The sequence below is a fragment of the Haliotis cracherodii genome, unplaced genomic scaffold (assembly GCF_022045235.1).
Source record: "Haliotis cracherodii isolate W230 unplaced genomic scaffold, xgHalCrac1.p SCAF_26, whole genome shotgun sequence".
Lineage (NCBI taxonomy): Eukaryota > Metazoa > Mollusca > Gastropoda > Lepetellida > Haliotidae > Haliotis > Haliotis cracherodii.
This window is the reverse complement of record NW_027266282.1, coordinates 3,934,960-4,076,536: the sequence shown is the minus strand read 5'-3', so window position 1 is coordinate 4,076,536 and position 141,577 is coordinate 3,934,960. Positions and strand designations below refer to the sequence as shown.

General features: G+C 41.2%; 4 protein-coding genes and 1 pseudogene across 4 annotated transcripts in view; 3 read left to right on the top strand and 2 right to left on the bottom strand.

Moving 5' to 3' along the window:
- The first annotated feature begins 6,060 nt into the window (after positions 1-6,060).
- Positions 6,061-21,437, top strand: LOC139473079 (CD209 antigen-like). The gene is made up of 4 exons (XM_071255592.1): positions 6,061-6,369; positions 7,572-7,656; positions 13,328-13,501; positions 20,192-21,437. Exons 1-4 carry the CDS (start codon positions 6,061-6,063, stop codon positions 20,407-20,409), a joined length of 786 nt encoding a protein of 261 aa, XP_071111693.1. The 3' UTR covers positions 20,410-21,437.
- Positions 21,438-35,041: 13,604 nt separating this feature from the next.
- On the bottom strand, positions 35,042-63,030 carry LOC139472998 (uncharacterized). Its single transcript, XM_071255496.1, has 17 exons — positions 62,842-63,030; positions 59,206-59,513; positions 58,840-58,991; positions 56,779-57,016; positions 55,559-55,664; positions 54,801-54,897; positions 53,935-54,030; positions 43,829-43,879; positions 42,798-42,888; positions 42,604-42,663; positions 41,859-42,035; positions 41,100-41,244; positions 40,651-40,759; positions 37,858-37,930; positions 36,968-37,111; positions 36,114-36,259; positions 35,042-35,354 (listed from the first exon to the last, which is right to left on the bottom strand). The coding sequence occupies exons 1-17, from the start codon at positions 62,894-62,896 to the stop codon at positions 35,120-35,122; spliced, it is 2,283 nt and encodes a 760-aa protein (XP_071111597.1). The 5' UTR covers positions 62,897-63,030; the 3' UTR covers positions 35,042-35,119.
- LOC139472999 (kynurenine formamidase-like) lies at positions 61,510-88,371 on the top strand. The gene is made up of 12 exons (XM_071255497.1): positions 61,510-61,781; positions 70,971-71,037; positions 72,371-72,461; positions 74,077-74,184; positions 77,593-77,641; positions 78,402-78,487; positions 80,143-80,221; positions 81,254-81,357; positions 82,233-82,311; positions 83,536-83,671; positions 84,793-84,897; positions 87,847-88,371. Exons 2-12 carry the CDS (start codon positions 71,020-71,022, stop codon positions 87,874-87,876), a joined length of 885 nt encoding a protein of 294 aa, XP_071111598.1. The 5' UTR covers positions 61,510-61,781; positions 70,971-71,019; the 3' UTR covers positions 87,877-88,371.
- A 5,855-nt stretch (positions 88,372-94,226) lies between these two features.
- Positions 94,227-96,851, top strand: LOC139473053 (uncharacterized; annotated as a pseudogene).
- Positions 96,852-134,189: 37,338 nt separating this feature from the next.
- LOC139473058 (zinc finger protein GFI1 homolog pag-3-like) overlaps positions 134,190-141,577 on the bottom strand; it is a 17,528-nt gene continuing 10,140 nt past the window's right edge. The window contains exons 2-4 of the mRNA XM_071255568.1: positions 141,343-141,501; positions 137,752-138,219; positions 134,190-134,715 (exon numbers count right to left, since the gene is read on the bottom strand). Coding sequence (XP_071111669.1) covers positions 134,540-134,715; positions 137,752-138,219; positions 141,343-141,501 — 803 coding nt within the window. The 3' untranslated portion in view covers positions 134,190-134,539. The remainder of the gene's footprint in view (positions 134,716-137,751; positions 138,220-141,342; positions 141,502-141,577) is intronic.

The window sequence follows — 141,577 nt, the reverse complement described above, 5'->3', positions numbered from 1 at the left end:
CCTGTTGATTGCAGTAAATGTTTCAAAACCGATATTGTTGTTTCTTTTTATATGAAGACAAATTCCAATGACATCCATTTTAGCTATAATAACGGTAACGCTCTTTTTTAGGGCAATATCATTTGCAGAAGTCCTAGGTCTTTTCAACTCCCCTCCTTTGTCATGCAGTTAATGGAAGATCTCGCGCTTCTGCAAATGATGATGCCCTGAAAAATACCGTTGCCCTTACATCATCATCATCATCATCATTATTTAACTGTCTGGAAGGAAAACAAATAATTCCTACATATCCAAAGACATATATCTGGGTCGCGTTGCCCGAAATTGTAAAGATGGCAGTATTTAATTCTACTTTTATTAAAGCTCAAAATTATTTTCTTTAATTGGAATACATTGTTTCATCCATATCAATGTTTGCTTGTTTTTTTTGTTAAATTAAACACCGAACTCAGCAATATTCCAGCGATATGACGGCGGTCTGTAAATCATCGAGTCTTGACCAGACAATTCAATGATTGACATCATGTGCATCAATTTACCCAATTGTGATTCGATGACATGCATCAACCAAGTCAACACGCTGAAGATCTTGGTTAGAATAGGTCTTGGCCATGGTTACAATGCTTGCCGTAAAAGGCGACTTTAATGGTCGTAAGAGGCAACTAACGGGGTCGGGTGGCCAATTTGTTTACAAGAAACGTACCTCAAATATACAGATAAATTTGATTGAAGGCAGTATAGTTCATATCATTCCTTCTCTACTCCGGGCGATAAAGCTACTTCAGGCACGTCTGTTTTGGTGCGGCGGGGCGTTGTTCACAGTCCTGATCCCCTTAACACAAATCTGCAAGTTGTGTCAGGTTGTCTTACATTGCATATTGCCTTCAGACTGTGCTTCTTATACCTTCCCCAATCTTCAAGTCTACAGCGGATTGTTCTTCAAAACTATACGCCCAGCTCCCAAAGCCCTGTGTCATCATGGGTGATCTAAATGGGCATAATCCTTTATGGGGGAGTGCAATCATTAATCAAAAGGGTAAAGTAATCGAGGATTTTGTTTCCGGTTATGACCTATGCATCTTTAATGATGACTCAGACACTCACTTACACCCTTATTCATCATAACATGTCTGTGATGGATTCAGATTTGTTAAATGAATTCACATTGTCAGTCCATGATGACCTATGTTGAAATGATCATTTCCCTACCCTGCTTAAACCCATTAATCCCACTGGTGTTCCACCTTCATCTCTATGGAGTTTTGTGAAGGCTGATTGACTTTCATTTCAATCATTATGCTAAGACAAATTACTTTTCTGGCAGCCGCCAGATACTTCCACTGGTGAGATCATTTCCCCCTGTAAACCTCTATATTTTATCTCACCAGTGGAAGTATCTGGTGGCCACCAGATATAATATAGAGGCATACAGTGAAAATGATCTCACCAGTGGAAGTATCTGGCGGCCGCCAGATATGATATAGAGGCATACAGTGAAAATGATCTCACCAGTGGAAGTATCTGGCGGCCGCCAGATATAATATAGAGGCATACAGTGAAAATGATCTCACCAGTGGAAGTATCTGGCGGCCGCCAGATATAATATAGAGGCATACAGTGAAAATGATCTCACCAGTGGAAGTATCTGGTGGCCACCAGATATAATATAGAGGCATACAGTGAAAATGATCTCACCAGTGGAAGTATCTGGCGGCCGCCAGATATAATATAGAGGCATACAGTGAAAATGATCTCACCAGTGGAAGTATCTGGCGGCCACCAGATATAATATAGAGGCATACAGTGAAAAATGATCTCACCAGTGGAAGTTTCTGGTGGCCGCCAGATAAAAATATAGAGGCATACAGTGAAAAATGATCTCACCAGTGGCGGGTATGGGCCACCGTATGGAAACAAATGATCACATTATGAATAATTATGTAATGTGATTTCAGAAAAAAAAGGGCGTTTAGAATCGTTCATTAAAAATTCCACTGATACAACATGGAAACATTGTAATTTAAAAGAGCTTCATGATTTTGGATTGAGAGACCGCTTGCCTCATTTTATATCTCAGTTTTGAACAGACAGGTAACTTCAGGTCCGCGTGGGTTCTACCCTGTCTGATCTTAATCAGGATCAGGGTGTCCCACAAGGCAGTATTTTGTCTGACACATCATTTAGTATTAAGATTTACAGTTTTAACTGATTCAGTTGATGGATAACTTTTTGTGGATGATTTTGATATATCTTGTCGTGGTAAAAATATGCACACAACAGAAAGGCAGTTACAATTAAGTCTAAATAAAACTCACAAGTGGTCCCTTGAAAATGGGTTTGAATTTTCTAAATAAAAAACTAACTGTATACATTTCTGCAGAAAATATAAGCCACATGAGGACCCTGGACTATTTTTGAATGGCACCCCTTTCAAAATTGTGAAGGAGGACTTGCTAAAAACGTACTTCACGGTTTTTATACTGCAGTGTTTATCCCTTGTAAAGGAAAAATCAATACAGTCAAGCAGGACTTAACATTAACATTTCATCGCTCAATTTGTAAATGTATACTCTCCCTGGAGAAATATGTTATTGTTGATACAGAAGAATGGGCACTACAACAATAGAGGCGGCGTGGCTGTCTTAGTGGGGAAAACATTAACTAATGTGATAAAACACGTGAACACTTCATTTTGTGACTGTATATTTCTTGTGTTAGATTCAAGTTTCATTGATGTTCAGAAGGATATTCTTTTGTTTACATTCACCCTGATAATGGCTCTTTGGTGACAGATACCCGAGGACTCAGAGGTATTGATTATTTAGAGTACTGTTTACTAGAAATGCTAAGAGATTGCCCAGATGTTCATGTTATGATGGCAGGGGACTTTAACGCACGCACTGGTTTACTGCCTAACTGTATATTATGTGATGACGATATTGATTACATTCCATGTTTACCTGACATGAACTATGAAAGTGACGTCTTCTCAATTCTAAGGAAATCGAGAGACGCTTACGTTAATGACTTTGGAAAACAGCTTATCGCTTTCTGTTGCACATACGGTATTCACTTTCTAAATGGGCGTTTTACCAGCGATGCACAGGGATCAGTCACGTGTTTTGCAAACACTGGGGCCAGCGTTGTCGACTATTTTGTTGCTTCAACTGATTTATGTTATTCATTATCAGACTTTACTGTTCAGATACGTACTGAATCAGACCATTTCCCAGTTACCTGTAGTCTTAAGTGTAGACCTAATGTGATAAAACCTGCAGATCAAATAGAAAAAAGTGTTTCAATACCGAAATATATATGGCGCTCTCAGAACGTTGAACTTTTTTATGTATCTTTAAAAGACAGATTACTTGAGATGCCAGTTGGAGATATATCTCAGTGTTCTACATCCTCTCAAAAAGCTGAACATTTGACATCTATAATTCAAGAGTGTGCTGAGGACAGTGGTATGGCTGTAAGCAACAGTCGTAACACTAACATTAGCAGGTGTGCTTCTTCGCCGTGGTTTGATGCAGGCTGTGAAAATATGAAATGCTACAAATACAAACTGTTAGACATGTTTAGAATTAGTGGAGCGATAGATACTTCAAAGAACTTTCATGTAGTCCGCAATAGATTCAGAGAAATATGCGGCAAAAGAGGATGTATTTGATGAATCTGCTATTGTAAATATTCTTAACTCCTGTAATGATAAGAGAAATTCAAAATCATTTTGGTCCGAACTGAAATTTCACCTACGGAAGCCACCCGTAACAGCACCCAGTATTGGTGTTTCTCAGTGGATTGATTACTTTAAAACTGTTTTGAAAATTACTGATAATGTAACTGATGTGGATTTTGTTGCGTTCTGCAAAGCCGTTATTACAGAGCATCCAGTTAATAGCATGAATTTACATGTGTGTAACGATGAGGGTGTTGACAGTTTGCTAAATCAAGATATAACGGCTAAAGAGGTTTCAGAAGCCATAGATTACCAGAGATAATAAAGTATGGCAGTGATGTTTTAATTCCACATCTTCTAGTTCTTTGTAACAACATTCTATGCAGAGGTAGTTTTCCAGATCAGTGGTCTAAAGTATTATCTTCCCTCTCCATAAGAAAGGTAATGTTCATGTTGTTAACATTTATAGAGGCATTTCCTTGATGTATTAAGTTATTTGTTGTTAAGCTTTTTACCCAGGTTTTGAATAATGGATTAAAACATTTTGTTAAGTTATATGATAAGCTCCCGGAATGTCAGGCTGGCTTCGGAAAAGGATAGTCCACAGTGGATAACATGTTTATTCTTCAATCATTAGTGCAGAAATATTTGTCTAAATCAAAAGTAAGATTTTACTGTAGGTTCATAGACTTTCAGAAAGCTTTCGACTATATTGATAGGGATCTTCTTTGGTTTGTTCTGCATTCAGATGGAATTCATGGGAATTCATTCAGGACATTTATTCTAAAACTCTTGCTTGTGTTAAAATTTCAAAGAGTAGCTTCTCAGATTAGTTCAACAGTCTCAGTGGTGTACGACAAGGGTGCGTTTTAAGTCCTCTTTTGTTTTCGTTATTCATAAACCAGTTGGAAGAGGACATCCAGCAGTGTGGTGGTAGAGGGATATTTGTACATGATTAACTGGAATTGGTTCTTCTCTTATATGCGGATGACTTGTGTATTTTTGCAGATTCAGTTCTTGAACTACAGAAGAAGATTGATGTTTTACACAAATTGTGAAACAAATGGGGTCTAAAAGTTAACATGGATAAATCTGATATCTTAGTTATTATTAATATGGTTCCGAGATTTGGGGGTTCATAAATGGTTGTTTCTCGAACGTTTCCAAGCGAAGTTTTGTAAATCTGTTTTGGGTATCAGTTCCAAATCTACAAATGTTGCAGTGCTCGGAGAATGTGGTCGATATGGTATTTATATTGATTCTTACACAAGATGTTTAAGATACTGGTTTAAGCTTCTTAATATGTCTCAAGAGAGATTTCCGAAACGGTGTTACGATATGTTAGTTAGGTTTGATGCCGTCGGTAGGAATACATGGGTTTCCGCTATTAAGAATATGTTATATTCTCATGGCTTCGGATATGTGTGGGAATATCAAGGTGCTGGTGATCCTGAATATTTTATAAGTGAGTTTATACTGAGAGTTAAGGACTGTCATGCACAAACATGGTATTCTGAAGTGTCTGGATACTCGAAATTAGAACTGTATTCATTATTTAAGATATCGTTATCACTTGAACCGTATCTATTAAATGTATTATCAAAAGAAAAGCGATGTATGCTTACCCTTTTACGTATTGGAGAACTGGGAATTATGCATGACACAGGAAGGAGGGATGGCATCCATAAGACACTCCGTTTTTGTCCATTGTGTAAGTTAAGGGCAGTTCATTTCATTCTTGTTTGCCCTATTTATGAAGATATTCCCTCAAAATATGTCCCATATTTAGACTTCATTACTGGTGATAATCGTAAAGACACACTGCTTAGAATGTTGAACTCTTCTGATGTAAACTGTCTTGAAGAACTTAGCCAATTATGTTAAAGATGCTATCTGTCTTCGTTCTTCTTACCTGTAAATATTATTTCATGCGGCACTTGATGTGAAACGAAATTGCATATATCTGTACGTGGGCCTGAGGCTTTATTACCGAAAAAACTGATTGATTGATTGAATGGGCATTATCTGGCAACTCAAAGATGCTTATGAGGAGAAAATAAATCAATGAAAGGAAAGGCGTCATTACCTGCAGGAATCATTACAAAACCGTAGCAGAGAAGTCTAGCGCAGCACAGGGTGTAGCACGCGAGAGGATTCCAGCTCAACACAGGGTGTTGCACATCACATGAAGATGGCAAGTCTAGCACACCGTAGGGGAAATGATGTCAGAGAAGTCTAGCTCTCCACAGGAATATAACAGCACAGGAGCCTAGCACATTACAGAAGCCTATCGTACAACAGGACTGAAGCACACTAGATACGCCAGATAAGCACACCAGAATTAAGCACCTCCGAGGGCTCTAACACATCACCTGTCCATAATGTTTGACCTAACTGACTCTTCTCGCCTTTTAATCATGTATGCCATTGTTTCCCACACATTGGGGTTTTGTGATATTAGCTCACTGATCGTCGATGGAAAGACGTTGAGAAAGTCTGTTTTTGCGTCTTTTACCAAATCGGACATTTTCCGATGTGCCGGATTATGTGTGATGCACAGTGTTTGTAAGTCTTTCAATCTGAACACAAAGAGTCGGACCTGCTACCTAAGTTTCAAAGATTCAACCGATACCGGCAACATACAACCAAACGCCGATTACATACAGAGCGATATCAGCAAATGGCCTAAGGTATGTACGAAGCAAGTTGTCACACGATTGCATTAAGGAAAACGTTATACAGTAAACTACGGTTATAACGAACTAAAAGGGACTACTAATTTTAGTTCGTTATAACCGTAGTTCGTTATAAGCCTATATATAGCATAACTACAGCAAATAGTCGGGACCAAAAAGTAACTTCGCTATATCCGTCAGTTCGTTATAAGCGTGTTCGTTTTAAGTGTAGTCTATTGTATACAATTAAATTTACATATATTTATTCGACATGAATAATTCATTGTTCTTTCTCTGATTGGAGAAACCGGCTAAAGTCATGTTATTAAAGAGCAAATAATACTTTCATGTTGCAAACTGAATGAAAGTTTTTTTCTTGATATATGAATGGCAATTAATAGATACATTCACGTGTGTTCAGTTTTGCGGGTGTTATTGTTTAATTGAGACCCAGAAAATAGATTTGGAACTGACGGTATGTTGTGTGCAACATTAACATGTTGGAGTGTGTATGGTTGTTTCCATATGTAAAAGCAGTATCCCAAATTACCAAGCTTCCAAGAACCCATCATCTTCTATTGTTATAAATGAATAACGTCGCATAGTCATGCTGTTTAACGTGTTTCAATTGAAGTCTCTTACACACTGAACCTGCAAACACATTCAAAACGTACACAAGAGTCCATTGTCAATGGTTAGATTTTCTCAAAGGTTAGAAAAGACAACGGTCAGAGTGGAATACTTATGTTGAATATAAGCGAGTCATGAAGGCCGGGTTATGTAAAGATATTGATTATATATTCGAGTGCACTCGAGGAACTATGACGTCATCCACTTATCTTAATTCAGCAATGCACCCGTGAATATCTGGGTTAGAAGATGTCATCAGCAACCCATGCTTGCCGTGAAAGGCGACTAAGCTTATCGTAAGAGGCGACTAACGGGATCGGATGGTCAGGCTCGCTGACATGTCATCGTATCTCAAATGCCTAGGTCGGTCGATGCTCATGATGTCAATTACTGGATTGTCTGGTCCAGTCTCGATTATTTACAGACCGCCGTCATATAGCTGGAATATTGCTGAGTGCGTCGTTAAACAACAAACAAACAAACAAATAATGCATCACTAGTATAATAGGAAGACATACGTATTATTTCCGTGGAGAACTATTCGAATGTTCTGACATTTTCAGAGCACAATGTTTTATTTATTTCAGAGTGTAGGAGGACCTTGTTCTGACCACACGTGTCATCCCACAACTTTCTGTGCTGTGATTCGTTCTTCAACCAACACGGTCTGCAGTAAGTTTATGTACCCGGCAAATATACAACACAGAAGTTTCAGAGCACACGTTCTGTTTCCTATGACCATACATGTAGTTAATCAATAGACCAATGCCGAAATCGACCCGTGAAGATAATACGATAATACAATACCAGATGCCTAAACTTGCTTCAGACTGGCTATTCTATAACAGATCAAATAGCATCATCATCATCATCATCATCATCATCATCATCATCATCATAATAATGATAATTATGCAACATTCTTCATTTGAAACGTGGCAAGGTAGAAGAGGATCAGTCAGTTTACTTGGAGGAGGAGTTATTGACCATCTTGTGGAAGGTCAGGCCTATACGTACTTAAGGACGCAGATTTGGGACAAACTCCAGAATGCCCATATCAAGGGCAAACTTCGGGCAGAGTACCAATGTAGACTAAAGAAAATCTGGAGTTCAGACCTGAAGGCACGCAATAAAGTCAAAGCCACAAATACGTATGCTGTGCCCGTCCTTTCGTATTCATTTGGTGTTGTTGATTGGACTAAACAAGAAATTCAGGGTATTGACACCCTCACACGAAGAATCATGTCAGACAATAGATCCCACCAACCCTGCCCTTCCCTCAATCGCTTATATGTACCAATCATTATGGGAGGACGTGGTTTGATTAATGTGGAGGCTCCTTATGATAGAATTGTTTTGTGCACTTTTGCAAACATTTATTTGTGTGATGATCCTCTTGTGAAGCATGTCAAGACTGATGATGAAAACAAGGCATTCCACAGTTGTCTAAAACGAGCCTTGGATGTGGGACATAATCTCAATGTCGGTGTTGAGTTTGTTGATGGTTCTGTACTGCTGGACGGTACAGAAACGAGTGTCAACCAAGCGAAGTGCCATATCAAGTCGGCCCAGAATCAGTTTTTCAAGGAGAGGCTATCTGAACGACCACTGCATCCATTTTATGTGCAATGTGTTGACAAGATCAGCAATCCTGCAGAGTCTTTTGCTTGGATGAAGTCGTCTGGCCTGAAAAGTGAAACCGAAGGCTTTCTGTTTGCTGCTCAGGACCAGTCACTTCCCACTCGAAACCGTCAATGTGTCAAACACAGTATCTTAAACGACATGATGGTGTAGCTCGATCATTTTATTACCGTCTTCGCCATGCTTGTGGTTTTGACACAGAGGTCCACCGTGGTACGACCCGATATATATGTAGAGGGCGTCATGGAAAATGATAAATGCAAAATTCTTTGGAACAGGCTCGTTAACAGCCTCAGACGTATCAAGGCCAACAAACCTGATCTTGTCCTTTTTGATAAATCCAATGAAATCATTTATATCATTGAATTTTCTGTCACCTTTGACACTAATGTGATTGACAACATGGCAGATATGCGGACGCTTTCGAAATGTCACGCTTGCATCCCAAGTACCAAGTTGTCCGACTCCCCATTGTTCTCGGTGCCTTAGGTTTGGTACCTCCCAATCTGTTGACTGACATTGGGGGAGTATCCGGGTTTGCTACCAGGAATACAGCCCTTCTGACAATCTGGGTAATGCAGAAGGCTGCAGTGTTGTGGAGTCTTCACATTCTCCGAAAAGTTCTGGGTGGGCTTCCTGGGAGAAGTCCCATTCGCTGTCTCGGCTGCGTGTAGAGGGGACAAGGACCCTGAGCTGATGATGAGCCTAACCAGCCTGACTGTGCCATGATCACCCAAACCCTCTTTGCTGCATTTTTCTAATTTTAATCTGTGAATAATAATAATATAGTATAATAATAGTATGATACGATATTAATAGTATATTCCAAAAATATTCTCTAGTCAACCACTTCAGGCTTTTGATCGCGTATTTAATCCTCTATATTAAGATATTTACAATTTAAAAAATCATCTCTTGTTCCACGACTGTAAATCAAAACCGCCATTTCTGTTGCAAATATTAAAGTTAGATATAGCTCCCATCAACCTTTATGTCTTCACCTCCTTCAAGATTACCATTTGGCAGCTCCATTGTCAAAGCAGAAGCAAATGCCCTTTTAACAGCAATACAATAATGTAATCTAAACACAAATAAAACAGCTCATAACATTTTCAGATTCTCTTTCTTGCCTTCAGATTATTAAAAATATGTCATGTAAACATCCCGTTCTACTTGAAATTGTTGAATTTTTTAAGGATCCTGCTACTGGCCAATATGACATCGTCTTTCGTTGGTTACCCAGCCATGTTGGACTTATTGGTAACGATGCCGCTGCAAAAGCAGCACTCAACAAGTCTGTGACACCATTTCTGTTCCCATACACTGAATGTAAACCTGTGATCAGATCTTACATCCAATTAAACCAAATATTGGTTACACGTACCGGTGTTATCAGTCCAGATTTGAAGAGGTACTTTTGCGACGACGTAGTGTTGGCTATTGTAGATGTACACATGAGTATTTATTGAAAGCTGACTGGAGGGTCCTCCATTCTGCATCCCTTGTGATGAGAGAATCACCGTCAAGCATGACTGTGTTGATTTCTCCATCACAGGGGGTCACCTTTCAAGGTTTCACCCAATAAGTATACTTTAAATGATATTAGTTCTTATTTAATTATTGTTTTTAAAAGAAATAAAATTATATTATATAATTTGTTAATATGTATAAAATAAAGCATCTTTTACAATTGGTAGAACGAATTTATATCTTAGATTGTTATTGGCTGTAAACCTCGAAGGAGGACAAAGAAGTGTACAATTATTTTTCCCCTTAGAGGATATCGAAGTCCATGTCATTCAAAGACTATTTATGTATACTACTCCTTTTAATGTAGCATATTTGTCATGTTAATTGTGGCTAAAATTGCGTACACTCGCCAGCTACTGAAGGGATGATGTAGATCCTGCTGGGGTCCATGCAGGTAGCAAAGGTATTGTAAGTCCCCATGGTCCCCAGTATGGTGGCCTACCTTCAGCTGATGGGGATCTATAGCCTGTTTTATTATTGTATTGTTGTGTACAGTGATATCTTTTTATGGTAACATACCAGTTTAAATAAAACTTGTGACAGTCCAGTTATTTTACTGTCCTTCGACGACAGGTTTTTATGCAGCCTTGATATATTTATTACTAATGTATACTTTGGTCTCGTCACGATAGGGCTAAAATATTAAAACTCGCACACTCATAAACGTACGAACGACATATTTTACATAAGTAATTTTTCATGATCCCCTGTACGGTGATCTATCTATAGTTGTTTGTGGTAAATTGCCTGGCTGTAATTAATACTACCTAACCTATTGAATAGATATAGAATACTAACGAGCTCACGTGCAACATCAATTCTATGAAACTCGTGAATAGTTCTGGTATCTGACAAGATTAGTATGCGCTTTGGTATAACACATTACGACTGTATGTTTATGGGGTGATCTCTTCACGGGTGGGGGGCACGGGTGGCCCAGTCTTCTAAAGCGCCGCGATTCGCTGTGCAGAGTTGCGTCCCTTGGGCACGCCAGAAACCTATGATTGTGGGTTCGAATCCCGGTTCGCCCCGATTATTTTTCTAGGTTTGTCAGTACAATAACCGTGCTCATTGGTTTCACCAAAGTGGTAAACGTCTGGGACCTGCATCACTGACCGTTACAAAATATCCTTTCCGGGACTAATTTCAACGAACGTGACAGAATATCCTTTCCGGAATCTATTTAGCGAACGTGACAGAATATCCTTTCCGGGACCTACTCCAGCGAACGTGACAGAATAACCTTTCAAGGACCTATTCTAGTAAAAGTGACAGAATAACCTTTCAAGGCCCTATTCCAGTGAACGTGACAGAATATCCTTCCCCGGGCCTATTTCAGCGAACATGACAGGGTATCCTTTCCGGAAACTATTTGAGTGAACTTGACAGAATATCCTTTCCAGGACCTATTCTAGTGAAGGTAACAGAATATCCTTTCCAGGACCTATTCTAGTGAACGTAACAGAATATCCTTTCCAGGACCTATTCTAGTGAACGTGACAGAATATCCTTTCCATATTTGTTACCCTGCCTGGCGCTAGGCATTAAGGGGCTACGACAAGGACTTTGCTTTATCCTGTTTGAATTGGTTTCACTTCAGTTACCTGTTTGAATATGTTTGATTAAGTTTGATTTGTTTGACTGCATTGCACTTTATTTGACTGTTTGAATATGTTTGATTAAGTTTGATTTGTTTGACTGCGTTGCACTTTATTTGACTGTTTGAATATGTTTGATTTGTTTGACTGCGTTGCACTATATTTGACTGTTTGAATGTTTGATTTAGTTCAACTTCTTTGACTGCTATGCGTTTTATCTGAGTGTTTGAATGTTTGATTTAGTTTACTTTGACTGCCTTGCACTTTATTTGACTGTTTGAATATGTTTGATTTGTTTGACTGCGTTGCACTTTATTTGACTGTTGAATGTTTGATTTAGTTTACTTTGACTGTGTTGCACTTTGTTTCACAGTTTGAATATGTTTGATTTGTTTGACTGCGTTGCACTTTATTTGACTGTTTGACTGTTTGACTTGTTTGACTGCATTGCACTTTATCTGACTGTTGGAATGTTTGATTTAGTTAACTTTGACTGTGTTGCACTTTATTTTACTGTGTTTTATGTGACTTTGGGGATCTCTGGACAAGTAGCAACACTCAGTTGATTTATACAATGGTATAGTGTCGATATACATACACGTGTTTCACTTGAGCCGATAGTTTGAAGGAAGTATTATTATATACGTGTACTTATATAGTGTCGATATACAATGTACATACACGTGTTTCACTTAAGCCGATAGTTTGGGTGAAGTATTATTATATACGTGTACTTATAAAGAAATGAATGAAGAACACACCCAGAAATATCTTGCGCCACTTAAAACTATTGAACACGGTTCCTTCGCTGTAAGGACGCTTGGACTACCACGCAGTTGATGATTAATGTTGATTTTATCTTTCATATTGTTCAAACATATGTATTGTGAGATTTCTTTGTTGTATATGAAATGCAACATTAAGGTTTATAGATTTCAGCCTGTGCGTTTAGTGCATATACTGTCTGCTATACAGAATACCAAACTTTACGCTAAGGACGTATAGTGTTTTCTTGTTTTCATGAAAGGCAAAATAGAGGTTTACAGAATACAGTTCGTCCTTTCAAACACAATGTACATTAATGGTTTATCACGGGCTCTGAGAAAAGCTCGTGTCTAAAATAACTCACTCAGGGCCGATGACCCGTAATTCAATACGGCCCGAAGTATATTCTATATTCTACTATATTTGAGAATAATGTATTCTGTGTTGTCAGCCTTCGGTATCGAAATCAACTGATATCAGTGTTTTGTCTGTGTCCGCATCATAGCGGGGCAACATATTTTTTGTAATCACTTCTTCTCAATAGCATATCTCCATTCTGTTATGTTTGTTTGTCAGTCAGCCATCCATGGCGGCGGTATGTAAATCGAGTCTGGACCAGACAATAGGGTGATATTATGAACAGCAATCTTCGCAAGTAGGATGCAATGGTATGCATCAACCAAGTCAGCGAGTCTGACCACCCGATCCCGTTCGTCGCCGCTTACGACAAGCGTGTACGAGACTAATTCTAACCAGGATCTCAAATGGTAAAACACATACTTATCTTTAATCGTACCTTTATGTATCAGGGCCGGTGCAGTTCATGGACGTCGAGGAAGACACAAGCACATACTACGTATTCCCCAACAATCGCATGGCGTGGGAACCTGCCAAGACAGACTGTCTGGACCGAGGGGGGATTCTGTCCATAGTGGAAGGCGCGGCAGAGAACACCTTTCTTGAGAACACTGCCCTAGCTTGCGGTAAGATAGGTTACTGAACCACTTTCACAGTTACATGTAATTCATTGACAAATCGACAGTTACAAAATATTCCGTTCTGTACAAATGCTGTTTCATTTTTGACAAAACATGCACGTTTATTTATCGATGTTTCTGAATTCAAGGTGGGCACGGGTGGCCCAGTCGTCTAAGGCTCCGGGATTCGCTGTGCAGAGTTGCGTCCCTTGGGTACGCCAGAAACCTATGATTGTGGGTTCGAATCCCGTATCGCCTCGGTTATGTTTCTAGGTTTGTCAGCACCATACCCGTGCTCGTGGTAAACGCCTGAGACCTGCATCATTTCGGGCTTTCCTCCCAGATTAAGCTGACACGCCGTGATATGACTGGAATATTGTTAAAAGCGGCGTTAAACCCAACTCCCTCACTCACTATGTGTGAAAGTTGAATTGTGAGTGGAAAAAAATGTTAATAACCTAATCGGGATTTATAAATTGTCTTTTCTCATCACTTATGCATATGTGTGGACTTTCTGACTCGTATGAACTGCTAGTCATGATGTACCATTGGTGACCAGATGGTAGTATTTGTCATGTATGAACAGATTGAGATATGGCTGCATTGTAGAACAGTATTGAATATTATTTCCCAATTACCCATGTTCCCAACCCTGTGGAACGAGTTGTATGGGAAACACAACAGTAATCTTTAATGACGATCATAACACCACACAAAGTCAGACCGCGACCGGGGACCATCTTCCTTAGAGCAGGTTCTAACAGATTAAGCTGTATTCAGAAATTATATTTATCAATTCAAAAAGCTTTTGTTAAACGAAAGGTCTCCGACCCATGAACGATGATGAAGGTTTTTCACGTATATATTTTAAGATTTCCTATTCCTAAGCGGCATACCAAGATGTATGTGCAAGGTTAAGTGGGGCGGTCGGGTAGCCTAGTGGTTAAAGCGTTCGCTCGTCACGCCGAAGGACCGGGTTCGATTCCCGACATGGGTACAATGTGTGAAGCCAATTTCTGGTGTCCCCCGCGGTGATATTGCTGTAATATTGCTAAAAGCGGCGTCACTCACTCACTCACAAGGTTTAATTGGGTTTGTAAACAATGGCATGTCAACAGTGTCACAAAACAGTTTCTGTTAACATTAACCTTTAAACGAGCTTGTATAAACCCTTGTCTCGGCATTCTATATTGTATGCATAATATACTGAACAGCAAAAGAAACATCGCCATGGATAGATATATGAGAAACCTTATTTGTCCAAACACTGTAAACATACTTTGAGACATATTAAAAAGATGAAACTTGGCAAAACTGATCATCAAGGTTGAAATTAAAGTGTCAAATGTTCTTTAAGTAAAACACAACACTAGTCTCTGAGAAAATGGCATCACAAGTCAGTATCTCGTGTGTCCGCAATGTGCACTGATGACTGCCCTGCAACGTCGATACATGGAATGGATGAGGCGAATGATGAAAGACAGAGGCACTTGAGCCCACACTCTGAGGAACCCCTGACGCAGTTCAGCTGCAGTTGTCGGTCTTGGTCAGACGTCAATCAGCCGTCTTTGAATCTCGTCGCACAGGTGCTCAATGGGATTGAAATCGGGACTGAGACCAGGCCACTGCATGGTTCTCATGCCATTCTGCTGGAGAAAGTCTCTTGTTGCTCTCGCAGTGTGGACACGGGCGTTGTGGCGACGTGCCAAATGAGATCTGATGTTTGGTCTCAAGACTTGTTTTATGTACCGAGCTGCTGTGACATCATTCTCTCTCCCTTGACCGACGTTCTGGAAGACCACAGGGCCGACCCTCTGTGCAAGACCATTCCACCCCACACCATGATGCTTGGACCACCCCACGAGTCTCTCTCAACAACACAAGCATCCGAATAACGTTCTCCACGGTGTCGCCAGACTCTCTCTCTCTCTCTGCCATCTGCTGTTGAGATATAGTAACTGCTCTTGTCTGAGAAGAGGATTCTTCTCCATTGCTGGTGGCGCCAATGCTGGTGCTGTGTTGCCCACTGAAGACGGCCCCGGCGATGACTTGGTGTCAGAATGGGTCCTCGGTGTGGTCTGTGACAGTGGAGGTGTCTGCTCGTCAATCGTCGAGGCAGGGTGTCGGCACTCATGTGTCGCTGGTGTGTCCCCATGGTCTGTCGAACAGTTACTGCAGCAGTAACAAAGCGACCTTGAAGATGCTGTCACACAATCTGACAATCCTGACATCGGGTGGTGACTACGTGGTTAGTCGTCTGTTGTGTTGGTGGTCTGGTACCGTTGCTGGAGCCTATATATGACCTTTACGTGGAATTGAAATGCATTGGGTACTTGCCGGGCGGTTTGTCCAGCTTGCAATCGTCCAAGGGCTTGGTGTCGCTGATTTCTTGTCAATCTTGGCATGTGGTAGCAATTCAATAACGAAAAAATGGATGCTATCCGATCTGGGTGGATTTTTATAGGGCAAGAAATGGGGGAACGCATGTGCATTTCAAGTTGCACGGAACTTACGTGATTCGGGTTACCATGGCCGTTGCCGTGATGCGTTTGGGCGATCGGTTTAATTGTCATCTGCTTTGTTTTTGTATCATTAAATTTCATTTTTCCGAACAAGGTAATGTTAAATTTTAGAAACTTTGTAAAAATTACCTAGATATTTAAATGACAACTTTTCATGCAATGTTACTTGGGGTGACGTTTCTTTTGCGGTTCAGTATATTTATAAGGAAACGAAAATGGACCGATTCTTAAGTCTCAAGAGACAATTTTTGCCTATATTAATAAGATTTGAAAACCAAAAATGAAATCTTGTCAATACATTGTCAATCTATATATGTTAAATATTTCGTGGTGACGAATAGTATAGTATTTCCCGCCATTTCTCACGTCGATCATCTGAACCTCTTCTCCTAATGCCAATTGTCATATCTCTCCCACTTTTGGATGCGATCTCTCGGCCACTGCGTCTATCTGTTTAGCCCAGCTACATCTATGGGGAACAACATACCAGACACTTCACTGTAAAATATAACGTCGTCCAATATATGACGTCATCAAGTTGCGAGAGCATATTTGAATCTCCAAAGATGACATCATGATAGAACAATGGTTTATCATGAAATTAACAACGCTTCGTTCTTTGCGATTTTATCTCGTAGCTATCTAATACTTATATATACATGTGCCTCCGTCAAAAATATTGACAGGATATGTTGTAGAAATAACCTTTCGAATGTAATATTTTAGGCTATTAACCCATCGTGATGGCGTCACGCTATTGTCCTTGCAGTTGAATCTGAACCACGAATTCACTGGCCATTCTGAATATTCAAAAGAAGTACTTTCAAGACCTTGTGGGATACTACTTGATATGTTACTAAATACTGAAAGTTTATCATAACAAAGAAAACTAGCACAGTTTGTAAAAGAAACCCTCAAGATGTTTAATTAAATGTGTGAGTCGGTTGCGGTTAAACGTATAGTTGACGCACGTCTGTCTCATGCCTCGTGTCACCATAAATCTCCATTTGTACCTTCAATATGTCATAGCTATGACCTTTAAGCGAAATGAACGTTTGTTGTTGTTGTTGTTGAATGGGCTTTTGATATAATAACAATATAATAATATAGTTTATTACAGTGTCATGTGATACAAAGTAATACAACATTTAGCACATACTTAAAATACAAACACTAGGCCTCAGAGGGCCGAAATGACACCTTAAGATATTACCAATATTAAAATACAATTAGATATAAAAAGTAATCATGCACATTCTTAATATCTTCACATACACATATTCACTTTAATCCTGTTAAAGTGATGCAGCTGTACGTCATTATGCAACCTTGAAGGACGAGTTGATTCTACCATTTCTCGGGCACAGGTATCGTGTTCCTTGCATCAACGACACATTCTTCGGTTGGTCGATAAGCTGCGCTTTGTGCGTATACATTAGATTAATCTTGTCATTCTTTGCGGCAAGGGAAATCGGAAGAAGTGACGAGCTTAAAGTACCTACCAACTGATTCATTGTGTTGAAAGTGCTTATACAGGCTTCCCCTAGCGTCATGGGTTCGATATTTCGTATGGTTATCAACAACAAAACAATACATCAAGACGGAATTATCTCAATTCTAAGGACAGATTTACTATAGTTCCAAACATCCGTAGCAACAATTGACAAACCTGAGCTTGACGAATAATTGTACAAATTAAGGCATTCTTCATGATGAGATCCCATTGTGATAAGGAGCCGACATCATTTGACAGGACGGTTAAAACACTTTGTTAATATGACACTCAAAAAGATTGCTGCACCAAATGAACTAAGAAGCGACAGAAAAATGTTTTCTTCGAAGGATATATATTGTCTGGGAGTTGTGAGAGTGTTAGTTAGATTGTGAAGAAACTGTATATAAACGTTTAGATGGGGAGAGTATTATCTGGCTGTTGTGAGAATGTTAGTTAGATTGTGAAGAAGCTGTATATAAACGTTTAGATAGGGAGAATATTATCTGGCTGTTGTGAGAATGTTAGTTAGATTGTGAGGAAGCTGTATATAAACGTTTAGATGGGGAGAGTATTATCTGGCTGTTGTGAGAATGTTAGTTAGATTGTGAGGAAGCTGTATATAAACGTTTAGATGGGGAGTCTATTATCTGGCTGTTGTGAGAGTGTCAGGTAGATTGTGAAGAAGCTGTATATAAACGTTTAGATGGGGAGAATATTATCTGGCTGTTGTGAGAATGTTAGTTAGATTGTAAAGAAGCTGTATATAAACGTTTAAACGAGAAATATATTATCTGGCTGTACATACACGTTTAGATGTGGTGAATATTTTCTGGCTGTTGTGAAAGTGTTAGTTAGATTGTGTAGAAGCTGTATATAAACGTTTAGATGGGGGTGAATATTATCTGGCTGTTGTGAGAGTGTTAGTTAGATTGTGAAGAAGCTGTATATAAACGTTTAGATGGGGAGAATATTATCTGGCTGTTGTGAGAATGTTAGTTAGATTGTGAAGAAGCTGTATATAAACGTTTAGATGGGGAGAATATTATCTGGCTGTTGTGAGAATGTTAGTTAGATTGTGAGGAAGCTGTATATAAACGTTTAGATGGGGAGAGTATTATCTGGCTGTTGTGAGAATGTTAGTTAGATTGTGAGGAAGCTGCATATGAACGTTTAGATGGGGAGTCTATTATCTGGCTGTTGTGAGAGTGTCAGGTAGATTGTGAAGAAGCTGTATATAAACGTTTAGATGGGGAGAATATTATCTGGCTGTTGTGAGAATGTTAGTTAGATTGTAAAGAAGCTGTATATAAACGTTTAAACGAGAAATATATTATCTGGCTGTACATACACGTTTAGATGTGGTGAATATTTTCTGGCTGTTGTGAAAGTGTTAGTTAGATTGTGTAGAAGCTGTATATAAACGTTTAGATGGGGGTGAATATTATCTGGCTGTTGTGAGAGTGTTAGTTAGATTGTGAAGAAGCTGTATATAAACGTTTAGATGGGGAGAATATTATCTGGCTGTTGTGAGAATGTTAGTTAGATTGTAAAGAAGCTGTATATAAACGTTTAGATGGGGAGAGTATTATCTGGCTGTTGTGAGAATGTTAGTTAGATTGTGAGGAAGCTGTATATAAACGTTTAGATGGGGAGAGTATTATCTGGCTGTTGTGAGAATGTTAGTTAGATTGTGAGGAAGCTGCATATAAACGTTTAGATGGGGAGAATATTATCTGGCTGTTGTGAGAATGTTAGTTAGATTGTGAGGAAGCTGCATATGAACGTTTAGATATGGAGTATATGGGAGCTGTTTTTCGGGTTTGTATCAATTAAGAGTCTCATCTATACTTAATCAATAACACTTTCATTGATGTCACACCATCCGACTGATGGTATCTTGAAATCAATTTCTGGATATCAATACATTCGCTTGCCACATCTCCTAAAATTATTTGTTGATATTTATTCGATCCTTTATTCGATATTTATTCTTTAAGTACTCCTATATCCCAAAATTGTACCTACTTATCAAACTCCAAAATATGAATTTATGATATAGAATTGTTTACGTGTTGTCATTATATTGTTATCATTTAAATATACATATACGTATGTGCAAAAGTGCAAATCCTCACATTTGAGCAGAGGGCGGTCCCTGTGAAGATGGGCCCGTGAAGATCCGGGGTAGAATAGGTCTTCAGCAACCCATACTTGCAGTAAAAGGCGACTATGCCTGTCGTAAGAGGCGGCTAACGGGATTGGTTGGTCAGGCTCGCTGACTTGGTTGATGCATGTCATCGATCCCTATTGCTTGGATCGATGCTCATGATATTAATCACAGGATCGTCTGGTCCAGGCTCGATTATCTACAGACCGCCGTCATATAGCTGGGTGCGGCGTTAAACAACAAACCAACCAACTAAACCAACCCCGTGAAGATGGTGGTGACATTTAAATGACCCTGAGGCCTACCACATGCCTTTATCTACTTCTGCACAAACTATAGGCTCATCGCTTCAGAAACATCTTTTGATCGCACCCAACCTTCCGGTTGGTTCAAACTGACACATGCGTTAGTTTTGATTGACAGAATCGTTCACTGCAATGCTATTTTGTGTTTTATTGTGTAAGCGTATCGCCTTGTGGAAATATATATTGATCCATGTTGACACCCGTCAGGCTATACGACCAAATTGCTGTGGTTCGGGGCGACTGATGGAGCTGTCGAGGGCACATGGATGTGGATAGATGGAAAGCCGATGGTGTACACATCTTGGATGCTGGGACAACCCAACGACCCCGGAAACCAGGATTGTGCTGGATTCGTCATCGGATCCGGATGGAAGAGCAACCCCTGCGGCTATAGTTTCTTCTACATCTGTGAGATGAAGATGTAGAATGTTCATGCATCAAAGATGAGATGCAAATTTGATCTGGTTATGGGAAGAATGTACGTGTACAGCATTAAGCATAGGTGCGGATTGGCTTCATCTTGAGTGAGTGAGTTAGTTGAGTTTAACACCGCTTTTAATGTATTCCAGTTATATCATGGCGTGTCAGCTTAATGTGTGAGGAAAGCCCGCAGGGATGCAGGTCTCAGACGTTTACCACTTCGGCGAAACCCACGAGCACGGGTATGGTGCTGACAAACCTAGACACATAATCGGGGCGAACCGGGATTCGAACCCACAATCATAGGTTTCTGGCGTGCCCAAGGAACGCAACTATGCACAGCTAATCGCGACGCCTTAGACGACAGAGCCACCCGTGCCCCCAGCTTCATCTTGAAGAACTCAGCAGATGCTGTCAAAAGATAATGTGATTTATACCCTGATTGTGTTTCCTGGTTGCAAATCCACACTCGTGCTCCTGGGTTTCACCAAAAAGGTAAACATCTTGCATCACCAGCTCCCCTCACAAATCAAGCTGACATGCCATGATATATCTGAAATACTATTCAACAAACTCACTAACTCTCTAATTTAATACCTTGAAAATAAGTTTTTTTTCTTGTGTACTACCCTATACAACATATGATAGAAATAATGATTGTTTTAGGCTACGTCACTCGTGAAACTATTCCCTCCCATTTGTAACTCCCCCATTGTGCCCTTTCACTGTTGAACTAACCTGAACGGAAAATAGTATTCCCAGGGAGCTGAGAATACAATTGGTATTAGTGCCCAGGGATCAGAAGGTCGGGGTTCGATCCCTGGCTGGGTCATGCTGAAAACGGTAAACGATTGTTGTTTCCCTGCCTGGCGTGGAGCAGTATAGGGAATGCCACACGGATTGTCCAAAGTCAGTACAATGTGTAGATATGGAAGTGAAATAATCTTTAACGCGTCGCTATAGTATGCCCTATTTCACCTCACAAAACCTCAGTGCATCTTAGGTTTCAGTGTTAAAATGAATTCCCCTAGCTCTGAACAGTAACCTTTCGTTCTCGATATGGAGGGTGAAACGAGTGAATCACACGTTAAATGTAGTGAATATGAATGCATTCAGTCACCCTACCTTTCAAAACTTCAAAGATGTGTGCACGCTCACTATTAATTAGCAGTCATGGTACCAAGCATTTAGACAGTTGTGTTTGTATGCGAAGATGATGTATACTGAACGACAACATAAACCCGAATAATGAAAACAATGTTTCTAACTGCAAATGTTTTAGTCCTTGATGTCATAACAGCCAACCGCCTTAACTCCTAATGACACCGACCCGTGAAGATCCGGGGTAGAATAGGTCTTCCAACCCATGCTTGCCGTATAAGGCGACTATGCTTGTCGTAAAAGGTGACTATGCTTGTCGTAAAAGGCGACTAACGGGATCGGTTGGTCAGGCTCGCTGACTTGGTTGATGCATGTCATCGATCCCAATTGCGTGGATCGATGCTCATGATATTAATCACTGGATTGTCTGGTCCAGACTCGATTGTTTACAGACCGCCGTCATATTGCTGAAATATTGCTGAGAGCGGCACTAAACTACAAACAAACAAACAAAACGGGTAAATACGGACTCGCATTTCCCCTGGGCTGATGAAGAGCACATCACATGATGAATAACACATTATGACGTAATAACGAGAAAGATGTGACAAACGTTCCATATCATGTTTAACCTCATTGTTGCTGAATCACAGCGGTGACCCTTCTACACATCCGGTATGCGCACGCAGTTTGCGCAAAATTTTGAACCACTTTGTTCAGCGAATAGAGCAAAGACTTTAATATATGTAAGACAAGAGCATTTATTTTAGATGTCAATAATTTTAAAAGAGATGGACCGGAGCTATTGTCCTTTCAACAAAACTGTTTTATTTGTGTATATTGTGTTCATTGCACTTGGTAAATAAAATCTTGTATAGCAGCTGCTTTCAGATCTTTATTTGTTTAAGTTCACTTTCTTGTCTTATGGGTGTCATTTTACCTCGAGATGTCTATGCAACATGACAATGATGTACATTATGTGGTAGACACGTGGGAGCTGTTCAATCCAGTGATTGACATCATGAGCATCGATCCACGCAAATGGGATCGATGTTAATCTGTGGTAGTAATGAGAGCTTTGTAGAATTTGCACTAACATGGAAGTGTCGGACAATATGAGTGCAGTCATCTGCTACACATTGAAACACGGATCAGGGTTGTGTGACGCTGGACATACAGTGTTGACGTTGACACGTTGCGTGACGCTGGACATACAGTGTTGACGTTGACACGTTGTGTGACGCTGGACGTACAGTGTTGACGTTGACACGTTGTGTGACGCTGGACGTACAGTGTTGACGTTGACACGTTGCGTGACGCTGGACATACAGTGTTGACGTTGACACGTTGCGTGACGCTGGACTTACAGTGTTGACATTGACACGTTGCGTGACGCTGGACGTACAGTGTTGACGTTGACACGTTGTGTGACGCTGGACATACAGGGTTGACGTTGACACGTTGCGTGACGCTGGACACACAATGTTGACGTTGACACGTTGTGTGACGCTGGACATACAGGGTTGACGTTGACACGTTGCGTGACGCTGGACACACAATATTCCAGCAATACCACGGCGGGAGACACCATTGTACCCATGTCGGGAATCGAACCCAGGTGGTCGGCGTGACGAGCGATCGCTTTAACCACTAGGCTACCCGACCGCCCCGAACACCAGCTGAACACTTGCTTGTGTCGAATCAATTGCCCGGTCCAGCGAATTCTTTCATTAATATATATGATAAATCGAACACTATGTGTCGAATTTTCGGTTATAACTTATGACTCGAAGTAGTATACTGTATGTGTTCTACAAAATGACTCTCGACATTAAGGGGATAAATGAAGGACTGGTCGACTCGGAGTCAGTATACTGTGTCTGAGTGGGAGATTTATGTTAAACTGCGGCCTGATATCTCAGCACTGTACAATCGGCATTAGTCCGGACTAGCACACACACACACACACACACACACACACACACACATACACACACACACACACACACACACACACACACACACACACGTGTGATTCTAGAATAAGCATGTATGTGTTTTACCACAGTACTAATCAAATTGTCAAAGCTTTGTATTAACGTGTTTTATCTCATATGAAAGGGTTAAAAGGACATGTGACGTAATGTGCAAATTGATTTAACAAACAATTAATTCTTAAGCTGCTATGGGCTGCATACAAAGCTCTCTGTATGATTACAATACATCCCTGTACAGAGTAACTGTCAGCCGTTCACCAACATACCATACCCCATAACAGGTATCGGCAAAATACATTCATCGACTAGATCGCGTGAAAGTATCATAAACATTGACATAATAAAGATGCTGTAGCGCACTGTCAGTCGAGAACAAGGCTGTGAGAACGGATTAAGGCATCACATGACCATCAACAAGTCACGTGAAAAAATAGACCATGGACAAATATCATTCCCAGTGCAAATCTGGTCCCCCTCGTTTCATGGTCACACTGAACCTAACCTACCGGGGGATAAAATCGTTACCAACATTAACAGCCCTCGCAGCTATTTAAGTGCATTGTTATCAAAGTAAATGTTCCTGGTAAACGTTCTTGATGTATTATATTGATTTGGCTTTACAGATTCTTGATCTAAGATGGCTTTATTGCGTTTGGATCTTTATCATATGTGAACAAGAGAGCCACCTTCGCGGAAACTAAGATGAGACTAACTTGAATACTGTTTGAGTTACAATAAAGGTTAAACTGAGATCAGACTTAAAGTTACACACTAGCATAAATTTATACCAATCTTACAACACAAGATGTACCGCAAACTTATATTTGCATAATTAAAATTCACTATGGATGCCATTTGAGATCCCAATATATTACATTTTGCAGCGGCCATACCAGAAAACACCTTACCATCTGACGGTTCATTGCGGGGATGACAACAATTGCGAGTATAAGCTGCAAAAAATCAGTTTACTGTTCATAGGTTACGGGCGTGTGTAAGGTCAAGACACAGAAGCAGTATAATAATATTCCCCAGACTCGTCAAACCAACTTGAGGAGAATCCATTGAAATAGAATTAAATTTCAAGGTCGAGAAAATGAACCACCCAAGTCTTGTCAAGACTACTGCCACGGCTGGTGTGATGGTGGGTGTTAGCTAGATGTTGTTGACAAGGAAAGTAAGAAGATTCAGCACTTTTAATATTCACACGTCACAAAACATACGGTACCAACAAAGATCGAGAACGATGATTCCGGCTCAAAGTTCAGGTATTGCAGATAGCGGTATTTCCAGCTCGCGGTTACCCGTTCGCAGGCCTTCGAATTTCCAGAATGACGCCTCCACACGAAGTTAATATTAACGTACCAGTAAAACAGAATCAACAGAAACATTACAGATACACATCAAATGGGTGCAAGCTAACAAGGTTAATGGCTGTGGATTATGTACATCACCGGTGTCATAAGGAGTTAAGGCAGCTGGCTTTTATGACATCAGGGACGAAAACATTTGCAGTTTGAAACATTGTTTTCATTATTCGGGTTTATGTTGTCGTTCAGTATACATCATCTTCGCACACAAACACAACTGTCTAAGTTCTTGATACCATGACTGAAACTTAATAGTGAGCATGCACACATATTTGGAGTTTTGAAAGGTTGGGTGACTGAATGCATTCACACAACATTTAACGTGTGATTCACTCGTTTCACCCTCTATATCGAGAACAAACGGTTACTTGTCAGAGCTAGGGGAATTCATTTTAACACTGAAACCTAAGATGCACTGAGGTTTTGTGAGGTGAAATAGGGCATAATACAACGACGCGTTTAAGATTATTTCACTTACATATCTACACATTGTACTGACTTTGGACAATCCGTGTGGCATCCCCTATACTGCTCCACGCCAGGCAGGGAAACAACAATCGTTTACCGTTTTCAGTATAACCCGGCCAGGGATCGAACCCCGACCTTCTGATCCCTGGGCACTATACTAATTGTATTCTCAGCTCCCTGGGAATAATACTTTCCGTTCAGGTTAGTTCAACAGTGAAAGGGCACAATGGCGGAGTTAGAATAGGGCGGCTCTTTCCTAAAAGTGTTTAATGACAATGTCAATGTCAATTTCAATGTCGATGGATATTGTGCAAGCAAGGGCTTTCCGAATAACTGTGCCCCACCTGGCGATAAGCCACCTTGTGGGTGTAAAATCACATTTTGACTTTTCATAATATTTTAAAACTACAGTATCTACAAAATACAATTCACAAGCTTCAATTCATACTTATTACAGAGATACTTGACATCCAACATTTGGACTCATTTTCTGACTTATGACTGTTGGTGCAATAATTACAGTTTTTAGACATACTGTGTGATGAATTGAAAGTAGATATGCATGCGGAAAGGTTTTTAAATAATGTTTTTATTACATTACGAACTAACGAGAGAAAAATAAGATGTTTTGTACAGTCCGCACACAATTTGACGTCTATTATGAGTCTCCGTGACGCCACAGCACAGTTGTATCCTAGCACCCATAATGTCCAGAGATTCAATGCGGAAGGCAAAGTTTGCCATCATAGGGAAAGACAAACAGAAGGTAATTAAGTTTTTCCCTTTGCCTTTCCACGCGACGTAACAACACGTATGGAGGAACAGACGAAAAAAATTTCGTTGAGAAACTAATTATACCCAACTGATAAAAACTCCAAACAGATATAAGATAAACATGGCGGCTGGATGCGCACTACAGCAATGTGTAGCCAGGTACAAATACTACATCTGTTATAACGGTTCAGATCAATTAAATGCTGAGTCCTCTGCAAACCCTCAAATACGTAAAGCATGGTTTGATAATGATAATAAACAAACAAGAAAAAATAGGAAGAAAGCTTAGGAATATTTCTGCCGACATTCTACCGTGCACAGACAGAATGATGTTAAAATCACAAGCGCCAAGGCGGGGCGTACTTTTAAACAAAATAAACGTCAATCCTGGGGAAAAAAACTATTTATCTAAAAATCAATTCTCGCACACCCATGTCCAAGGTGTGGAACATGATTCAAAAGATTAAGGGCAAAGAATAAAAATTCGGAGTTCACCATCTCACATAATTTAACCACTAAATCTGAAATTGCCAACAAACTTGATGACACTTTGGCAAACCATTCCTCCTCATCTAACTATAAACCTTCAGTTTCAGAGACACCAAAAACAGCAGGAAGGAAAAAGGTCAATTTTAACTCAGATAATGGTGAGGACTACAATGAAACATTTTCACTCCATGAATTATATACTGCCCTAGACCAAGCTCCTGACACTGCATCAGGAGCCGACAACATACTCTATCAGCTCCTGAAACACTCCCGATTCATGGTTGGAAACCGTGCTCGATGAAATATGGACATCCGGCAATTTCCCTCCTTCGTGGCACAATGGCCAATTACCGTCCAATATCATTAACTAGCTGTTTACAACAACACAAAAAACAACATGAAGGGAATGGCTCACACTCGTTTAGTCTGGTACTTGGAGACCTATAACATCCTGGTTTCCGAAAAAACGGAGTACCATTGACCATTTGGTGCGTTTAAAATGTTATATAAAAAATTCCATTGTCAACAAACAACATGCTGTATCAATCTGTTTCGACCTGGAGAAGGCGACATGATATTTTGAAAAATTTGCATGAATTTGGATTGAGGGGCAGATTACCTCACTTCATACAGACATTTTCAAGTATGAATGGGCTCTACACTGTCTGATCATTTCGATCAAGATCAGGGCGTCCCTTCAGCCATCATCCTATCTGTTACACTATTTAGCATACAATAGTAAGACAGCTACAACTATGTCTGAATGAAAATGACTTCAGGTTTTCTAAATAAAAAAACTGTATTCATTTATGTCGTAAATATAAACCTCACAAGGATCCAGATTTATTTTCAGATGATACTTCTATCAAGGTAGTAGATGGGGCCAAACTTCTGAGCCTCATTATTGACTTTCATCTCACATTCATACCACACATCACATATCTAAAGGCAAAGTGACTGAAGGCTCTCGACTTGTTAAAAGTTGATGTTTTTTTATAAATTCCGAGTGGGGAGGGGATGAGACAACCCCCCTTCACTACAGACTGTAACTGCGCTCTAAACTAGACTATGGTTCTATTGTCTATTGTGGAGCCTGCAAAAGCTACTTTGACAAATTACACGATATACACCACCAAGGCCCAAGTCTCTGTCTTGGAACTTTTAGGACAGATTGCAATTGGAAGCTGATGAACCTCCTCTCGAACAACGTCACATTAAACTATCAATGCAATACATCACTAAATTTGTCAAACCTGGTTCCATATTTGGAATCAGAATTTAACCACATCATTGCAGCTCAAATAAATCTTGATATCATATCACCTTACCGAGTTCTGTCTTCTCCTCCCTGGCAAATGGTAAAAGCGTCTTGTCATATCACCCTATAATTCTCGAATTTTAGACCTATATAATAAGCTTCCAATTGGCCAATGTGACATGTCTTTTGCTTGATGGCAAGTCATGTAGGCATAACAGGTAACTCCAAAGCCGACGCTGCAGCTAAAGCAGTTCTTGACAAATCGTTATCTCATTCCATATATTTTATATTGGCTGGTACTGTGCACAACTACCAGGAGCTAAAGTGATGGCGTAAATCTTGCTGGGGTATCGTGCAGTAAGTGAGGCATCGTAAGTCCTTGTGATCCCCAGCGAGATGACCTAGCTTTGGTTGCCGGTGGTTTATAGTCCGTGTTTTAAACAGTTGTAAATAAATTTGTTATTGAATATAACTTTGTATTCATGACTCAATTGTGTATAAATATACACTGTGACGTCAAAACAGCGTAACGGTATAACTGTACTCTTGAAAATCACATGCGTGAAACCGGTTGAGTAAATTATACAGCTCATCTTTGGATCTTTGGACTTTTGTATTTTTAGGGCTCCAAGCCGAAAGGCTGTAGAGCCCTATTGAAATCGTTCGATTTATTATTATTATTATTATTTATTATTATTTATTATTCCGCCGATTTTTGTACCACACCTGGCAAAATAACCACTGGGTCGATTATGTTCTAATTTTGTGTGTGTATGTGGACCGTTGGGTAGTAGTGCCCGCCAAAAACCCAAGGCCGTAGTCCCAAAGGCCAAGGGCAGATAACTAAAAGAACATAATTTTTTGAAGATGTATTTCGCCCTATTGCTCCGCAATGGCTTATCCGATTACTTTGAAACCTAACATGTATCTGCTGCTTGAGCTGCTTGACATTTTTTGTTCTTTGACTTTGGTCATTGGTCACGTGGTTTGGCAGCCATATTGGATTCAAGGTTTTTACAGTGTTTTTGGGGTACCTGTTTTCAAATGCAAACAACTTTGAGTCCACTGCATGAAATGCTTTCAAATTTTCTGAGAATGGTCGCCATACAGAACACATCAAACGTAAATAGCCGATTTTGGATATCCTTTTTAGTTGCGGCCATATTGGATTTTGATTTTGATCATTTTTTTCACCCAAATTTTACTTTAAAGATCATATCTTATAAGGTTCTTAACAGAAACTATGGAAAGTTTGCATAAAGTTTTGATACTATATGTACCTAATTTTTTTCTGGGTTGCATACTGAAAGCACCACCGCTTGGTGGTATTATTTGATTTTAGTAAAATGTGAGACTTGAGTACAAATACTAAAGGAAGCGCCTCATAAATCTACCATAAACCCCCATTCACTGGCTTTGCAGATACCCAAAAGTTCTCCACAGTCTTCTTCATTATTATGTGTACTAACCTTGACGATCAGGATTAGAATTGGCCTTTTTCAACCGATGCTTGTCTCAAGAGGCAACTATGCTTGTCACAGGAGGCGACTAATCGGATCGGGTGGTCAGACTCGCTGACTTGGTTCTTCATTTTTCAATTGCCAATTGCTATGGTACCTTATTTTTGACAGCGTTGTTAAAAGCAAACCATTTGCGGATTAGAATATGGAGGTCGGAAATGGGTTAAGTACACTCTGGAAAACTGTGGCACACGCCAATTTGGTAGCGGTAATGTCCTGAAAACGGTGACTATCTTTTGACGGAGTTGGTACAAGCAAACCATATGCGGATTCGAACATAGTAGTAGTCAAACATGGGTTAAGAACACACTGGGACACATGGGGTGATGTCTCGCAAGCGGTTCCTTACATTTGATGGCGTTGGTACAAACAAACCATTTAAGGATTCGAACAGGGTCGTAGTTGGAAATTGGTTTTAACATCCCGGGACACCCAGGCACATGTCAACTTAGTCGTGGTGATGTCTCACAAGAGGTTTTTTACATTTGACGGCGTTGGTACAGGTAAACCCTTTGAGGATTCGAATATATGAACGAGGTGGGAAACAGGTTTTAGCACTTTATCTCAACAATGCGACAGGAACCCGGGGCCCGAGGAACGCAGAACGATAATCCATTTGACTGGAGCCCAACTGACAAAGAAGTTACGGCCTGTTGAAGAGTCACCAACCCGAAAGGCTGAAGAGTCCCAGTGTTAGCGTTTGATTTAATATTATTATTATTCCGCCGATTTTTGTACCAGAGCTAGAAAAATAACCACTGGGTCGATTATGTTCACATTTTGTGTGTATATGTGGACCGGTGGGTACTGGTGCCCGCCAAAATCCCAAGGCCGTAGGCCCTAAGGCCAAGGGCAGATAACTAAAAGAACAGAATATTTTGAAGATGTATTTCGCCCTATTGCTCCACAACTGCTTATCCGATTACGTTGAAACCTAGTATGTATCTGCTGCTTGAGCTGCTTGACATTTTTTGTTCTTTGGCTTTGGTCATTGGTCACATGGTTTGGCAGCCATATTGGATTCAAGGTTTTCACAGTGTTTTTAGGGTACCTGTCTTCAAATGCAAACAACTTTGAGTCCACTGCATGAAATGCTTTCAAACTTTCTGATAATTGTCTCCATACATAACGCATCAAACGTTAATAGACGATTTTGGATATCTTTTTTAGTTACGGTCGTATTGAATTTTGATTTTGATCATATTTTTCAACGAAATTTTGCTTTGAAGATCATATCTTGTAAGGTTCTCCACAGAAACTATTGCAAGTTTACATGAAGTTAGTGTGTCATATGCATCTCATTTATTGTTATTGGTTGTATGCTAAAAGTAACACCGCTTGGTGGTAATATTTGATCAATACTTTGGACACCCCTGGAACACGCCAATTTCGTAGCCGCGATTTCCGGTGATATCTTTTGACAGAGTTGGTACAAGCAAACCCTTTATGGATTCGAACATGTTCGAGGTCGGGAATGGTTTTAGAACAGACCTGGACACCCTGACACACGCCAATTTCCTTGCGACGATACCCTGCAAGTGGTGCCTACATTTGACGGAGTTGGTTCAAGGAAACCCTTTGAGGATTCGAACATGGACTTTGGGCACAGTGTTACTTGGAGCCCGCCATTGCTGCTTGCAGCTTTAATTTTATACTTGTTTTCGTCGCTAGATGGCTGAAACAGTGCCGGTGCGACGTTACATTTTGGCTCACTCACCGTAACGGTACAGCTTTCTTTCCAGTTGTTCCACTACAGTAATTATGGTAAGGTAGAGTGATGGGACTCCACTCAGTTAATGGTGCTGTTGTTGCTTTAGGTCGTCTACCGCCTTAACAATTTCGGCTGACCTGTCCCTCTGTGGGACTCGTGTTTGTGAGTAGGGTATACATATCTATTGTGAGTTTTAGTATTGATAAAATGTATATTTTTGTATTGATAAGATATCTATTTTCGTGAATTTATACGATTTCATCTTTGGCTGCTCTGTTTATATACGTTCGAGAAGCTGTCCATCTCTCAGAAATTGAGTTAGTTTGCCCTTCGCTATTGCATCTCTTCTAGACTATTGGCTTCAGGAGATCTACGACAGATAGCGGATCTAACTGCAATTGTTATAACCGAGCCCGGGCTTGGGCATGGTCTTGACATCCCAGTAACAAGTGAGCAAAGGATTCAGGTTGATTGCAAGATGGGCATACCTTGTCAGTTTTTGTCAGTTAATTCCATCCCTGACCTAAGATATGGACAGGTCGAAACAATTATATTTGAGACAAAAACAATAATTCAATCAAAACTTGAAATAAAGCCGAACAGTTTGAACTATTCTGCTCAGAAGAGGTGAGGTGAGGTGAGGTGAAATGAGGTTTAATGTCGCGTCCAAGATTATTGCACTGCTATAGCGACGTGCATGCACGTGTGTGTGTTTGTGTGGCTGCTTGTACTAGTCCGGCCTGAAGCCGATTTATAGTGCTAGCTCACTGAGATACCATGCCGCAGTTTAACATGAATACCCCACTCAGACACAGTATAGTGACTCCGAGCCGACCAGTCCTTGTTTTAGCCCCTTAATGCCGAGCGCCGGACAGGGTAACAACAAGTACCATCTTTTAAAGTCTTTTGGTATGACGCGGTCGGGGATCGAACCCCGGACCTTCCACCCTCCGGGCGGACGTTCTATCACTAGACCACGGAGGCGGTCTTCCTGCTCAGAAGTAGCTTAGCAGCAAATAAGGGTAAGCACTCTTTGTCCTGAAACACCCATTATTAACAAGCTTCCCGTTTTCCTGAGTAGTCTTTCATTTAATTTAGAGTAAAAGCATTAAAACAGAACAGAAATTATAAAAAGGATAAAAATGAAATTATATCAATATACGGAAATAGAAATCATATCAATAAAAAAACAGAAATTATGTGAATACCAAACTCACAATAGATAGGAGTACCCTACTCACACACAGGAGTCCCAAAGAGGGACAGGTCAGCCGAAATTGCTTAAACACTTAATGCAACAACAACACAGAAGTTATTCAAGGAAACGACATGGGTTATTTGAGCCCCTCGTCTACATTATTATACACATACTCGATCTGGTCTACTGTGTTTCTGAAGGGTGAGTAAGTATCGTTTAACGCCGCTTTTAGCAATATTCCAGCAATATCACGGCGGGGGACACCACAAATGGGCTCCACACATTGTACCCATGTCGGGAATCGAACCCGGGTCTTCGGCGTGACGAGCGAACGCTTTTACCACTAGGCTACCCGACCGCCCCGTTTCTGAAGGGGTCAGTATATTAAAAAAAACTGTTATCTATAATCTCTACACAGTGAAACCTCGTTATTCAGGACAATTACTCTGGTGAAGACAATATGTAACAGGCGTGGAATTACTTTGTTTTGCTTGCTGCTTCATTGTCGTCAATAGTCCAGCAATGAGACGGCGACCACTAAGTAAACGTGTCTTGAACAGACAAACCACTGATTGATATTGTGAGCAAGATCCCTCGTCGGGGTACGATGACACGCAATGAGCCTGATCACTAGTTACCAATGACTCGAAAATCCGGAAATGCGTCTATCCGGAAGACTTCGCAGGGACGGTGTCCGGACTTCACTGTCCGGATAAACAGGGTTTCACGGTACCGTTTAATTGTCAGCAGATAAATCAACTTAAGCATCGTCGCTTGAGGCGACAACATATATTAGTGGAACCCGGTATTATTATAAATGGCCAAAAAACTGTGACGGGGATTGTTTGGGACTGTTTTTGGTGTTGTGTCGAACTGTGAACGGTAATATAACTATTGTTCTCGACTGTATAGAATATTGTGTTCAGCTATGATAAATATTGTGTCTAACTATGTTGTAGATTATTCTCGACTGTCTTGAGTATTGTGTTGAACTTTGTTGGGTATTGTGTCCCACAATAATGGATACTGTTCTCGAATGTGGTGGTATTGTGTACAATTGTGTTGGGTATTGTGTTCAACTATGTTGTTTGGTTTGTTGTTTAACGCCGCACTCAACAATATTCCAGCTATATGACGGCGATCTGTAAATAATCGAGTCTGGACAAGACCATCCAGTGATTAATATCCTGAGCATCGATCCTCGCAATTGGGATCGATGACAAGCATCAAACCAAGTCAGGGAGCCTGACCACCCGATCCCGTTAGTCGCTTCTTACGACAAGTATAGTCAGTCATCTTTACGGCGTTCATCTATGTTTGGGGTTGTTCTTGGTTATGTTGGGTATTGTTTTCGACTGCGCTGGGTATTGTGTTCAACTATGTTGGATATTGTGAACAACTATATTGGATATTGATCTCAACTATGTTGGGTATTGTGTACAACTATGATGGGTATTGTGTACAACTATATTGGGTATTGATCTCAGTTATGTTGGGTATTGTTTACAACTATGTTGAGTATTGATCTCAACTTTGTTGGGTATTGTGATCTACTGTGTTCAACTATTGTCTGTGTATTTCAGTGTCGTAGTGTTTGTTTTAAGCAATATTCCATCGATATTGATATGGATAGTGTAAGCAACGCTAGACCCATTTCGGATACGTTAACAGGCTATCAACCAAGTTACCATGCATGACCACCAGATCTATTCGGTCGCCACTTAAGACAAGCACAGGTTACAGGGAACCTGTCCTAACCTGAAATCTTCACGGGACAGTGTCGGAGTGAATTGAAGTTTTGTTTGTTTGTTGCTTAACGCCACACTCAGCAATATTCCAGCCCGGGCGGCGGGAATGACGGAAGCTCTGTTTGTACCCCAGTAATACTGGACAAAGTCAGGTCAAATCAAACTAGGAATTCCCAAGGGTTTTGAATATTATGATACGATGTACTGATGGTATGTATTTAGACATCCGTGTGTACATCTCAACATTAATAGTGGACATCCATGATTGATATGATAATGTCTTAATAAGCTTAGTGCAATGATAACCCATATAGTGGCTTGACTGTGCATTGTCGACAGGATTCATGTAGTGTAAATGTACGAGTACTAATACATACTTTGTTCTAGCCACTATATGGCTGAAAAATCGCCGATGGGAGAATACATTTTAACTCACTCACTCACTCACATATTGTATTGACCAACATTCGAAACCACATCCTCCTTCATGACAAATGTCTGATGCAAAAAGGCATCATTCCTCTTGCTCATCATCTACCCCCATTTGACCGCCTCCGTGGTCCAGTGGTAGAGCGTCCGCCAAGAAGAGCAGAAGGTCCGGGGTTCGATCCCCGGCCGCGTCATACCAAAAGACGTTAAAAGATGGTTCTTTTTGTTACTCTGTCTGGCGCTCGACATTAAGGGGCAAAAACTAGGACTAGTTGGCACGGAGTCAGTATATTGAGTCTGTCTGAGTGGGGTATTCATGTTAAACTGCGGCATGGTATCTCAGTGAGCTAACACTATAAATCGGCATCAGTCCGGACTAGTACAAGCCGCCACACACACGTACATGCACGTCGCTATGTAAGTGCAATATATTCTTGGAAGCGACGTTAAATTCATCTAATTGATGAAAGTGCGATCATAAATGATGCAAGATATAAAATTGGCGCATTTGTAATATCAACCATCCCTATGTCCGATGCATCAGAAAAAAAATAAATCTTACATTAATGTTTATTCAACCGTACAAAAGACTGCAAATAATGAAAATACTTAAGTACAACTTGTGACGTATTTACTGACATCTTCAGATAGGTCAGTACGTGGAACACTGTCGGTTAGTGAAACTAATATCAGCGGAACCGGAACTGCCAATGACACACGTGACCCGGATGTAGGTTTGGTTTTCCAGGAAGACAAATACCACTTCTTCTCGTTGTGCCCCTCTGACCGTGACAACGACGTCGTCCGAGACATCTATCTGCACGACACGTTTTGGTGAGATGGGTACCACCTTGCCCTCCTCGCCGTACAGGAGAACCTGTTTTGAGCTGGAATGACACATAAGTGAGAGAAGCAGCCTCGATTATCCAGGGTTTGTTTGTTTTGTTTGTTTGTTTTTTAACGCCGCACTCAGCAATATTCCAGCTATATGACGGCGGTCTGTAAATAATCGAGTCTTGACACGACAATCCAGTGATTGACATCATGAGCATCGATCCTTACAGTTGGGATACGAACACATGCATCAATCAAATCTGCGAGCCTGACCCCCGATCCCCTTACAGGGTCTCACGGGTCGATAATACAGTGTATTAAATCTCCTTTCTTTTATGCTAAATACTCTGGAAAAATGTGTAACTATTCCTTTGTTTTTGAGTACACTTCGAAAGGCACACCGCTAAAATATACGTCACATGACGTTGTTCGTTCTTAATTGAAATGATCGGCGATAAAACCAGTTCTCGACTCGACGTCTGTTGTGCCATCTAAAACACATCCGGAACATCTTATATATGACACCTGTCGGTTATGCTTGGGACAGTTGCTGGACAGAAGTAAAATATTGATTAGGCAAGAAAGCTTCCATCCATCTTCTTCCCGCCTATTCACAATGATACTTGGCTTCGTCTGTGTACTCCCGACGAGTGGATGCAGCTTGGTTTAGGCCCCCTTTGAACAGGAACCAGGCAATCTTTCCAAATAATTTGGACAATAATTTGTTAATAATGAATGAAATAATAATTCGTAAATATAACTAAGTATGTGTTGTGGTATTTTAAGACTATGGGTGACTTGTACCGACTTACGCCACAGAAAACACGGGGCTGGTGTAGTAGAGGCACGGCCCGCTGCGACTACATCCCCCGCTGATTGTAAGCGGTTTCGATGGAGAAAAGGCCGTCACGGATGTCCTCTGATTAACTGAACGATGAAATACTAGTGATGGATCAAACTGAAATACAAAATACACATCATAAGAACGCCATATTTCAATAGCAAGGGTCGTTTGTAATTCAGTGATACCCGTATTCATCAGCAGCGGTGATATTGAACTATAATAACGGGAGAAAGTAACCCTGCTTCATAATAAAGTGCAAAAAAGTAAATTTATTCTCAAATTTAATCATGTATCTTTCAATACATCTTCCTGAAGACATCGCCGCGATTTTAGGTCGTAATTCACATTTTGCACTTGCACGTGCACGTTTTTGCACGGCACACAATTTGGATGTTAACGTGTTTGTTAGAAGAAAGATGCTCGCATATGATACTTTTGCCCGATTTTGTTATTTGAGTTGTTACACCAACCCTCTTTGAGGGCGTGCCACTATGTCTCCTGTTGCCAGGTATGGGCTTCGTCAATGAATTTGTTATGATAAAACATGGATCAGACGAATGACCAAATATCATGTTATTATTTTCAATAACATAACATTGACACCACTTTACATGAAGCACAGTTTCCGCTAGTATATAAGGCTTGTGGACAGACGTCATACACACAAAATTGGCAAAGCTACCGCTGTGCTACGACAGTCATGTGTTTATAATAAACCATGAGAGTTACAATAACCTTCAACAACAGAACTGTTGGTAGAACGGTCCCTGGTTGCAATCGATAGAACCTTTTAATCGAGAATAGAAAATTCCGGAAACTCACGAAATCAAACCCGGCAGCACTCGGTGTTAGGGAGAAGTCTGCTTCCATAGCAGAGGCCAGGATAATTCCGAAGACGTATTCTCCGATTCTGGAGTACGTTGTATAGACTTCCCCATCCGGACCAGAACCATCTTGGAATGCTTGCTGAAAAAAAGGTGTTCTCATTTTATTCAACATATTAGCAGCAAAATAGGAGTGTAAGCAGGTAGAAGCATTGTAAAGACCAAAGAAGACCTTTGTCCAGCATAATAATGTACAAGAGGAAATCATATTAATTGTTGCAAGGAATGCCAAGACATGAGTGTTAATCTTGTATACAGTAAACTACGTTTATAACAAACACGCTTATAACGAACTGGTTTTTTTTGTCCCGGCTATTTGCTGTATATATGCTTATAATACTTATAACGAACTACGGATATAACGAATTAAAATGTGGGGTCCCTTTGAGTTCGTTATATACGTAGTTTACTGTATTGATTAAGGAGGCACTAAAATCATGCGAGTAAGTGACGATTGATAATTGATATTTCAATAAACTTCGTGAGGCACGGACTGGGAGTTTAGTTAGAGATAAAACATTTTTTCTTGGCTTTTTTCTCTGAAAAGAGAAGATCCACATTCTTAAAGATATTTCAGTGAACTACTTATTTATGACCTAATTAATCAAACAATTCTTTTGAAAAAATTACTTTTTCTGAAACAAATAATTATTTGGGAAAAACACCTCCGCACCAATTTTATTAAACATTACAATTTATCATTATCTCTTTAGACAAATCATGAGATATAGAAAGATGGTTTTAAGTAAAATGATGCAGCAAATAAGTTGTTGCATTATTAAGAGTATTATGTTTCGAACAGATAAAAATATGAGAGAAGTACTCCACCTGCAACATTTGACTGTCAATGGCCATTGCGGGTTTTGAGGGCTGCAGGATCAAACCATCGCTGTTGCAGCAACTGGAATAGAGGTAGTGAGTGAACGACGCAGTCACCAACATCCCTGGTACACCACGGCGACCTGTGGTTCATCGAGTCTGGTAAACCAGTGACTGAAATCATAAGCGACGGTCCTCGCCTCGCCAAACTCCAAAAAGACATCAACGTTAATTATTATATACCCCCGCGTACCATCAACTGATCAGAGACCCCAATCAGTCACAATCCTTTTGTTTATACCACTAGCTAAGGGGGCGGTCGGGTAGCCTAGTGGTTAAATCGTTCGCTCGTCGAGCCGAAGACCCGGGTTCGATTCCCGTCATGGGTACAATGTGTGAAGCCTATTTCAGGTGTCCCCCGCCGTGATATTGCTGGAATATTGATCAAAGCGGCGTAAAACAATACTCACTCACCTGCTAAGTCGTTACCTTATATCACCACATACAGGTTTGTCCACTTCAATGTACTACATCCAAATCTACTCAACTGTATAAATACTGCCTCAAACCTGTATTATATACTTGTCAACTATACTCTGTACATCACTTGCTTGATAACGGTGTTAGAACCTTCACCGGAACGTCGCTCCTAAGTGTAATAAAGTTGTCCAAACACACATCTCGTACATCCTCATCTTAATGAGGTAGGAGGTATGCATCATGTGTTTCCCAAACTGTGGGCTTTATTTTGCAATCCGTGTTCGAAAATTCAAACTTGCTTCAAATGTTCAAATATACATATAAAGTTCTTCAACACTGAGACACATACGTTATCCGTAATGTTTCGTTGAACAGTCTATCTACGTGTAACCAAACAACGCCAGACATGACGTCACTCTGGAATGTAATAACGTCATCAGTTCTTTCAAACGCAAACTCACGTGATTTACCTTGGTATTATGATGCAGAGAAACTTTAAATGAAAAAGGTTGTTTTTTTCTATCAAAAAAGTCCTAAAACAGAAACGAGCGATTTTATCATTTGCATAGTTTCTTTTTGTGCCTAGTATATATACATCAGTAGCCACTAAAAGAAATTGTGGAGATAGATAAAATCATATGTCTTGTTTCCTTTGGGGCCTGGAATACATGGATGATACGTGAAGCAGTTTGTACTAAATTAATAATGTCTTTGTTGGAATTATCAAAAGAAACAGCTATCAAATGTGCATTACCAGAACGTAATAATACAGACAGGTAGCACGACATGAGAACCACGGGATTTGTACATGTGCATGTCGTGGCCCTTACAAATGGGGAGTTCTCAGTTGCGAAAGTGTTTGCTGTAAGCAGCTGTTCGACTGCGGGGACATTTCACGACCATCTGAAGCACCGTCTCTAGAGTATGCTTTCCGTACAAGCATCCTGCAGAGAACAGTAACGGCTGCGTCATTGGTGGTAAAGGTACAACAACATCCTCTACACAGGATACAGGTGGTGTTTTGACGCAACAACGTTGTCAACTGTCACTTCAGTGGTGCCAAGCACGCAGGGTATGACATAACTAGCGATAAAGGTGGCAGGTTTAGTTGTGGGCGGCAGTCTCCCAGACTGACAGAACGAACCAGATGCAATAATCTTATACATCTCAACAGCCCCATGCCAGCCTTCAACAGTTCCCATCTTGCAGTGATATTACGTTATTATTTACTTTCATCATAAGTTTAGTAGCATTTATCAGTTATGCTGAGTCAGCTAGAAATGAATGTTTGCGCCTAGACATTAACACTGTCCCACACTATGTAGCAAGACGAACATATTTATTAAGTGTTTCTTTCTCTTTACATTTAAGCAGATGAATCTCTGCACTTGTACGCAGCTGACGTAATTCAAAATGAACATATCGTCTTGTTTCAACAAATTCAGTAACATTCAACACATCGTTTTTAGTTTCAACAAAATCAGTAAAGATGCTATCGTGTTACTGGGCATCTTCCCGGAGCAAGGGAGTTAACTGACTATAAAAGTCCAATTGCCATCCTTGCAGAACTGGGCTGGAATTTCAGGGCTCGATCGTAGTGCCACCAATGAGTTATGAGTTAAGTCCCTTTTATGACCCTTCTAATGACCAATCAGAGCACACCTCTCATATCACATGAATTTGCTTCAAACAAAATGGTGGCGTCCAATCAAGACGCAGATCGCAAAGTGCATTAAAGCACTTGAAACATGAAAATATTTGGAGAATACTTGTCGACGACCAGTAGACGGAACACATGATTTGCAAATCCTGCGATCGACCGAAATCTGCACGGCAGTCACCATGTTGTTTAAGAACCGGATGTCTATTTTGTTACGCGATTTTTGTTTGGACTATGCATAGATTCGTAAGGCTATACAAAAATAACTCAGAAACTCCAGCCCAGTCGCAAGGGTTGAAGCTGGGAATTTATAGTCAGTTAACTCCCTTGCCTTTGGAAGATGGCAACTGGAAGTCAGGTCAAGACTCGACTGTACGCAGGCCGCCGTCGTGTGGCAGGAGTACTGCTGTACGGCGTCAGGCCAATCGTCTTTATGCAAACTGAGTGGCGGGTTCTACCTGTAGAGCAAGACATGCTTGACGGTTCGTTAACACCTGGTGTCATCACTGATGTTCAATGATCCATTCATATAATTTTCACCTCTAGCTTTGCCTTTTACACCCAGTGAAGTTTGTTTCGGGGGAAATTCGAGGCTGATTGTTCTCACAATGTTGCGTTTACAAATATCTGCTTCAGCACACACTTCCTTGATATTTACTTACCTCATGAGGAGGGTGACGTTTGTACCGTTGACGATGTCCCCTGGGGCGACGGGTCCAGTGCTGAGGGTCGAGACGATCACCTGCAGTTCGCTGTGGGGTTCAATCAGATCTGTGACAGTAAAACATAACTGTAACAAACCCTACTTTTACAATGTGCGAACACAATAGCCCGGAATTCATGGTGTCCGAATTAAAGAATGTCCGTATTTGTGAATGAAGGGTACGGAGTAACATTCCTTTGTAAGATATGTGTTTGTTGGTGTTCCGAACACAATGGCCCGGAATGCATGGTGTCCGGATTAACGAATGTCCGTATTATTGAAACAAGGGTGCGGCGTTACATTCCTTTGTATAATATGTATTTGTGGATGTTCCGAACACAAGGGCACGGAATGCATAGTGTCCGGACTAACGAGGTTTCACTGTATATCCATCTCTCAATCAGTTACCCGGATATTTCGGGTTCCCAGGCTGACGTTCCGTCGACCAGAAGGTGTCTTTGAATGGTGCTATACCCATAGCGTCGGCAAAAATGGAGGATATCCCGATTTTCCAGTTATCAGCCCCTGCCCTGTAGTCGCCGCTGACCCTGGCCTGAATGATGAAACAGGAATACGAGTGATAAACCAGAAAGTTTCTTGGGGCTGTGCTCAACTGGAGGAATGTGCTACAGCTATCGTCATGTTTCATACTCCCGATAATGACATGGGACGTATTTGCAGATTTGTGTGTCAGTCAGTTATTAAATCTCCTAGCAACTGGACTCCTTCTATCTACCCCTAGAAACACTGAATTTGCAGAAAAAAAAAAAAATTATTTAAAAAAACACGAAGTTATTGTTTATGAGCCAGTCGATGGTGTTAAGTGATCCATGACGTCTCTAATATGTGTTGTGAATTTTGATCTGATGGAACATACTCCATAGGGCGTATGAGGAAAGTTAGCGGTGAATATGACTTGGTATTTTAAAATTATCTTGTATATTGCATGTATATCGTGTCTAAGGTTGGACATGGAGTACTGTAGCGTCATGTCTGACCTACCTGTGTGACTACTGGGATCTCCAGGCTCTGCATGGCGTGTCTAAGGTTGGACATGGAGTACTGTAGCGTCATGTCTGACCTACCTGTGTGACTACTGGGATCTCCAGACTCTGCAAGGCGTGTCTGGGGTTGGACATGGAGTACTGTACCGTCATGTCTACCTACCTGTGTGACTACTGGGATCTCCAGGCTCTGCATGGCGTGTCTGGGGTTGGACATGCAGTACTGTATGGTGACGCCATGTTTCCGTGCCCCCTTTCCCATCTGCATCAGCCACGTCCGTCCAACACTGACGTCAGATAGGGTGACGTTCATCTCATTAAACTCCACGTTCAGCCAGTCCTTAATTTACAAACGTTCCCTGAAGCATCAATCTTTTAAACACTTCCATACACTAAAACCACTGCAAATGTAATAACCTGGTAACAACAACAACAACAACAACAACAACAACAACAACAATAATAATAATATGACTGTCTCATTTACATGTACGTTACAAACCAATTTTCAAAGTCTATTGGAATAAAATTGAACAACTTCAACTTTCCCATCACTTAAAACCTGACATAATTTTTGAAGGGGAATGAAAACAATTCCACTCTAAATAGGTCAACAATACAAGAATTGTGGGCAGAAATTGAATTTGTTTCAAATTTTACTTTTTTTATGAATAAATGAATAGCCTTTGGTTCCCATATTCAGTCAAACTGAAGGGAAGTCAGATTAATATCGACAAGGAAAGGGGAAACTTTGAGTTATGTGTTTTGAACATGCAACATCACAACAATAAGTCCACAAACAACAATAGACAGTGTAACGTGCCACATCCATCCACGAATGCGTGCTCGTGGGGCTAAACGGGAACCTGATTGCAGTATCTGATCAGGAGGATTCGTGTTTGACGTACCTGTTCGTAGAGGGTAAGTCCCCATTCTCTCGATGTCTCAAACAGATAGTCCCAAAAGTCCTAACAAATGAACACAACATAATATCATAGCCCTGTTGAAGGTACATGAGATATTAAGGATAACAACCATTCTACAACTAACCGATGCGACAAAGAAGTTGTAAAAACAATATTAATCCTTATTTAGAAATTACCTGGTCAATTGGAATGGCTTTAGACGTTGCCTCTTCAACAATAAAATCAAATCGGCCACCGTTCTGTTTCGCATAGGTTGTCTTTGAAGACCTGTTGATGGACATTCAGTAATCATGATGACATCGAATCTGATACTGGACATGTGGTACCTCTGGTCATCAGACTTGGACATGGAGATTAGACGTGTTCACTGTCCATGCATATTCATCAAAATGCGTGCAATTTGCTTCTGTGGTGTAAAAACACAATAAGTCATCCTGTGTTCTATGAATTACATAAAAACCTTTGTAGCATATTAACCTAATGATACCATCACGCAGAAGGTAAACAACCACACTACCAGTGCTTGTACAGAGAAAGTCCTTCTTGTCGTAATTATGTCTTTTGAATGGATATATTTTGACACTATTAAAGTTGGGTTTATACCCAAAAATATTTTGTTGTTTTGTTGTTGTTCTTGTTAATATTTTGTTGTAGTTGTTTGTAGTGCTTATTTTGTTTTAGGGGTGTGGTTGTTTTTGTTGGGTTTTTTAAATTTATTTATTTATTTTATTATTATTATTTTTATTATTTATTTATTTTTATTTTTTTTGGGGGGGGGGGATTTGTTTTGGGGTGATTTTTGTTTTTGTTTTTTGGTATTGTTGATTTTTGTTTTTTTGGGGTGGTGGATGGGGTGCAACGGGGTTTAACTAATGCCAATCGGAAACGGGTTTAAGTAATCAAGACCCGTTTGTAATCGCAGTATTGTGCACATTCTATCATTTTGAGTCTTCGCAGTGTTTCAAACAAAACTCCATCTCAAACCATGGTTACGGTTTCACGATCATGTTTTGATGTCCTTTAAACGACTGTCGATCAACGATTGTCTTATGAAACCTAGTTTCGTCTCATCTCGTCTCATAATACTGACCATTAGCAATTAATGCCCTCGTGCCCTTGGGTGCAGTAAAAGAGAACAACCTCTCACAAACGTGTCAACACAAGATGAAAGTGTTTCGAGAGTATGCATCCCATAACGGCTACTCACCAGTATCGATTGTGAGCACCGGAAGGCCATCCCGTCTTGTCGTAGAGAGACCTTAAACACGAAGCATTGTATTATACAGCCATGCAAACAGTCACTGGACCGTCATCGTATTGATAGCTGGATTGGTTTGTTTTTTTGGGGTTTTTTTTGTTTGTTGTTGTTTTGTGTTTGGGGGTGGGGATGGAGACACGGGTGGCGCAATCGTCTAAGGCGCCGCAATTGGGTCCGCAGAGTTACTTATCTTGGGCCAACCAGAAACCTTTGATTGTGGGTTCGAATCCCGGTTCGCCCGGATTATGTTTCTAGGTTTGTTAGCACCATACCCGTGCTCGTAGGTTTCACCAAAGTGGTAAACGTCTGAGACCTGCATCATTTCGGGCTTTCCTCCCACATTAAGCTGGCATGCCGAAATATAACTGCAATACTATTAAAAGCGACGTTAAACCTAATTCTAGCCTAGTGGTTAAAGCATTCACTCGTCTCGACGAAGACCCGGGTTCGTTTCCCCACAATGGTACAATGTGTGAAGCCCATTTTTGGTGTCCCTCGTCGTGATATTGCTGGAATATTGCCAAAAGCAGCGTGAAACCACACTCACTCAATTGTTTCAAGATGTGAACATGGTTTTAACAAACAAAACCATCAGTAGTATGTTAACATATATCCATTTGTTGTCTCAAACGGACATGAGAAATGTATTGATTAATAGCTTTAACGGAGCTTAAAGCTAATGTGACAGCATATCATACAGTGTTGGAAGGTATCTGGAGGTGAGGTGAAATGGGGTTTAACGTCGCGTCCAAGATTATTGCACTTATATAGCGACGTGCATGCACGTGTATGTGTGTGGGCTGCTTTTACTAGTCAGATACAGTATACTGACTCCGAGCCAACCAGTCCTTGTTTTAGCCCCTTAATGCCGAGCGCCAGACAGGGTAACAATAAGTACCATCTTTTAACGTTTTTTTTGTATGACGCGGCTGGGGATCGAAGCCCGGACCTTCCGCTCTCCGGGCGGACGCTCTACCATTAGACTACGGAGGCAGTCGGAAGGTATATGGAAGTAATAGGACCAACAATTGTCACCTAGTATTGTCACAGTGTGGGTATTTGGTGATATGGTCATAATCTTCATATATAAACATAATCAAAAACATATTTTCCTCCATACATTAACATAAATTAACGCTTATTTTACATATTACAATTAAAACAGCAGTTCCTCACTTGAATGAAGTCGGTTGGCCTGAAATGTGAAACAGAAGGCTTTCTGTTTGCTGCTCAGGACCAGTCAATGTGTGATTTTTCATCAAAATGTACATAAGAGATGTAGAATATGCAATGAATTTAATGAGACTATCCAACACAATGTCAAAGGATGCCCAGATTTGGCACAAACACAGTATCGTAAGAGACAGTTATCATTTTATTACCGTCTTCGCCATGCTTGTGGTTTTGACACAGAGGTCCATCCATGGTACGACCCGGAATATGTAGAGGGCGTCATGGAAAATGATCAATACAAAATTCTTTGGAATAGGCCCATTTACAACCTCAGACCTATCCAGGCCAACAAACCTGATCTTGTCATTTTAGATCGTTTATATCATTGAATTTTCTGTTCCTTTTGACAGTAATGTGATTGACAAGATTCAGGAAAAACATGGTAAATATGCAGACCTTCGAAATGTCACGCTTGCATACCAAGTACCAAGTTTGTCCGACTCCCCATTGTTCTCGGTGCCTTAGGTTTGGTACCTCCCAATCTGAGGACTGACATTGGGAGAGTACCCGGGTTTGCTACCAGGAATACAGCCCTTCTGACAATCTGGGTAATGCAGAAGGCTGCAGTGTTGTGGAGTCTTCACATTCTCCGAAAAGTTCTGGGTGGGTTTGACTAGGCAGCGCTGGTGGGTGAACAGAGGCACAATTCGAACTTGCCTAGGGAGACACCACATGTGTTACATGTGCTTCAGTGTGGGCAGGCCGAAGCCCTAGAAACTCTCAGGAGCCAAGCTGCCCGGACGCAGTCACCCACCCAAGGTCTACTTCGCGACCAATGTTGCTTAACTTCATCATTCTGATTTGTGACCTATGCGCTATGTACAGAACCACGTGCCTCCACGTGGAACTGAAGAATGCTAGATTTTGATTGATTAAAAAGAGGTAACCTTTTTCCTACTGATACAGCCTTTTCACACTAAAACCGTGCGTATGAAACCATTGATCTATCGACAGCCTACACGTCGATGCCTATAACAGTCACAGCGACGGATAACTCACTACGGAGTCTTGTACACGTTCGATATCAGAACAGCAGCCAATCAAACAGGATGAAATTTATTTCAGAACGCACACAATGTGGCGTCGATTTCCAAGAAGTTGACTCCAAGCAGTGTAAATATGGTTGCGATGAAATGAAAACATATATCTTTGGGGGTTAACCGTTATTTTGAACAAGTCAAGCCTATGAGCATATTAATCTTGAACTTAAGATATGTTTGTTACATTTATAAATACCTGGAATGTTCTCAGTTTGCGGACCTTTTTACCCTGGCGTAGAAAGCGTCGTTTTCAATGCGCTCTTGCATTTCATGGCGATAAACCTAAAGCGCTGGGTTTCAGATTAAGATTTGAGGTATCCAATCTACAGTTGGAGTACATCAAATTTCAAAACACAGTCGGTTTATCTTCTAAATGTCCACGAGTCTTACTTATTCTAAGCATAAAAGCAACATGAAAAACGTTTAAAGTCACCCTTGTTACTAGTTTAAACCAAGCCCCAAAGTTTTTTTATTGTTATGAGTGAGTGAGTTTTACGCCGATTTTAGCAATACTCCAGCAATATCACGGCGGGGACAACAGAAATACCCATGTGGGGAATAACACTTGGGCCTTTGTCGTGACGAGCAAACGCTTTAACCACTAGACTGTTATCATCGTTAGGATGAATGAGTAGGCACACTGAAAGTAGGTTATATGAACTAATATGACACTACCATCTTTTCCCCTGGTGGGGTTGGGTGGATATTATTTGAAAATATGTCTAAAGGAGTATATATGTTTTCATATCGTTGACCTGTGTCAAAAGAGAAATTTTAATAAATTAGAGGACACACGAGTAAAGACTACAGCACTTCTGTCTTTTATCGCTTTTCATTTTCATAACCTTGTAATTCAATTACCTTTCAAAGTTTCTTCACCGTAAAGGTGTTCTCATCGACAATCCCACGTCTTTTGACTGAAGTGCTTCTAACATTAATCATCAAGGTTTTATTGTATAGACGGCATCGTCTCATGTTTCTCAACATGTTGAAATATCTCTAAAATTGGTTGTCTGCAGCCAAAGTAAGCCCATGGGTCATTGAAGTTGTTCAAATGTACATAACTTTTCCCTAATGCGACAATGGGGCAAAACATATGTCAGTATGAAGATTATTGAACACGTATAGTCCTTGACAAAGTAGACACGATTTATGGATAACAACTTCTTTATACTGTAAAGGCGACGTTTCGGTTTAGATCCTTATACCGTTGTCAAGCAAGACTGAACTTACTTACTTACTTATATTGGAGATTTAACGTGCGCTTTCCGACTGCAAGCGTATGTCGCACACGGGCCCGGCCAGGCCATTTAATGTGTTTCAAAAAAGGGGAAAAGTGAGTTTGTGCAACCCAGGAGGGGGCTTTAGGGGTTACTTATATAGTAATTTTGAAATTTTGAGATTTGGAAAGAATGCCAAGAGTGGGTGGGGGACGAACTAAGGGAGCTGTGTGTGTTGGGTGGTTATCAAATAAGGTAGTTTTGGTTTTAATATTTTATTTGGGGTTTAAATGCGACTAATTAGTCCTGTTTTTATTAGGTATATGCCTAAGGCTTTGAATTTTTCTAATTTATTTTGTGGATTTAGGATTGATTCTAGTGTAAGTCCGGTTTTAAGATTTAGGGTGGTCTGTAGTGTTGTTCGGTGTGTTTGGTAGTGTGTGCAGTGAATGAGTACGTGTTCTGGTGTTTCTTGTTGTTTGCAATGTGGGCAGTTTCCTGTTGTGTGTAGTTTAGCTATTTTACGGTGATTATTTAGTTTGGTGTGGCCTGTTTGTAGTTTGGTAATTATTCTGTCGATTTTTTTGGATGGGTGTAGTATTTTGGGTTTATTTAGGGGTTTTTTGAGTACTTTCCTGATTTGGCTATTTGAGTTTTGGTATATATTTTGCCATTTTTTGTTAATTTTTTGTTTAGTGACACTTTTGATTTCTGATTTTGAGCTGGGTAAGTTTAAGCTTATTTCTGGGAGTTTAAGGGATAATTTTGCTGCTTTATCTGCCTTTTCATTTCCAAAGATTCCTACGTGGGCGGGGATCCAAATGAACTCTATTTGTTTACCTACCTTAGTTAAGTTGTTTGAGCTATTGAGTATTTGATTTATTAGTTTGGGGCGGTTTTTAGTGTTTTTATTTTTGAGGGCTTGTAGTCCACTGAGAGAGTCGGTTAGGATGAGGATTTTTTGGTGTTTTTTAGATTGCTGATTGTGTAGTGCTGAGGCCATGCCCATTAGTTCGGCCGTGAATATGGATTGGTTGTTTGGGAGTCGGTAAGATTGTGTGTCTTTGGTTGGTTGTGCGATGTGGACTCCGAAACCTGTGTGTTTTGAGATCGGATCTGAGGATCCGTCTGTGTATATGTGACACCAATTTGGCCAATGTTCATGTATGTATGCTAGTGTGGTGGTTTTAGCGATGTTAGGATCGGTCTGTTTATTTAGTGTATCGGCTAGTGTTGTGTCTATTTTTGGTATTTTAAGTTTTGGAGTGAAGATATTGGATGATTTATTGTTTTGTTTAAGATTATTTATTTTGTGTTCGTTTAGGTAATTGGTTATTCTTTGGGAAATTGGAGTAAGTAGTGGATGTTTCCGGGCTAGGGCTTGGTTTCTAGGGCTAATATTTTGTTTTATTAAGTTTTCGATTAGTGGGTTTGATTGGGACGCGGCCCAGAAGTTTAGGGTAAGTTGTTCCCTACGTAGTTTAAGTGGCATTTCTCCTGTTAAGGCCTGGAGTGAGGTGGAAGAGGTGCCATGTTGAGTTCGTGTGATTAGTTTTAGGGCCTGATACTGGATTGAGTCTAGTTTTTTAATGAGAGAGTTGTTTAAGGTGTCGTAAATGGCACTGCCGTAGTCTAGTTTGGACCTAATTAGTGATATATAGAGTGAGAGGAGGGTGTTTTTAGAGGCCCCCCAGTTGGAGCCGGTTAGGCATCTTAACGTGTTTAGGTCTTTGCTGCATCTGGTTACAAGGTTTTTAATGTGAGCATCCCAGGTGAGATGTTCATCGAAGATTAATCCTAAGAATTTGGTTTGTTTTTGGAATTTGATTGGTTTGTTGTTTAGTTGGAGGTTTAGGGTGGCGGGTTGCATATTTTTGTGTTTAAATACTATTCCTGTGGTTTTTTCTGAGTTTAGGGAGAAGCCCCATTTGTCAGCCCATTTTTGTATTTTATTTAGAGATTTTTGTAGTAAGTTTTGGGCCATTTTAATGCTTTTAGTGCGGATCCAGAGGGCTGAAACATTGTACAGAATATATATAGTAGGTGGAGCATTAACAGTGACAACAATTGCATACATGAGTGGGACAACATGAGTAGGTGTTGACAACAGAAGGATTCTGTCACAACAGGATGGACAGAGAGCGCACAGGTTGGAAGCCATGGGGCATGAAGCCAATTAAACAGGATAAGTTCACATAGGTGTGGTGATTATTGCTTAATTAGTTAATAGTAGACGGATTGGATGAATAGCCTTGTGCTCTGTTGATTGATGGTTTGTGGCGGCGAATGGTTCTGTTAATATTCTTTTAGTGAAGTCATGGAGGTTGTTGGAGAGGATTTGGACGTTTTCCCAGTTGATGTGATTGGGGAAATTGCTGATATGGTCCGAGATGGCTGATTTACTGTGTCAGATGATGGTTGAGCTTTTGTGCTCTTTGATTCTGGGATTGATGGGGCGGGATGGTTCACGTATGTAGGATTGTCCACAGTTGCAGTCGGTTTTATAAACTACACCTTTAGTCTCTTGGGGTTTGGTTGGGTTTCTGAAGTTGGCTCTTAGCGGGGTACTGAGGGAGGTGGAACTGGTGATGGAGGTGTCAATATTGGCTTGCTGTTTGAGGAGGCGGCTGATGACGTAGGGGTTTAGGGGTTTGGGGGTCGCAGATCTGGGTGTGGGATGGAGTAGTTATGTGAAAAAACTTTGTCGACGAGATTGGGTGGATAATTGTGGGTGAAGACTTGGCGGAGGTGATCGATCTCAGGTTTGGGGTCAGCAGAAGAAAGGTCCTTGTCCAGTATGGTCATTGTCGAGACAAACCAACCCTCGGTTGAGCCCGCGGCGAAGAGTCGGTTCATGTATCTTTAATAATCCCGCTTTTGTCAATAATACACAAGATGGAAAATGATAAAATACAGGCAAAATGTAAGTCCGGCGAAAACGCTTTTTTAAAACGTTGTTTAATAAAGTAATTTTACCAAATTTCTTTTTTAAACTTATTGCACAGTTCAATATAATGCTAAAAAATATAGAAAAAATATGTAATCCGTGATTTAAGGAATAGTGTCTCCTTGGCCTGTATTGGCACTGCATGGAATTTTAAACATGTTTTTATTATGTATATAACTCTCTTATTGATGTATGTCATGTATTATTACCTGTGTCACTTAAATAAACCATTCATTCATTCATTCATTCATTCATTCATTCATTCATTCATTCATTCGCTACTCGATCTCACATTGCCAATACCCCCTTGCCTCGGTCTGACTTCCTCGGTCTTAATTCCTCGACCATATCCTCGGCGCTTTATCCTTCACGTATATGTCTGTTACTCAATCAACTTGTTTCAGACAACCAAGAAAGGTTTGGTGTGCACCTGCCACCACTATTGTTCTAGCAATGAATACAACTGGCAGCACTCATTCTGAACAATACATGGTTGCCAATAGAAAAGAGCCCATGAGACAGCAACACGGTTGGAAAAGAAGCGACGATTGTTATAAATTTAATAATCAATTAGTTGTGTTGTTTTTCTAGGGATGTTTCGAGTCACCAAGTGAGAAAAATATTGTCCGTGTATGAAGACTGAACACTGCTTATGCGACCTAGAGACATTGAAATATAAACTCAAGCTGAATGGGTGTCTAGCCGGTTGAGCCACATTTCAAAAATGACTATTGACGAATGCGCCACATTTTCAGCTGTGTGCATTTCACCTACACTAGCCGGTAATTAATTAATCAGATTACCGATACCTTTAAATGAGTGTCCCACATTTAAATTGAGTAAATGTTCTTGATTGACATTGAGTTAATCCTGTAATCCATAACATATTTAAGTGACGTCCTGTTCACTCCATGTCACCGTGTGCGACATACGCTTGCAGTCGGAAAGCGCACGTTAAATCTCCAATATAAGTAAGTAAGCACTCCATGTCAGAACCATGGCAAATGCACAAGTTCAAATAAAGTTCATTGAAAGTGGCAGGAGGCGTCATTTTGTACTATGATGGCTTTAAGTTTCGGTGTAAGAGCAGTCGTGGTGAAAGAAGATACTGGTCCTGTATTGTCAAGGAGTGCACTGCAAGGATCACAACTCAGGGTGAGTTGCTTCACGCCACCTCGTGACAAGGTGGATGGTGTGTGGCTTGATGCCATTGCTGACTCTCCTGCTGGCCCTAAAGTGACTGCCTTCATGGACTATGTGACAACCAGTTGGGTTCAAGGACAGGCCTTCATCCCAGAGATTTGGAATCACTTCGACAACCAAGGCCACCGTACCAACAATCACCTAGAAGGGTGGCACAACAAGATAAAGAGACTTGTCAAGACGTGCCACCCGAAGTGCCAATCTACGAGGTAGTGAAGCTCTTTCAGCGCGAGCAGTCACTCACAGAGGTTGCAGTCCTGAGACCCTCTCACCAGTGGTCAGAGCCTTCACGAAGAAGGAAGTACAATTCATTACACAATCGTGACCTGTCATGATATCCATCAATGTAATGTTGAATGAATTATCCCTGTTATGATCTGGATAAAAAATGAGAAAAAAAAATCGTTTTGTTAACCTGTTAGAACCTGTTAGAATCACAAAGCATGTTTTGACAGCATAGCCACGAGAGCCACGAGAGCCACATTCCACAATCACGCAACCGTAACAATTGCCACGAGAGCCACATCAATTTTGCTATCTATTTTCGAAATGTGGCTTAGGCGGCCTGTAACCGCTGAATGTATATGTACATAGCTATGGAATACTGTAAGGGACATTCTCGCGATCTCGCATTCTCGCGATCTGATCTTTGAAAACGAGCTAAATATGCCCAAAACACGAGAATGCGAGATCGCGAGAATGTCCCTTATAGTAATCCATACACAACAGACCGCCTCTGTGGTCAATGGTAGAGCGTCCGCCCGGATAGCGGAAGGTCCGGGGTTCGAATCCCAGCCGCGTCATACCAAAAGACGTTAAAAGATGGTACTTGTTGTTACCCTTTCTGGTGCTCAGCATTAAGGGGCTAAACAAGGACTGGTCGGCTCGGAGTCAGTATACTTTGTCTGAGTGGGGTATTCATGTTAAGCTGCGGCATGGTATCTCAGTGTGCTAGCACTATAAATCGGCATCAGTCCGGACTAGTACAAGCAGCCACACACACACACACACACACACACACACACGTGCATGCGCTATGAGTGCAATAACCTCACCTCACCATACACAGCACTGACAGTGTGTGACAGAAGGCGGCCACCGAGACGACTGTCACATACTAACAGCTGTGTGTTACAGAAACAACCATTCTATCCAGTAAGAAAAGATAATATATTATTAATATATTAATATATTAGAGCATCGGCTCTAATTCCAAAGGGAGCGTATAGCAGCGGAGTTAAGTGCTCTTGGGACATTCTGATTATCCAGACCGAACAAAGAGGGACCACAGTGAAATGATGCAATAGTTGATCTACACAGGCTCTAAATGTAGCAGGGGCAGTGGGGTAGCCTAGTGGGTGAAGCGTTCGGTCGTCACGCCAAACACCCGTGTTCGACCCCCCACATGGGTACAATGTGTGAAGCCCATTTCTGGTGTCCCCCGACATGATTTATTGCTGGAATAGTGCTGAAAGCGGCGTAAAACCCATCTTCCCGAGGCAAGAGAGTTAACAGACTTTAAAAGTCCAGTTTCCATCCTTGCCGAACTAGGCTGGAATTCCTGCGCTCGATCGCAGCGCCACCAGTGGCTGTTACGAGCAAAGTCCCGTCTATGCCTCTCCGATGGAGACCAATTAGATTCCACCTCTCGTATCACTTGCATTTGCTTCAAACAAAACGGTGGTGCCCAGTCAAGACGATCTGATCGATAATCAAGATCTATATTGTGATAAAACGAGTCTTACATCGCGAAGTGCATCAAATCACGTGAGCATCTTGATTAAAAACATGAAAAGATTTAGAAAATATTAGCGGTGCACATGCTTTGCAAATCCTGCAGTCGACCGAAATCTGCATGACACTTTACGAACCGGATTTCAATTTCGTTGCGCGATTTTGATTGGACTATGCATAGACTCGTTAATCCAGCCAAAATGTAACTCCATAATACCAGCCTAGTTCGGCAAGGGTGGACTTTTATAGTCAGTTATATTAACTCACTTGCCTCGGGAAGATTCGTAAAACCATACTGACTCATTCACAGGTGCGGGAAGAAACTGACGTTCATAAGAAAGTATGCCGGGTTTTTTAAAATGATAAAAACAAACAAGCACATGCACATGTGACGAGGTATAAACTCCTTATTGACCATCAAGTTTGGATTGTTTCTTTGTTGTTTAACGCCGCACTCAGCAATATTCCAGCTATATGACGGCGGTCTCTTAAATAATCGTGTCTGGACCAGACAGTCCAGTGACTGATATCATGAGCATCAATCGATACGATGATATGCATCAACCAAGTCAGCGAATTTGACCACCCGATCCCGTTAGTCGCCTTAGTCTTACGCCTGCCTTACGCCTGCCTTACGCTTGACTCACGCTTAGCTACGCCACGCTTAAGAAGACTTACTGAAATCCACTTGGAAAGAGATCGGCCATAGGGACCCATGTCAACGCGCCATCTTGTGGTCCTTTAGGATAGAAGTAGGAATCGAACTGGACGTATCTACAAAGGGAATATACAATCTATGAATTTTAGAAAAGGGCGGAACATCGAGAACTGACGACAGCTCCCCCATGGTCCATGAGTAAGTGAGTGAATATTGCTTAATGCCGGATCAGCAATCTGGACCCGATGGTCCATGAGTGAGTGAGTGAATATTGCTTAATGCCGGATCAGCAATCTGGACCCCATGGTCCATGAGTGAGTGAGTGAATATTGCTTAACGCCGCATCAACAATCTGGGCCCATGGTCCACGAGTGAGTGAGTGAATATTGCATAACGCCGCATCAGCAATCTGGACCCCATGGTCCACGAGTGAGCGAGTGAATATTGCATAACGCCGCATCAGCAATCTGGGCCCATGGTCCATGGGTGGGTGAGTGAGTGAGTGATTATTACTGAACGCCTCATCACCAATCTGAACCCATGGTCCGTGAGTGAGTGAGTGAGTGAGTATTGCTTATCGCCTCATCAGCAGTCTGGACCCATGGTCCATGAGTGAGCGAGTGATAATTGCTGAACGCCGCATCAGCAATCTGGACCCCATGGTCCATGAGTAAGTAGGAGATGGTTGCTTAAAGCCGCATCAGCAATGTTGCAGCTATTCGCCGCGACCCCAGGGTCCATGTCCTGTCCGTAGTTAGAGTAATGTGACTGGATAGAGATAACACAACCTTTAAATATTTAAAGACTATAAGTGTGGCGTCAGATTTGATAGAAAACGCGTATGGGACTTGTATGAAATCAGCTGGTGCATTCCCCTGTGGCTAACCTGTAGGGGATACTGGTTCTGTGGGCGTAGTCTCTGACGTCAAGAATGGTCTCTTCATAGTTCTTCCCTGGTTCTTCGTTATAATAGTAATACGCCCCTGGGACATCAATATATGTTTGAAATACATCACAAATCAGCGGCCGGAACTATCTGTTTACAATAAATACAAGAATTGCTTCATACATTTACTTTGTTTGTTTGTTGTTCAACGCCGCACTCAGCAATCTCTGAGCTATATGACGGGGGTCTGTAAATAATCGAGTTTGGACTAGACAATCCAGTGATTGATATTATGAGCCTCGATCCAGGCAATAGGGGTACGATTACATACACCAACCAAGTCAGCGAGTCTGACCACCCGATCCCTTTAGTCGCCTCTTACGACAAGCATAGTCTCCTCTAACGGCAGCCATGGGTTGCTGAAGGCCTATCCTACTCCGGATCTTCACGGGTGACTTCTCTTTGTTTTTAAAACAACAGCGGTCACTATTAGTGTCCCAGTCGTCAAAGCCCCACAAATAGTTGTGCATAGTTGCGTCCCTTGGGCGTGCCAGAAACCTACGGTCGTGGTTCGAATCCCGGTTCGCCCCGATTATGTTTGTCTGCACCATGCCCGTGCTCGTGGGTTTCACCGAGGTGGTAAACGTCTAAAACCTGCATCACTTCAGGATTTCCTCCCACATTAAGCTGACACGCCGTGATATAACTGGAATACTGTTGAAAGTGGCGTTAAACCCAACTCACTCACTATTTCTCACCTCCATCTGTCCAGTATCCAACATAGTTGAGAGTTAGATCGCTCTGTCTGTACGCGTTGTCTTTACCGTAATACTCCCTCATAAGCGAACCCCAGTCAGACATGGCCTTGCGAGAAGGAACAGTTACATGTAGGAATTAATCATATGTAATAACGTTTACACAAAGTACCCTTACAAAACAATATGAAATTAATATTTACAAAGAAAGTCTTAATAACGACTGTAGGTCTCTTGGTGTTCTTTGATTACGCATTTCACACCTGTCAGATATACCACACAGATATTAACTATTAATCATATAGAAATGGTTTAATATAATAATATTTCCCCATGGGATAGGCGAGAGGAAGACATCTAAGCTTTCCATCGTTGATAATTTAGTTTCCTAAGTTTATCGTTAAAAGATGGGAAGTTCAATAGCTTAGCGTTGCTCGTTTTTAAGCTCTTTAACTCTTTTATTTCAAGATGAAGAGCTCGAAATTTCAGACTCTCCAGCTTAAAATCAACTTTGTTCAAAATTATTCCATATATATCTCTAACATTTTAAGATCATCCCTGTAATAAAGAGAGAGCATCTCAGACATGGCACAGTTTTCCGTATCGACTATACTAGCCAAAAGCAGTGTCCATTATATTATAACATGAAAATAATGTCACAAATTGCATTAAACAAGAAAACAAACAAAATGCAACAAACTTGTCTGTCTTTAACAAATTACAAAATAGAGGTTTAACTACGGAAGCGTAGTAGGGCCAGGGTTATTGTTTTTGTCTGAGTATCTCCTACGGAGGACTTATTATCTCCTACGTAGGACTTACTATCTCCTACGTGGGACTTAGTATGGACTAGAATAACTATCTCCTACGTAGGACTCAGTATCTCCTACGTAGGACTTCCTATCTCCTACGTAGGAGATAGGAAGTCCTACGTTGGAGATAGTAATTCTATGTCATACTAAGTCCTACGTAGGAGATACTTAGACAAAAAATATTTTTCACCGTGGCCCTACTACGCTTCCGTATTTAACTGCATTCAGAACACAGCGGGGTAAAAGAAACAAAATATATCGGATTATTTTTAAATAACATTGGAGATAGGGAACGCGTCCCGTCCAGCAGCAGTCATATGTACGGTTTGGCTCTATGTTGCTCCGTAGTGATATACTTGTTAAACTGGAAAAGATCACCGTTCAACGAACTCACTCACTCCCTGCACGTACCGCGTTAATGCCATCACTGCTGTAATACATAATTGTCTCGTACATGTAGCCAACCGGAAGCTGCTCAGCGCCGCCAAAAATGCCCCAACTGACACGCTTCCGGTCACCATCTTGAAACATGGAGGCTGCCATGAACTGACTGAAGGGAGCCGTGATGACGACGTTGTTATCTTTGTCAAAGAGAACAAGAGGTCCACTAACGAGCCCACTCTTTAACTTTGCTTTGTCTGACGTAAATCTGAAAATGAGATTTAGATTAAATTTACTTCACAGCTGTCAGGCATTTACTTGTGCACGTAGGTTGCATACACAGGAACTCGTTGTTGGTCAGTAAATAAAAATATATACCCCCTATCTCTACTTACATATAGGGGGTATATATTTTTATGTACTGACCAATAAAGAGTTCCTGTGGCTGCATATATTAAGCGACATCTTGGGGTCACTATCTCAGTTTGTGTTTGTGTTTTGTTTTACGCCGAACTCAGCAATATTCTACCTATATGACGGCGGTCTGTACATGATCGAGTCTGGATCAGACAATCCAGTGATTGACATCTGTCTGTCGCCCGATCAGGTCAATCGCCTCTTACGACAAGTATCGGAGTACGGAAGGCTAAATACGCCAAAATGGCTTAACAACGGTCCGTGATTATTTACTCATACTCTACCTGAATAACATTAAAATTGGAAGCTCGCAAGTTTTCAAATGAACGCATGGGATCCTGCTTGACAAACATTGTTCGGAAAGGATGATATGTTACATTTTCTCTGATTTTTAGAAGAGAGAATGATCTTTTACGACGCAGCAATACTCCCGCTATATCAGGGTGGCCTACAGATGATCGAGTCGGGACCAGGCAAGCCAGCGACTGGAAACAGGAGTAACGATCCACATTTTGGAAGGTTGCTGGTGGACTTGTGATGTGGCGGGATTTTAAAGATTTTACGTGCGCCTCAGTTCATACTGCGACTGTCAAAGCGTATTTAATAAGTAAATGAAAATTTTATGTTGTTTGTTTGATGTTTTACGCCGCACTCAGCAATATTCCAGCTATATGACGGCGGAATCGAGTTTGGATCAGACAATCCAGTGATTGACATCATGAGCATCGATCTGCGCATTCCGAATACGATAACATGCATCAACCAAGAGGGCGAGCCTGACCACCCGATCCCGTTAATCGCCTCTTACGACGCTGACATAGAACGATCATATAGTCGAGGAGACTCTGGATTCAAACCCACCACCAACACCACACTACACTGAAAAGACAATATCTATCCCAGTATAATTAAAATCAGATTGTTGCTCCAAAACGACACCCCCTGCGTGAAGATCTCATCCCCAAAGAGTTCAATCAAGAGAACTTTCAGACGAGCCAATCAACGCTGAGGAAGAACGCATCCGATTTCTGTATCTAAACGAACATAACCATGCTCTTATATTGTTATGAACATCTAATAAATCTCTACACTATACATGGAATCTACGTAAAGAAGGTCATAGTATCGATGGAATAATTTTGCCCTATATATTCTTTTGTTAAAGGGAGACTCCACTGTCTGTCATCCATTTCCAGTCAAGGAATGAAAGCTGTTGAGCGTGTGAAATAATGTGTCATCAATACTTTGTATCCTGCCAAGATTAGACAGCTAAAGGACAAGATATTGTTTTGAAAAATTGGTCTTATTTTTCAAGTTCATATTTTCTTTTCGAGACGCGGATGAAGATTTTAAAGTTATAGCGACCAAGGCAGACAATTAAGCTGGCCCGTCGGGTTACCTTGATGTTTTTTTCACGAGCCAGAAACAAAAGAAAGTATCCATTCCCTTTAAGATCGAAACTTCAGAATCGAGAAAAAGATATGAAACCGAAGAGATTAGAAATCTGACATCTGATTGGCTCACTACCTGCGCTTCCTACGGTCAAAGTTCCCTCAGAGTTCACTGATTTGCCAGATCTTGATGCAGATATAATCGTAAAGTAACGGAGAACACGATCTGATCTTAATGAGATTGCAGGTAGCCCATTGCTATGTACCAATCTGACACACTCACACTCCTAGGGTCTTTTCATCCCCAAACATGAGGCCACCGTAGGACAGATACCCTAGCTGTGGCCCGGCGGCTGGGACTTGAAACGAGGGAAATCCAGACACGACCTTGTCAGGGTCACCGGTCGATGTGTTCAGGGCGCCATCTGGGAATATCTGCGACATTAAACAACAAGACGAGTTCAGGGATATACACATTGATGCAGTACACCATATGTCATTATTTTATTATTGAAAGGCAAAATATTTCCTTTAAAACAGTTAAAAAAAGAATATCCAACTAAATTACTTCTTTATTTCAAACTTAATTTGAAAATTATAAATTTGTGTATCATTTTATTTCAAAGTGAGCTTCCTTTTATACATTCACCTGTTGAAAAATAACAATTGGAAGATTAGGAGAGATATAGGTTTTAAAGCAGCCGAAAATGCTGCTTGCACCCGCAACCATGTTATAACAGGTTGTCTGCCATTGGCCAAGTCGATCCAATCCATTGTGGCCTGTAGTGGCGTTTAACTTCAAGGAGTTGTCTTCCGTGGAATACGTTTTCCCGCCAACGTGGAAGAAGATGGGGGCGCTGGAAAGCCACGTGACATTATTGACTTGGATGCTGTAGGTGCCATTAGTGACCACTGAGATGACAAAGGGGTCCTCAGCGACGTGTTTTGGAAGAGTTCCTGGAAATTTAAAGTATCAGATTGACGTTCCAAATGTGAGACTCACTTTAAACATGGAAATTCGCGAATACCTGGATTTACCTCCGAGTTGTACTGTGTCGTCGTCAGCGGTATTCCAGCTTCGGGGACCTGTAAAGTATCGAGTCCAGGCCAGGCATACCGGTGGTTGAGAGAATGAGCATCGATACACGCCGTCGGGGTATGAATATACATGCAGCCAAAAATAATATCTTCAACGAAATAGTGATCCCAAATCAAGTCGGGATTCCACAGACGTGTAGCTTACCTTACCAGGTCTCACGTGAATGTTGTTTTACGCAGCGCTTAACAATATTGTACCAACATCAAGGTGGCCAAGAAATATTCATGTCGGCACATGACCAACTACGTTTTGAATGCATGTGCAACGATCCTCCCCTTCGTGTTCAGGTGACACACACGTTGTCAATCAACCAGGTCACAGACTTAACGTCCGCCTCTAAACCAGGTGAAGATCCGTGGTAGGATAGGCCTTCAGCAACCCATGGTTGCCGTTAGAGGAGACTATGCTTGTCATAAGAGGCGACTAACGGGATCGGGTGGTCAGACTCGCTGACTTGGTTTGATGCATATCAATGACAGGCATAGGTCTGGTAGGCCAAGAAAGACCTCTAACAGAGAGGATAGACGTCTTTTCAGGATAGTCTGACGAAATCCATTTGCCACTTCAACAGATTTAAGACTGCAGTGGATTACCAATCAGAGACTCTCGACGATGACCGTAAGGCGTCGCCTCAGACCGGCTGGTTATAACGCCTGAAGACCAGTAAAACGTCCTCAACTGACTGAGAGGCACATGCGGAATCGTCTGATATGGTGTCGTGCCCGTAGTCGATGGGACTTGGCCAACTGGAGAAGGATCCATTGGTCTGACGAGTGTCGAATGCTGCTACGGACTGTTGATGGTCGAATACGTGTTTGGAGGCAACGGAACACTCGTTTTGCACCAAGGAACATCCAGAAGACCTTAGCATGTGGCGGGGGGTCTGTCATGATATGGGGTTGTGTTTCCTTCAGCTGCAAAATTCCGCTGGTGACAATTCGTGGAGACCTGAATGGCCAACAATACCAAGATGCCGTTCTTCGTCCAGTGGTAGTCCCTCATTTTGACAACAATCCTCTTCAGACAAGACCTGTTTACATGGACGACAATGCTAGACCACAAAGATCTCGGGCAGTTTTGGCTTATTTGCGTCAAGAAGCTATTGCCACTCGGCTTCCTTGGTCGGCCTGTAGTCCGGATCTTAATCCGATTGAGCATCTCAGGGACATTCTTGGCCGGAAAATCAAACATCGTGATCCCCCAGTTCAAAATCTCGCTGGACTTGAAGCCGCACTTCATGAAGAATTGATCCGTTTGCCTCAGAGAAGCATTTAACGACTTGTAATGAGTATGAGGCGTAGGGTTGAAGCTGTGGTCAATGTCCGTGGATCATACACACGTTACTGACGTTTCTGTCTTGCAATAGACTCAGCACTCCCTAGGGTGTCTATGTGACACCTGATATGGTCTGCTGATATCATGACAGTTACATGACAAAAAAAGTTTTTCAATGTTTTCTAATCATTCAATTTCTGGTCTTCGGTAAAATTCCATTCTGCTCACATTCTTCTGGAACCCAAGATAAACTTGCTTTGGGACAACTTTTGCATCACATGAGGTTTACATATGCGGCTTATAACAATCGTACATCTCGATATAACAGTCATCATTAAGTGCCAAAAGTAACAGCTCACAAATATGTTGGGTGGCGCTTAACTTTTGTGCATGTGTATATATGCGTAGGACAATTATATATCAACATGTCATATCTTGCAATTTCACAGCGTCAGTATTCATGCATACAGATTCAACGAACATCTGTTACATGAAATTCACGCACAACACAGCATGGCATATTATTTCAGGTAAAACGTTCTAGAAGAATAATCTATAATCACACGCGGGTCTGTAAACTACGTGCAGGCCGTACTTGCATGGTCAATTACAGTGCATAGGGTGTTCCATCTGACCTGAAGAAAGGGCTACGCTAACGCGGAAACGTATCACAACCTGGCATGAAACTACTTGTGAGTGGGAGGGGTCTTACACCCCTTAAAACATTAGTACAGTGATATCAGGCCGTGTCCTGATCAGCGTAAAGAGGGAAGGAATTTTAAAGTTAGTCTGTCGGATGTTCACCGTTCTGTTGAAACCAACGAGCACGAGTGTGATATTGACACATTAAGGTTTGTTGTTTCTTTGTTTGTTTCTTTGTTGTTTAACGCCGCAATCGGTAATATTACAGCTCTGTGACTGTGGTTTGTAAATAATCGAGTCTGGGCCAGAAAATCCAGTAATAATATTATGAGTATTGATCACCGCAAATGGGGCACGATTACATCAACCAAGTCTGCCAGCCTGACCATCCGATCCCGTTTGTCGCCTCTTAAGACAAGCATGGGTTGCTGAAGACCTATTCTAACCCGAATCTTCACAGGGGATAAGCATGGGTTGCTGAAGACCTATTCTAACCCGGATCTTCACGGGTCGACCCACTAAGGATCATAATATGTACGAATATGGGGATTCGAAACCACAAGAAACAGATCCTGCTACGACCAAGGAGCACAACTCTGCACTGCAATTTTCTATTCATTGACCACATTAACAGGAAATTGTGAAAGCACGTTTGAGTGTTTATTTCTTTTATTTATATTTTATAGAATCGGTACTTTATGAAATTGCATTTAAATAATAAATTGCACTATTCTAATGATAAATAATACTTAAACGGATAGCTAGTGTTTAGAAATAAGACATTATCGCCAACGTCGTGTTCATGTTATTCATTAATGAATTAGGGGGCACGGGTGGCCCAGTCGTCTAAGGCGCCGCGATTCGCTGTGCAGAGTCGCGTCCCTTGGGCACGCCAGAAACCTATGATTGTGGGTTCGAATCCCGGTTCGCCCCGATTATGTTTCTAGGTTTGTCAGCACCATACCCGTGCTCGTGGTAAACGTCTTAGACCTGCATCACTTCGGGCTTTCCTCCCACATTAAGCTGACACGCCGTGATATAACTGGAATACTGTTAAAAGCGGCGTTAAACCCAACTGACTCACTCACTCACTAATGAATTATATAACTCTTCTCGCGGGCCATTTGGAAGTATTTTGGTCTTGCATTAACCGGGCTGTGGGTCTTGGCGTGACTTTGCATCATGCTAAAAGCGGCGTAGAGCTAACCTCGCTCACTGACGTTTATCAGTAAATGAACTTCATTTAAAACTGAATGAAACATTACTTACTGCAAAATACTACTTCAGGCAACATGAGCAACAGCCATATCTTCAGGTGGCCCATGGTGACTGTATACAGAGATGTACGCCCCTCGTTATCGCTGCACAATGTCCTTAGCGTTATCACTGATATCGCCCACCAAGTGATATATATCGCCAAGAAGACGGACCATGAAGTATCTTCAGCGGGCGTCGCACCTTGGTCTGTTGGTGTATCAAATGATAGAGGACGATGAGCCTGGTTTCAGCTGTATTAATAACTAGGCCATCTGTTGACGTATACTCAAAGCGCTAAGAATTTTTAACCCGGTGAATTGATCAGCCCCCTGTCTATACAACCCAAGCTGCCTATGAGGCGCTAGGTGAACAGTCACATGACCAGCTCATCCTACCGGATACCCATACACTGCTGGGTGAACTGTTTACACCCCAAGCAAACTTGTTTAGAGTCAAAGAAAACCACGTTGTCTGTAAATTCAAATCAAACTTATGGAATATTAATCAATACGTTGTGGATTACCCTAATGATAAACAACAAACAAAGACACAGGGCATTGGCGTGGAAAACCTCACTCATGCGTTATGTTCATTAGGCGCATGGTTATGTGCCACACTCAGCAATAATCCAGATATATGACGGCGGTTTGTAAAGAATTATAGCGTGGACCAGACAATCCAGTAATTGATGTTATGAGCATCGATCCACGCAATTGGGATACGATGACATGGAGAGACCAAGTCAGCGAGTCTCACCATGATGACCACCCGATCCCGTAAGTCGCCTCTTACTACAAGCACAGTCGCATGTTACGGCAAGCATGGGTTACTGGAGAGATATTCTGACCCTGATCTTCCCAGGCCAATGCAGACGATCAGTATGACAATCTCTTATGACATTTTAAAGTTTGCCGGTCTTTAAATTAATTTATGACGTATATTCATTCACCTGGTTTTTTTATGATTGTGCAATGGTAGAAAATAATATTTTAATCACATTGGGGCTGAATTTTCCACAGCGGCGGAAAAGATTGAGATCCAAAAACGTACGTTTATTATTTCATGTCGGAATGAAAATTCAGTGCGGGTGGTAGATGGGAAACTCAGAAAAAAATACGGACAATTTATGGAAAATAAGTCATGATCATCTTACCCCGTCTCTTCACCACGTTCATGACGTCACGGTAAAATTATCACTGAGTTGAAACACGACATATTTAAACGTATATATATAAATATATATTATTTAAACTCTCGATCGGTCATACATACGGACGTAAATAAACTAACACTGGAATTTCACTGTTGTCATGCGCGGTCGCCAGGGAGCTTTAATTACACACGAAGTAGGCAGGCGCCCAGTCTGTTTGCAGTGACAGATGAGCTGCAGTCGTCGGTCATCAAGACAGGCCTGTTGTTCTTTGGTGAACGCGTTTCCGGACGTTTCCGCTTGTGACGTCACAGGCCTGCTCAGCCAGGTGCGACAGCTGTTTACGTGTAAGTAGGCATTAGTGTACCGTTATCGGATTCAACGCTCCATTTCGCATGCTAACTATCATTCTGCACAATAGATAACATCGATCCTAATTATTAGCTTGTAGTGTTCAGTGCATCTCTCAGCTACAGTTATAACCCCACAGAAGCAGGATTTCTTTGCTCGATAGTCGATACGTCGACCGTGCACTCATCGCCATGTTGATACGGATGTTACGTAATGAGAAGTGCAAAGTGCATGCGTGCGCAGAATTCGTTTAAAGTTTTCTTGGGTCGATACTTTTTGCTCTAACCTGTCACTTTCCTGATTCTCAGAAAATCCAGCTGTCCCGAAGTGTATCAGTGTTGACAGAAATGGGAACTATATAGGTCAACGTGGTCCAGTCATATAATATAAAACATGGGGGACTGGTAGATATCTAGTTTATTTACGAGGGACGGGGGGTGGTTAGTGTAATAGCCAGGAATATGTATATGTAGCAAAATATATAGACACAGGCTCGGGTGTCAGGTCTGTTTATTCACGGACGTATATTCTATATACGTCTTTGGTTTATTTTTATTTTTTTATCGTTGATGATAAATTGACACCCTGGAACTATGAATAAAATAATAAACATACAAGTATCCTCATTAAAATCGAATCAGATTAAATAATAATCTACTACACTGAGAAGCTATTCATGTTAACATTTCTCAATTATAATCGCAGATGTGTCAGTTTAATGGTTACATTTACACATTTAATATGAAGCTGGTACAATGAACTTAATATTATATTATTGAATAACAATACAAACAATATATTACATATGTATATAATATACTTGGAAAATCCAACTGGGGTGTATCTGGATGGTCACAATGAGTAAATCCCTCGTGATATCCTGTTCTTGATATAAAATACATCATGAAGACATTTTTATTCACACATCTCAACTTTTATCAAATTATTAATACACAGTGCAAGTTACTGAATACACAAACGTCCAAGATCAACACAGACAGTTGACTTTCAGCTGGAATTTCCAGACTCGATCTTGGCGCCACCAATGGCTATTACGAGGTATGTGCCTTCTATGTTCCTCCTATTGACCAATCAGATTCCATCTCTCACATCACTTGCATTTGCTTCAAACAAAATGGCGGAGCTCAGTCAAGACGATCTACTCGATAGTCAAGATCCTTATTGTAATAAAATGGTTCTTACCCCGCAAAGTGCATCAACTCCCATGAGTACCTTGATTAAAAACATGAAATAATTTGCAAAACATCTGTCAACGGCCAGTTGGCGGTACACATGCTTGCAAATCCTGCAGCGACAGAAATCTTCACGTTGAAATCCATTTTGTTTCCAAACCGGATGTCTAGTTTTGCTTGGACTATGCATAGACTCGTTAGTCCAGCTAAAATGTAACACCATAATTGCAGCCTAAGGGTGGAAGCTGGACTTTTATAGTCAGTTAATTCCCTAGCATCAGGAAGATGGTGTAACACCAACTGGGCGTCAACATAAATATTTAAAATCGTTTCAGGTTTTCAATCAAGGTGCTCAAGTGATTTGATGCACTTCGCGAGGTAAAACCCGTCTTTTTACATTATGGACCTTGATTATCGATCAGAAGCAACTGCAAGTGATATGAGGTGGAATCTGATTGGTCAACAGGAGGGACATAACTAGTAATAGCCACTGGTGTTGCTATAATCGAGCCTGGAAATTCCCGCCTAGTTCGGCAAGGGTGGAAACGAGGCTTTTATAGTCAGTGAACCCCCTTACCTCGGGAAGATGTCCCTTAAACTGTATACCGTAACCATGGTAACCCAAATATGATCAATCAAAGAAGAGGGCCTCTTCACATGCAAGGCATGCACAAAATCAACATCAGCATTCATTTGACTGCTACCACACGCAGTAAGCAGTGAATAGATCGACTGCAAAATTAAATATATGTTTTGTATACAGCCGATCCCAATGGTCTCAAATTCCCGAGGGGGCACGGGTGGCCCGGTCGTCAAAGGTGACACATTTTGCTGTGGATAGTTGTGCCCCTGAGGCATGCCAGAAACCCATGATTGGGGTTCGAATCCCAGATTCCCCCCGATTATGTTTCTAGGTTTGTCGGCACCGTGCCCTGTCTGGTGGGTTTCAAAGAAGTGGTAAAAATCTGAGACCTGCATCACTTCGGGCTTTCCTCCCACGTTAAACTGACATGCCGTGATATAACTGGAATACTGTTAAAAGAGGCGTTAAATCCAACTTACTCACTTGAACTCCTGGAGACCAGATAAATAGTTTGACTTATCCATGGCTCAACACATTCAATTCTATCTCATTAGCATCTGACCTAGCCACCAGACAACTGAAAGTACCACATTCTGCATACATTATGTAAATAACATTGAGTAAATAAGAAATATGAACAGAAGCATTTATTATATCTACATTTTATACACAAACATCTGAATGTGTTGCATTCAAATATTACACATTCTAAGATGTGGTTTGAGTTTTAAGTTATTTTTAAATCTGAGAACTATAACTTGAATTTTGTGACAACCAGGAATTCAACCCTCCATGATCCGGTTCAACACATCCGGGTAAATAGTGGTCAGTAGAGACAGAGTTTGTAGGACCTGTCTGTAAGTTCAACACATCCGGGTAAATAGTGGTCAGTAGAGACAGAGTTTGTAGGACCTGTCTGTTAGTTCAACACATCCGGGTAAATAGTGGTCAGTAGAGACATAGTTTGTAGGACCTGTCTGTTAGTTCAACACATCCGGGTAAATAGTGGTCAGTAGAGACAGAGTTTGTAGGACCTGTCTGTTAGTTCAACACATCCGGGTAAATAGTGGTCAGTAGAGACATAGTTTGTAGGACCTGTCTGTTAGTTCAACACATCCGGGTAAATAGTGGTCAGTAGAGACATAGTTTGTAGGACCTGTCTGTTAGTTCAACACATCCGGGTAAATAGTGGTCTGTAGAGACAGAGTTTGTAGGACCTGTCTGTTAGTTCAACACATCCGGGTAAATAGTGGTCAGTAGAGACATAGTTTGTAGGACCTGTCTGTTAGTTCAACACATCCGGGTAAATAGTGGTCAGTAGAGACAGAGATTGTAGGACCTGTCTGTTAGTTCAACACATCCGGGTAAATAGTGGTCAGTAGAGACATAGTTTGTAGGACCTGTCTGTTAGTTCAACACATCCGGGTAAATAGTGGTCAGTAGAGACAGAGTTTGTAGGACCTGTCTGTTAGTTCAACACATCCGGGTAAATAGTGGTCAGTAGAGACAGAGTTTGTAGGACCTGTCTGTTAGTTCAACACATCCAGGTAAATAGTGGTCAGTAGAGACAGAGTTTGTAGGACCTGTCTGTTAGTTCAACACATCCGGGTAAATAGTGGTCAGTAGAGACATAGTTTGTAAGACCTGTCTGTTAGTTCAACACATCCGGGTAAATAGTGGTCAGTAGAGACAGAGTTTGTAGGACCTGTCTGTTAGTTCAACACATCCGGGTAAATAGTGGTCAGTAGAGACATAGTTTGTAGGACCTGTCTGTTAGTTCAACACATCCAGGTAAATAGTGGTCAGTAGAGACAGAGTTTGTAGGACCTGTCTGTAAGTTCAACACATCCGGGTAAATAGTGGTCAGTAGAGACAGAGTTTGTAGGACCTGTCTGTTAGTTCAACACATCCGGGTAAATAGTGGTCAGTAGAGACATAGTTTGTAGGACCTGTCTGTTAGTTCAACACATCCGGGTAAATAGTGGTCAGTAGAGACATAGTTTGTAGGACCTGTCTGTTAGTTCAACACATCCGGGTAAATAGTGGTCAGTAGAGACAGAGTTTGTAGGACCTGTCTGTTAGTTCAACACATCCGGGTAAATAGTGGTCAGTAGAGACATAGTTTGTAGGACCTGTCTGTTAGTTCAACACATCCGGGTAAATAGTGGTCAGTAGAGACAGAGTTTGTAGGACCTGTCTGTTAGTTCAACACATCCGGGTAAATAGTGGTCAGTAGAGACATAGTTTGTAGGACCTGTCTGTTAGTTCAACACATCCGGGTAAATAGTGGTCAGTAGAGACAGAGTTTGTAGGACCTGTCTGTAAGTTCAACACATCCGGGTAAATAGTGGTCAGTAGAGACAGAGTTTGTAGGACCTGTCTGTTAGTTCAACACATCCGGGTAAATAGTGGTCAGTAGAGACAGAGATTGTAGGACCTGTCTGTTAGTTCAACACATCCGGGTAAATAGTGGTCAGTAGAGACAGAGTTTGTAGGACCTGTCTGTTAGTTCAACACATCCGGGTAAATAGTGGTCAGTAGAGACAGAGATTGTAGGACCTGTCTGTTAGTTCAACACATCCGGGTAAATAGTGGTCAGTAGAGACAGAGTTTGTAGGACCTGTCTGTTAGTTCAACACATCCGGGTAAATAGTGGTCAGTAGAGACAGAGATTGTAGGACCTGTCTGTTAGTTCAACACATCCGGGTAAATAGTGGTCAGTAGAGACAGAGATTGTAGGACCTGTCTGTTAGTTCAACACATCCGGGTAAATAGTGGTCAGTAGAGACAGAGATTGTAGGACCTGTCTGTTAGTTCAACACATCCAGGTAAATAGTGGTCAGTAGAGACAGAGTTTGTAGGACCTGTCTGTTAGTTCAACACAATAGATGATTTGACTAAAGGGGTTGGCCATCATATAGCTGGAATATTGCTGAGTGTGGCTTTAAACAACAAAAAACAGGCAAACAAAACAACAAACAGTGTCATGATGATCGTCTCTCAATTTCTCTTCAGCCTATTTATAAAACTATGTTTTCTAATATGTGTTTCGTACTAAAAAGTAAGTTCTACTTAGTGCTAAACAGACACTAAAGTATGTATCTCTATCACAATATGTACAAACATAGGCCATTGAAATTCTATCATGCAGCTTTTATCATTAAAATCTAGCCCAGGAACCATTATTGTATTGACGAACCAGCTGTTTTTTTAGGAATGTATATAATTTATGAATCAATTACTTCACGTTTTGTAGCATGTGAGTGTTCATTGTGTTAAGAGGGATGATCTACACCTGCTCAGAGAAAGACATCAAAAATTCAAAAATTGGATTTAAAAATTTCCAAGTTCATGTTAGTATTGTTGTGATGACTGAAGTTATGTCTTCGACAAGGTGACATGTAATTCACTGATGACAGGGCTAAAAGAGAGGAGGCTGGATTCTTTGGTTCAAGGTAATTAAATTCAGTGTTAAAATTCATGTACCTTTGAATTTAAGAAATTCAATTTTAAACAAAATAATTATTTTTGCCTCTCTTTGCCTGACATGGACACATAGCCGGTATCCTAGATGGCCCTGCTTATAGATCAACATCAGAATTGTCAGTGGCAGATGTTGAACCTAATGTGGTATCACCATGCATATGTGACTTTGTCGGCCATTACTGCATTGAATACAGTGTTAGAAAACCTCTAAATATAGGAGGGGCGGTGCACTAGCCTAGTGGGTTAAGTGTTCGCTTATCATGCCAAAGACCCGGGTTCACCTCCCACATGGGTACAATGCGTGAAGCCCATTTCTTGTGTTCCCCGCTGTGATATTGCTGGAATATTGCTAAAAGTGGCGTAAAACCATATTCACTCACTCACTTAGTGTGGAACTATATAAAAACATACATAAGTTCTCAATTTTGGAGGGGCGGTCAAGTAGCCTAGTGGTTAAAGCGTTCGCTCGTCACGCCGAAGACCCGGGTTCGATTCCTGACAAGGGTACAATGTGTGAAGCCCATTTTTGGTGTCCCCCGCCGTGATATTGCTGGAATATTGCTAAAAGCGACGTAAAACCATACTCACTCACTCTCTATTTTGGAGATCGTATTATCCCTTTATTTGCCAGCCATGTGCATTTATTTAAGCTCCTAGGTAAATGCCTGATTCTGTTGGGATAAAATGTAATATACCATGGGGATTCCTGGTCAGAATAGCGTACTACCTCATGCCACGGAGTCCTTAAAAATAATGTACCATCGGTGAATAGCATTTTAAAATTCCTTGTATTGTGAGCCACATCTGTTGTTCAGTGGATAGAGTGTCTGGCTGGAGAGTGAAAAGTGGGTGGTTCCCCGGCCGCATCATACCAAAAGATGTTAAAAGATGGTACTTGTTGTTTCCCTGTCTGGTGCTTGTCATTCAGAGGATACCAAGGTGGGATTGGAGTCTGTATAGTGTCTGAAAGGGGTGTCCCTATTAAACTACAGCACAGTGTCTTGGTGGTCTATCACTATGAAACACACACACACTCACACACACTTCACCCCATCCCCCCTTGTGGCTTTACCTAGGGCCGTAAGGTCACTCCGGGTCAACAGGAAATGTTGGTATTAATACCATGTTGTATTTCTTTTATTCCATCAACAAAAGATCGGTTCAGTTAAATAAGAACATAATTAACTCTGTTTGTTTCTTCTATATTTTCTGATTGTGAGTTTTGGCTCTGATCAGTTGAATCAGTCAACCAACGTTTGACAGATGTTTTCAGATTTGTGTGTGCTGTTGTTATATTTGAATCACAGAAATGTCATTTGGAATGTACATTGTTATTAACACAAAGAAACATGTTAAGCATGGTGGTGTTTTGTTTCAGGTCTGGTCATGTTCAATGAAGATTAGAATACATCAGGAAGACACAGAAAATGGCCATTCCAGAAAAGGTCAGTATTACCATTTAGGCCAAGCTGAGCACAACACAGGTGTTGACTGGTCTGTGTTCAGTGTGCTTTCTCATGGCTGATGTTGTTCCTATGTTGTTGACTGCAGTGTTTTACTGAATGGTCTGTGTTCAGTGTGCTTCCTCATGGCTGATGTTGTTCCTATGTTGTTGACTGCAGTGTTTTACTGAATGGTCTGTGTTCAGTGTGCTCCCTCATGTCTGATGTTGTTCCTATGTTGTTGACTGTCAGTGTTTTACTGAATGGTCTGTGTTCAGTGTGCTTCCTCATGGCTGATGTTGTTCCTATGTTGTTGACTGCAGTGTTTTACTGAATGGTCTGTGTTCAGTGTGCTCCCTCATGTCTGATGTTGTTCCTATGTTGTTGACTGCAGTGTTTTACTGAATGGTCTGTGTTCAGTGTGCTTCCTCATGGCTGATGTTGTTCCTATGTTGTTGACTGCAGTGTTTTACTGAATGGTCTGTGTTCAGTGTGCTCCCTCATGTCTGATGTTGTTCCTATGTTGTTGACTGCAGTGTTTTACTGAATGGTCTGTGTTCAGTGTGCTTCCTCATGTCTGATGTTGTTCCTATGTTGTTGACTGCAGTGTTTTACTGAATGGTCTGTGTTCAGTGTGCTCCCTCATGTCTGATGTTGTTCCTATGTTGTTGACTGTCAGTGTTTTACTGAATGGTCTGTGTTCAGTGTGCTCCCTCATGTCTGATGTTGTTCCTATGTTGTTGACTGCAGTGTTTTACTGAATGGTCTGTGTTCAGTGTGCTTCCTCATGGCTGATGTTGTTCCTATGTTGTTGACTGCAGTGTTTTACTGAATGGTCCGTGTTCAGTGTGCTCTCTCATGTCTGATGTTGTTCCTATGTTGTTGACTTCAGTGTTTTACTGAATGGTCTGTGTTCAGTGTGCTCTCTCATGTCTGATGTTGTTCCTATGTTGTTGACTGCAGTGAGTCAGAGACAAGTCCTTCTGAGTTACTAACTGGTCTCAATGTGCTCCCTTCATAGTGAGTGAGTGAGTGAGTGAGTTGGATTTAATGCTTCATTGAACAGTATTCCAGTTATATCACAGCGTGTCACCACTTCGGTGAAACCCACGAGCACGGGTATGGTGCTGACAAACCTAGAAATATAATCAAGGTGAACAGTGATTCCAAAGTTAGTCACCTTTTACAATTAGCCATGGGGCACAATTCGCTTGCTGTGGAGGTAAGGTGGATGCTGCACATGAAGTGGAATAACATTGACTTGATAACGTGTAGGCTGTCGTGATATTGCTGACTGTGCATAAACAATACACTCACTGGCTTCCCTGGTTTTCAGGAACTTGATTATCACTACTCCCCAAGTCGATGGTCTCACAGATATGGCCCAGATGAGGTCATTGATGCACACATAAAATCTGTCACAGAAGGTGAGAGCAAACACATCAGTGCAAGTAGATCTCCGCTTGAGTAAGTCTATCGTGAATTGTTTGATAGGCATTACTTAGAAGTTGACGGACGACAAAGTAAACACAATTTATGGATAACAAGTTCTTAATACTGTAAAAAGCGACGTTTTGTTGTAGATCCTTATACCACTGTCAAGTTGAAAGGAACTGATTTAGAGGCTGGCTTTTACAGAGGCTGTGATGAGAAATGGGGGTGAAACGATACAGCAAGGTCACGATAAGATACGTATCATGATACATAGGTGACGATACCATACGATACGATACATATCACGATACACATATTTATGTCGAATCGCGTGAAAATTTCTTGCTACAAAAGGAAAAACTAGCTGTAGACACATTTGTAGTGGGTACGTTTAGTAGAGAACTTGAATTGAAACACTAGTTACAACACATTTTGAGATATTTGACTGACAAGAACGCTGAGGTCATTAAACAAGCAGTAAGTAATATATTAGCAAGTGAATTGTCTAGTATCAATATTGAAAAAAATATTGTGTATCGCATCGTCGCATGAAAACTCATTGTGCACCAATGTATCATGTCTCCCTTAGTGAGAAACACGAACATGTGTTTATGTGGCCTAAATGCCTTAGATTCAGTCAACCCCACAATATGTCACTACGCTTCATGTAAGCTATACTTTATCACAGCTGGTGCAGTATTTGATATAAACAACAATTGCCAGGCTGCCATCAGGACCCACAGACTTTAGAAACTGCAGGTCTGACTAAACTACTCAGGCCCTCATTTGATAAAACTGCATCTTATTGTGACAAATAAATCAACAAGGTATTTACTGCAGGCCATGAGGACCTGTACAAATTTGAAACTACGGGCCCACAAAAATATCTACCTGCCGCAGTCCAGCGGCAGGCGCTTATTTCAAACACTGACTGGTGGTGTATATTGATTTTTATCACAGCTGAAATTCCAGGGATTTATCTAGACCTGCTCAGAGGCAGATAATTGGCACCAAGTGTGCAGCAAATTACAGTTAATGTTCTCGGTTTGAATTGAATTTTATTGCTCAATTCCTCAAAATATTTGAAAATTGGATCATTAAACAAATTCAATTTTGATCAATATCATGATATTCCCCAGTTTGCTTGCCAAGGGCACTTAGTTTGGAATCCTAAATAAATCCCCGAGTTTCCATTCAAGTGAGCTTGTGTCCTGGTGCCTTGTCAGACACAAAGTTTCTACTTTTTAACAATTTCCCAAAGTTAATGTATGTTATCAAAAATCCTGAATATTAGCAATAACTTATATAGACATTATATAGACATGTAGTTCAGTTGATTTATGACTTTCAAAGAAGGCCCTCTTAGGATTGGTATAAATATTGACATCTATTCAGTGTTTGTTTTTGAACCACCAGTTGAGCACAGACTTCCAAACAGGGTTAGACACCATTGGTCATATCCAACTCATTGGTCATATCCAACTCTCAGACAAACAGAATAGTGGCCATATCTAACACTGCCTAGTTCATAATTGTTAAATATTACTTTTATTTTCAGACCAATTCCAAGTTGTACAACACATGAGTTTTGATGTTGTTTTCTTACAGGTAGCAAGGTTGCCCATTGGTGCCTTGACTGCGACAGCGACATCCCCTACGGTACGGGAAAGAAACAGAAGCTGGACATCTTTAATGCCAAAAATGCAAAGAGAAATGGTTTGTGTTTACCCTATTTACCATTACATTTCCTGCTTTTGAAAGACGTTTTTTACATGGCACATTCAGGGATTTACCAGATGGGAAATCCTGCATCCTGAATGAAAATTTCAAGAGCAATATTTTTTACTTATCCTAAATTACTCCTTAATGCATATTACTTCTTGTTCTTGACAGAGAAAAGAGCTGTGTGAAGGTATTTGCTTAAAGAAGTTGTTCCAACTAGCTGAATACATCTATTACGCAGCTCCCACGTGACCAAAGGAAGTGACATCACGGATCCTCACATTACTCTTGTCACTTGCTGAGACAAGACCAGTTTTTTGCAGTAGCGTTTTTGCTCGCCTGCGTTCTGTATTCTTCTTGCTTGGTGCCCCACCATTGGCATACCCTCGCAAGTATTTTGTCTCCGTTTGTATGTTGTCTTACGTTTGTCGTAATATTTGTTTCATAAACCCACACAGTGCGATAAACAAATTACAGCATACATAATCGGGCAGTGACACACTGTGATTTTACACTACTACACCACGGTCTCCCTCCTCTGGCTTGGGCATTCGACACCTTCAGCGTCCCCTGGGAAGGACTAAGAATGTACACTTTTCTGCCACCTGTACTCCTACCCAAGGTCGTCCAGAAGATCACATCAACTCAGAACCTCAATCTGACTTTGGTTGCGCCCTGGTGGCCAGCGAGGGCTTGGTTCGTCAACCTCAGAGAGCTAAACGACACCAACCTGCTGCCACTCCCAGATTGGCCAAACCTGATCCACCGTCACAGCAGACAGCCACACCCAGGACCAGTCAAGTTATGTCTTCACGTCGGGTCCATGTACAGAGAGCACTGAACGCCAAAGGCTACTCGGCCAGAGAGGCTAGGGCCATCATGATGGCGCATCGCCTGACCACAGGATCCTCTATGATGACAAGTGGCAATCCTTCCAGAGCTTTTGCAGAGGCAAGCAACAAGACCCCACATCAGCATCGCCTCAATTCCTGGCTGAGTTCATGCTCCATCTGCATCACAAGTGTAAGCCATGACCTACCTTGTGGCACTCAACTCTGACCTGGCAGTTCCGAAAGATCGGCGCATGACGAAAATCATGGAACTCCAGGTACTGCTCCGCTCATTCAGGCTGGAAGACCAAAAGGCGAAATTCTGTCAAACAGCTTGGGACTTGAATGTCATTCTCACCTCACTGAGAGACGTGCCTTTTTGAGCCACCCAAAACATCATCATTCTACAATCTGACAAAAAAGACGGTCTTCCTACTGGGGCTCACCACTGCAGCCCATGTCAGTGAGCTACAAGCCCTAGACATCACGTGTGTCCACTTTGAGCATGGAGCACACAGAGCCATGCATCTTGGCCTGTGCTGGGACTTCATTGCAAAGAATCAACTCCTGGGACAGCTAGATAGATCGTTCCTCATCCCTCCCCTATCATCGATTGTGGGCGCGGAAGACGGACAAGAGCTCAGTCTATGACAATCCAAGGAACGCCGTAGACAACGATGACGCGATCGCCCTTTGGCTACGAGCCATCATTCTCCAGGCCTACGAGGCAGCAGGATTGGATGCTCCAACAACCCCCATGAAATACGGGTGGTCGCCTCCATCATGGAGCTACACAGCAACTGCTCTCTAAGTGCCATCATGGAGAGGTGTTTCTGGCGATCAAACACAGTCTTCGCCAGTCACATTGGAGGATGTGCAAGGCACGCAAAGCTTTGGTCCATTAGTAGTGGCCCATCAGGTCACCACTACTAAACGTCACTGACCTCGCCTCCAGTCCAGAGCCAGTGTTTGCATACAGCTCGGTACTCCAGTCTAAGGCCTTAACTTGAGAGGGTTATCGTTGATGGCTGCATAGTACCAGGACACAAGGCATACCTGACTCTTCCCATCCATGTAATGGCCATTGAAGCCGACCACACAGCCGGGGACGGGCTGAGGGAACAGAGTCTGGAAAAAAGATGAAAGTCCACATCTGAAGGTATGCCCTCCACCAATTCCGTTGGATAAAGATGCATTAACTCTTTCATCCCTGGCTGCCCCAGAGTTATGTCCCTTGAAACCCTGCAGTCCCTGACACTGACAAGGCCTGCACACTGGCCTCCCTGGCAGTATTATTGGAAAATCACACTATCATTTTTGATGCACTTTTTCTACCAGAAACTTGCTTTTAATATACATTTATCATATATCATTGTAAAGAGGATTAAGTATACTGTAATATACTTTGTTGTTATTGACTCTAACCTTTGTTATTTTCTAATTACAGGTGTTTACAAGTGAAATAAAACTTGAAAACACTGAAAAAATGAAAACAGACAATGAATTTTGGCTCAAATTGTATCAAAAATCACAAAAATAAATCACAGATACAAAGTAAACATAACACAGTGGTCTTGTCATCTTGGACGGCACAGGTAATCCCAGGTGTTACAGGTAAATTCTCTCCATGCACATCTGAAAACAAATAAACAAATTTACAACTCTTGGTACTGACTTTGTTTTCTATACTGATGTCACATATTACTTATGATACACTTACAGACTCTTAGCTAAACTCGTTAACACAGGTAAACTTGTTAACGCAGGTAAACTTGTTAACACAGGTAAAAACACAAATATTTGATTTATTTTGTTCTTTTTCAGGATTTGAAACAAAAATTAAGTATTTAAGTTTTTAAATAGTAATTTATCACATTACCTGAACATTGAACCACAGCTACAATAAGAATGACATCACAGGGAAGATATCACAGATTGATCTGAAAGGAGGGAAAGATTGTAAAAGGACGGAAAGATCGTAAATTCAAGTTCTGCAGATATACACGTTGTACTGGGCCATGGTTTATGCTGCCCTGTTTTTCTAGTGCTACTGCATTTGTGACATCTCAGAAAGTACAAAGCCTTTGGAGTTGAAAGTTTGTATGAATGATCTCACCTATGGTGTGTACAAATACTGCTCACATAAGTCCAGTATGACTTTATTCATGGCTACCATTGTTTCTGTATGAGTCAGGTGAGCTACAGAGCCTTGTGACTCTTTGACATTTCTCTGCGACCTCCAATTTTTAGTAATTAAAGGCTTTTGAGCCCCTAAGCCCACACTCCAAGCCCCCACCCCACTCTATTATTCACATGTATGACCTTCCTTCTTCACATTGTAATCTTTACCAAAATGTTGCGATCATTGTGATATAGAATTTGTATATCCATACAACTATCTTCCTTGTTTAGAAGTTGTACTTAAATAAGAGAGTGTTGTCCCAAATAAAACACTTGTAACATTTGTTATAGAAGTTGAGGTATTGTTTATTAAGTCCGAAAATGAATTATGCTGTGCAGATGAATAAACATTATGTAGGATCTGCCCTCAATGTATTTCACTGTGTTCCAGGTCTCCCTATACTAGTGTACATCCATGGGGGCTACTGGCAAAACTTGAGGTAAGTAGTATCACATTGATGGCTACCTTCTGTGTTAAGTAGCACTACAATGGCTGGACCAAATGTTTAGGGCTTCCGGTAGTCCGACCAACCCATCATTTCACTTTTGACTCAGTTTTACTACATGCGTAACTAGTTGTGTGGCATGCATTCAGAATGCAGTTGGAAATTCTCGTTGGTGACATTTCCAGTGCAGCGAATTTATAGGCTGCAATTCCACAATATCGATATTGCATCAACATTCATTCAGCATACATACATCTAACTGTTCCGCTTTCAATAGCTACATCATCTTCCCGAGGCAAGCATGTCCACTAGCTTATATCAAAGCCTCGTGTCTACCCTTGCCACATGAAGGCCGCTTTTCTTGGCTCGACCCTGGAGCCACCTCACATAGATCACCAGTTGTGCCCCTTGTAATGAACACGAGATATCTAATAAGATCGCTGTTCTTATCTCGTATAGCTTCACAAAGATGGTGACTACCATAGGCAACGACCTCATCGATCAGATAACGAAAATATTTGTTGACTTTCAGATTGCAAATCTATATCTTAGTATCATATTTTTGTTGTTAGATTGATACAATACTCAAGCACAGCATCAGATTAGATGGTTGGGTGACTCAATCACCTATCACGATCAGTCGCTGTTAACTACATGAGCGCATTGGGATAATCCTTAATGCTTTTTCTTTTATTTAATGTTTTGTCATTATCTTGTTCTTATTACCATGGAAATGTGTTTTATTTCTTGATAGCTTGGAGATGTCTGGGTTTATGGCACCTCCATTGTGCAAAGCTGGCGCCACGGTGATTTCTGTTGGTTATGACCTTGCCCCTGAAGGTAAGTTGTCTCCCTTTGAACTGAAGATAAGTTGTCTCCCTTTGCACACGACAATCACCCTAGGGAGAAAAGGGCCCGATTTGTTTCATTTTTCTGGTACCAGCAAGAGTGGTCGTACATTTTACCAAAGTGGTTTGTTTACCTCTTACTAGGGCTGTGACGAGTCCAAATTTACTACCCAGGTACCCACCCCCCTATTACCCAACCCTACCCAGGTACCCACTGTAGGTCTCTTGAGATAGGTACAAAATTTCTGAATGGGAATTTTTTACCATAGCCCGGGCAAAACATATTTAGATACATGTATCAAACAATCTGGTCATGCATACACTGAAGATGATATGTTTATTCAACCATAAAAGTTCCAGATATATTTTGTCATTAAACAATATATCACGTGACTGACAACACGTCTGCATAGTCCTGTGGGTACCCGGGTCCTACTCAGTACCTACCCGAGGTACCCGTCCCAGCACTACCTCTCTTTTCAGCTGACGCACCATGGTATTACCGAAATATTCACAAAGCAGTGTTATTAACTTCAACCCAACCCTTTCCAGCACAACCCACCCACTCATCCCTCTCATCCACTCAACCACCCACCCAGCCACCCCTCATTCTCGTGGACAGAGCATCTGCTCACTGCTGAGAGTTTTGTGGTTTGTTTCCCTTGCCGCATCCTAGAGATGGTACTTCTTGTTGCCCTGATTCCCACACAGTGCTCAGAGGTAACACAAGGTCAGGTCGGAGTCAGTATACTGTGTCTGACTGGGGTATTCATGTTAAACTGTGGCATGGTATCTCCTATGAACCTGACTAGTGCGGACTAGTACAAGCAGCCGCACACACAAGTGCATGCATATCACTATATAAGTACAGTACTCATAAACGCGACATTAAAACCAATTTCACTTCTCTTATTGTCATGGATTGTTGCTTATCATATCAATCACTGGTTTGTCTGGACCAGACTCTATAAGTGTAAGGCTGATATTATGTGACTGAAACATTGTGTGGCACAAAACAACATTCAGTCCCTGCTATTGTGGACATAATGCTGCACTCGGGATAGAAATTATCATTTTGAAAGACTCTACATGGCAAGTCATGGTACGGCATTTATGATAAGTGTATCCATTCTCTTGCAACTAAAGTTCATTTCAAGGCATCAATATTGGTAATCTGACCGTGGTTGCTGTAAATAAAGGTGAGTTGTGCGATCTACCGATCACTTCACATACGATTTTGCCGAAATTATTGTAAACATTATTATAATTATTGAATGAAATTTTGAATATAATTAATATAGTATATTGCAAACATAGTCCAGAAAACAAAAAACAATTATCTTATTACCAGATATTATAATAATAGGATTAAATTGCGTAGTTCAGTTCGGATTTGTTGAGTGGTATTTCCGGTGTTACGTGATCGCGGTGATCAGCTGATAATGTTTTGTGAGATGGGGGAAAACATTGTGTCATTGGACAACTTGAGTTTATTAAAAATATTAGTAAATTTTGGGAGCCATGCTTTACCGCGCTATAACCGAGTAAGCGCTATATTGAAGAGCACAATAACGAGGGAACACTGTATCACCATTCTTAATTTCACTGACCTATTGCAAGTGTTTTATCAGATGTGTCTTCTTTCAGCTTCTATGGACAGAATTGTGAGTGAAATAAAACAAGCCATGAGGTACATCCTGAGATATGCCAAGGAACATCAGTCCAGGTTGGTGGAGCTTGCCATGTGTGCTTAACATACACGTGAGCCTGTTTATAATCTCCCCTGTAGGGACTCTGTGTGACAAGAGGTCCCCAGTAGCCTATATGTTTGTCACAAGATCCTTCTGACTGGATCAGGTGGTCAGGATTGGTGACTTAGTTGATTGTCTTTACAAAGTGTCAAACTTTCTTCTTGTTATTATCAAATAAATGTTGGGAGATGGATAAAAAATATTCTTCGTGATGGGACAATATAATTCCAAAGGCTACACATCTTTGGGTTTGTTCCAAGGCACTTTTGATTTGGTTGGATGTTTTGTTGTTTTACACCCCACTCAGCAATATTCCAGCTATATGACAGCAGTCTGTAAATAATCGAGTCTGGACCAGACGATCCAGTGATTAATATCATGAGCATTGATCCAAGCAATTGGGATCCATGACATGCTTCAGTGAGCCTGATCCCGCTAGTTGCCTCTTACTACATGCATTGTCGCCTTTTATGGCAAGCAGGGGTTGCTGAAAGGGCACATTTAAGAAACTACATCCATGAATTATTCTTGAGAAAATACTAAAATTGCTGAAACTTTATTTCAGCTAAGGTGTTGCGATAGGACATTTCCCAAATCAGAGAGTGCATGTTTACTTTGCAAGAAATGGGGCACAGATGGAGTAGTCGTCAAAGTCGCACAGTTCCAGTTGCAGAGTTGCGCCCCTTGGGCACAACATCAACTTATTTTTGTGGGTTTGAATCCCAGTTCGCCCTGATTATGTGTCCAGGTTTGTCAGCACCATGGACGTTGGTTTCACGTTTTTCTAAGACCTGCATCACTTCGAGCTTTTCTCCCACATCAAACTAACACTCCATGATATATCTGGAATACTGTTCAAAGCAGGTATAACACAACTCACTCATGCAAGATAATTAGGCTACTACAATCAATTCTGTGGAAAGATTAATTCAGTAATTCCCGAAAAGTAAGAGGTGAAAACGATATGCTTCCCTCCATGGTCACAAGGTATGTTGCTATGGTTACAGGGGTATCTACCTGTGCGGTCACTCTGCTGGGGGGCACCTTGCCTCCATGGTCCTGGCTTGTGAGTTTGCTGAAGATGATGCCTTCGACAGCGAGATGATCAAAGGTCAGCCCACTTTATTACTGGAGGAAATGAATGCAGTTTTAGCTGCATCATGTTATATAGGTTCTGATTGTAGAATATTATCCTTGAAGTCAATCTCAATAAAATCAGATCTTTAACTCTAAAATGATACCTCTCTGCGTACTGATCTCTGGAACCTCCATTTAAAGCTGCAGCATTTTTTATTTTTTGTTCACCCTGTCAATGGGTTCTATTGCATCTACACTCAAATGGAAGTATCTTTTGACGTAATTATTGTGTTCTTTGTGGGATTGCATTTGTTAAAATCGAAATTCCTGAACTGAGGTGGTTGAGTAATATGGCCAAGTAGTTTTAGAAAGCTGACATTTGATGGGCTCAAGAACATACGCATCCTTCTCTAAGACTAGGTGGTAAAGGTCACTCAGAGTTCACCTTATGCCAGCTTCTATTAGGGTGAAACGATACACCAGTGCAACGTGAGCTTTCATGCAATGATACGGTACATTATATGTTGTTTTTCTGTATTGATGCAAGACAATACACTTGTTTTGTATCACCCTCTCTTCTATGGAAGTACCGTATGGTATTGTATTGGAGTGAAAGGTCTCATTTTGTTAAATTGACAATCTGACTATTTTTTTTGCAAATTCACAAATTACAAAATAAACATGATAAGAATTCAGTTTATATCTCAAACTAGTCAGGGGGATACGACAGTTCAGCATGTTTCTCGTGGACTTAAACTCTTGACCACATAAACATGAACTAACCTCAGCAAGTGGCCTGCCGTAGTTTGCTCAAGAAATGTTTTATGATGTTAATGTTGGTCTTTCTTTGTACAGAATTATCATTTTTCTCACAAAAAGCGCATCATTTGATATTTTTCTTGATTCCAGGTGCTGCTCTCGTCAGTGGAGTTTATGACCTTCGACCTCTGACTAAAACCTATGTCAACGACCCTTTGAAACTTAATGAGTATGTAAATATTTAAAGTGCAAGACTGTTGTGATAGTGTCTTGTCGGCGTCTTTGTCTGTTTCGGGGGCACGGGTGGCCCAGTCGTCTAAGGCGCCGCGATTCGCTGTGCAGAGTTGCGGCCCTTGGGCATGCCAGAAACCTATGATTGTGGGTTCGAGTCCCGGTTCACCCCAATTATGTTTCTAGGTTTGTCAGCACCATACCCGTGCTCGTGGGTTTCACCGAAGTGGTAAACGTCTGAGACCTGCATCACTTGGGGCTTTCCTCACACATTAAGCTGACACGCTGTGATATAACTGGAAAACTGTTAAAAGCGGCGTTAAACCCAACTCACTCACTCACTCACTTTGTCTGTTTCTCTGTGGGTTTCTAAGTGTCTGTGGATTTCATATTGAACTGTATGTTTCTTTTCCAGTGTCTGTCAGTGTCTGTGTGTTTTACACGTGTGCTTCCTTCTTTCTTTACACGATCAAATGCACTATTTACTAAGTTCTACAAATCAGTGCTGGTTCTGTCAATGCTCATGTTGACGGGGAATTAGTTCTTGGGGGTATCAAGGACAACATCAGCATCACTGTCCTAGAACTAGGGATGGCTTATAAGATTGATAATCAGAATTATTGATGATAGGAAGAAATATTAACGATTATCGATATGAAATTGTTGTCATCTATAATAACTACTTATTTTGATGAAATAAAGTTTTAGATTTTCCAGAGCAGACCAAATATTGCTAATAATGTAAACTGTCAAAGACAGAAACCAACTGTTTTTGTTAAATCTCAAATGTCCACAAAGTAATTCATGCATAAATGTGTCACTGCTCACCAGTAGTGTGAAATATTTCTAAACCAAACATAGTACATAGATAGGTCTAGTTGTGAACAAGTGCCTTTTGATGGTTTGGGATTTACAAAAAAAATCCACTGTTTCCACAGCAACAATTTTGACTTGGACTGAAAATAGCTGTCTCATTTCCGGAGCAGATCTTGAAAATGAAACAATATTACCAAACTTGGCACATAGGTCTAGTTGTGAACTGGTACCTTTTGATGGTTTGGAATTTTTTAAATACATATTTTTTAGTTACTTTTTCAACTAGTTTCATGTGTTTATTCAGCACAAGTATTTCCCATTGCGGGGGATATTGATGACTTTGTCCTCTTGTTGTTATTATTGTTGTTATTATTATCATTAATATTGCCCCAACATGATGCTGTAGAGAGGATGCATGGAGGTTCAGTCCCGCCAACTTCGTCTCGGAGATAGCTGGACTCAGTCAGCAGCGTGACATCCTCATCGCTGTAGCCGAGTATGACCCTCCCGAGTTCCGCAGACAAAGTGCCGATATGGAGAAAGTAGGAAATTATGTTCACACATCAGTCCTTTATTGCACACAGTTAATAAGTTCAGCATATATAGATATGGTTATACTAGTAGCCATACTTGCAGTCATACTTGCCGTAGGAGCAGACTGATTTGGTGATCTGGTGGCTATGAAATGTGACCTTGGTTAGTAGGTGTCTCAAATTCCAGATTTGCCCTGATTATACATTGTAATCCCTTCTCTGTCAACACCGTACTTTGTGCTCACTCAAGTGGCAAAAGCCTTGATAAAAGTGACACATTGAAGTAGGTGAGGTGAACTGGGTTTTCTTGTTCAAGACTATTACACTTATATAGCGACGTGCATGCGTGCGTGCATGAGTGTGTGTGTGCGTGCGTGCGTGCGTGCGTCTGCTTGTACTAGTCCAGACTGATGCCGATTTATAGTGCTAGCTCACTGAGATACCATGCCACAGTTTAACATGAATACCCCATTCAGACACAGTAAACTGACTCCGAGCCGACCAGTGCTTGTTTTAGCCACAGGTTGTAGGGTGAAGGTGAAGGTTGCAGAAGAAGGATGAAGGTTGTAAGTATTTTGGTGAAGCCAGAGTCTGTCAGAGTAGGCCAAGGATGATAATCAAGGTGAATCAAGGATTTGAATCGAATACCAGCAGATCCTGACACAGCTAAGGGATGCAACTCTGCAGTGTCACACTTCTACAACTGGGCCGACATCCTTCTGACAAAAATGTGGACCAGGTCATTGTAATTCATCTGTGAACGGGGAGAATGTGTGCCAATGATGGGCTTGTTGCCCACTTGCTCCTGACTGCAACAAAAACAATATTAAATCACTAGCTGACTTAGTCTAAGATAATCCCAATAAGGCCATTGTGAGTGAATGAACTACAAACAGAATGTTCTGGAAATGTGTTCCTGGTTCATACCACTGGTTTCAGGAGGGGGTCGGGTAGCCTAGTGGTTAAAGCATTCGCTCATCACACCAAAGGCCCGGGTTCGATTCCCAACATGGGTTAAATGTGTGAAGCCCATTTCTGGTGTCCCCCGCCATGATATTCCTAGACTATTGTTAAAAGCAGCATCAAACCATACTCACTCACTCACTCACTCACTCACTCGCTGGTTTCAGGATCTGTCCTCCAGGAAGGTGAAGACGCGGTACATGGACATCAGCGATACAGATCACTTTGATGTCATCGAAAAATTACAGAAGGATTCTTACAGCCTCACAAAGGTAATAGGGTAAACTTTTTATATCTTTTCGCAAGGTTGGAATAATTAGTATCACATGATGTTTCTGTTAATTGAGGAGACCACGTCAAAAGTTCCATGTCGAATAGAAAACGTTATTATTACAAAAAAATAACTCCTGACTAAAAAAAATGATAGTCATGGTTCTCAGGCACCTAAGGCATCATCATAAAGTCTGCTGCAGGTTTTGTTTTTAATGTCATTTTAAACAAAATGAAATATCTTTAAATATCATGAGTCTCAAAAAAAGCCCCTGGCAATGAAATGCTTAAAAAAATTACAATGCTTAAAAAAGTACCTTAAAAAATTGGATTACATACAAGCTTGAACAACCAAAAACAAACAAAACACACACGGCACTATATATTTTCAAAAGCGATTGCCTGAGAACCAATTCTGTCTTTTTAAGCCTTATTCTGAAAACTTTAATTCCTGAGTTTTAGTAGCCTATCACAGAAAGAATTTTGATTTTTATCTGAGATCAAACTGTTGAACTAGCCCCATAATAACGCAGGTTTAGGTATGGGGATCGCATAGTGTTTTTTTGTATTCTGTAAGTGACAGATGGATGCTATTTAATGAGTATACTATTATATATTTGACTATGGTAATTATTCCCAATGACTCAGCTCTTATTTGTTTGTTTTGGTAGTGGGGTAGCCGTTGGCTCATCACACTAAAGGGCTGGGTTCTATTCCAAACGTGGGTAACTCACTCACTCACTCACTCACTTATCAATTGTTAACGCTAAATTTTTATCAGTGACCCTTAGTATGGACATTGGAGGTATATCCCCATCAGCTGAGTTAGAGTGAGTGAGTTAAAATTTAACGTCACATAAGCTGAGTTAGAGTTTACTGACTATAAAAGTCTAGTTTCCACCCATGATGAACTAGGCTGGAACTTCTGGGCTTGTTTGTAGCGTCACCAGTGGCTATTACAAGTTATGTCCCTTCTATGTCCCTCCTACTGACCAATCGGTGGCACGGGTGGCCCAGTCGTCTAAGGCGCAGCGATTCGCTGTGCAGAGTTGCGTCCCTTGGGCACGCCAGAATCTATGATTGTGGGTTCGAATCCTGGTTCACCCCGATTATGTTTCTAGGTTTGTCAGCACCATACCCATGCTCGTGGGTTTCACCGAAGTGGTAAACATCTGAGACCTGCATCACTTGGGGCTTTCCTCTCACAATAAGCTGACACGCTGTGATATAACTGGAATACTGTTAAAAGCGGCGTTAAACCCAACTCACTCACCCACTACTGACCAATCAGATTCTACCTATCATTTCACTTGCATTTGCTTTAAACAAAATGGCGGCGCACAGTCAAGACAATCTGAATAATAAATCAAAATCAAAATCTATGTTGTAATAAAACGGATCTTACTTCGCGCAGTGCATCAAATCATGTGAGCGCCTTGATTAAAATCATGAAAATATTTGGAAAATATCTAATGATGCCGAGTTGGTAGTACACATGCTTTTCAAATCCTGCGATCTACCGAAATCAGCACATCAGTTTACGAACCACATGTTGATTTCGTTACATATGATTTGGATTGGACTTTCAATAGAGTTAGTCAAGCCACCTTGCAAGACAGATTAAAATCAGTAGTATAAAAGAATCGGGTTGTCCTTGAAGGGTCAGTACTTCAATGGTTCTGTGTGTTTTATATCATGTTTGAAATAATTTCTGATTCATTTCTCAAACTGAAACAATTGAGCTCTGCAAAGTGACAGCGAAGCCGACAAAGCAAGCGTTGCGCAGAGTAAACTGGCTTCAGTCGTGTTTTTATTGGGGGCAAATTGAAGGGAAAGCTTGTTTTTCATTTACAGATGAATTACAAAATACTAATTGTCAGCTTGATTCCATTAGAAGCCAGTGTTGATGAAAGCCTAGATTACACCATAACATGCCTCGGTTGTATGAAGCCACTCGCTTTCCTACCCAGAGTTCTAGTACCTACCTCTATCACATCATTACATCTTACATACACCATTCGAAAAAGGTGAGCAGAGCTAGTTATCGGCTATTGTTTACAAACATAGCTGGTCCACATCCTGCGCCAACATTATTGTTTGTGGTTGTTTTAATGGCAAGTCACCAGAGTTATCTCCCTTGCCCCACCTCTTGTACAGACTCCTTCCCAGCGTGTGACACCTCCGTTACACTCTCGGTAACATCGCTGCCACCAGTGTTGGCGCGGCCTTTACAAGAATCTTGAAATATGCCCTCTAACCCCAAATGTAGTAACGTTTATACTTTTGTTTATGTCTTTGGGAATGCCATCATATTTCATTTTGAAAAGGTTTACGACTGACCATGTTTTCCAGATGAATTAACTTTGTTGTTTTAATAATCAGATTGGTTCGACATTGCAGACTAATGGAAAATCAACCAATTTCTCCCTTACATTCTTACTATATCAATAACATGATAGTTTTAATGAAACCGAAATTCAAATTGACAAACAAAGAAAGTAATTTAGCAGCTATATGTGTATTCGGCGTCACGATAGTCATCACCTGTTTGTAAACATAACGGTCATTCGGTTGAGTGTTCAACTCCAAGCATGGTTGTGGCCACCTGTCACTGTGGGGAGTTATGACTGGTGGCAGTGATAGTATAGAGAGCTCCGCGAACGGGCTATCGCTGTGAGGAGCTTGTCCTCTGTAATGTCTGCCATAAAACACTGAAGCCTTACAAGCGTGTTCATGGTGTGTAGGTATCGCATTGGGTGATAAGTAATGGTTTAACTGGTGTGGTGGCAGCGTAACGGTTTAACTGGTACTGTCCATTTTTGGGGGTAGTATACAAAGTCACGGACTGGGAGAAAAGGACTGTTCTTTAGAATCATGGCACTTTCAGTGATACCGGGCTGCTTGGGGCACTGTCATGTTCAACTCACTTCAGAACATCCTCATCATTTCAGGAAATACTACGACTAATGAAGCTGTCATAGGACCCTGATTCTGTGGAGATAGCTTTGTCTGACAACGGCTGTCATCAATCCAAGATCACCATGGTTACCAGTCATGATGGCAGTTGATGTTCTCATAACCAAATACCTCCCTGAAGACCCGACCAGTTGCATGGAGAGGTCATGTGAATGATGAGAAATTGGACAGAAATGTACTGTACAGTAAACTACAGTTATAACGAACTCAAAGGGACCACTAATTTTAGTTCGTTATAACCGTAGTTCGTTATAAGCATCTATACAACATATATACAGCAAATGGACGAGACCAAAAAATAGGTTTGTTATATCCGTCTGTAAGTTATAAATGTGTTCGTAATACTAGAAGTTTACTGTATTTTCAGATAAATGGGATATATTCAAAAACAGTCTGGTTGTGTGACCATTCTTCCCCCCCTTTCCATGTGAATCCCACTCGCAGAGTTAGTGATTGATAGCAGCTGTTTTGTTGATGGTTGTTGCAATAACTGGAGCAACTGAAGGCTATCTAGGTGAACAATTCGTCCCTTAGGTGTTATTGGATCCTGTGCTTATTGGTCTGAAATCCCAGATTTGCACTGATTTTGATCTTTGGTCTGTTAGCACCATACCCTTGCTGGTGAATTTCACCGTCGTTGTAAATATCTACAATCTGCATTACTTGGGATAGCCTCCCACATGAAACATATAGATGAAATACTGTTCAAAGCGCTGTTGAACCTCACTCACTCACTCACTCACACACACACACACACACACACACACACACACACACACACACACACACACACACACACACACACACACACACACACACACACATATCATGATTTTAACTAGAATACTGTTCAAAGCGGTGATAACTCACTCACTCTCTCACTAGTAAGGACCTGTGAAGATCTGGCATAGAAAAGTTCTTCAGCGACCCAGGCTTGGTGTAAAACGCCACTTTGCTTGTCGTAAGAGGCAACTAAAGGAATTGGGTGGTAAGCCGCACTGACTTGGTTGATGCATGTCATTGATCCTAATTGCGTGGAACGATGCTCATGATGTCAATCACTGGATTGTCTGGTCCAGACTCAATTATTTACAGACCGCCGTCATATAGGTGGAATATTGCTGAGTGCGGCGTTAAACAACAAACAAACAAACACTATTATATGACAATGACAAGAAACCTTTTGTATTTATATTTATATGCTAATGTTGATATGTTAAATGGTTTTGAATGACTTATAGTCAGAATTTGGGAACATATTTTATAATTGGTTGTATTTAATCAATGATTGTGATTACCCTATTTCTTATCAAGTGCCTTATAATAAGGTAACCTCACTGTAACATTGAGCATTTTATCACTGGAGGTACCTTTATGTAGATGTTTAATGATATCCATAATATTCATGTTTTATAATTTTGTGCATTGTTTATTAACAAGTGTATTATATCTCTATGATATTGTGATAAATATATACCCTGGACCTGTTCAATACCATTTGGGAATCGACATCACCATCGCCATGTTTCATCAATATCTTTCCACAAAAAGTCACATCAGTTAAATTTGATTGAGACATATTTTAGCATTGTGTCATTCACGTCAGACAGAAACAAAGATATGAATGGGTCCAGGATATTGGCGGAAACAAAATCTAATACCCTTGATAGTAGAGGATGGTTATTGATGGTACCATGGTATTGTTTTTATTCTAGGGGAAGATCGGAAGATGGTGTATGTTTAGATTTACTGTTAACCTATTGGATAGGGTTGGTGGTGGGTTCAGGGATACTCTGAAATGTTTATTTGGTGACATGTATCCATGCATGTGGAGAGGTTATTTAGAGATTAAGGCTGTGTTCTGTGAGTTTTTGTTCACCAAAATGACCATTTTTCCAAGGCAAGGGTGTTAACTGACTATAGAAGTCCAGTTGCCGCCCTTGCCTTATTAGGCTGCAATTCCAGAGTTGCATTTTGGCTTGACTGCATGACGAGTCGGTGCATAGTCCAATCAAGACAATCTAACGAACTAGACATCCAGTTCATAAACAACATGGATTTCAACGTGCAGATTTCAGTCGACTGCAGGATTGGCAAAGCATGCAAAGCATATTTTCCAAATATTTCCATGTTTTTAATTAAGGTGCTGTAGTCATTTGATACACTTTTGAAGTGAGACCCGTTTTATTACAATATAGATCTTGATTACCAACCAGATTGTCTTGACTGGGTGCTGCCACTTTGTTTGAAGCAAATGCTTGTGATAAGAGAGATGAAATCTGATTGGTCAATAGGAGGGACATAAAGGGGACATAACTCGTAATAGCCACTGGTGGCGCTACGATCGAGCCTGGAAATTCCCGCCTAGTTCGGCAAACATGGACACTGGACTTTTAGGGTCAGTTAACACCCATCAATCGGGAAGATGCGAAATGACATTTGGCACACCGCTGATGTTAGAATGTAAACTTAAGTTAGTGTGTACTGATATTTTATGGACGTTTTATTTGCACTATTATATGCTTTACCTAATCTTATACATGTGTGTTAAACGGAAATGATGATCAGAATTAACTGCCCCTGATGTTTGAATATATTTGTCTGTTGACATTCATGCATCGTGGATGTCAGACATGTGTACGGCTCTGTTAATAAATCTTTTATCCAATGAAAGTAGTTGAAGCCTCTATCAAACAAACGGTTATAGCACTATAACGAATTCAGCAGCTGATGACTGGAATAATGTCCAAAATAACCTGAACAGGATTAATTGCAATTCACTCAGTACAGTCACGGGAATGTGACTTTCTTTTTAATGTAATGAATTTGTTCATTTATTTTTGTTTTTAACTTTAAAACATCAAGTGATACTGGCACAGATATTTGGTAGAGCGTCCGCCCGGAGAACATAAATATTGTTCAAAGCGGCTAAGCCCCACACATTAATTCCCTCTAAAATGTCTGATTACAATGGTTGAAAGCAAATTATACACATCTATGCGATTATTTTATTACTTATTATCTTGTAACAATATTTTACCTTATCGTTTGATAAATCGGACCCGGAACTTTATAATCACCACAAACCCCGCGTCTGCCTTTTGAATCAATTGCGACGCTACCCAAGTTTACAATGATGAGAAAAACACTTCCTGGCATCAATTGTGTTGCCACTCGTTTAACTTTATTTTCGTCCTGGCTTATACAGATTGTTACTATTGTTTTCCATTCTATTATGATAAATACCCTCGATCCGATTCGCTAACCTAGTTTCGTTTTGAATCCAAACACCAATGACAAGGTGCTCAATAATAGCGGGCCAATCAAATTACACTCACGTTAGTTACAGTAACGTTCCTTTCAAGCAAATGGCGATGGTGACGTCACGTCGTAAACGAAGCAGCTTTTAGGTCCTTGTGTTTATCATAATAAAACTGAGGTAAAATATACCGAACAAAAGATGATCCCACATTTCAGGTAACAGTACAAATACTTCCTGGTCACTCACTATTGGGTGATATAGTACATTTTTCCTTATAAACATTTGTATAGAATCGTCGGATCATAGGCTTTTGGCTCTCTTTCGGACATTATCCGATTACTCGCGCTGTTATAAGAGGTGTGGCGTCACACATACATTGTAAATATTCAGATGATGGCTTCTTTTTTAGATAAAGTTGTCTTTTATAAGTGAGTGAGATGGTTTACAGTTGTTCATGTGATTAGCGAGAAAACTACGACTGTTTCTAAAGCGTCTGGGGGCACGGTGGGCCCAGTCGCTGCTCAGAGTTGCGTCCCTTGGACACGCCAGAAACCTACGATTGTGGGTTTCAATCCGGGTCGCCCCGATTATGTTTCTAGGTTAGTCAGCGCCATACCCGTGCTCGAGGGTTCGACCGTAGTGGTAATCGTCTCAGACCTGCATCACTTCGGGCTTTCCTCCCGCATTAAGCTGACACACCGTGATATAACTTTAATACTGTTAAAAGCGGCGTTAGACACAACTCACTCACTCCTAAGCGTCTGAAAACCCATAACACGGGGATACATACATTGAGCGCTCAGGGAAGGGCTTGAGCAACAACCAGCCTCCTTGTGGAAATTTGTGTATAACTTATATATGGGAAAACTTGGTGGGTTGGGAGCTGCCCCTACCGACCTGAGTTAAAACGGTGAATACGATTTCGGGAACGTGGACGAAAACTGAAGGACTATATCGTTTACGATCGAGGCTGACTATTACAATATCCATGGCGGACAAGGCTTAATATGACATAATCCAGCACCAAAGTTCTATCTAAATTTAGGACCTTAATCCTCTTAATGAGCAACGTCAATAAATTCCCTGAGTAAATAACTTATGCAGAAACGTATGTTTCTTGCAACTGAAATATAAATACTCCCAGTGTCTGATGACGACTAGACAAACACATTTATCATACCACCATGTAAGAATGATGAGTTATGTTTGGTAAACGTGATCTTGATAAAATACGTTGTATCCCGCTATGGAGAGAAATATATTTCTCAGTGGGAGAATAAATCCTTATACCCCGCCACGAGCAAGACACGCTGCACGTGGATTTCTGAGGCAGAATAAATCCCCCAAACCCAGCTTCGAAGCAAAGAGCCGCACGCTTTTTCCGAGTCAATAAAAGTCACATGACATAGCACAAGGTAACCTCCGAATTTTGAATTTTTGAATTTGTTTTTATTCATTTACTATGTCATAATAAAACATTTCGGTAAGATAAATTCGTTGTTGCAGGAAAAATCGGGGTGCTTAGGGTTTTATGCGTCCCTCGTTAGGTTAACCTATTGAGGTACGCATAATACCCCATGTACCCCTCGTGACCCGAGGGGTCTCATTAACCCAAACCTCGTGTGTGATACATGCAGAGCCGCTAAATGCCTCACAGTGAGGGGGGACCGCCTCCGTGGTCTAGTGGTAGAGCGGAAGGTCCGGAGTTCAATCCCCGGCCGCGTCATACCAAAAAACGTTGAAACATGGTACTTGGTTTTACCCTGTCTGGCGCTCGGCATTTAGGGGCTGAAACAAGGAGTGGTCGGCCCGGAGTCAGTATACTGTGTCTCAGTGGGGTTTTCATGTTAAACTGTGGCATGGTATCTCAGTGGGCTAGCTAGCACTATAAATCCTTTCAGTGAATGAGACAAACAGCTGGGCATGCCTCTTGTCACGCACAACATACGAGACCCGTGACATCATCGACAGGGCCATGGCTCTTCAGCCCAGGGTATACTTAATTGACTTCCATACCTGTTGCCTTCACGGAGGTCTAAAATATAAACCTGTTTGCACACTGTGTACATCCATAAAAATAACAACATCTGCACAGCTTAAACAACAGCAGGTCTGGTATGTTACATTATATTGTTTACTTATAGCGGATTTACTGAAAATGTACACACGGTTTTGCCGTTTATAAACGCATAAACATATTGAAATATATTTTATAAATACATACGTCAACAATAACGTCACATACCTCCTATTTAATAATTATACAATGTGTGAAGCCCATTTCTGGTGTCCCCCGCCGTGATATTGCTGGAATATTGCTAAAAGCGGCTTAAAATCACACTCACTATTAAATCATTAACACTGTAGAGTGAGTGAGTGAGATTGGTTTAACGCCGCTTTTAACAGTATTCCAGTTATATCACAGCGTGTCAGCTTAATGTGGGAGGAAAGCCCGAAGTGATGCAGATCTCAGATGATTAACCCATGAGCACGGGTATGGTGCTGACAAACCTAGAAACATGATCGGGGCGAACCGGGATTCGAACCCACAGTCATAGGTTTCTGGCGTACCCAAGGGACGCAACTGTGCACAGCGAATCCCGGCACCTTAGACGACTGGGCCACCCGTGCCCCCAAATACTGCAGACAACACGAAATCAATGACATCTGCGTTATAATGCAGCATAGGGGCGGTCGGAAAGCGTGGTGGTTAAAGCGTTCGCTCGTCACGCCGAAGACCTGGGTTCGATTCCCGACACGGGTACAATGTATGAAGCCCATTTCTGGTGTCCCCCGCCGTGATATTGCTGGAATATTGCTAAAAGCGGCGTAAATACATACTCACCCACTCACTCTCTCACTATAATGCAACAAAAGCCTCGCTTATTCTATTATCAGGAAACAGTTGTCCGTTAGTTAGCGAGGTCTAATTCTTTTTTCGGTTTACGGAAAAACCCGCAAAATAACATTGCATGGTTAGCCAATAAAATGCCAAGGATATACTGGCAATGTATTTATGTCCTGGTAAGCAGCCCGCTTACACAATAAGACAGTTACGTATATAATTCTATGCAACACTGATTGGTTCCCTGTTCAGAGACCATGGAGACACGATATCAAAAGCTTTGGAGTTTTACCAGTCACTCTCGTACCGGCACCATGGGTAGTGGACGTGTGGTGAGAATGGGCTCTGCTGCTGCAGGATCTCTCCTCATGTGTTGTGTACTGTCATCCTACGTGGCTGGTAAGACATGGCTTACTGCTACTCTTGCTACTCCCCCTTGTGTTCAGTCCGGATAGTCATTCATTCAAAATGAATGTATCGACTATGGTTCGGGTGTTGTAGACAGGGGTTGTTGTGGACTGTTTCTGCTAGTTGTACTTGTGATATGTTGTTGTTGTCGGGTGTAAGTGTTTGGGTGTTGTAGACAGGGGTTGTTGTGGACTGTTTCTGCTAGTTCTGCTTGTGGTATGTTGGTGTTGTCGGGTGTTAGTGTTCGGGTGTTGTAGACAGGGGTTGTTGTGGACTGTTTCTGCTAGTTGTGGTATGTTGATGTTGTCGGGTGTAAGTGTTCGGGTGTTGTAGACGGGGGTTGTTGTGGACTGTTTCTGCTAGTTGTGCTTGTGGTATGTTGGTGTTGTCGGGTGTAAGTGTTCGGGTGTTGTAGACAGGGGTTGTTGTGGACTGTTTCTGCTAGTTGTGGTATGTTGGTGTTGTCGGGTGTAAGTGTTCGGGTGTTGTAGACAGGGGTTGTTGTGGACTGTTTCTGCTAGTTGTGGTATGTTGGTGTTGTCGGGTGTTAGTGTTCGGGTGTTGTAGATGGTGGAGGATGATTGGTTTTAGCGTTGTGGAATGAGAGTGCTTGGGAGGTTGATGGAAACGTTTTTAGTCTCAATGACGTCAACATTAACCATATTTAATAACCATAGCAAGTAGTTTAATTAATCTTCATGCCCAATTACTTAGATGTCGACCCCTGAAGATCCGGGTTAAAATTGGTCCTCTGCACCTCATGCTTGCCGGTAAGGGCAACTTATGCTTGTCCGTAAGAGGCGACTAACGTAACGTATACCAATTGCGTAGATCGATGGCCAAGATGTCAATCACTGGATTGTTTGATCCAGACTCGATTATTTACAGACCGCCGTCATAAAGCTGGAATATTGCTGAGCGTGGCGTTAAACAACAAACAAACAACCAAATAAATCAGAACGTATTTCTGAAATTAAGAAGTTAATTTTTTTAAGGTACAGACTATTTGATGACATCCTCAAACGCCGACTTCAGTATCCATGCTGTATCTGGGAGGCAGGGAGGTGTCTACTCCATCACCTACCCCGGCCAGCGTCCACTGGAGAATTCAATACCCCCATGGTCTGCACACACCAAAGACGTTGATTCCAGCATGACAGTGGCATCAGGAACTGAGGACAAATCCTTCACGGTCAGCATCAGTGACAGCACCACCATGAGAGTGTACGGCCGTGATGCCTACGACGCCTACACCCCGCTCCCTATCCCCGCCCTGGGGCAACACTACGTGTTCTCTAACTGCCATGGCGCTGGCGCAAACATGACCACGGTGTTAGTAGTAGCTACACACAGACACAACACAAAGGTTGATATCACCTTTAAAGTACAGACAAATGTCACTATTAGCAGCTTAACGTATAACAATGAAGATGTTCTTAGTCTGAACTTGGATCAGTTTCAGACATATACATTAGACAGTGATGCTGCTCTCACCGGGACGCGGATCACCTCGGAGGACCCAATAGCTGTTTATGCAGGGACAAGGTTCGAGGGGATAGTTGCTACGTATGACCAACTCTTACCCGTCCAACATCTTGGTCAGGATTACGTCATTCCACGGAGTGACAATGTGAACCAAAATACTGTGACATTCACAAGTGTGATGAATGCGACCGGCATCCAAATTAACGCAGGAGGGCTTTCTTTCGTATTTACGGGGTCACTTTCCCTTGGGGGTTTCTATGTTGATGGTGCGATGGTTGTCAATGCGTCCAAGCCGGTTCTTGTGACGCTGTGTAGAGGGGGTGAGCTAACTACGAGAGGGTTTGGTGTCGTTCCGCCAATATCACTTCTGCAAAGGGAAACGTATTTAGCCCTAGATGGAGTGTCTTTGAAGGTTTGTAGCACGGGGCAATACAGGTGATGCTGCAGCGACTGCACCTGGAGTTAGTTTGTCAGTTCAGTGGGGAGAGGGTCAAAATTCAAATTATAGTATTGGTACATTGGACACACCTTCGGTGTCATCCTCCTCGTTTTCCATCAAGTCAACAAGTGGATTGGCGGTGTACGTCTTCTCTGAGACCCACCTTTACACCGGGGGCTATCACTTCCCCTTTGAAGACACACAAACTACGCCAGCTTCTTCATCAGCTGTACCTTCGTCAGTACCATCACTGGCTGACACAACATCATCGATCTCCCCCACGCCGACCTCATCCGTCGACACAACAACGCCGATCTCATCCACGGACACAACGCCGATCTCATCCGTCGACACAACAACGCTCTTCTCGTCCGCAGACACATCAACGCCGACTTCATCCGTCGACAAAATAACGCCGATCTCTTCCGTCGACACAACTACGCCGATCTCCTCCACAGACACACCATGGCCATTAGTAACGTCAACGTCAACAGGTAAAATAATCTCGAGTATGAACAAACAAATGTACGAACATTCATAAAGATACGATGATGCCTTAAATGGCAAAAATGACAAAATCGGCCTTTTTTTATAAAACGAAACATTATAAGTTGCATCAGGATCACAGTACAGGGGGTACATGGGGTGTTATGCGTCCCTCGTTAAGCGAGTGGTATAAAAAACCTAACGAGGAACGCATAAAACCCCATGTTCCCCGAGTGAGTGATGTTTTAATATGACATTGTACAAGAATTAAAACAAGTTCAAAACTGATAGAAAGCAGCTGTTCAATTGAGCTGAGGTTAACTTGTGCTATGTCATGTGACTTTCATATATAGACTCGGAAAAAGCGTAAGGCGTTTTACTTCGAAGCGGGGTATAAGAGATAATTTTTTCTGCCTCTCAGAAATCCACGTGCTCGTGGCGGGGTATAAGGGCTTTATTCTCCCGCTGAGAAATTCATTTCCCTCCAAGGCGGGATACATTCTGACATGGTATGATATTGTATTTTATCGAGATCGCCTGGTATGATTAACAGATTTGTGACACGATCAAAAAATAGGTTCCATATGTCAAATATGAAGCAAGACCCCAGGACATAATCTCTAAAATCAGTTGCGAACTACGAAAAGGGTCACAAATATGTATCAGAAAATATAATGAACTTAGCCATTATTGCCAGGTGAGAAATGGAGAGCGATTAGTGAGAGACTGGTGTCACATTGTTGTGTTCCGCGCGCGAGTGTGTGCGTGTGTGTGTGTGTGTGTGTGTGGAGGGGGGGGGGGGGGGGGAGGGGGGGGGGGGCAGATGTGTGTGTGCGTGCGCGTGTATACGTGCGTTGTGCGCAGATGCACGTACGTTACCTGTTACGCTATATACTGCCTGTCCACAGCGGTCACAGCACGACTATTTATCCTTCACATATTCTCTGCGTATAGAACACGCTGGCTCACATTAATCTCTAAGTGACAATTGTTTCCATTGATCATAGTAGTTTTGTTTTCTTTCTTCTTCTTATTATTATTTTATCTCTTTCTGTTTGCTTCTTTTGTGAGTTTAGTATTGGCATAATCCCTTTGATAATTTAACTTATTCGTTTGGCGGTTCACCCCGATTATGTTTCTAGGTTTGTCAGCACCATACCCGTGCTCGTGGGTTTCACCGAGGTGGTAAACGTCTGAGACCTGCATCACTTCGGGATTTCCTCCCACATTAAGCTGACACGCCGCGATATAACTGTAATACTGTTAAAAGCGGCGTTAAACCGATCTCACTCACTCACTTACTCTTACAGTCTCTCTTATGGTACCAGTTACTCACTCAATTATTCGTTTGGATGAGTTTCACTTAATTTCATTAAGTTATGTTTCTTACCTTAAAGTTTACATATGCCTGGGGCGGTGAGGTAGCCAAGTGGTTAAAGAGACCCGGGTTCGATTCCCCTCATGGGTACAATGTGTGAAGCCCATTTCAGGTGTCGCCCGCCGTCATATTGCTGGAATATTGCTAAAAGCGGCGTAAAACAATACTCACTAACTCATTCACTTTACATCTGACCATTTATAAATTTGCTTTGCTATTGTCTTCGGCTTGGTATAATTATCATGACTCATCTGTCTTCTTTTTTCTACACAAATGTTAACACAATCGCTGTAATATCGTGCTGGGCGGTCGGGTAGCCTAGTGGTTAAAGCGTTCGCTCGTCACGCCAAAGACCCGGGTTCGACTCCCGACATGGGTACAATGTGTGAAGCTCATTTCTGGTGTCCCCCGCCGTGATAATGCTGGAATATTGCTAAAAGCGGCTTTAAACCATACTTACTCACTAATATCTTGCTGCACATATATCGCATGTAAATTTGTAACTTTCATAAGACATTCTGTCTTCCTTGACTGTACAGTTTTCTATGATGAGGGATAGTTATTACCGTTAAAGGATATTTACAGAAATGTCAGAGCTCGTTTAATTTTTGTCTTTTTTTAAAGAGAAATTTGATTATTTGTTACATTTTAAAAATATGAATTGTTTAAAATAGTGTGATGTTATCATCGAGTGCCACTCGGGGGATTAAAGTGGTATGAAATAATTGTCCCCCGACAGTTTCAAGTGTTTAATATCAACTTGTGTTTTAATGCCTTGATCGTTCTCTGTGTCTTTAATATTGGTTTGCATTTCGTACAAACACTGGTGACCAAAGTGATGGCATAAATCCTGCTGGGGAATCATGCAGAAGGCTGAAGCACCCCATGATCCCAAGTACGCTCTTCAGCATTGTTTGCTAATGATCTATGACCTTGTTTTAATTTATACTAACATACTGAAAAATTATGTGTTTTAATTTTGTTGTTTTTATACTTAAACTCTGATACTTACCCTTCTGTTTTACCGTCCTTTGTCGGAATTTAATGATACTAATTATCTTCTCATCGTGATATGGCTGCAATGGCTGATGATATGTAAAATTTAACTTATTCACTCACTCTCTCATCACGTACGGCCTTTCTTACAGTCTCGGGGGCACAGTCGTGCCGCTGTGAAGAGTTGCGTCCCTTGGGCACGCCAGAAACCTGTGATTGTGGGTTCGAATCCCGGTTCGCCCCGATTATGTTTCTAGGTTTGTCAGCACCATACCCGTGCTCGTGGGTTTCACCGAGGTGGTAAACGTCAGACCTGCATAACTTCGGGCTTTTCTCCCACATTAAGCTGACACGCCGTGATATACATGTAAGTGGAATACTGTCAAAAGCGGCGTTAAACCCAACTCACTCACTCACTCACTCTTACAGTCTCTCTTACGGTGCCACTTACGGTCTTACTTATGGTACTGTTTATTGTTGATTGTGATCTTGTTCACTTTTAAAGCGCATTAGGGGTTACGGGTTTTCAATCATTATTGTCTTTTGTTCCTAAGGGCAGGTTTCTGTAATGAAGAACAAACAATGTAGCTGGTCTTCAAAGATGACAATACGAGACATCCCATTCCGCCATAAAGGGTAAGACAAGTATTACACGGGTATCTACGAATACCTAATAGTGCCACTTTGGTAGCATTCTTTTTTAAAATTGAAACGTCTCGTTACTTTGAGGTTTTTTCTCGTTATTTCGGTTATATTCTCCTTATTTCAAGTTTATCACAAAAACTCAAAATTTTGAGAAAATAGCTGAAGTAACGACAGAAAAATTCAAAATACGAGAAAAACTCGAAGCAACGAGAAAGAACTCAAAATTTTGAGAAAATAATTGAAACAACGAGAAATTTCGATTTAGGAAATATATATAAACTTATGCTACCAAAGTGGCACCATTAGGCTTTCGTAGGTATCAACTTTGTAGAGACGACATTTCAACTATTGTATTAAGCCTTATTCAATAATAGGGTTGACCTACATGTGTTGAATTTTGTTGAATCATTCTGTTGAATTGAGTGGCCATGTCGTCTTAGGCACCACAATGTCCTGTGCCAGAAACGCAAATTGGGTATATCTCATTAAAGGGAAATTACTCCTTATAGATGATTCTATAATGGTGTTATTTGTTCATCCAAACGAATAAACCGGAAACAGTACCAGTGGTACTAATAGTATGTTACACTAGGAAGGTCTTGGAGTAGTGATGGCTTGTACACTTGGCACCCGTGAAGTTCTAGGTAGGGGATATGTCTTCAGCAACCAATGTTTGTCATAAGAGGCGACTATGCTTGTCATAAGAGGCGACAAACGGGATCGGGTGGTCAGGCTCGCTGACTTGGTTGATGCATGTCATCGTAGCCCAAGTGCGTAGATCGATGCTCACGATGTCAATCACTGGATTGTCTGGTCCAGACTCGATTATTTACAGACCGCCGTCATATAGCTGGAATATTGCGGCGTGTAAACTTGTAAATCTTGCTTTATGCCGCTTTTAGCAATATTCCAGCAACATCTTGGCTTGGATTGCCATGCATGGGATGCATAATGTGTAGCCATTTGGGGATCGAATACGGGCGTCCGGTGTGAAGGGCGAGAACATTAACCACTAGACTACCCCAACGCCTCCTATTACAAAGTAAGGGGCACATGAGAATCTTTTTAAATCAGGTTAATTAAATACAGGCATGCCGCAATGTCTGAGTTGAAGTACATAGAGGGCAATAGAATCTTTACCTCTCAGTTGATTTTATCGTATGTTTCATTTTCAACTGAAAGTATCTTGCGATATAATATCCAAGAAATGAAATGTTCTGGCGCTGTGTCAGCGAGGACTACTTGAGATCTACATGTTGTTTTTTAGAATATAACTTCACAAAAATCTTTCAAAAATTATAACATATAACCTAATACATAATTGCTGATGGGTATCTTAGACATGTTATCTTTGAAAATCAATACAATTGCTTTGTCCGGCATACATTTAAATTATAAAAAATAGGGGTCATGTGGTTCCAAATTCATTTCTTACCCCAATCTTCAGCCACAGATACCTTTTACAAACTGTTGAAGGAATGAGTGATGGTTAAATAATCAAATTTACAACAGTTCTTTCCATTTGCAATTACATAAAAAACAAACTCGATATATTTCTTTTGCCCCTCAGTTTAATTTTTTACATTATTTTTATGTTATTTTTCAGGCAGTGTCAATGGGCTAATTCCCAGCATGAAGATTGGACTTTTCGGGCTCTAAAGTCTATAGTTTGGAGCTCTTAAAGTTTAGAAGGAAATAAGATAAACACAATCATTTCATTTAATAGAAGAATTTTAACTGATATATTGTAATACAATACAGGTGTGTCGAACTCTGATGTGTCGATTTCTCTGATTGCCTGGTCCCGGCTAATTCCTTCGAGTTTTATCAATTTTTTACCTCTCAGAAGTCGAATTGAGGGGCGGTCGGGTAGCCTAGTGGTTAAAGCGTTCGCTCGTCACGCCGGAGACCCGGGTTCGATTCCCGACATGGGTAAAATGTGTGAAGCCCATTTCTGTTATCCCCCGCCTTGATATTGCTGGAATATTGCTAAAAGCGGCGTAAAATCTTACTCACTCACTAATAAGTCGAATTAGATGTGACGAGCTTACTTCATTTTCCAAATGACAAGTCTCCTGGCAATAAAGCAAACTCACCTTTCGCATCCCATCTGATACTTATTAGAAAGCCTCAGCACCTGGGGATCTATCAACCTCAACTTAACTTAAAGAACTTTTAACTGCGACAAATTTTACGAGACACATCTGGTATCTCAGGAAAGGCACCACGACTTTGTGGAGTTGTCTCCCCTTGTTAAGCAACAACGCATTTGCCATCACTCGCCCCTTTCCGTAACCAGCAAGAAGACTCGTCCCCGTATCGATGAATGTTACGTGCGAAAATACGACAAACCAATCAGAATGCGCGTATGATTTCAAATTTTTCGTCAAAGAATCCCTCAGAAATAACTTTTGATTTTACATACTTGCATCTAAAAATATACCCGAGATATAGTTAGATGTGTTTATCATACTGTATAATTCCGCATGTCCAGATGTGCTTTAAATTGCATATGGAATGCATATAATATTTGGGGAAATATATGTTAACCATTACGCAACGAGTTGATAATTGTATTTGATATGCCCAATTGCGCTAAGACAGAACCCGGTTGCAAAAATGGCCATGAGAGGTGCACGAGTCGCTATTCGGCTTGTCTCGGAATAACACGAGTTGGTCACGAATGTCAAACAACGAACGTTGGCCTGAATGACATATTTTCTCTGAATTTGGCCCATGGTTTGCGAGCACCACACCTTTGTTCGTGGGTTCTGTTCTGTTTGACAGTTGTGATGCAGGCTATGTATTAGTGGAATGACTAGGCTCACAGTGTCACACTTCCCCGCACATGTACCCATTGTTTTCTGACATCCCTGAGCGGTTAGAGTTTGGTTATAAACCTTTTGGACCATGAGGAATTGTTAGGATTAAAATACGTTATTCCTAGAATATTAATCATCAACTAATTTTTAATGCCTAGTTTGTCAATTGTGTGTTATTTCCGTGTTGCGATTAATCTTTTTTAGTTTTCCTTAAAAAGTGGAACTTTGTGCGGAACGAAACATATTGTTTGTGACGTTCTGCATCGGTGTTGTCATACATTATGTCATGGATCACTCTCTGAACATTTTGAGAGGCTGTTGGGTAGCCTAGTGGTTAAAGCGTTCGCTCGTCACACCGATGTCCGGGGCTCGATTCCCCACATGGGTACAATGTGTGAAGCCCATTTCTGGTGTCCCCCGCCGTGATAGTGTGGGAATATTCCTCAAAGAAGCGTAAAAAAACAGTCATTCACTGAACACGTGATGCGCTTGATGATACCGTCATTCTGCAATAGTTATAAGTAATAATGTACACGTAGCAAAGGGTCTGATTCCAACCTCCAATAAGTTTCCACCTTTATCGTATAATTTGTGTTGTTCTTACAGGTACATGTTCTCTGCTACACAGCATTTATTCGCCTCATGACGGAATAAGTATACACACTGAAACGTTGTGTTGCTCAAAATAAAGAAGTTGACATCCATAAATTCTCGTCCTCATCACTTGTAAATGGCATTCAAAGACCTAGTAACTGAAATATTGTGGAAGGAGGTCACTGACTATTACCCCAATACTAGGGTTGACATGATGTCGAAACACGTCGTACATTGCGGGATGGACGGATGGAACCAATTTCTGCATCTCGCGCCATATTGGATACAGAGCAACTGACTGAAGTGGGGTAAAATCGTGGAGGCGTGGCCTGGTTAGCCAATCAGAAAGCCCGAAGTGATGCCGGTCTCAAAGATTTACCACTTTAGTGAAACCCACGAGCACATGTTAGGTGCTGACGAACCTAAAAATATAATAGGATCGAACCGGGATTCGGAGCCCCAATCAAAGGTTTCTGGCGTGCCCAAGGGACGCACAGTAAATTGCAGCGTCTTAAACGAGTTGGACACTCATGACACCCTATTTTTTGTGTGAAACCTGGAACAGCATTTTATTTTTCAGTATATCTTCGGGAACAAATTTATATTTTTGGAGGTCATAGCCTCCGCTAACCGTATTACTTGTACGTCATGTTCTGTCAACATCTTCATTACACATCTTCGTCTTCGTTGAGTCAGTGATGGAAGAGGCAATATTGGATATTTATTAGAGACTATAAATACCTTTTCAGTCACTCCTTCCTGAATTATTTTTTTTGTAAATATCCTTTAACGAAGATGAACGGTAATAACTACCCCTCATGATAGAAACGTGTAGAGTCAAGGAACATAGAAAACTGTTGTAAATGTACATGCGATGTATGTGCAGCAAGATATTACAGCGATTGTGTTAACATTTGTGTAAAAAAGAAGAAAGGTGAGTAATGATAATTATACAAAGCAGAAGTCAATAACAAAGTAAATTTATAAAAGGTCAGTTGTAAAGTGAATGGGTGAGTGAGTAGGGTTTTACGCCGCTTTAATCTATGTTCCGGCAATATCAAGGCGGTACCCATGTCGGGAATCGAACCCAGGTATCCGGCGTGGCGAGTGAACGCTTCGACCTTTAGGCTGCCCGACCGCCTCTGTCTGAAAAGAGAAGGCGAACAATTTTGTTTTCACACAATCTCATTAAAATCAGGTCTTAGTTCTCGCTACCGCTAAACAAAGATCAGAGGACATCTCAGTGGAGGTCACGTCTGAACGACCTTTCCTCCAACCAATCAGAGCGTCGCTTACCAGATCATGAAAGTGACAGTTGGAATGTGATTTATAATAATGCATCCTCGAAAACTTTAACACGGGGTGTTCCGAACGATAGTTACGGGTTTAACGACTGAATCCATACAATCTAGACCATCTATTAGCGATTCCAGAATGTTCTTTTGTTCAGGTTTCAAATTTGTAATCGAGAATTTGTCAAAATATGTTTCGAAGCGTTGTCGCCAATTTAAAAATAGTGCCGTAAAGCACGATAAAGCTGCCTTCTGATTGGTCATTCCATTTGTCGGTCAAAGTTCGCGCAAGGTCGGTCTGACGTGACCCGTAATGGGATGTCCTCAGATCTTTGTTTAGCCCGTAGCGAGAACTAAGATGTGTTTGAGTTCCCGAGCGTGCTGCACGAAAATTGTGTTCGCTAGATGAACTTTACAATGCATGGTTTGTTTGTTTGTTGTTTAACGCCGCACTCAGCAATAGCCGAGTTGTATGACGGCGGTCTGTGAATAGTCTGGACCAGACAATCCAGTGATTGTTATCATGCGCATCAATCCACGCAATTGGGAATGATGACATGCATCAACCAAGTCAGCGAGCCTGACCACCCGATCCCGTTAGTCGCATAGTCGCCTTTTACGGCAAGCATGGGTTGCTGAAGACCTATTCTACCCCGGATCTTCACGGGTCACGGATATTGCATTGGGCCCTAAACGAGTAATTTATGAAACCGTTCGTACGTTTTTAATCAAAGGCTGACGGAGCTATTAGGAAATATTGAACCCTGAACATGGGCATATATGCTCCTCCTGTCCTGTAGTTATTTCTCTTATTTAATTGTTAATTTGAAAACGTTCTGCCAAATGTCGTTTTTTCAGACAAAAAATTTCAAGAAGAAAATGAAAAAGCAGATGGCCCCAAAAGGCTTCCGTATAAAAGGTTGTTACAACACGGGAGATCAAAGACTCGGTTCGAATGGTTGCTTCAAAACTAAGAGGCGGAATTTTTGTGTGTAAATTCCGTAGATAGTTTTTGGATTTAACCGCTATGTCCACATCTGATAAGAAATATCATGGGTCAAGACACGATGCATCCCCATAATCTCTAAACCCCTAACATCAGGCTTTTTGAACCTTTAGCTCCACTAACTAACTAAGCCAACATTTGCGACCTCCTTATATAACATCTTCAAATGATTTCCTTCTTATTAATAATTTGGTTGTTCTAATGTGCTTGTTAACCCTTACCAAATCTTACCCTAAATATTAAACACTGACAAATATATGAAGAAGTCTTTTATTGAATCCCACCTTTAGAGAAGTGGCAAGAATCCATAGTTTGTATACATCCGTCGTCTCCGAAGAAAAATAGTACTCGGCGAGAGCGGAACCAGCTCAGGCAGCCTTTAGAGAAGTGGCAAGAATCCATGGTTTGTATACGTCCGTCGTCTCCGAAGAAAAAATGGTAGTTGGCGAGAGCGGAACCAGCTCAGGCACTGTTCACACCATTCACTGAAGGGAGCCACGGAGCCCGGGACAACTGGAAAACCACGCGGATGCTAATGGAAAGGGACGTAACTCTTACGGCCTTAACATGTGAACATTGCACTCCATCTAATATGGATTATGTTGTAGGCGGTTTAAGCCGAGTAGATGCTGGTTGTAAACACTGCTGTCCGTGTAATCGTACAATGTTGTGTTTAGTCTTCTATTTCTTGAAATGCTATACATAAGTGGGAGGTGAAGGTTCGCGCACAGACTGAGTGAGTATGGTTATACGTAGACTAACATTTAGTCTATGAAGTCTCATATTACACAATATCCTTCTTGACTCTAAAAATAAAATGATTTGTTCCCGATGCTGATTTAGAGCTAGCTATAGCTGGCTAGACTTGCTTTCGTGTGTGTTTCCAGATTGATTTATTTTTAATAAAATTAACAAATATATTCCACAGTTGTGGTGCAGGACTAGGTTTTACGCCTCTTTTAGCAACACTCCAGTAACATCACGGCGGGGTACACCAGAAATTAGACTAGCATCTAGTCTCTGAAATGAACATATCGTACATAAAAAAACAGTTGTTCAGTTATCTTAATAAAAAAATAATAAAAAGGAGCCCAGTGACTCTCTTCATTTCCTGATACTGCATTGATCTAGACTTGCCAAACATTATAGACTTGCATGGGCTGTATTTGATATATATTTGTTTCAGGGTCTGTAAGCCAGACTAACCAGAAATGGGCTTCACAGATTGTACACATGTAGGGAATAGAACTCGGGTCATCGACGTGACGAGCGAACGCTTTGACCACTTGGCTAAAACCCACCCTCCCCACCCAACCCACGAATATAACAACCACATGATCCACCCCACCCGTACATAAACATCGTTTGTCTTGACCCCGTCAGTCCAGAAATATTGCCTTTCCGACGAGCTTTTGCGCACGATCATATACAATTTACAGCTACTATACTCAGCCCCTGTTTCTTTAATCCGGATATTTTTACACGGAACGGTACCGTCCTGGTTATCGAGATGTTAGTATATACATAGTCTGTAGGTTATCAGGTATACTGAATGTTAACGTATTATATATATCTGTTGTTTTAGGATTATGCATTGTTTACGAATAGGTTGTACATGCTTAAAACTTGTTTTAGGAAACCCTTAAGGATTTCAAATAGAATATGAGGTAAGGTGTGGTGAAATGGGGTTTAACGTCGTGTTCAAGCTAACTGCACGTATGTAGCATGTGCGCGTGTGTGTGTGCGCGCCCAGCAGGGTAACAACAAGTACTATCTTTTTTACGTTTGTTTGGTAGGACACGGCCGTAGATCGAACCCGGACCTTCCGCTCTACCACGAGACCACGAAGGCGGCCAATCTAGTATGATAGACGTTACATACCAAGTGATCTACACATGTTTTTTTCCCCATAAAAGACGACCAACATTGTTCGGGGGATCAGGTTCGGTGATTTGGTTGATTGTGGGACGTTGCTCATACTATCAACCACTGGGTTGTCTAGTCCAGACTCGGCAGACCGCCGTCAGATCATACAGGATACAATCAATTAGACATTGAAGACCAAACAAGAACGCATTAAAAAATTCCCACATCAGGCCATTAGACCCCGACTTCATCAGGCTAAGTTAGAGTGAGTAAGTGAGTTGGGTTTAAAGCACCTTCCCGAGGCAAGGGAATACACTGACTATTAAAGTCCAGTTTCCACCATTGCCGAACTAGGCTGGTATTATGGAGTTACATTTTGGCTGGAGTAACGAGTCTATGCATGTAGTCCAATTAAAATCGCGTAACGAAATCGACATCCGGTTCCTAATCTGCTGTGCAGATTTCGGTCGATTGCAAGATTTGCAAAGCATGTGTCCCGTCAACTCGGCGTTGTCAGATATTTTCCAAATCTTTTCAATCCATGTTTTTTGAAGGTGCTCAAGTAATTTGGTGCACTTTGCGAGGTAAGACACCTTTTATTACCATACAGATCTTGATTATCGATCAGATCGTCTTGACCGGGCGCCGCCATTTTGTTTGAAGCAAATGCAAGTTACAGTGATAGGTGGAATCTGATTGGTCAGTAAGAGGGGCATATAGAGGGGGCATAACTCGCAATAGCCACTGGTGGCGCTATGATCGTACCACGACAATCCAGCCCACTTCGGCAAGGGTGGTAACTGGACTTTTATCGTCGGTTGCCTCGGGAAGATGTTAAAAGTTGGGACGTGTTTACCATGTATTCAAGAATATCTGGCCATTAATCAGTTTATTTCTATTTCTGATTTCTATGATATCGGCGAACCCGTGATCCAAGAGACGCCTCAAATCACTGTGATTAGGTACTTCCCAATGCGATACCAGGATCCTCAGGGCGAAGTTGGAATTCTAGATTATATAACCATAGTCATGGCGGCTTCATAGAGTGTATCACATCTACGACCTGCATCGCTTCAGGCTTTACTCGCACATCCAGCTGACTCTCCTTGATATAACTGAAATACTGTCGAGTGCGACGTAAAATACAACTCACTCACTGACTACCCCTGCGTCACGGGAATTGTAATGTGACGAAAAAGCTTACACTTCACGGGGGCACGGGTGGCCCAGTCGTCTAAGGCGCCGCGATTCGCTGTGCACAGTTGCGTCCCTTGGGCACGCCAGAAACCTATGATTGTGGGTTCGAATCCCGGTTCGCCCCGATTATGTTTCTAGGTTTGTCAGCACCATACCCGTCCTCGTGGGTTTCACCGAAGTGGCTTCATAGAGTGTATCACATCTACGACCTGCATCCTTCGGGCTTTCCTCCCACATTAAGCTGACACGCCGTGATATAACTGGAATACTGTTAAAAGCGGCGTTAAACCAAACTCACTCACTCACTCACTCACTCACTCACTTTCACTTCACTGAGAACGTGAAGCTGGTCCGGTGCTTAAATAAACGGATCAGTGATTTTTTTGTCAACCAAGTACCCCAGGGTCAACTCCAGGTAGTTAGCTGAACGACAGATAAAATATTGAAGACTACCTACCCACCCCACACTCCCCCCGAGACCGCCTCCACATGCCAGACGGCATCTGTCTGTCTATGAACGGTTGTTAATTCTGATACTCATTCTTGCCTTCCATTCATACAACTGTTTGAAGCGTTTACATTGTCAGCATATGTACCACTTTATGTACGAACAATTCTTGTAAAGGAGATGACTCACCGGTACAGAAGTTCAACCGAGCGTGTTGGACCTTGATTCCACGTCCATGAATGGACCACAAAGACCGCCACGTACCTGATTCACAAACGGTTTGAGTGTCTGTTTTGTTTTGAACCAAATCGCGACACGAATTCAATTATTGCTCAAATAATTGTTTGTTTTGCGTGATACGATGTACTGCTGACGAGTGCAGAAAGCACGAATTTCGTCGTGACGTACAAGGCCACGTGTTACCTTATATCTTCCTGTCTTTTAGTGTAACTCGATGACTATCTCTAATGACATTGTTTGTTAGTTTACTTGTATTCATGATTGTTAGTGCAAGTTATTGTTTACAAAACAATTTTATTTATGTAGTATCAGTAGCCTTAGAATATATACATGAGTTACAATCTTAGATTACAATTTGTATTTTTTGAATCAAATATGTTACATTTTAAACAGGATTTACTACATGATGAGGTGGTGAGGGGTTTACCGCCGCGTTCAAGAGTGATGGACTTGTATTAGATGATGTGTGTGTGTGTGTGTGTGTGTGTGTGTGTGTGTGTGTGTGTGTGTGTTTGGGGGGGGGGGGGCTGCTTGTACTGGTGCGGACTAATGCCGATTTCATAGTTCCAGCCCATTGAGATTGTTATCCTACTGACCCGATCAGTCCTTGTTTTAGCCCCTTAATGTCGAGCATCAGGCAGGGAAACAACAAGTACCATCTTTCAACGTCTTTTGGTATGACGCGGCCGGGGTTCAAACCCTCGACCTTCCGCTCACCGGGCAGACGCTCTACCACTAGACCATGGAGGCGGTCCTCTTATATGGTAATAACGGCCAGATATATAAGCAACGTATATCAATGTGGGATGTTTGTGTATCAATATATGTCTGATGAAACAGCTGTTGATAAATCTAAACATGAATGCCCATTTTGATTTCAGCAACAGCTGTCTTGTACAAATGGCAAATGACCTTGTGGCTAAATCTTTCGATTGTCATCCCGAAGTTCTAGCTTCAATATCCAACATCGGTGAAACCCATTCCTGGGGTCAAGGTAAACGCCATATTCCTGGAATGTTACTTAAAGTAAAACTTCAGTCATGGTTGTGTTTGAGTCAGTTTGACAAAAAAATAAAACCTAATTGTGAAATTTAATCAGTTCAAAAGATAGTTAGAACTTTCTTTATTTAATAGTTATTTTTTTAGAAAACTGGAAACAAGTGCATAACTCTGGCTAAAATGTATAAAGCGCTTTTTCAAAGAAAATATTTATAAACGTCAAAGATGAAATAGTCAGCAAGTATCAGCAATATATCTTTGTAACATTTGTTCGTCCATCGTCACACTTATAACTGCACTACTGACGAAGATTTATTTAAGAAGTGACTTTCACTTTGTGTGAGTTCATTGGAGTATGAACCTTCATGGAGTGAGGGCCAAACTGTATGAACGTCGGATCACTGATCAACTGGCCGATCATTGAAGGGTGAATAAAGATGCCTCAAACAGACACTAAGGTAAATTCATAGATTGCTGGAGACGGCCAATGTCAGCCTAGATACGGATCGAGTCGATACTACGATAGTTTAGATGTGCATTTCTTCGTTTGTTCATTAGGATAGGCCGCAGCGAGGTTATTCATGAACAATCATGCAGTCACGCTCTCTGACATTTCTCAACGTATACTGAAACGCTGAGACCAAGAATAAAGGTTCTAAATGATCAGAAAGAACGCTTATGTATGTTTTCGTGTTAGGGAATTCCCAGGGGTTTCCCCAGGAATGTGGAAGTAGTCCGTCAGTGTTTACGTCATTTCAAGAACACGGTCTCGTGAAAAACGAATGAACGTCAAATTGTGTCGTTCATACACATATAAACATCATTTTCGCGGTCATGTGACCAACCTCTCGACCAATGGAAAAGCCGTATATCGTGTAAAAATTATACATTGATGTCGCGTTCTCCTTTACTTTTATATTCCCTTGTCAAAATATATGATTAAAAACGTCATGCTCCGAATTCGATAATGGGAGAAAAAGATTAAAAGAACGAACTTCGTGTTTTTTTCAAAGCAATTGTCACTTAGTATAACACCAGTATTTATTAACATAAACAAATATATATTTATTTCTAACTTTAATATGATTTCTTAAACTGGAGAACTTGTCAGAATGACGAGATCTGATTGGTTCACGTGATCTTGATAAATACTATGTACACCCGCCTTGGAGGGAAATAAATTTCTCAAGGAGAGAATAAATCCCTTATTCCCCGCCATGAACAAGAAAGGCTGCACGTGGGTTTTTGAGAGGGAGAATACATTCCTTATACCCCGCTTCGAAGCAAATTGCCTCACGCTTTTTCCGAGTCAGTGTGAGTCACGTGACAGAACACAAGTTAAATTCAGCTCAATGGAACCGCTGTGTTTTGAATTTGTTTTTATTCATTTACAATGTCACATTAAAACATGTCGGTAAGATAAATTCGTTGCAGCAGGATCACTCAGAGTACATGTGGTTTTATGTGTCCTTATAATATGACTGTATAATTTATGTATCGGATTGCATGTGATTATGGCATTGTACGTTTTCATTTGTTTGTTTTATCCTCAGCAGGCTAAAGGCTTCTGATCATGTGCACTGTGAAACGTGCCGCGTACGCCAGCCTGGACTCCTGCTCATGCCTTGGAAGCCATTGATTTAGTACGTGATTTACTCTTGGACTCGAATATTGATAAGCACAGGTAAATCCCTGGTCCTCGTACCCATCCTCGATCATCAAGAGTAAGATATATTCATTTTATAAAGATAAATACTCTGAATCATTCGCCACCACATCTCCATTGAAAACCGGAAGTGACATCACCTTCTTCACCTTTCCTTATCACTTACTCAACCCGCTCTTGAGTTTTGGTTTGTTGTTTTACGCCGCACTCAGCAATATGCCAGCTATATGTCTGTAAATAATCGAGTCTGGACCAGACAATCCATTGACTGACATCATGAGCATCAATCCATGCAATTGGGATACGATGACATGTATCAAACCAAGTCAGAGAGCCTGACCACCCGATCCTGTTAGTCGCCTTTTACGACAAGCATTGTCACTTTTTACGGCAAGCATTGGTTGCTGAAGACCTATTCTACCCTGGGTCTTCACGGGTCTCCCTCTTGTGACTTATTTACCCTGGGATCGACATGTGTACCCGATGGAGCGAGTTGTTTGCCTGGCTCAGACTCGTCAGATATAACCCGCCAATATATAGTGGGGATAACTGCTAACTATGGCATCAACCAACATTAACTCACCAACCCAACACTACTGGAATTCTGTATATTTCACTGAAAAAAAATTGAAATGTCGCTTCATCTCGCCTAGTTCTACCATTCCTCAACAGTACACAACAATTGTTTTTTTTAATTAAAATTCTCCCAGTTCAGATGAGTATTGTAACATTTATGCCATCGTCTCTCCGTTTCAATAAATAACCCAATTTCCGAAGGCTGTCGTGGTACGTCAATACGAACGTAGTTGTACCTCTTAAGTTGTATTGGTGCTTAATAGCTTGGGCAAAGTGCTTTCAGGTATGAATAGCATGTCCCTATTAACATCAATTACGCCAAACAACTTGAGTTGAGATTTCGTCCATTAATAATCTTTGCATTGAAAACGAAGGCTAAAGTAAGTCACCCGGGCGTACACACCTTCATGAATATTTCATAAACAAAACAGATTGAAACGCTAGAATAAAACGTTACTCTTTGTCAAATTACAAGTGTTTAATGTATACCTCAATTTCGATTCTTTGAACTATTAAGAAACATATCAATTTTTTACGGAAATAACGGATTCCTTGACGAAAACCAATTATGAAAATGCTCTAGCGTGTCCCTGTTTCAGTGAACTGTTAGTATGATCATGGAGCAACGATCTTCGTCAGCAAATCTGTCTTCCCCCAAACCTTAATAACTACCTTTAATTAACCTTGTCACGTTCATGTCACGTTATTCATGAAGTCACGACAGACGGATATAGTGTCACGCTTATGACCGAGCAAGTCGTTATTTTTCAATGATGACATCAATATACTACCATTTTCGGTAGTGATTGTCTCAAATCACGGATATCATTGAAGCGAATTAATTCAAAGTGTGAATATTTGATTCACACATCAATATTTGAAGCTAATTACCAGCTATTCGCCAGCTCGATATCGTCAAAGAGTTAGAAGGACCTTTAACTTCAATATCTGTATTTGGCACGTGTCCATCCCACCGCAATTATCGCCCTTTAATGACTCAGATTTAAAGATGAACTAAAACTAGATTTTCTAAAGGTAAAACTAACCCTATACATAATCATATTCATGTATGAATGTTTTTGCGCTTGTGCAGTGTTTCTCATGGTCATTATTTTTTAAGAAATAAAAATAATTACTGGGTGGATTACTCAAAACTAGCATGATATATTATTATATATTGATAAGCTTTGTTAGTCTAGAAACGACACCTTACTTACTGTTACTATTATATTATTATTTATGGCGTTAGTACAGCGACACTGACAATCGTTTGACCACCTGATCCAGCATCCCATGCTTGTCGTAAGAGGCGACAGACGGGATCGGGTGGTCAGGCTCGCTGACTTGGTTGATGCATGTCGTCGTATCCCAATTGTGCAGAGCGATGCTCATAAGGTCAATCGTTGGATTATCTGGCCCAGACTCGATTTAATGCAGACCGCCGTCATATTGATGGAATATTGCCGGAATATTGCTGAGTGCGGCGCTAAACAACAAACAAAACAAGGGGAGATAAGTACGAGTAAATTTGCAACGTGAGCCTTATTTGAAACAGTTCAGCGACGCTTATTCGAGTTGGAGATTACCGACTAAAGTAAACCCCCAGAGAGGGCATCACGTGACTGTTCCTGATGAAAAAAGACGAAACTATCTGAAATAGCGGATTAGTATGTATATTTGATGTTGTAACGGAGATCGTATTAACGAAATCAAGATCAGCGCAGCACTCATGATCCGATTTCCCCACCACCAAAGTTAGGCACCACGCCACCCCACTGCATTGATGCATTTGAATTGGAATCTTGGAGATCGTATTTCATGTGAAGTCGCACATAGTGTGAAATATTGCTGAGATATTAAGTTTCTGATATTTCGTTTCACTTAGATTATTTATCAGTATTTGAATATTCACCTGACATAGCCGATGTTATCAGACATATGAAAGGGACCGACATCATTGAGTGAAAGATGACAGTGAGTGCAGCGGCTTCTTTCATGTTATGTATTAAATATATGGAATTTTCACCCAGGCTGGTTTCCATAGGATATATGGCTTGGGGGAGATCAAGCGATATCTCATACGAGATATCGCTACAATGAAGTTGCATCACAATACTTTGCAAGACCTTTGTGACTTCATGACATCACAGTCAAATGACGTCATTACCCTCTCTGCCACTGAAGCTGGTTAGCTATACTTTTACATTCGAGACACTGGTTATTACTGTTACCCAAAAACAGTTGGAAGAATGATTTCGGAAATTTACTTGTATGGCGAGTGCAGTTCTCTTATCTTTCTGTTAATATGATAAACATGTTTTCGCGAACACCCGAAGTCGTCTCTATTTGAGAGTGATCCGCAAACAAATGATTATCTATAGTCGGAATCGTACAATGGTTTTCTCTCTCTCTCTCTCTCTCTCTCTCTCTCTCTCTCTCTCTCTCTCTCTCTCTCTCTCTCTCTCTCTCTCTCTCTCTCTCTCTCTCTCTCTCTCTCTCTCTCTTAACCATTCTCGAATTTCAGTAATTCATTGTCAAAAAGTACTGTTATTTTTGAATTAGCCTAATGTAAAGGATAACAGGGTAAATACAATCTTCTAAAACATTCGGATTTACCAGTCATGAATTAAATTCAGGTTATGCGTATATGAAATTTCGGTATTAATTGGACAATATATATAAGATGTGTATGACGACGATGTGTGGTTTAAAAAAAACAACCTCAACTGTTGTGTTAAATGAACAGAATTTCCATCTTGTTTTGGAAAATTCCCCCTTTCGATTTTTTGGCGACATATTTCGTTTCATTTGGCCACTCTTGTGTCACAGGATCAGACTAAATCCCATTAGTGTGCTTTATAAATAAATAAGCGGAAATTATTGACACCAAATTAATATTTCAGGCCGCCTCTTGAACGTGACAGAGATGAATTTATAACAATCGGATAATTTAGTACGCTTTGATGACCAAGAGACGGTATTGTGTTTGTTAATAGTGTTGGATGAATATATACGACCAGGTCTCTCAAGGACAGTAGTTTGGTACTAATAAATCAACGTGATTCACCTTTTTTTGACTCACTCTGTGTCCACAGTCGATTTATATGATAATAAGACAACATTTGTTGTGCCTGCCCAGACGGAATACCTAAACGTTGGAACACGGTTGCCTACATACATACAGGGGAGAAACAGGCGTCACGAACCATGGCATGGAACAACCTAACACTGTATACCTGCATACTACAGTGTACCCAACACCGCGACCACCACCTACTACTACTACTACTACTACTACTACTACTACTACTTGGGCGGTCGGGTAGCCTAGTGGTTAAAGCGTTCGCTCATCACGCCGAAGACCCGGGTTCGATTCCCGACATGGGTACAATATGTAAAGCCCATTTCTGGTGTCCCCCGCCGTGATATTGCTGGAATATTGCTAAAAGCGGCGTAAAACTATAGTCACTCACTCACTCACTACTACTACTACTACTACTACTACAGGATTTATTACTATTTTCTACTATTATTGCAACTCCTGCGACCACTGACACCCTTGGCGACACTGCCACGCCCGTAGACACCACTACCAAGTCCAACACTGCTACACCTTCAACACTGCTATCCCGCTGACACTACTACGCCGATACTGCTATCCTGGCGACACATGTCCCATTACACTGCTATCCCTGGCGAAACTGTTACTCCGACGACACAATGTGGTGTCTCTGTAGCATACCACCGTCTGTGTGGTGTTTCTTTAGCATACCACCGTCTATGTGGTGTTTCTTTAGCATACCACCGTCTATGTGGTGTTTCTTTAGCATACCACTGTCTATGTTGTGTCTTTTTAGCATACCACCGCCTGTGTCGTGTCTCTTTAGCATACCACTATCTGTGTCGTGTCTCTTTAGCATACCACCACCTGTGTCGTGTCTCTTTAGCATACCACCGCCTATGTTGTGTCTCTTTAGCATACCACCATCTGTTTTGTGCCTCTTTAGCATACCACCACCTGTGTTGTGTCTTTTAAGCATACCACCATCTGTGTCGTGTGTCATTAGCATACAATCGACTATGTTGTATCTCTTTAGCATACCACCATCTGTGTCGTGTCTCTTTAGCATACCACCACCTGTGTTGTGTCTCTTTAGCATACCACCACCTGTGTTGTGTCTCTTTAGCATACCACTATCTGTGTCGTGTCTCTTTAGCATACCACCATCTGTTTTGTGTCTCTTTAGCATACCACCACCTGTGTTGTGTCTCTTTAGCATACCACCATCTGTGTTGTGTCTCTTTAGCATACCACCATCTGTTTTGTGCCTCTTTAGCATACCACCATCTGTGTTGTGTCTCTTTAGCATACCACCACCTGTGTTGTGTCTCTTAAGCATACCACCATCTGTGTCGTGTGTCATTAGCATACCATCGACTATGTTGTATCTCTTTAGCATACCACCATCTGTGTCGTGTCTCTTTAGCATACCACCACCTGTGTTGTGTCTCTGAAGCATACCGTACGTGTTAAACGACGTTAAACCCATTCCCCCTCATCTCACCTGAGGCTCCACTATTCACTGTCACTCCGCTATTAACGTGCCAAAAACCTTATCTAGGGTTAGACTCCCAGATACGCTCTGATTATGTTTCTAGGTTTGTCATCACTGTACCTATGCTTACGGTCTAGTTCCTAGTAAACGTCTGGTAAGCGTCTAAGTTCTGCAACACTTGGGCTTTCCTTCCCCACCAAGCCGACACACCGTAGTGCGAGGGATGGTGGTTGTGATCTGAGTCTCACACAGAAGGGGTTGCATCTGAGTGAAATCCGCAAGAACATAAGTCAGTGGCGCAAATTGTTTCACTGTGACACTCCCCGTGAACATCCGGGTAGGATAGATCTTCAGCAACCCATGCTTGCCGTAAGAGGCGACTATGCTTGTCGTAAGAGATCGGGATCGGGTGGCCAGGCTCGCTGACTTAGTTGATGCATGTCATCGTATCCCAATTGCTTAGATAGATCCTTATAAAGTCAATCACTGGATTGTTCGTCTAGATTCGATTATTTACAGACCGCCATCATATAGATGGAACATTGCTAAGTGTGGCGTTAAACAACAAACAAAGAAACAAACACTGTGACAAGTAAGTACATTAAGCTGGGATCTGTGCATTGGAGTGGGACAGTCATAGGAACCATGCAGTGATCAAGTACTTGCAGCATAAGGACTTAACGCCACAAGCCATCTATGAGTGAAACACGAGGGAAAGCTGTTCCTGTACGACCGTAAAGATGTGGACAGCGGTTTAAGCATGGCAGGGAAAGCTTTCAGGACGACTCGCGTCCCGGAAGGCCTGTGGCGTAAGCAACACTAAAAATGATCCAGAGAAATTACGATACAGTGATGACCGACCGGCGAAGGCGTATAGTTCAGTGGGCATTCTCCATTTATCACAGAAACTTTGACATTGACGATGGTATCAGTTCCATGGATTCCAAAGCTCCTGCCATCTGGTCAAAAACGCAACATGTCCAAGCAACAATAAAAACAGGGGAAGTATTTGACCACCAAAGAAGGCAAAAAATGTTCATCAGCTGGAAAGGTTAGGGACGTTCAAAATTTAGATGTCGGATAACCTTAATACTTTAAGTTTTGAGGCATACACCAACCCAAGAAAGTCTTAATTTGGGAAAGCTTCCTTAGTTTAGTGTCCTCTTTTATCACGCATTCTCGTGTTTTGCCCTACTTTTTCAGAATGTTTATCGACTGAAGTATATTTACTTGATGTTGAAAATCATTTGTAGGGTTTTGTATTGAGCAAATCTGCCATTCCATAGTTTGCACCAGGACGTACTACCAGTGCCGGCGACGACAAAACCCTGCTTCGTGGGAAGATCGGATGTATTTAATGGCCACTTCTGAGAGAACATGAATGCAACAGGATCAGAGTTATTGCACCGTCTCCCACCCACCCACCTTCCCCTCTACACTTTATTAATTAAGACGTTTATCGAATAAAATAATATTTCTAGTGGTCCCAGGACAATGCGCCAGTATTAGGAGTAGTAGTAGTAGGAGGAGGAGGAGGAGGCGGAGTAGGAGTAGTAGTAGTAGTAGTAGTAGTAGTAGTTGTAGTAGTAGTAGTAGTAGTAGGAGTAGGAGTAGTAGTGGTAGTGGTAGTGGTGGTAGTAGTAGGAGTAGTAGTAGTGGTAGTAGTAGGAGTAGTAGTAGTAGGAGTAGTAGAAGTGATAGTAGTAGTAGTAGTGGTGGTAGTAGTAGGAGTAGTAGTAGGAGGAGTAGGAGTAGTAGAAGTGGTAGTAGTAGTAGTAGTGGTGGTAGTAGTAGGAGTAGTAGTAGTGGTAGTAGTAGGAGTAGTAGTAGTGGTAGTAGTAGGAGTAGTAGTAGTAGGAGTAGGAGTAGTAGAAGTGATAGTAGTAGTAGTAGTAGTAGTAGTAGTAGTAGTAGTAGTAGTAGTAGTAGTAGCAATAGTAGTGCCCAAATCATGGCTACAATCCACTAGTGTGGCTTTGAACAGCTTCAGCACACACCTTATTCCCCTGGACTGGCTCCATTATATGTCCATCTGTTGCCAAACACGAAGAAAGCTCTAGCCAGGACTCATTTCGACTTCCGAGATGACGCCATAGGAGCGAACGTTTTGGACAGCCAACAGAAGGACTACGAAACTGGGATAAAATCCCTCCAAAATTGTAGGTAAAAGTGTATTAATGTATCAGGGGATTTTGTTAAAAGATATATAGTTTTAATGTATAATCATCAACAAAGGTTTCTGTGACACCAATATTTTAGTGTAATATTCAAACAAGTAAGTTTGGTTTTCAATATTGTAGTACATGTACATGGAATCAAGTCACAAAAACGCAACTGCTACAGAAAAGCATGCATTCCATGCAAAAGTTGACTTTTATGCAAGCCCCATGCATTTCACTACCCAAGGATGGGTATAAAGCATGTCCGTTTACGGGATTCCATATGCATTGTTTAGCATCGTGCTGACAACAACCACTCTGAAAAACGCCTGTCCGAGAATGAGCAGGATCGAGTCAACGTGATGTTGCAAGATAATTTAACGTCCACAGAAACAACATTTGGTGTTTATGGCAACGTTGGCAAAACACGAATGCAGTCCGAGACCATCCTCGGTGTGGCATGCCACGCGTAACCAATAATCGACAAGACAACTGGATTCGAACAAAACACCTACGAAATCGATTCCAGCCAGCAACAGTGACTGCAAGATACATCCCTGGCCTTCGACAATTATCCTCACAAACCGTACGTTGTCGCTTCAGATGTGTAGGGATTGTCACCAGATGACCCGCCAGTGGTGCAGACAGCGTCTACGCTGGACGGCCATGCAGTGGGGACAAGTTCTATTCACTGACGAGTCTCGTTTTCACCTCAGCCAGATGGACGGATTCGAGTGTACCGACGTCGAGGTGAACGTTACGTCCATCATTCTGTCATGGAAAAAGATCGGTTCGGGGTCGGCAGCGTTATGGTATGGGGTGGGACTACAGCAAGACAGAGGACCCGTTTGATAGTGGTAGAGGGAAATCTTAATGTACAGCGCTACTGCTACGAGATCATCGGCCCTGTTGTTTTACCGTTTTTGCGTCGTTATGGCCCAGGCATTACCTTTCAACATGACAACGCCCGGCCTCATATTGCTCGACTTGTTCAGGATTCCCTTCAACAAAACAACGTGAATGTAATCCCCTGGCCGGCTCGCACCCCTGATCTCTCACCAATCGAGCACATGTGGGATGAGATGGATCGGCGCTTTCGACGTCAACCACATGTTCCACAGACACTCCAGGAACTTCGAAACATGCTCAAGCAGATATGGACAGATATCCCACAGGACTTTGTTTGACGCCTGGTCCATTTTATGAGACGAAGATGTGTTGCTTGCATCGCAACCAGAGGTGGACACACACGCTATTGATTTGTAAATTGACATTTTGGCATGTTCATGTTTTTTTTTTAATGAAATCACGCATTTTCTGAAGTCAGTATGGCCAATTAAACCATTTGAACACTTACAGGAGTCTTTTATCTGTTGCAAACCGAAATTGTTTCAGATTTGGTAGAAAACATACCTTTGCATTAAATCTTATTCAATGTCACAGGAACTTTTGTTGTTCAGTAAGTTCAAGTCTTTCTATATGAGGCTCAAAACTTATCAATCATCTTCGGTATAAGTGAATACCGTCCAAATCCATGCAAAGTCAAATTTACCTTACATGAACTCCGTTAATAAAGATCTCTCTCTCTCTCTCTCTCTCTCTCTCTCTCTCTCTCTCTCTCTCTCTCTCTCTCTCTTCTCTCTCTCTCTCTCTCTCTCTCTGGGTAACGGGATCAGATCATACGTTTCCCTGTGTGTTTTCGGTGATCATAACACGGTACAAATAACGGTAACTTAAGGATAACAATAGCATCAAACGTGGGCAATATGTTAATGACTTCGACGTTTGACAAAATGGACCAAACAATGTGTTCCACAGTCATAAAGTTTATCAAAATTAAGTGTAAACCTGGCAACCTTGCCACAACTGTTCCCAGTGTCACGTGATGGGCTGTCTGGTAAACGTAACATAACAGCAGTAGAAGAGGGTTCTTCATGTTGTTTTACGCAGCTACATGGCAATATGGCATAGGTTCCCGGAGACACACATTCAAAGAATCTCCACGTATAGTAGTAGTAGTAGGAGTAGTAGTAGTAGTAGTAGTAGTAGTAGTAGTGGTAGCAGTAGTGGTAGTGGTAGTAGTGGTAGTTGTAGAAGTAGTAGAAGTAATAGAAGTTGTAGTGGTAGTAGTAGTAGTAGTAGTAGTAGTAGTAGTAGTAGTAGTAGAAGTAGAAGCAATAGTAGTAGAAGAAGTAGTAGTAGTAGTATTGGTAGCAGCAGTAGTAGTAGTAGCAGTAGTAGTAGTATTGGTAGCAGCAGTAGTAGAAGTAGTAGTAGTAGTATTGGTAGCAACAGTAGTAGTAGTAGTATTGGTAGCAGCAGTAGCAGTAGCAGTAGTAGTAGTATTGGTAGAAGCAGTAGTAGTAGTAGTATTGGTAGCAGCAGTAGCAGTAGCAGTAGTAGTAGTATTGGTAGAAGCAGTAGTAGTATTGGTAGCAGCAGTAGTAGTAGTAGTATTGGTAGCAGCAGTAGCAGTAGCAGTAGTAGTAGTATTGGTAGAAGCAGTAGTAGTAGTAGTATTGGTAGCAGCAGTAGTAGTAGTAGTATTGGTAGCAGCAGTAGCAGTAGCAGTAGTAGTAGTATTGGTAGAAGCAGTAGTAGTAGTAGTATTGGTAGAAGAAGTAGTAGTAGTAGTAGTATTGGTAGCAGCAGCAGCAGCAGTAGCAGTAGTAGTGACATACCACTTTTTGAACAACACATGGACACTTGGCAACCTGGTCCTGCTATGGTGACTTTTCAAAATTTCTATTTTGTATTATTTGCTCCTTACCCCCAAGATGTCTCGATCGCCCCGCGACCTCGAGATCTGCCACCCCCCTACAGGAATAATCATGTATTCATGGCGTGAGTGAGTGTGGTTTTACGCCGCTTTTAGCAATATTCCAGCAATATCGCGGCGGGGGACACCAGAAATGGGCTTCACACATTGTACCCATGTCGGGAATCGAACCCGGGTCTTCGGCGTGACGAGCGAACGCTTTAACCACTGGGCTAGCCGACTGTCCCAATGTAATTATGGGTAATGAACTACCTGTACTGAAGTATATTTTATACCCGTTTCAACCTTACTGGAATATTGCTGAGTGCTTTTTTAATACCACAAGCACGTGACAGTTTCAACTTGGAGTGCGTGTCTTTGGCTAATTTATTTCCCTGCGTGCACCCGCACATCTTATTCAAATATGTCCGACAACATGTTACCCTTGATAACGATTGATCCCATTCACCATCGCGAATTAAAACTACATGCCTGTTAACATTTATATGAAGACCTGCGTCGACGCAATGGCACATTGTATGCCTCACTCATGTTGCAACGTCTCCCACCACAGATCGGTCGATACCGACGCTGAAATTCAAGTAAACAGATACATTAAATTTACATTGCGTCGTGGCTTTCTTAAACTTAATCCTCTATTTGTCAAATTTATTAAATTGTGGGATTTGTAATATCTTTCAACCTGTGCCTCGGTTTTCTGGAAGGAGATCGGACAATGAGTGCATTGTTTGTGCCGACAGCACCAACAATAGCACCACGCAAGGGAGTTGTTAACAGCCTTGACGTTAAGACTTTCATCGACTATTTGTGCACTGTCTTTTCGTCAGATTGAGTCCTACCGGTATAGCAGCGCCACCTGCAGGCGACATGAATACCCCGCCCAGGTTTGATAGAGGTGTTATGCTCCTTTAAAAGTCGCCCACAGATGTTAGAGCCATTGCCGTGTTTCAATATGTCCCGCGCGTCGTTTCATTCAATAAACCCAACCACAGATTGAGGCAGTCGTTTCTACGATTGTAACTATTTTATTACTTCCAGTACATAACTGAAATGAAGTTCTGGCGTGAAACGAAATGCGAGCCACGTTCGGTTTTGTCTGATGATAATTGGCGTGGCGTTTTATAGCTAACCAATAGGGTAAGATAATCTCGGCAATTCGTTTCACCGAGGTTTCAGATTTTTATGCCAATAATGACGAGGATTGGTGAAAGAGGAATTGATATTCATACCACTATACTTAATCGAGTGAGAATTGTCTCCCTTTATTACCTCTCCAGCTGTGAAGATAAAGAGGCCCCAAACAGACATGTTCCCGATTTTATTCATACGGCAACTTTATTGTATCTTTATTTTCCGGAGATTCAGTAGAAAAATGAGCAATATTTAGTATTCACAAGATATGATTCATTTTAACTGCTACCGTTTCAGAAAAATCAATAGGTATACCTTGTATGAATGTTTTATTGCATAATAAATTTAAGCTTGAGCTAAATCAGTCAGGCAGTTTTTAATATCGGCTTGTCAGATCTTACGGTACGTACGACGATAATCAATACGAAACGTATTGCCATCATTCCTTGTGCCTTTTGAAATACAATTACTCTCTTTTATTCAGTCGCATGGCGCTGTCATTATCATCACAAAAGTCTACCTTTATGTCGTTTGAGCGAATGAAATCCCATCATTTTGTTATTGGTACTGAGCTGATAACTATATACAAGGCGCATATCAATTTAGTGAATGATATATTATTCATACATATTTATCATAATGCAAAAATAATAACGGGAGAAAAGCGACAGTTTGGGATCCCAACATAGTTAGTTTTAATATAGCCATTGATGGCAGATGCTAATTTCCATATCATATTAAACGTGCTTCGTTCTTTTACGAGCATTGCATCTAATTAATACCTGTGAATCAGTGCCTTATAGTAACTGGCCTTAAACGTTTCGTTTTTAATAATACACTGTTGTTTAAATAGATGCAAAAAACATAATGTCAGCCGAGGCTGATTCATTGCATTCGATGACAATGGATCTAAGAATCGGGGCCTATCGAGCTGAGGTAATAAATCATTTAAGTATTTTATAGAGCTGGGATTGAAATTGGAATAATATTACATATTCCCAAGTGAATAAAACAGTGGTGATTTGTCATATACGTTCCACATGATATTATATATATATATATATATATATATATATATATAGATATATATATATAAGATTGCGCTTACACAGTGTATTGATTGAGAACTAAGAGCCCTTTTGTGTTGGCGGTATGTTCGATTCTATTTTATATATGGCTTAGATTACATAGGGGCAGACGGTTTCATCCATCATGGGTGCGGTGCTGTATGTAGTCTAGTGGTGAAAGAGTTCTCTTGTCACGCCGAGGACCTGGGTTCGATTCCCCACATGGGTACATTGTGTGAAGCCCATTGCTGGTGTCCCCGGTCGTGATATTGCTGGAATATTGCAAAAAAGCGACATAAAACCAACACACTCACTCCTACATAAAGTTTACATGTGATAGGTTTTTACACTTGGCCTATTTCTGTACAACATGTTGACATTGAATGAATTATTTTCCGCTCTTGCCACTTTGGATTTTCTGATTTCCAGGCGATGATATTAGACCAGAAATTTACTACAGAACAAAACAAGTTTACATTCCTTTTCTTCACCAGTGAAACTATCAAAAATATGTTCATCTCGTGAGGTCATATTTGTTTTTAAAGACAATATTTACAACGATTGTCATGTTTGTAAAGACAATTTATCATCCAAAACTGGCTCCCACGGCAGATATCGCTTGGGTGATATCAAGCGATATCTGCATTGAAATTGCAACACAATGCTTTGCAGACCATTGTGACATCATTGGTTACAGGTACTGATCCACGGACGTTAGATACTGATCCACGGACGTACAGATACTGATCCACGGACGTTAGATACTGATCCACAGACGTTAGATACTGATCCACAGACGACAGATACTGATCCACGGACGTTAGATACTGATCCACGGACGTTAGATACTGATCCACGGACGTTAGATACTGATCCACGGACGTACAGATACTGATCCACGGACATACAGATACTGATCCACGGACGTTAGATACTGATCCACAGACGACAGATACTGATACACAGACATACAGATACTGATCCACGGACGACAGATACTGATACACAGACGTACAAATACTGATCCACGGACGACAGACACGGATCCACGGACGTTAGATACTGATCCACAGACGTTAGATACTGATACACAGACACACAGATACTGATCCACGGACACACAGATACTGATCCACGGACTACAGATACTGATCCACGGACACACAGATACTGATCCACGGACACACAGACACTGATTCACGGACTACAGATACTGATCCACGGACACACAGATACTGATCCACGGACGTACAGATACTGATCCACGGACGTACAGATACTGATCCACGGACGACAGACACTGATCCACGGACGTACAGATACTGATCCACGGACATACAGATACTGATCCACGGACGTTAGATACTGATCCACAGACGTACATATACTGATCCACGGACATACAGATACTGACCCACGGACGTTAGATACTGATCCACTGACGACAGATACTGATCCACGGACGTTAGATACTGATCCACAGACGTTAGATACTGATCCACGGACGTACAGACACAGATCCACGGACGTACAGACACTGATTCACGGACTACAGATACTGATACACGGACGACAGATACTGATCCACGGACGTACAGATACTGATCCACGGACGTACAGACACTGATTCACGGACTACAGATACTGATCCACGGACGTACAGACACTGATTCACGGACTACAGATACTGATCCACGGACGTACAGATACTGATCCACGGACGACAGACACGGATCCACGGACGTTAGATACTGATCCACAGACGACAGATACTGATACACAGACATACAGATACTGATCCACAGACGTTGGATACTGATCCACGGACGACAGATACTGATACACAGACGACAGATACTGATCCACAGACGTTGGATACTGATCCACAGACGACAAATACTGATCCACGGACGTTAGATACTGATCCACAGACGACAGATACTGATCCCCGGACATACAGATACTGATACACAGACGACAGATACTGATCCACGGACGAAAGATACTGATCCACAGACGACAGATACTGATCCATAGACGACAGATACTGATACACAGACATACAGATACTGATCCACGGACGACAGATACTGATCCACGGACGACAGATACTGATCCATGGACGTTAGATACTGATCCACGGACGACAGATACTGATCCACAGACGTTAGATACTGATACACAGACGACAGATACTGATCCACAGACGACAGATACTGATACACAGACATACAGATACTGATCCACGGACGACAGATACTGATCTACGGACGACAGATACTGATCCATGGATGTTAGATACTGATACACAGACGACAGATACTGATCCACGGACACACAGATACTGATCCACGGACATACAGATACTGATCCACGGACATACAGATACAGATCCATTGACGTACAGACACTGATCCACGGACGTACAGATACTGATCCACGGACGACAGACACTGATCCACGGACGTACAGATACTGATCCACGGACGTACAGACACTGATCCATGGACGTACAGACACTGATTCACGGACTACAGATACTGATCCACGGACGACAGATACTGATCTACGGACGTACACATACTGATCCACTGACGTACAGACGCTGATTCACGGACTACAGATACTGATCCAAGGACGTACAGACACTGATCCACGGACGTACAGACACTGATTCACGGACGACAGATACTGATACACGGACGTACAAATACTGATCCACGGACGACAGACACTGATCCACGGACGTACAGATACTGATCCACGGACGTACAGACACTGATTCACGGACTACAGATACTGATCCACGGCCGTACAGATACTGATCCACGGACGTACAGATACTGATCCACGGACGACAGACACTGATCCACGGACGTACAGATACTGATCCACGGACGTACAGACACTGATTCACGGACTACAGATACTGATCCAGGGACGTTAGATAGTGATGCGCGGACGACAGACACTGATCCGAGGACGACAGATACTGATCCACGGACGTACAGATACTGATCCACGGACGTACAGACACTGATTCACGGACGTACAGATACGGATCCAAGGACGTTAGATAGTGATGCGCGGACGACAGATACTGATCCACGGACGTACAGATACTGATCCACGGACGTACAGATAGTGATGCGCGGACGACAGATACTGATCCACGGACTACAGATACTGATCCACGGACGCACATATACTGATCCACGGACGTACAGATACTGATTCACGGACTACAGATACTGATCTGAGGACTACAGATACTGATCCACGGACGTACAGATACTGATCCACGGACGTACAGACACTGATTCACGGACTACAGATACTGATCCACGGACGTACAGACACTGATTCACGGACGTACAGATACTGATCCGAGGACGTACAGACACTGATTCACGGACTACAGATACTGATCCACGGACGTTAGATAGTGATGCGCGGACGACAGTTACTGATCCGAGGACGACAGATACTGATCCACGGACGTACAGATACTGATCCACGGACGTACAGACACTGATTCACGGACGTTAGATACTGATCCACGGACGTTAGATAGTGATGCGCGGACGACAGATACTGATCCGAGGACGACAGTTGTTTGAAATGATGACTATCCTGACAAAACTGTATATTATAACTTTCATCGTGATCTGATAAACAGGAAGGCCTTTGTCAACAGTTTGCTAGCTGGATGCAAAAATACAATTATAATTCCAATCTCATCACGAAACCCGTTTTTTATTTTAACAAACAAGAACAGCGATGCGATACAATCAAGAAACGCAGACAAATTAGACTTTCATCGTGCCAGGCTTTCGTAACTATCTAAACAAAATATTTGAGTGTCGAGAATCAAGCTAGGATTAGCAGTGCTAAATAACGAAAGCCTGACAACTGAAGCTTCACTTAGTTATTTATAACAAACAGAGTTTGACATATACCATCGCTCAACAGGAAAACCAGATCGGCCGATCGAACTCTTACCATTCTACGTCGGAGCTAACTCCAACTCTCTTACATAAATGAATTTTTAAGCCCGCTCTTATATGTGTCTGACATGCTTTACCATTAACGTTTGGCCGTTTTCAAGGTCCATGATTGATGCAATTGACACAGGTACATATCACAGCTGTAACAGAGCGGTAATAACGAGTGAAATCTGACACAGAAATGGACACCAGTCAGCTGTCACAATGCTAATTATTGCGTTTGCATTTCTTATTTGATCAGTAGCTCGTTGAATTAACAAAAAGTACAGCACAACATTTAGCTGGAACAGCATGGCCAACCGGTGCTTTGTATTTCCGAGCAAAGTATGGACAACGACTCAACTACAACGGCCATGACAGCATGCGTTATTCCGCCCCAAGGATAATACATTTCACCGTTATTGCCATCCTATTGTCTGAAAATTAAAACTATCTGCACAAAACCTTTGTACAGCGACGGGAAAGATACAACACAGACTTTCGTACCTAAGCGAGACTCGTGTGATCCGGTTTTTATGTCTGTGCTATGTAGCGAAAACATGCTTTATATACTAATGGTGTGTAAACATGTTTATTCAATATGAAATCAGAATTAAAAAATTAAAAAACTACAATACACCTCTGACATTTGTGCATCGTTAACCTTCTGTTTCAGAGCACCCATTTTACTCTTGTATAAAAGAGGTGCGTGTTGTTTTTATTAAGCGTCAGTGCTTAGTCGTTAATAACAAAGAGAAAAATATTTTATAAAATGTGTTTTTTTGCGATTATTCAATCGCTGCCTACCAGAGCTTTACAACGTCTTTGAATAATGTCGACGTGGATGCTTCGATACTGTGTTCAAATGAAAACTATGTGAATATTGTCATCTTGAAGTCATCCCGTCTTTATCGTGATGAGGCGTGAACGAGCTTTGAGGTGTATTAGTGTTACGACGAACACCATAATCTTGTAGTCACGTCTATACTTTTGGGAACAATTCCCTTGACTTGAAAATATAAATATAAATCAAGTTCTTTACAGATGGGATATATTCCTTCACAAAAGGATTTTTATTCAATGTTTTCACAATTACCAGGATATTTTCCTGTTTGACAATGAAATACCTATTTGCAGGATTGTAACTCGAACTATTTACAATTTAAATAACGTTAACTTAATATATTTACAATTGCAGAATTTGTTATCAATATTTCGGGATTTATACGCACTTAGGTTTGTATTTGTATGAGTATATTCTAACATTTACTTTTTGCCAGATTGATTGGTAATCAATATAGATCAGTTTGAAGTTTTGTGAAATTTAAGCTCAACCTTTTTCAGATTTGGGGGTTTGTATTGACAAGTCACGGGATTTGATCCCAGCATTTAAACAATGTGCGGAATTGTTCTCAATATATTAACTAGTTGCAGGATTTCAGGTAATAATATATACGCTCGAATTTTACTCAATATTTGACTTGATCATTTAGGGAAAGGCTATTCACATTTTTATTTGATATTTTAAAATATTATTGTTATGAACCGTACAAATTCTTATAATATTTTTGGTCAATTAACGAAACTTTAAAATCATGTATCAGTTTTAAGAATGGTCCAGGCGTGACAAATACTATCAGACATATGCGGCAATATCCTGTCATGGGATCTTTAAATCTATTAAAATCTATTTAAAATCTATCAAAATCTATTTATATCTTGAAATATATTAACACCTATTCTCAGTATTGTATCCTTGACATTCTTCCTCTGCAAATTACACAATTTCTAGTTGCTTGCGAAGCATTCATTATCTGTCTATGTTGTTCTGCTGCGCTGCTATGAAGACTCAACTGACAATACAGGCACAATTTGAAACACAATAAACCCCGCTAAACCGGAATACCAGTTTTCCGAATAAATGGAGTATGGAATAACGAGGTTTAATTGTGTCCATGTGTCACGTGATCAAGGAAAACCAATACTCTGTATACTCGCATAGGGCATTGCGTGGTAGATACAATGTCGGTCTCGTGCACATGTCCAAAGGACATTTATACTCGTTTTTTTATAGAATTATTTTATGTGAAACCATTGTTTTTTAGGAACCTGCCTTGTATTTTGTAACCAGCCACGCAAATAAACTATTTTCCTTTCTACTAGCTTCTTATTTTTGTATTTCGGTCGGAAGTAATTATCATGCTTCGCTGTGTCACAGATAATCAACATTTAGATTATAGAAGGCGTATGTCAAACTGTAACTCAGCTTGGTAAGTATACTTCTAACTGTTTACGATGTTTTTTTAAAGTCATATAGTTCAAGTGAGGACCTTTAAGCACTTAAGTCATCTAGGAATCTTTAAAACATAAATACAGTGTGTTCACTTTAATTTCCTTCTCCTTCAATTCATTAACGGGGTATTCTCTTCCACTGTAAGGGGTGCAGGGTAGCCTCGTGGTTAAAGGGGGAAGCCCATTTCTGGTGTCCCCCGCCGTGATATTGCTAGAAAATTGCTAAAGTCGGCGTCAAACGATACACACTCACTTCTACATAGGTTACTGTAAGTATACATTTTTGTTATTTTTTCAATTTTTGTTGGGGGGGGTCATAAAGAATGTGTTTAGTAAAAACGAACAATTGATTCTATTGTTTTGTTTTTTGTTTGTTTGTTTTATTTTTGTTGAGGGGGGGGGGGAACAAAGAATGTGTTTAGTATAAACGAACAACTGATTCAGCTTGATATGGTGGTATTATGGTGACAGTAGTATTATATATATTTGGTATCTTCGCCGACATGTTTCATTGGGCTTCTTTCAAGCTACCTTTACTCTAACACCCCGCCCCTCGCCTTGCACGTGCTGCCACAGATTGTTTTCACACATGCGTGATGCTATTCATTTCGTAGTAATTCGCGGAGGTCATCATGTATTTATGACAATAATGGGTTCAGCACTTCGTCATGAATAAATAAGTATGTGTAAATAATGTCAAAAACGGGCGACACATCTCTCGACCACGTTTCTTTTCGCTGTCTAATGTGGTGAAAAAATTGGGGCGAAATATATCTTGTGAACTGAATAAACTTATGAAAAGTTGACAGCAAGCAAATCACATCGGTACGAAAGAATTGATTTTTTTGCGTAAAGACCAGGGCCAAATTGCACAAAGCGATCTTAGCGTTAAGATTATCATAACTCCCATACTTTAACATAGGCTTACAACAGTCGTAGCACTAAGATCGCTTTGTGCAAGTGGGCCCAAGTTTCAGAACACAATCGTAGCGGTGTGACTGACACAGCTGTGTGCTGTATATGGGAGTTACGACATGTTGGTTCGAATCCCAGATTGGTCTTGATAATAATTCGTCTGATTATGTATGCTCAAACTGAAATGCAACAACTCACTCCCCACGAACAGACATACCCGTGAAGATACGTGTAGGAATAGCTCTTCAGCAACCAAAGGGCGACTGTGATTGGCGTAAGAGGCGACTAACAGGATCGGGTGGTCAGGCTCGCTGACTTGGTTGATGCATGTCATCGTTTTCCAATTGCGTAGATCGATGCACATGATGTCAATCACTCGATTATTTACAGACCGCTGTCATATAGTTTTAATATTGCAGAGTTCGGCGTTAAACAACAAACAAAAAAACGTGAAACGCTGCTGATGAAGAAGGTTCACTTGACTATCGTTTAAACCATCCCTGTTCACACGAACACAAAGTTCCTCCCCAAGCGGAATACATAACACGCTGATTTAACAGCCTAGTATCTGCACAACCACATCCGACTCTAAGATAAACGCAGGTGTCAGATGATTGTGACAAACATGCCGACTCTGATATTGTAGATATTGTAGAAGAATATAAATGCTTTGACAAATAGATAAGCTAATGCCTCCGTATGTATCGTCGCTAAATCTCTCTCATGACTTCATGACTATAGCGCATAGCCCAGTAGTTAAAGCGTTCGCGCGTCACGCTGAAGACCCAGGTTCGATTCCTCACATGAGTACAATGTGTGAAACGCATGTCTGGTGTCCCCCGCCGCGATACTGCTGAAATGAGGCCAAAAACGGCGTAAAATCACGCTCACTCACAAGTTCATGGTACAACTAACAACGAATAATGACATCGTTCAGAGCTAAAATAGCGCTTTAAAACAACTACAGAATCAACTTAATGTTCGTAACATGGCAATGGTCTTTGTACTCTCGTTGTAGTCAAATATTCGCTGTAGTTGTGTTTCCTTGCATTTGCATAACAACAGTTTTTTTCATTTATCTTTTATTCAAATAACTTAAAAAATATTTACAGATGTATATACAACTTTAGAGATCATCAAAACACCACAGAGGGCATAAAACGTAGACTGTAATAACAAAAACAGTAGCAAGACGGGTAGACGAACTACTAACATCCGGGCACTAACGAGCAATAACGGCCTCGTTTATACGTACAAAAACAGTTCGGATAATAGGGGCCAAACATGGGGAAATGACTCGTTCACACTCCACATCGTCATGTAATCTCGGCAACGTAAAGAGACCAATATGTTCAAAAATAAAAAGAACAAAAACAAATACGTTTGTCTAAGGCGAGATTCTACAGACATTCCCAGGAACAATGTTTGAAAATCATTTACAAAACGTATCACCTGTATTTCAATTTCAGATATTAATATTAAACTGACTGAACTGTTTTTCCATTTAAATTCCATTATGTACAAAAAGGGAAGTCGGAAAATGAATTATTACTTGAAAAATATAATATCTGAATTATCCTACAGTTCGTATATGTAATGGTACTGGGCCTTACAAAGCAATATTCGTCATGAAGGGTAAGCGATTAACTGATAAGAGCCGCAAATGTGAACGTCAATATGATACCAAGCGCGTATATGTTTTCCAATTTATCTGTGTGCTATTCCCATTAACATTCACAGCAGACTTCCTATTATCATACCACCTAACGTGATCTAGCGAGAGTATGGGTTTAACAAATGTGAATTGCTAATTAACCTGGAATCTTTGAAAATCTGATCGCTTTGTTCAATATTTGAGATTCAAAAACCGTTCCGAATTCCTCACTGACACTGACAAATAGAAAAATGACTCCCTGTGATAGTTGGAAATATTTATTGCTGAACCTTTTAGAAATCTCTTGCCGACCATTACTGACTTTGATATTTGCTATCATTCGGTAAAGAATATTTGCTTTCAACATGAAAACATATCGCATACACACCAATGTGAATATAAGAATTTTATAGACGAAGGTCTATCCGACAGTGGCAAGCGGCAACATAAATAAATCATAAAACATTTATCCAGACGTGGTTAAATCGATTAAAACACACTGTCGTTTGTATTTGCTTGGTAGGAATAATGCTTAAATGAGTTAAGAGAAAAAATGTCTCAGTGACACAGGGAATCATTTTATGCCTTAATATTCTAAAATATCTAGAAGTCAAAAATTTAAAAAAATAGAATATGAGTTGAAATTTAATTGTGAGTTTTAACGCTAAATGTTTTACAATATCTCAGAAAATATGGCAGATGCACCCTTTAAATAACAAGCATGAGCATGGTTGATTTGCAAACAAAAGTGAAACGCCGTTAATCGGAACGGTACCGTTTCGATGGAAACCGTGCGGATCAACAGATTAAGGAATCCTTGTAAAGGAATCATGTCCCAATATGTGTATTCCCAACAGTAATCGGGGAAGCAGGGTTTATGGATTAGCGGTATTTTTCTGTATTAACCGTATTTCCTATATCAAGAGCCCGGCCTATATTAACTTTTCACTTTACTTTTAGACCCTGTGTTTATTTCTTGAGCTTGGAGATGAGCAGGGAAAGCTTTGGTACAAGTAAGGTGTTCTGTACATCACTAACTGTAGCTGACTAGTTCCGTGTGTGTGGGGGTGTGGGGGTGTGGGGGTGTGGGGTGTGTGTGTGTGGGGGGGGGGGGGGGGCTGTCCTGACTTCAAACCCGGCCCGTACCCCTACATTTGGCCCCTTAATGAGGGAAATACGGTATTCCCCATATTCAATCCAGACTCAAAAGCGTCTTACATTTTGGTCCTGCGTTGACGAATAGATGACGACTTTTGGTGCTGTGCACAAAATGTACAAATTTTACTCTTGTCATTTGACATTTTCACCGTCGTCACAGACGTCGATGACATCTAGAACATCAGTATCACGGAGTCCGGTGTGACCTCACCGGTCATTTGGGGCGATAAGCTGAACCGGAGTCTATTGAAAGCCTCTTGAAGGAAAGTCTTTGTGAATTAAGGGGAAACAATTCAAGCGTTTCACTGAGAGTTATCTCCCTTAGTGGTGGCTACTGATTTCAAGATGGCGCCTCAAATCCACTTTTCTCTGGAATGCTCGTCCACACTGTGAGCAGGAGAACGGCTTGTATCCCGTGTGTTTCCGGCTGTGCGTTATCAGGTTGGACGATTGGCTGAATGCTTTTCCACATATCGTACACTTGTGAGGTTTCTCGCCTGAAAGAAAATCAACCAAATCAGAAAACGGCCTTTCTCAAAAGATATACTAACACACATAAATTCACCATGCGTTACGTCGTATAAAGGGTACAGTCAATGTATAAAATGTGATTCACGTAGGCAATATAAACAATTACCAATCATTTCAGCCGTTTTACACACTGACTGAAAACAAAAAACTGTCTATTTGACAGATTGACTAAAAGTTATTCAGAAGGACGTAAAATGATCACAATCGACTAATTATTAGATTTGAAGCCAAAAGATTTTAAAATATGCATTGACTTTCCTTTTGATTTAATCCTATTAGTTTCATCCACTGGGTGATGAAATTGAACATCAAGATGTTTGGAATTTGTTACCATAGTAAAATAACTGGATTGATTTTTCCCTTAATTTTGTAAAATAACTGACGTATACTGATAGAAAACGGAACAGTGGGAAATTACTGTCAGTACATTTGACAAAGCGCGCATACAAATTCAACACATGTTAGAAATGTGGAGATGTGATTGTGTGCATTGTTTCCAACGCGTACTTGATAGATAAAGCTGGTATAAACCCATGATATAACATATCATGTTACCGTATCTAAAACTAAGTGTCACCTTATTCATTTCCATTGCAAATTGACTCAGTGCAAATGCTAGTCACACTTCACATGGACTGTACGTATTGACTAAGCTTTTAAAGACTTCATCCAATTCAATTGAGTGAGTTGGAGTTTAACAACGTCCCTTTAAACAGTATTTCAGTTATACCGCGCGTGTGAGCTTACTTGAAGACGACACGTTATTTTAATACACCAAGGTTGCAGGTTATGAATTCTATCAACTATACATTCCGCGCGTGTCTACTCGTAGTGAGAGAGTTGGTTGAACACCACCGAACTACGGAAGCGCCTCAGGCTACTATGTCCAAATACCTTTTACAAAAACACAGTCAAATGTAACGAACAAATGTTTCTATCATATTAATGATGAAAATATATCAGTAAAAAACATGAGGTTACGATCCCCTAAAACAGATGTGATATGCCTTTGTTTAAATAAATCCTCCTCATTTGCTCTGATAGTATTTAAAAGGTTTTCTATACATTTGGTATTAAGCAGAGTTGAAAAGACGAATCCTGAAATCATTTGATTGTATAATATAATCAAAACGATGTTTACAAGCTTTACGACCACAGCGGCAACAGCTAAATAACAAAAATCGATACATCCTTATAGACGTTAATAAAAACCGTTATCTGCATAAATGTTTCTAAGTAGAACTAAGGCTTTCAAATATTCAGTGTCTTCAAAATCGTTGATCACGCAAATGGTTATGTTTGAATTCGAATGATCCTCAACTTTCGTGTTTGTCCCTGACTTAGTGAACACTTTACTTAAGTTTATTGTCGATGGCATCTCCGACACCACTGCAGACGTTAGGATGCCAGTGAACCGGGAAACACGTCTTAACTTATTTTGCAATGCAATTTGTAAAGCCCTTTAAGTGTCTCGTAAATAAAATATCCCATGCGAGTCAGACAGTGCTAGATAAATCTTAGAATATATACTATTCTGTTACAGTTACACCTTTGTATTCGGCTTCTTCTCGTGAGGATTGCTCATTGTCAAATCAGATCAATAAATAAAAACATGAATACGCACAAATGTGCCGTGAATTACTTTTTTGTTGAGTTTTAGTTGTAGGTACGTGCGAGAAGTTCATACAATTTTCAATTTCGGTTTTGATGTATAATAAATATTCTAGGTGGTTGGTACAGATTTGGATTGGTGCCATATTATTAGTGATTTGTGTTGTCTCACTCGTCCCTTGTCTTCTCTTACGATATACGAGGGATGATTGAAAAGTTTCAAGCCTCGCATACAAGGAATTGCGTAATAGTTAAATATTTTGCCGTTAAATGATGTCATAGAGGTTTATCCACAAAAAAGCTTGAGTCAATTGTGACAAGTCAGTAAAATAAGTAGAGGTCTGTGTCCTTTAAAAAATGGAAAAACTTAACGGTAATCTGAATAAACACACATATGGAATGAAACACAGTTAATAATAATAATAATAATAACGATGATGATGATAATGATAATAATAATAATCTAGGTGGACAGGGGCATATTTCGAACATATTCTCTCGCCGAAGGAGATATCCCCCAGAAACTCCCCAGATGAAACACAGTCACCCATCCCCCTACTCTCCGCAGCCAACGTTGCTTATCTTCGCCTGATTTGTGACCAGTGCGGTGTACATAATGTACCACTTATGCTGAAGTTATCGACAGTTATAGATCGAAAAGCGGGTTTTCAGAGAGATTTACTTATAAACATAACACAATGTGTGCTTATGAAACTGAGACACAAGGATGGGGCCATCATTTGAACTGTATCCCTTTCTTGCAGATAAGATAAATAACGTGAGATAGGAAAGAGCCCAAAAAATCAAATCTTTGCACAGAACCAGATCTTTACCCCGAAGGCGACACACGATGTGGATCCCTACTGACATGTTTAAGACATTATTATTATTAAACGTTTTTCATTAATTCTATTTTCAAAACAATCCTAGAATTCTTTTGTTCCTGTTTCCGTACAATCAGGACAGTGGAATGGGTATTGAGAGAACTCATAGTCGATTGAGAGTTTCTAGCAAACCTATTTTTCGTACGTTTTCAGTGTGAACAAGATGCCGCTGGATAAACAACGCACCTGCTACAATTACCAGGAAACAATACAAGTTACATAAGTAAGCTCCAAGTGTCGTTTCAGGGACGGCTCCATGGACACTAACATCACTTTATAACTTTAGCAGTCATTTTGGCCACTGAATCCTCAATATGGTTGCCTTTCATGTGAAACCGCATCTGGTCTGTGGTAACAGTATGTCTTTGTGTCAAGTATAAATTACTCATTGAATTTGTTTAGGGGGTACAATTTATCATACTTTTTCAAAAATGTCTACATTCTATAAGTTTCAAAATGTTATATTTACGAGTTTAAGATATTTTACAAATAAAACAAAAAACTCACCGGTGTGAATATACGTGTGCTTTTTCATGTCGGACTTTTGATGGAATCGTTTACCACAGTAGGGGCAAGGGTAGGGTCGAGTGTCACTGTGTATCAACATGTGAGTGGATAGGGTTGAAGACCTCTTGAACGACTTGCCGCACTCTTTACACGAAAATGTCCTTTCCTTAGGTTCGGAGAGACCCCCTGACAGGGACTTGGACCCCATGTCGCTGGAGTGAACGGAACTGTCAGAGGGCGAAGAGTCATCGTGGCCCCGGCAGCGCGCACAGTTACAAGGATGGATGTCATCTTGACGGCCGATGTCGTGAAATGACGGCGTGTGCAGAGGATCCGGAAGCAGACCTGGTTTCGGCAGAATCTGCATCTCGTGGTCAAGTGTCAGCCATGACAGGAAGTCGCCAAGAAACTCACGCAGATATTTGGTTTCTTTGATTCGGACACAGTTGTCTGGCTTGTCCAATGAGCCTGGAGGTCAGAAAAGAAAATCATTCCGTTATTTTACACGCGTCGATATTTTTTTAAACACTATTTTACAATAACATATCCCCCCCCCCCCCCCCCCCCCACATCCCCCCCCCCCACCACCACCACCGTCTGTTGTATTTTCAAACTCCCCCCTTTACACAAGGTATGACTACGAAGAGTCGAAATGTCAAATTTTATTTTACATTTCAGAAAACTTTCAAACATTTCCAGACGTGATCAAACGGTTGACAATTAGCCTTTTGTCTTTCGAACACTTTTCATCATCTAGCATTGTCAAGTACATTTTTATGGCTCAACTCAGTGAGGTTGATATTTCAAACTTCAAGAGAAAAAACTTTCTGTAGGTGGTTGTATGATCCAGCACGTACCAATGAATTTGAAGGTACTGTTAAGTAAACTATTATTATAAAAATACAACACTATCTGAAAACAGTAAGTAAGTAACATTTTACTTATCAGAACCTAAATGTCAATTTGTCGAATTATGTGGCTTAGACAATGTGACTGTATTGTAAACAAAGCATCGTGCATGTTAACTGTCTGTCTGTGCAGTTCTGAATCATTTGGAAGTTAACTACCAGAGCATGTCCAAATAAGAATATACACTTAAACATTCCTTGAAAAACCCCATTAACAACGTCTCCATCAACAACTCCAACGCCAACACCAACACCCACAACCACAACGACATCCATACCTACAACCTCACCCACATCCATATCCACAACCGCAACCACAACTACTTCCACACCCTCAACCACAACCACACTAACACCCACACCCACACCAACAACCACACCAACACCCACAACCACACCAACACCCACAACCACAACCACACCAACAACCACAACCACACCAACAACCACAACCACATCCACATCCACATCCACACCAACAACCACACCCACAACCACATCCACATCCACATCCTCATCCACATCCACATCCACAACCACGCTAACACCCACACCCACACCCACACCCACAACCACACCAACACCCACAACCACAACCACACCAACAACCACACCCACAACCACATCCACATCCACATCCTCATCCACACCCTCAACCACAACCACACTAACACCCACACCCACACCAACTACCACACCAACACCCACAACCACAACCACACCAACAACCACACCCACAACAACATCCACATCCTCATCCACATCCACAACCACGCTAACACTAACACCCACACCCACACCCACACCCACACCCACAACCACATCCACACCCTCAGCCTCACCCACAACCACAACCAGACTTACACCCACAACAACACCAACGCCAACGCCAACGCCAACACCCACATCCACATCCACATCCACACTCCACACCCACACCCACACCCACCCCATCTTCACCAATACCATTCATCCAGAACGGAAGATTATATGCAGTGGCCATGCCATAGTTAAAGACCTTACCAGAATAATGAACAACGATGTGGGCGTAATTTTTAGATATTTCATCATATCAGTTTCATTTGATTTATAGAGTCTTAAATATCTAATTCTACCATTCTATCATGCATTAATATGTAACAATATGTAACAATCTATGTAACAATACATAGCGTGCCAGACATCTGGAGAACTGTTTCGAACAGAGCCACAAGAACAGCTCCACATCTAGCGAACGTGTTGAACCTGACGAGCATTTAATATTCACATATGTTCGTTTTATCTGTAATGAATGCACATTCACTGTGATGGCACGATTTGCCCGTCAGATGACAATGCACTTGGTCGATGTTGGTTTACAATCATTCAAGCAGACGGTCCAACAATGGCATCACAAACCCATGAAGCAATAACTCAAAGTTACTGAAGAGCCCATTTTCGGGGAATTCATTTCATAAATATTTCCTGGTCACGCGCGAAGCGTCAAGTCTGTCTCAATCTGTGTTTCTAAATCATGACACTCAGGAATCTATTTTATTCTCCGCTGTTTTCAGATTCTATTGAAAAAGCCCTTGTCTCTTAAAACAGTCGCATTCAATACGACAGGCTTCTCGGAGATGCCCAAGGGAACTGCGCATGCGTCAGACAACGTCCCGACAATCAAGCAACCGGAATCGATTTTAAGTTATTCATGATGGTCTCCGACCTATGGAACTTTAGGTGAAAGAGCAAGTTCCCTTAACAGTTTAAACAAAGGAATAACCTTAAGAGATCCGAGATTGCAATAGCCTTAAGGCTTGGCAATGGTTATGGTACCGGGGGACTTTAAATATATAATAATCCTGATACAGATATAGCGGGCCCAGTGGAATTTCATCCTCAATGCGTCTCTCATGGGGTCTTGAAGTTGGGCGCCAGTTTGGGTCCTTGACTGTTAATTTAATAATGCCGTCGCCATGCCGCCCCCGACGCGGTTTAGAAGGGACTATTAACTGTGGATAAAGGGAATTGTCCTATATAAACCGCGATTTTTAGCAATCAGAGGAAATCTCGCTTGTGGTGCTAGAGGGTACGTTGGTAATTCCCAGCTGCTTAAAAATGCGTTTCAGATCGGTAAAAAGCGGTAAAGGTGTGACTGTAAGAATTCGCCTTTTATCACTGCTTGTGGCAGAGGTATTGGGTGGCAAGTCTGTCTGCAGAAACGGTAATGACAAGTCATGGGTTTTAATTGGTGTTTTTGCATCAGGAGGGTTTTAATGATTAAGTCGACACATCCGTTTGGTGCAGATGTAGAGGCTTAGGGATCGAGAAACGCGTTGGTGAATGCAGATTGTAGGTTGCCCAGACCTAGTTTAATGATGTATGATCATCATTGCAGTTTGCACATGTCTAATTTAAGTTGAAATTTGGTTTAATGACAAGGTGTATTTAAACAATAACAGTCATACGACTGAATATCAAGAAAGAAACAGAAACAAAATTGATGCTTTTTTGAAAATGTAAGCACTCACTTATTACATGTGTATCGTCAGTTTTCATAATTACATTTCATGCACTACAGCCAAGTCAGAAATGTCAACAAGTCGGTATTCCTACAAATATGAGTGAGGTGTTTCAGTTGGTACAACGGATAGCGACTGTTAGGGCAGCGGAACAAGCTGTGTTATGTGTGCTATTGTCGTACCTGTATCGTTTTCATTGAATGAGAGGGGTTTTCTGTCGCTGTGCCATTTCGAGGAGTCATCTGTGAAGGACGGGGTCACATCTGCTATCAGGGAGGCCACATCGAAGGGGGTTCGGATTCGAGATTTCGGTGGAGGAAAGGTTACGCGATGAGCTTCATCTGAAATGGAGAAAAGAAAACCAGATATATAACTGAAGCATATTGATGAAGAAAACCTGATATATAACTGAAGCAT

What these genes read in the sequence shown, in the direction of transcription:
- LOC139473079 (XM_071255592.1), top strand. Translation starts at nt 6,061, where the DNA reads ATGTTTGACCTAACTGACTCTTCTCGCCTTTTAATCATGTATGCCATT. An exon ending in TTCAACCAACACGGTCTGCA is followed by an intron (nt 7,657 to 13,327) that starts GTAAGTTTATGT and finishes TTTATGTATCAG; the next exon opens with GGCCGGTGCAGTTCATGGAC. An exon ending in GAACACTGCCCTAGCTTGCG is followed by an intron (nt 13,502 to 20,191) that starts GTAAGATAGGTT and finishes GACACCCGTCAG; the next exon opens with GCTATACGACCAAATTGCTG.
- LOC139472998 (XM_071255496.1), bottom strand. Translation starts at nt 62,896, where the DNA reads ATGGGCCACCTGAAGATATGGCTGTTGCTCATGTTGCCTGAAGTAGTA. An exon ending in GATGAAAAGACCCTAGGAGT is followed by an intron (nt 57,017 to 58,839) that starts GTGAGTGTGTCA and finishes TCTCATTTTCAG; the next exon opens with ATTTACGTCAGACAAAGCAA. An exon ending in AACGTCACCCTCCTCATGAG is followed by an intron (nt 37,931 to 40,650) that starts GTAAGTAAATAT and finishes CCTCTATTCCAG; the next exon opens with TTGCTGCAACAGCGATGGTT.
- LOC139472999 (XM_071255497.1), top strand. An exon ending in CATAAAATCTGTCACAGAAG is followed by an intron (nt 72,462 to 74,076) that starts GTGAGAGCAAAC and finishes GTTTTCTTACAG; the next exon opens with GTAGCAAGGTTGCCCATTGG. An exon ending in GGCTACTGGCAAAACTTGAG is followed by an intron (nt 77,642 to 78,401) that starts GTAAGTAGTATC and finishes ATTTCTTGATAG; the next exon opens with CTTGGAGATGTCTGGGTTTA.